Source organism: Leptopilina heterotoma, unplaced genomic scaffold (assembly GCF_015476425.1).
Source record: "Leptopilina heterotoma isolate Lh14 unplaced genomic scaffold, ASM1547642v1 Lhet_135, whole genome shotgun sequence".
NCBI classification, from domain to species: Eukaryota; Metazoa; Arthropoda; class Insecta; order Hymenoptera; family Figitidae; genus Leptopilina; species Leptopilina heterotoma.
In genome coordinates, this window is record NW_025110854.1 from 579,429 (window position 1) to 688,023 (window position 108,595).

General features: G+C 26.6%; 7 protein-coding genes and 2 long non-coding RNA genes across 12 annotated transcripts; 6 read left to right on the top strand and 3 right to left on the bottom strand.

Moving 5' to 3' along the window:
* Positions 1–10,990: 10,990 nt before the first annotated feature.
* Positions 10,991–12,603, top strand: LOC122497679. Of its 2 annotated transcripts, none has more exons than XR_006301151.1 (3): positions 10,991–11,480; positions 12,121–12,365; positions 12,495–12,603. It is a non-coding gene; the product is annotated as an uncharacterized LOC122497679 (long non-coding RNA). The 2 variants fall into 2 exon arrangements; XR_006301152.1 differs by having other exon boundaries at positions 10,992–11,459.
* An 18,466-nt stretch (positions 12,604–31,069) lies between these two features.
* Positions 31,070–32,856, bottom strand: LOC122497690. 2 transcript variants are annotated; one of them, XR_006301155.1, is made up of 3 exons: positions 32,597–32,856; positions 31,692–31,936; positions 31,070–31,562 (listed from the first exon to the last, which is right to left on the bottom strand). It is a non-coding gene; the product is annotated as an uncharacterized LOC122497690 (long non-coding RNA). The 2 variants fall into 2 exon arrangements; XR_006301154.1 differs by having other exon boundaries at positions 32,576–32,856.
* Positions 32,857–47,588: 14,732 nt separating this feature from the next.
* LOC122497632 (anaphase-promoting complex subunit 13) lies at positions 47,589–48,131 on the top strand. Its single transcript, XM_043604869.1, has 2 exons — positions 47,589–47,749; positions 47,879–48,131. Exon 2 carries the CDS (start codon positions 47,895–47,897, stop codon positions 48,129–48,131), a length of 237 nt encoding a protein of 78 aa, XP_043460804.1. The 5' UTR covers positions 47,589–47,749; positions 47,879–47,894.
* Positions 48,132–48,209: 78 nt separating this feature from the next.
* Positions 48,210–52,475, top strand: LOC122497631 (AN1-type zinc finger protein 1-like). Its single transcript, XM_043604868.1, has 2 exons — positions 48,210–48,635; positions 50,637–52,475. Exons 1-2 carry the CDS (start codon positions 48,210–48,212, stop codon positions 51,021–51,023), a joined length of 813 nt encoding a protein of 270 aa, XP_043460803.1. The 3' UTR covers positions 51,024–52,475.
* A 139-nt stretch (positions 52,476–52,614) lies between these two features.
* Positions 52,615–56,891, bottom strand: LOC122497630 (tetraspanin-33-like). The gene is made up of 5 exons (XM_043604867.1): positions 56,476–56,891; positions 55,919–56,122; positions 55,609–55,782; positions 55,391–55,522; positions 52,615–53,227 (listed from the first exon to the last, which is right to left on the bottom strand). Exons 1-5 carry the CDS (start codon positions 56,560–56,562, stop codon positions 52,988–52,990), a joined length of 837 nt encoding a protein of 278 aa, XP_043460802.1. The 5' UTR covers positions 56,563–56,891; the 3' UTR covers positions 52,615–52,987.
* Positions 56,892–56,940: 49 nt separating this feature from the next.
* Positions 56,941–63,819, top strand: LOC122497628 (bromodomain-containing protein 8-like). The gene is made up of 3 exons (XM_043604866.1): positions 56,941–57,101; positions 57,452–61,182; positions 63,617–63,819. The coding sequence occupies exons 1-3, from the start codon at positions 57,083–57,085 to the stop codon at positions 63,791–63,793; spliced, it is 3,927 nt and encodes a 1,308-aa protein (XP_043460801.1). The 5' UTR covers positions 56,941–57,082; the 3' UTR covers positions 63,794–63,819.
* Positions 63,820–66,788: 2,969 nt separating this feature from the next.
* LOC122497611 (tyrosine-protein phosphatase non-receptor type 23) lies at positions 66,789–91,825 on the top strand. Its single transcript, XM_043604836.1, has 19 exons — positions 66,789–66,985; positions 67,290–67,492; positions 70,453–70,775; positions 70,854–70,966; positions 74,071–74,477; positions 74,753–75,100; positions 75,394–75,614; positions 77,403–77,638; positions 77,782–79,266; positions 81,139–81,168; positions 81,246–81,275; positions 81,601–81,630; positions 81,715–82,582; positions 85,486–85,964; positions 86,089–86,352; positions 86,447–86,631; positions 88,938–89,239; positions 89,582–89,734; positions 91,445–91,825. Exons 1-19 carry the CDS (start codon positions 66,899–66,901, stop codon positions 91,567–91,569), a joined length of 5,889 nt encoding a protein of 1,962 aa, XP_043460771.1. The 5' UTR covers positions 66,789–66,898; the 3' UTR covers positions 91,570–91,825.
* A 174-nt stretch (positions 91,826–91,999) lies between these two features.
* On the bottom strand, positions 92,000–99,642 carry LOC122497612 (alpha-1,2-mannosyltransferase ALG9). Its single transcript, XM_043604837.1, has 12 exons — positions 99,467–99,642; positions 99,161–99,299; positions 98,828–99,033; positions 97,103–97,216; positions 96,895–97,005; positions 96,408–96,690; positions 96,176–96,292; positions 95,828–96,050; positions 93,361–93,502; positions 93,134–93,263; positions 92,872–93,002; positions 92,000–92,789 (listed from the first exon to the last, which is right to left on the bottom strand). Exons 1-12 carry the CDS (start codon positions 99,544–99,546, stop codon positions 92,651–92,653), a joined length of 1,815 nt encoding a protein of 604 aa, XP_043460772.1. The 5' UTR covers positions 99,547–99,642; the 3' UTR covers positions 92,000–92,650.
* Positions 99,643–99,785: 143 nt separating this feature from the next.
* On the top strand, positions 99,786–106,101 carry LOC122497613 (leucine-rich repeat-containing protein 58). 2 transcript variants are annotated; one of them, XM_043604839.1, is made up of 5 exons: positions 99,786–99,948; positions 102,522–103,001; positions 103,208–103,424; positions 105,205–105,394; positions 105,622–106,101. In XM_043604839.1, the coding sequence occupies exons 2-5, from the start codon at positions 102,529–102,531 to the stop codon at positions 105,786–105,788; spliced, it is 1,047 nt and encodes a 348-aa protein (XP_043460774.1). In that variant the 5' UTR covers positions 99,786–99,948; positions 102,522–102,528; the 3' UTR covers positions 105,789–106,101. The 2 variants fall into 2 exon arrangements, with proteins under 2 accessions (XP_043460774.1, XP_043460773.1); XM_043604838.1 differs by lacking the exon at positions 99,786–99,948 and adding an exon at positions 100,726–100,981.
* The last annotated feature ends 2,494 nt before the right edge of the window (positions 106,102–108,595 follow it).

Below are 108,595 nucleotides of genomic sequence, written 5' to 3' on the forward strand. Positions count from 1 at the left end.
ATATTATTACGTTCAATATTATTATATTGAAAAACAATTATTCAATATATGTATTATATAATAATAAAAATATAACAAGTTTCTTTTTTAACGAAATATTGAAATAGTCCTAAATATACATTCAATAAAGTATTAAAAATATAGCGGTATCATTGACGCGTAGTAATTCTACAAGTTTTTTTTCAGCTTGTGACACTTGAGAGTATTTAAGATTTGAGAGTCCCATGCGAGCGTAGCATAGTGGTTAGCGTGCGAGATTTCGGTGCGTAAATATTCGGTTAGGCGTAGGTTCGTACCTCCAAGCGTTAGGATTTTTTAAATGTGTATGTAATAAAAAATTGCGTTTAAGTGTATAAAAAAATAAAAAAAATGTGTAAAGTGAACTGTCAATGAATTGTCATTAGTATTTATCTTTTGCAATTAATTATTATTTTTTTATTGATATTTGTTAAAATTATCATTTGGATCCGATCCGGTTGTCAGTCGGTAGAATGCCAGCGCTCGGCTGGCTATTAAATGAAAAATCCACGGTCGGTAGAGTGCCAGGTCCCAGCCGGTTGAATTATACACGGAACGGCTTCTCCCGGCCGGTCAACGGGCGGTAGAATGCCAGTTCCGAGCCGGTTGCCAGCGCGCTCCTGGCCTAGTCACTATTCGGTAGAATGCCCGTTCACATTCGGTTGGCAGGCGGTTCCGAGCCAGTACAGTTACACCGGCGTCAGTACGGGCTAGGATCCGCGCCGGTTGGAAATTTCCGCCTGGGGGGTCGGTTTCGGACCACCCATTTTGAAAAAGTTAAAAATGTAAATTTTCGCTTTTTCTTTAGATCTTTTATTAATGACAATCAGAAACCTCGGCAACCGTCAGAAAACATTGAAAAATAGTTCCTTTACTCAAAAAAATTTTGACGAAGACAAAGAAACACATTTTTGGCACATTTTTAGCCTTTGCACTTTAGGGGGTCGGTATGGGACCACCCTCCCCTATCCTTAAAAATCTATATAATAATAAAATTGCGATTTATGTTAGTACGTACGAAAATTTTAAAATGACATTCAATTACCTTAAGGTTAATAAAGTTGAATTCCACACCAAAACCCCAAATCAAGAAAAGTTACATTCTTGTCTGTTAAGGGGGTTAGCGGGAGTTTACGACGAGGAAGACATCCGCGCAGAATTATTAAAAATAAAAGTAAAAAACATAAATTTTAAAGAAATAAACTTATAATGAACTTTTTTAAATCAAAAAGAGGCGGGGATGCCTTCCTCGTCAAGATAACAACTGATAGTGACTATAAAGAAATGAAAAAAATAACAAGATTAGCTAACGCCCAGGCGGAAATTTCCAACCGGCGCGGATCCTAGCCCGTACTGACGCCGGTGTAACTGTACTGGCTCGGAACCGCCTGCCAACCGAATGTGAACGGACATTCTACCGAATAGTGACTAGGCCAGGAGCGCGCTGGCAACCGGCTCGGAACTGGCATTCTACCGCCCGTTGACCGGCCGGGAGAAGCCGTTCCGTGTATAATTCAACCGGCTGGGACCTGGCACTCTACCGACCGCGGATTTTTCATTTAATAGCCAGCCGAGCGCTGGCATTCTACCGACTGACAACCGGATCGGATCCAAATGATAATTTTAACAAATATCAATAAAAAAATAATAATTAATTGCAAAAGATAAATACTGAAGACAATTCATTGACAGTTCACTTTACACATTTTTTTTATTTTTTTATACACTTAAACGCAATTTTTTATTACATAGACATTTGAAAAATCCTAACGCTTGGGGGTACGGAACCTACGCCTAACAGAATATTTACGCACCGAAATCTCGCACGCTAACCACTATGCTACGCTCGCATGGGACTCTCAAATCTTAAATACTCTCAAGTGTCACTAGCTCAAATAAAACTTGCAGAATTACTACGCGTCAATGATACCGCTATATTTTCAATACTTTATTGAATGTATATTTAGGACTATTTCAATATTTCGTTAAAAAAGAAACTTGTTATATTTTTATTATTATATAATACATATATTGAATAATTGTTTTTCAATATAATAATATTGAACGTAATAATATTAATAATTTTAATTAATATCTCAATAATAATAAATTTATTATTATTAAGATATTATTAATTAATTTTATATATTATTAATTAACATTAATATTATTGAGAATTAATAATAAATTATCAATATTAATATTAATTAATAATATATCAATAACAATAAATTTATTATTATTAAGATATTAATTAAAATTATTAATATCATTACCTTCAATATTATTATATTGAGAAACAATTATTCAATTATTATTGAGATATTATTAATTAATATTATTATTAATATTAATAATTTATTATTAATTCTCAATAATATTAATGTTAATTAATAATATATAATATTAATTAATAACGAATTTTTTTAATTATTTAATTTTTAAAAAAGTCTCAATAAATAATTACTTAATATATTGATTAGATTTATTTAATAATAATTATTTTCTAAAATAATGCAATTACTTGTAATAATTATTTAATTTATAATGTGACAATAAATGACGAGATCCGCAGTCGGATCCTCCCCAGTACCGAGCCAGTACAGACTCAACATATCCGTCATTCTTCCGACGCCGCAGAAGAATAAGATCCGCCGGCGGAAGAAATCCAGTACCGAGCCAGTACTGACAATAGTGGGAAGACGGTTCCGACAGTCGGAGCATAATCTGTACCGCGCCGGTTGCTTTTTCAGATCCGAATCGGTACAGACCGTCGGTACTTGCGGTCTGTACGGGCGCGGATCCCAGCCGGTTGTAAACTCCGACGTTCGTCCGACTTTTCCGCCTGGGACCAATTAGTATGGTGGGATGAAGTTAAGCATCGTAACTCCATACAATGTTATAATTATCAGCGCATTGGACACACCGCTATAGATTCTGTAATAGGGCCTACCGGTGTGTCAAGTGCGCTGAACAACATGGGCCGGGAGACCCTACTAAAAATAAAATCAGGAATGGTCAGACAAATGGTCAGGCCGCCTGACCACTTTAATCCAGTTTTCTTACGATTCTGGATGGATCTCGTCAGAAATCTATCACAACTGATCAGGAGGAAGTTTAAAGTGGTCACAAGTTTGCTACTATCCCCTCCTCTTTGTTGACCACGCCCATAATTGGTGACTATTTGAGACCATTTGTATCTCATTTTTGACCATATTTTTAAGCCACTTCTGTTTTATTTATTTAAACAATATGCAAAAAGTTGCAACAAATTAATTTTAAAAAATATATTTTATTAATTAATATCAGTTTGTTTACATACGGAACAACTTGAAACTAATTCCCGGAATTAAATTAAAATTTGGAACCTACGGGGATCGAACCCCGACGCATATGACCTAACCTAGTGCCTAAACTAACTGCCCTAACGACTGCGACTACCGAACCGACTTACATATTTCTGGATTCAACTGTCTATATAAAGAGCAACTGTAAAATAGTAAAATTCAATTACCAATATTATCAATAAATCAGAATAAACTGTTAAATAATTTTTATTAATTAATTATGTGAATTAATAAAAATTAACATTATTAATTGAATCAATAATAAATTAAGGCTTTACTTTACAATTTGGAATGTTTCATAAACTATAATACGAATACAGATTAATAATAATTATTATTATATCTGCATTGAAAATGAATTTAGTATTTAATATTAATTTAATTTAACATTATAATTTATAATAATAATGAATTATTAATGCAATATTGAAATTTTTATAAATTTTAAATTTAAATTATTAATAATCATTATAGTAAGAAATTATTCTATTAATGATTAATAATAATTTAAATATAACTGTATTTCAATTATAATGCAAATACTTCTCATAATAAGTACTGACTGGTATAGTAAATTACTAATATTATGAAACAAAATTTATTATTAATTAACTATATTAAATAATTACAAGTAAATATACATATATTAAATTAATATATTATAAATATACATTAAATAAATATATTAAATAATGTTAAAAGAATGGTCCGAATGTTTTGATTTATTTACCTACTTTTGCTGTATAATTAATTCAATAATTATACCAATTTGAAAAATGAGAACTTTTGTTAAGTTAAAAGAACAATTTTTATAATAGAATAATGTATTCTAAAATGTAAAAAATAAATTTGAAAGATTTTATATGTAGGGGAGACCGGGGCGTAATGGCTAACTTTTCACTCTTTGTTGTTTTACTCGGACATTTTTGTTCTAATTGAATGTTTATCTTCCAGAAAAGTTACTCTGGTATCTCAGCTTTCTTTTAAGACTACAAACGTCCCGATATGACTCTTACTTTTTATTCTACAACAGTTTTTCTGGAGCAATGCAGAGCTCCAAAATACGGCCCGAGCCGGGGCGTAATGAATAATGATTGCTAATTATTATATACAGTTTCCAATCTTATTGTATATTGTAAATTAAGGTTCCTGGGTATTCCGTGAATGCTATTTTTATTCAGAAATATTTCAACTATCGCTTTTTTAATAATATTCTGTGATATTGGCACTCTCTCAATTTTTTTTGTAATTTCTCATTAAAATCGTAGCTTGAAATCTACTATTTGTAAATTTTAGACCAAAACTTTTAAATTTTGTTAAAAACACCTAAACATATTTAAACTAAGTGACAAGTAACCGCGAAAACAAACCTACACTTCGCCGATATGGTAGGTTGCTTTTTATACATAGCGTATTGCATTAGCCAACACGCCCCGGGAAAAACTAGCCATTACGCCCCGGGGGTACTCGGCAAATATTTGGCTTTTCTTTAACAATACCGGAAGTGTGAATCAAAAATCTCGAATTGTCCCTTAAAAACAAACGTGTCAAGATCGAAACCTCATTTCAGTTTTTTTTTTAAAGCTATTTTTAAAAAAAATAGAACGAAAAAACGAAAATTTTGAAAAGTTACTTTCGTATGTCAAAAAAAGTTTTTCTACTATATTTCTTACAATAATGAATAAATATTAATGAAACTTCCGACAAACTTGCAGTATACCAAGTACAATAACTTGTCTATTGTGCGAAATTATTACAATTTACGGCTTTTAAACAAATTACAATTATTCATTACGCCCCTTAGCCATTACGCCCCGGTCTCCCCTATATATATATAAATTTTCATGAGACTTTACCAAAATTAGAAAGATGTACCAAAATTTTTATAGGTTATGTGTTCACACAATTCAGAAATAGTCAAGAATTTCAGAAATGGTCAGGAATTTCAGAAATGGTCACAGCTTCGAAAATGGTGGGAGTAAAGTGGGGGGAGCTTGGAAAGTATTTGGTAAGGAATGGTGAGAAACGTTCGAAAACGTCAGAAGTGGTGAGACTGTTCAGGAATGTTCAGAAATTCTGACCATTTATGACGATTCCTGATTTTATTTTTAGTAGGGGAATGTAGAGTAACCATGAGAAATGTTGAAAATGCGGAAGTTTCTGTATAAACTGCAAAAAAAATGGACATCTTGCATCGTACAGGAGATGTCCGGTTTTGTTGGATTGTCAGAATAAATTGGAGACCAAAAAAAAATTCTAATATTACTAAAAGAAAAAAAAACAAAATGGTCGAAAATTTAATTAAGCCGGGCATCTCCTTTGCGTCTTTAATTAGAAAAAATAATTCAAATGTCGAAACCTCTAAAAATAATAATAACAAACTGAACGAAAATAGTAGTAATATACATTAGAATCACAACACACAAAAGTACCACTAATTGACAAAAAAAACCAAAATAAACGTAGCAAGACAAGAAAATAATAATCCAATGAATATTTTAGAAAGAAATGAAATAAATTCTAATATTGTATTTAATTTACCAACGAGCGAAAATGAAAATTGTTACAATGGCCTTGACAATATATTAGCTTAATTTATGTCTCAAATTAAAACATTCATGACCTTGATAGACGATATTCGTGAGATGGTTCAAAAAAACACCCAAAAAATAGATATCAAAGTAGAAATCGTAAACACAGGGGAGGGGAGGTAATGAAATTTAAAGAATTAAAATTATTATCAATCAATGTCAATTCTATTGTGTGCAATGTCAGGAGATATAACTTACTAGACACATTGTTAAAACTCAAAATTGACATAGCACTAATTAATGAAACTAAATTGAAGGACAGACACAAAATTAAATTTCCAAATTATAATATAGTGAGGGATGACAGAGCCTCCGGTAAGGGAGGGGGGACAGCCATAACAATTAACAAGTTTATAACATTCGAGAAAATAAATCTAGCTTGCCACAATAAACTAAAAAATCTTGAAGTAACCATAATAAAACTAAAATTAAAAAATAATAAGAATCTATATATAATAAGTGCGTACTCGCCAGGAGACGCAAAAGAGCAAATTTTTCAAATGATCTTCAAGACATTTTTTTCGAATTAAAATTGAGCGACACAATTAATTATTACATCCTCCTAATAGAACAAATCAGTTGCCATGACCCCGAAAATATGTTCCCTCAAATAAAGGCAGTTTTCAAAAATAATACGAACACGGACATACCAAATCTAATAGTAAAATCTGACAATGTCGAGTTAATAAACAAAGAAACAATAGATGTAGATAAATGTATTTCCCAAGCTGAAAACACAATTATTACGGAAGCCACAGATAAGGCAAATGTGCTGGCAAAATATCTAGCGGATATAAATAATAAAAATCGAGTCTCGAGTAGTCCAAGATTGGAACAAATAGTAAACAAAACAATTGATAATTTTAAAATAAGAAATAAAATGATTAAGAATCAAACAAACACTCAAATAAATTTTTCAACACATAACACCGCAATTAATCCAATTTTCGAGAATAACCCTAATTATTTTTACAATCATTTATCATTTACAAAAATCATTAGAAAATTAAATAATAAAAAATCAATAGGCGTAGATAATATTCCCACAGTTGCGCTAAAAAATGTCCCACATAATTATATTACATTGCTCTAAATTATTTTTAACAATTTGTTAAACAACGGATATTTTCCGATCAACTGGAAGTTGGCAAAAGTAGTACCAATTTTGAAAAAGAATAAAGACCCCAGAAAAGTTAGCAGCTATAGACCCATAAGTCTTCTACCAAATATGGGTAAACTTTTTGAAATTCTAGTAACAAAATCTTTAAATAAATATATTGAAGATAACAAATTATTACGATACGAACAATTCGGATTTCGTTTCAAAACATCCACCATACATGCCATAACAAAATTCACATCCGATATATCAAGAGAGCTAAATGAAACGAACATTGAACACTTGAAAATTTCTTTCATTTATTTCAATAAGAGAATTTTTTAATTTATCGTAAGCACTGTGCGTTTTTAACCATATTTTTATAGTTTTAATATTTCATTTTAATAATTTAGCACTGAAATCACAATGAAATTCATACGACGCGAAAAATAGATGTCACTGCGTTTTATTTTAAGACAGTAATTAGAGGAGCTCCTACAAATAATTGAAAAGATTAGGCTTTTTTAAATTGTTTGTCAAAAGTTCTATTCCTTTTAATGCGTTTCTAAAATTTGAAGCAGTCAATTGAAAAGAATAAACAATTTCTATTTGTTTGAATTGACTACGTAGAATAGCTTGAAGTCGATTGAAAAGAATCGCTTTTTTTTTTAATTCGCTTTTACAAGATTTACTTTGTCGATTCAAAAGGATAGGATTCTGTATTTTTTTTGGAACGTTGAGAAGCAGAAAAATTTTGCGCATTCAAAAAAATAGAAACTCTCAATAGACCTTTTCATTTAAGACCGGAAGTTGAAGCTACGCCATGACAGACGGCGCGATTTCAAAATTTTCAAGCAACTTTGTGTCAGAATGTATCGAGGAATGTATATTGTGCTAATAACAATTCAAATAAAAAACTCGATGAAAATGACATTTTAAAAGCAAAATTAATGTTTGAACAGGTAGAGAAAAATACTGTCTGTTAATTAAACATATGGTTATAAAGACGAAGACAGTGTTTAAAGGGTAAAAAAGTCTACATTGTTTACATGTAAATAAGATTATGTTATGAACATAACCTTACCAACAGGTCTCATTTTTGACATACTTGACAAGTTTTGCAATTACTTCGAATATTTTCATTCCTAATATTTCATTTTCTAACTGTTAAACGGTTTTGGGAAAGAAATAAAGTAATAATTTTCAGTCAAATAAGACTTGCAACGAGTATCACTTTTGCAATTCCCAAAACATTTTTTTTGTGCATCAATTTTTTTCCTTTGTGGATTATTTTTCTCAGGGATACTGCTCATTTTTAATACACGCTAATTTTTTTTTCTACATTCATTAGTAATATTTTTTAATTACTTTTCACATTGGCACTGTGCATTTTGTACAAAAAGTGCTCGAAACTTTGTCGGAAGTTCTATATATATATTCCGCGCTTGCGCAGTACAGATTTCTTAAATGGAAAGGTCTATTCTTTTTTATCATCTCATTGACACGAGCAATAGAGAAGAATTAATTTTTCTGATAATTTGCTGTTCACAGAGGAATTGTTTTTTTTTGGAAATTCGCCTATTCAGAAAGATTAAAAAATCCTCATTTAACAGAATATTTCTGGAAATTTAATCTTTTTCCATTCCTCGTTTCTTACCGGGTATTCAGACCCTTGATTGACGAAATGACAAAAAAAATTAATGAACACGTAAACATTACACTAGAAAAAGCAAGAAAAGCATTCTTTCATTACAAAAACATTTTTTTATCATCGAAACTTACGGCTAGGGTAAAAATAATTTGTTATCAATTGTTAATTCGTCCAATCATTACGTATGGGTGCCAGATTTGGTATGGGATTTCACCCTCATATATGGAGAAAATTAGAATTTTCGAAAGGAGCTGCCTCCGCACCTGCTTGGGAATTGTCCGGGACGCGGAGTCAGACTTTGAGAAGCATATATCGAACCAAAAGCTATACAATCTGGCAAATATTTCAAGAATTGATGTCTTCATTATTGGTCTTATAAGAGACCACATTTTGAGGGCATCAAAAAACAATATCAACCCTATCTTATACCAACACCCTTTTTGCAAAATGAGAATGAATTAATAAAATTAGTAACAAGCGGCAATCTAGCACCAGAAACATTTTTATATTTAGATAGAAGGGGTTTTATTATGAATGAGGGAGGAATACCCATACTGTATCATTAACTAAGGCAGGCTAGAGATAGAAAGATTAAATACAATGAGAACGATTTTAATAATAAATTGATAGAATCTAGATATTCTATAAGATTATCAGCTAGAGATGTAAGATCTATGAACAAAACTAAATTAGCATTTAAATATTGGTGGTTGAACACGGACTAAGTGAGAGAGGAGAGTATGAGTAGTCTCCTGAATACACACCTTTTTTTCTTATTTTTTTCTCTATTTTGCTTCCTCGTGGAGGAAGCTTTGTAGTCATTTAATTTACAAAATTTTTAAAAATCCTTTTAACAAATTTTCTTTTATATAGGACTATGTTATATAAGACCCTGAACAATTGTCCGGATGTATGTATGGATGTGTGTATGTGGATCCCGATTTTTGTGAACACGATAACTCGAAGAGGTTTTAACGAATTTGGCTAAAATTTACCAGGTATATTTATCATAAAAATATCTCGAAATGGATTGATAAACTTTAAAAAATTCTCAGAAAAAAATTTTTTTTTGACTCTTTTCTAAAAAAAATTTTTTTTTAAGTTGGTTATTGAAGTTAATATATAATAAAATCTTATTCTTTGCATCAAGACGAATCGATTGGTATATAAAAAGTATAAATTGTATGAGAATTTACAGAGTTAATCACCATTAAAGCTGAAAAATTCGCGTTTTTATCAAAAAATGAGTTCTTTCCGCAAAATTATGTTGCCATATAAGAAAATCTTACTCATTTGTTTCTAAAATCTTATTCTTTGCTCCAAGACGGATCGATTGGTATATATAAAGTATATATTGTATTTAAATTTATAGAATTAAAACCAATTATAGACAAAAAATTTGCACTTTTAATAAAAATTCATTTTTCTTAAAAATCATGTTGCTTTACAATAAAATGTTATTATTTATTGAAAAATAAATTAAAAATCTTATTCTTTGCATCAAGACGAATCGATTGATGTATGTAAAGTATATATTCTATTGAAAATTGTAGAAATAATTACAATCAAATTTGAAAAATTCACTTTTTTACTAAAAATTTTTTGTTTATTTAGATTCATATTACAGTATAAGAAAGTTTTATTCTTTCTATTAAGACGAATGAACTTTATTTTATAAATGTTAAATTGTATTAAAAATGATTTAAAAATGAAATATATTTATCGTTAATTTTTTTGCTGATCGTAAAGAGGAAGCAAAATGTTTATGTAATGAACATCTGGATTTTTTGTTGTGTCACCTGTTATTTTTTCTTATTTTTCTTTATTTTTGAATTCTGTGCTGTCCCTTAATTTAACATATATTGTCCCTCAATTGGGGGGCTTTGTCATCCCTGACCTTTTCATTGCCTCTCGGGGTTTTTTGGGAAGAGGAGGGGATGGGGGGAACGGGAGGCAGAATTGCAAGTGTCAAGAATGGAGCGAATAGGTAGAGTAAATGAATGAATACCAATAAAGGTAGATCTATTTGACATAGTTAGAGAACCATAATTAAATTGACATGGCCATAATGCGGTGAAATATCACTTTCTTGAATGATAACCCTTTCTCATACTGGAAATGATTATTGAGCCACATTTATGACTAATGCTAAATTTGAACAATATATTTTAATATATTTTATTGACTGAATAAAGAGTAAATATATGAAAGAGGAAGAAATTAAAAATGTATAAATAAATAAGCAAATAAAAAAGTATTGTAAATTAAGCGTATCGCTTTAAAAAAAACATCGACAATATTGTATATTATCTATAAAAACACGGAAGAATGTACTAGAGATTACCGGAAAGAGTTAGTAGTATGAATGACCATTATGAATGATTTTGACTTATCTACGAAATCTTATTCTATAATGACAATTTCGTCAAATGTATACTCAAAATATGTGTAATCGTCGTAGAGAGAAGAGAAAAAGGAAGGTTTGCTTAAACCCCCCCCCCTATTTCTCAATATACAGTAGAACGTACGAATGCCTTCCCCCTGAAGTTGCTGCAGAAAAATGATAATTTATTGTCAAACTTGAGTTTCTATATCCCATGCCTAAAAAATTGACGTGTGTTTTGATGTCATCGTTGGTCATCGTTGTAAACATTAAACAGTTTAATGTTTACCATTACATTAAAGTTAAAAATACATTAAAATTTTTAAAAAATGGTAATGAATGGTGAAAAAAAGTTAGTGATTAAAGTGAGGTGACAAATATTTTTATATTGGTAAGTAAAAAAAATGTTTTGTAATAAGAAAACAAATCTAAAAAGTGGTTATGTTAAAAAAAAAAAGAATTTTACATAAAGCTTCTTTTAATTCATTGATTCAATAAATAATTTAAATATGGAAACAAATTAAATAATTAGTTATTAAAAAAATATAAATATAAACTAGGAAATTTTTTTTTCAATTCATAACCTTTAAAAATAATAGAATGAAAATTTTTATTAAATAAATTTTTATAACTTTTTCTGCATTGAATATTTTTATCTTTTTTTAAAAATAAGAATCAATTTCTCGTGTTTTACACTAATCAAAAATGTTTCTCTTTTTCATTGAGAAATTTTTTTGATATACGGAAAATTAAATTAAATCTGTTTTGATAAAAAAATAAAAATTACTATTAGAATGAAATTAAATTAATAATTAAATTGATCTATTAGAAATTGCTATTTTTAAATTAGCTTTCACTATTTTTGAAAAAAATTTCTTTAATAAAAATTCGAAAATTTTTCCTCAAAAGTAGTAAAATTTAATCTGTAAATAATAATTTTTTAATAATAAATTGTAGAACGCTGGAATTTGTTTTTATTCTATTAAAATATTCTTTTCTTATTTTTATTTAAATAACAAAAAAAATTTCAGCATCAGTATAAAAGTTTCATGAAGCGGCCGAATTAATTGATCATAGGAAAATTGTATAAAGAAAACAATGTAGGGACAATTTTCATCATTGCATCAACAATTTTCCAAAAATGAAGCACTACCTATTCGTGGCACGCGAGGTTGTCAAATGCGAAAAATGCGTTGTCCTTGGTTTTCAATCCTGGGCGAAGCACGTACCCTAGAACAATTGGAACGAAATGATGGCGAATTGTCTCTTCTGCAAAGTAAGCTTTTCATAATTTTTTCTTAAGTGTTTAAATTTTTAATTTCTCTCATCGGATCTTACCTTCATCCTGTCAGATTTTCAAATTTCATAAGCATTTCTTCTTATTGATTGCATTTTTTTAAAACAGAGGAGAATGCCATCATTGATGGGAGAAACATTTCCCCGCACCAAAACGGAACCGAATGTGTTATATAACTGGTGAGTTCTTTGGCTTGCTGATTATTTGCCTGCTCGATTTTATCTCTCAAGACGAATCACTTTTGATATTTGCAAGAGTTTTTAATGAAAAATAAATTTGTGGGACCAAAAAAATGATTTTTATTTGTCTTTTTTTTCAATTTTTCACTTAAAATGTAAGTTTCCCAGGAGACGTAATTTAAAATAAGTTCTTTGGCTTGCTGATTATTTGCCTGCTCGATTTCATCTTTCAAGACGAATCACTTTTGACATTTGCAAGATTTTTTAATAAAAAATAAATTTTTGGGACCAAAAAAATTATTTTTATTTGTTTTTTTTTTTCAATTTTTCGCTATAAATGTAAGTGTTCCAGGAGACGTTAGTTGAAGTGAGTTCTTTAGCTTGCTAATTATTTGCTTGCTCGATATCATCTTTCAAGTCGAGTCACTTTTGAGATTTGCAAGAGTTTTTAATAAATAATAAATTTTTGAGACCAAAAAAATGATTTTTATTTGTCTTTTTTTCAATTTTTCACTTAAAATGTAAGTTTCCCAGGAGACGTAATTTAAAATGAGTTCTTTGGCTGCTCGATTTAATCTCTCAAGACGAATCACTTTTGACATTTTTAAGATTTTTTAATAAAAAATAAATTTTTGGGACCAAGAAAATGATTTTTAAATGTTGTTTTTATCAATTTTTCGCTATAAATCTAAGTTTCCCAGGAGACGTAATTTAAAATAAGTTCTTTGGCTTCCTGATTATTTGCCTGCTCGATTTCATCTCTCAAGACGAATCACTTTTGACATTTTTAAGATTTTTTAATAAAAAATAAATTTTTGGGACCAAGAAAATGATTTTTAAATGTTATTTTTATCAATTTTTCACTATAAATCTAAGTGTACCTGGAGACGACAGTTAAAATGAGTTCTTTGGCTTGCTGATAATTTGCCTGCTCGATTTCATCTCTCAAGACGAATCACTTTTGATATTTGCAAGAGTTTTTAATGAAAAATAAATTTGTGGAACCAAAAAAATGATTTTTATTTGTCTTTTTTTTCAATTTTTCACTTGAAATGTAAGTTTCCCAGGAGACGTAATTTAAAATAAGTTCTTTGGCTTCCTGATTATTTGCCTGCTCGATTTCATCTCTCAAGACGAATCACTTTTGACATTTTTAAGATTTTTTAATAAAAAATAAATTTTTGGGACCAAGAAAATGATTTTTAAATGTTATTTTTACCAATTTTTCGCTATAAATCTAAGTGTCCCTGGAGACGAAAGTTCAAATGAGTTCTTTGGCTTGCTGATTATTTGCCTGCTCGATTTTATCTTTCAAGACGAATCACTTTGATATTTGCAAGAGTTTTTAATGAAAAATAAATTTGTGGGACCAAAAAAATGATTTTTATTTGTCTTTTTTTTCAATTTTTCACTTAAAATGTAAGTTTCCCAGGAGACGTAATTTAAAATAAGTTCTTCGGCTTGCTGATTATTTGCCTGCTCGATTTCATCTTTCAAGACGAATCACTTTTGACATTTGCAAGATTTTTTAATAAAAAATAAATTTTTGGGACCAAAACAATTATTTTTATTTGTTTTTTTTCTATTTTTCGCTATAAATGTAAGTGTTCCAGGAGACGTAAGTTGAAGTGAGTTCTTCGGCTTGCTAATTATTTGCTTGCTCGATATCATCTTTCAAGTCGAGTCACTTTTGAGATTTGCAAGATTTTTTAATAAAAAATAAATTTTTGGGAGCAAGAAAATGATTTTTAAATGTTATTTTTATCAATTTTTCACTATAAATCTAAGTGTCCCTCGAGACGAAAGTTCAAATGAGTTCTTTGGCTTACTGATTATTTGCCTGCTCAATTACATCTCTCAAGACAAATCACTTTTGATATTTGCAAGAGTTTTTAATAAAAAATAAATTTTTGGGACCAAGAAAATGATTTTTAAATGTTATTTTTATCAATTTTTCACTATAAATCTAAGTGTACCTGGAGACGACAGTTGAAATGAGTTCTTTATGTTGCTGATTATTTGCCTGCTCAATTACATCTCTCAAGACGAATCACTTTTGATATTTGCAAGAGTTTTTAATGAAAAATAAATTTGTGGGACCAAAAAAATGATTTTTATTTGTCTTTTTTTTCAATTTTTCACTTAAAATGTAAGTTACCCAGGAGACGTAATTTAAAATAAGTTCTTTGGCTTGCTGATTATTTGCCTGCTCGATTTCATCTTTCAAGACGAATCACTTTTGACATTTGCAAGATTTTTTAATAAAAAATAAATTTTTGGGACCAAAAAAATTATTTTTATTTGTTTTTTTTTTTTCAATTTTTCGCTATAAATGTAAGTGTTCCAGGAGATGTTAGTTGAAGTGAGTTCTTTAGCTTGCTAATTATTTGCTTGCTCGATATCATCTTTCAAGTCGAGTCACTTTTGAGATTTGCAAGAGTTTTTAATAAATAATAAATTTTTGAGACCAAAAAAATGATTTTTATTTGTCTTTTTTTCAATTTTTCACTTAAAATGTAAGTTTCCCAGGAGACGTAATTTAAAATGAGTTCTTTGGCTTGCTGATTATTTGCCTGCTCGATTTCATCTCTCAAGACGAATCACTTTTGACATTTTTAAGATTTTTTAATAAAAAATAAATTTTTGGGACCAAGAAAATGATTTTTAAATGTTATTTTTATCAATTTTTCACTATAAATCTAAGTGTACCTGGAGACGACAGTTGAAATGAGTTCTTTGGCTTGCTGATAATTTGCCTGCTCGATTTCATCTCTCAAGACGAATTACTTTTGATATTTGCAAGAGTTTTTAATGAAAAATAAATTTGTGGAACCAAAAAAATGATTTTTATTTGTCTTTTTTTTCAATTTTTCACTTGAAATGTAAGTTTCCCAGGAGACGTAATTTAAAATAAGTTCTTTGGCTTCCTGATTATTTGCCTGCTCGATTTCATCTCTCAAGACGAATCACTTTTGACATTTTTAAGATTTTTTAATAAAAAAAAAATTTTTGGGACCAAGAAAATGATTTTTAAATGTTATTTTTACCAATTTTTCGCTATAAATCTAAGTGTCCCTGGAGACGAAAGTTCAAATGAGTTCTTTGGCTTGCTGATTATTTGCCTGCTCGATTTTATCTCTCAAGACGAATCACTTTGATATTTGCAAGAGTTTTTAATGAAAAATAAATTTGTGGGACCAAAAAAATGATTTTTATTTGTCTTTTTTTTCAATTTTTCGCTATAAATCTAAGTGTCCCTGGAGACGAAAGTTCAAATGAGTTCTTTGGCTTGCTGATTATTTGCCTGCTCGATTTTATCTCTCAAGACGAATCACTTTGATATTTGCAAGAGTTTTTAATGAAAAATAAATTTGTGGGACCAAAAAAATGATTTTTATTTGTCTTTTTTTTCAATTTTTCACTTAAAATGTAAGTTTCCCAGGAGACGTAATTTAAAATAAGTTCTTCGGCTTGCTGATTATTTGCCTGCTCGATTTCATCTTTCAAGACGAATCACTTTTGACATTTGCAAGATTTTTTAATAAAAAATAAATTTTTGGGACCAAAACAATTATTTTTATTTGTTTTTTTTCTATTTTTCGCTATAAATGTAAGTGTTCCAGGAGACGTAAGTTGAAGTGAGTTCTTCGGCTTGCTAATTATTTGCTTGCTCGATATCATCTTTCAAGTCGAGTCACTTTTGAGATTTGCAAGATTTTTTAATAAAAAATAAATTTTTGGGAGCAAGAAAATGATTTTTAAATGTTATTTTTATCAATTTTTCACTATAAATCTAAGTGTCCCTCGAGACGAAAGTTCAAATGAGTTCTTTGGCTTACTGATTATTTGCCTGCTCAATTACATCTCTCAAGACAAATCACTTTTGATATTTGCAAGAGTTTTTAATAAAAAATAAATTTTTGGGACCAAGAAAATGATTTTTAAATGTTATTTTTATCAATTTTTCACTATAAATCTAAGTGTACCTGGAGACGACAGTTGAAATGAGTTCTTTGGCTTGCTGATTATTTGCCTGCTCAATTACATCTCTCAAGACGAATCACTTTTGATATTTGCAAGAGTTTTTAATGAAAAATAAATTTGTGGGACCAAAAAAATGATTTTTATTTGTCTTTTTTTTCAATTTTTCACTTAAAATGTAAGTTACCCAGGAGACGTAATTTAAAATAAGTTCTTTGGCTTGCTGATTATTTGCCTGCTCGATTTCATCTTTCAAGACGAATCACTTTTGACATTTGCAAGATTTTTTAATAAAAAATAAATTTTTGGGACCAAAAAAATTATTTTTATTTGTTTTTTTTTTTCAATTTTTCGCTATAAATGTAAGTGTTCCAGGAGATGTTAGTTGAAGTGAGTTCTTTAGCTTGCTAATTATTTGCTTGCTCGATATCATCTTTCAAGTCGAGTCACTTTTGAGATTTGCAAGAGTTTTTAATAAATAATAAATTTTTGAGACCAAAAAAATGATTTTTATTTGTCTTTTTTTCAATTTTTCACTTAAAATGTAAGTTTCCCAGGAGACGTAATTTAAAATGAGTTCTTTGGCTTGCTGATTATTTGCCTGCTCGATTTCATCTCTCAAGACGAATCACTTTTGACATTTTTAAGATTTTTTAATAAAAAATAAATTTTTGGGACCAAGAAAATGATTTTTAAATGTTATTTTTATCAATTTTTCACTATAAATCTAAGTGTACCTGGAGACGACAGTTGAAATGAGTTCTTTGGCTTGCTGATAATTTGCCTGCTCGATTTCATCTCTCAAGACGAATCACTTTTGATATTTGCAAGAGTTTTTAATGAAAAATAAATTTGTGGAACCAAAAAAATTATTTTTATTTGTCTTTTTTTTCAATTTTTCACTTGAAATGTAAGTTTCCCAGGAGACGTAATTTAAAATAAGTTCTTTGGCTTCCTGATTATTTGCCTGCTCGATTTCATCTCTCAAGACGAATCACTTTTGACATTTTTAAGATTTTTTAATAAAAAAAAAATTTTTGGGACCAAGAAAATGATTTTTAAATGTTATTTTTACCAATTTTTCGCTATAAATCTAAGTGTCCCTGGAGACGAAAGTTCAAATGAGTTCTTTGGCTTGCTGATTATTTGCCTGCTCGATTTTATCTCTCAAGACGAATCACTTTTGACAATTTTAAGATTTTTTAATAAAAAATAAATTTTTGGGACCAAGAAAATGATTTTTAAATGTTATTTTTATCAATTTTTCACTATAAATCTAAGTGTACCTGGAGACGACAGTTGAAATGAGTTCTTTGGCTTGCTGATTATTTGCCTGCTCGATTTTATCTCTCAAGACGAATCACTTTTGATATTTGCAAGAGTTTTTAATAAATAATATATTTTTGTGACCAAGAAAATGATTTTTAAATGTTATTTTTATCAATTTTTCACTATAAATCTAAGTGTCCCTGGAGACGAAAGTTCAAATGAGTTCTTTGGCTTACTGATTATTTGCCTGCTCAATTACATCTCTCAAGACAAATCACTTTTGATATTTGCAAGAGTTTTTAATGAAAAATAAATTTGTGGGACCAAAAAAATGATTTTTATTTGTCTTTTTTTTTCAATTTTTCACTTAAAATGTAAGTTTCCCAGGAGACGTAATTTAAAATAAGTTCTTTGGCTTGCTGATTATTTGCCTGCTCGATTTTATCTTTCAAGACGAATCACTTTTGACATTTGCAAGATTTTTTAATAAAAAATAAATTTTTGGGACCAAAAAAATTATTTTTATTTGTTTTTTTTCAATTTTTCGCTATAAATGTAAGTGTTCCAGGAGACGTAAGTTGAAGTGAGTTCTTTGGCTTGGTAATTATTTGCTTGCTCGATATCATCTTTCAAGTCGAGTCACTTTTGAGATTTGCAAGAGTTTTTAATAAATAATAAATTTTTGAGACCAAAAAAATGATTTTTATTTGTCTTTTTTTCAATTTTTCACTTAAAATGTAAGTTTCTTAGGAGACGTAATTTAAAATGAGTTCTTTTGCTTGCTGATTTTTTGCCTGCTCGATTTCATCGCTCAAGACGAATCACTTTTGACATTTGCAAGATTTTTTAATAAAAAATAAATTTTTGGGACCAAGAAAATGATTTTTAAATGTCATTTTTATCAATTTTTCGCTATAAATCTAAGTGTCCCAGGAGTCGTAAGTTGAAATGAGTTCTTTTACTTTTTGATGAATGTTCTGCTCGATTTCATCTCTTAAGACGAATCACTTTTGAGATTTGCAAGAATTGTTAATGTAAACTAAATTTTTTGGACCAATAAAATGATATTTAAAAGCCTTTTTTCAATTATCCGCTATAAATTTGTCCATGGAGACGAAAGTTGAAATGAATTCTTTGGTTTTGTGATTAATTCCCAGCTTTTTATGAAACTCGACTCGGCCTGAGCTCGGCATGAATAGTGAAATGCTCGAAAATACTCGATCGAGCTTCGAGCTTTTTGCACACCTCTAATTTTTTTATAAAATTTCCGCTCACTTTTCGGTACGAATTCCGCTAGTAATTCGTGTTTATTACTAGAGGATTTTTATACAAAATTATTTAAAAATTTCTTTTGGAATTGCGAATGGAAATACGGATGTAACATCTACTGAAAATTTTTTTAGAACAATTTCCCCTCTCTTTTCCGTATGAATTCCGTTAGTACTTCGTATGTATTATTACAAATTTTTAATTTTGAATTAAATTCATTGGTAATGCACACAAATTTCTAGCAGAATTCGTACGGAAAAGAGAGCGGAAATTGTTCAAAAAAATTTTTCAGCAGATATTACGTACGGATTTCCATTTGCAAATCCAAGCGGAATTTTTGCAAAAATTTGAATAAAAATCCACTAGTAATACGCACGAAGTACTTGAGGAATTGGAACCGAAAAGTGGACGACAATTTATCCAAAAATATTTTTAGCTGATATTACTTACGGAATTCCATTCGCAATTCCTAACGGAATTTTTCAAATGTTAAATAAAAATTCTTTATCATTTCACATAAAATTCGTACGAAAAAGTGACCAGAAAATCTTTTAAAAAAATATTGGATCCGCCATTTTGAATTTTGAAAAACTAACATCAGATTTGTTATCAGCGAACGCGAAAACTCCCGAGTAACTAGCTTTAAGCGAAATAGATTAATTATTAACTTTATCGTCGGCCATATTAGATCCGTCATTTTGAATTTTAAAAAACTAACATGGGATTCGTTAATCAGCGAACACGGAAACCCCCGAGTAACGAGTTTATTTATTAACTTTTATTGAAAGTTTATTTTTTTCAATATTTGCGGTGCGTCCAATAATTGTGTGAGAAAAGCAAACAAAGCAGTTTCACCGATTTGAGCAATTTTTGAAAAGAACCCGTTCTTTCATATCGCCTTTTTCTCTGAGATCAAGTCACCTAAACTCTTTCCCGAGAACCTTCTGCGCAGTCCAAAGATCATGAAAAATGATGGTTCGGAGCTAAACGAATAACGCTTTTTTAGTATGATTTCTGAGCGAATTCAGTATGTTTTCATACTAAAAACTCACGACAGAGGGCATTCGAAGCGCATTAAATATTTCAATACCATTTAATGCAAAAATTTCTCTTAGTGCAGGTTTAAGTGGTTTAACATCCGACTTTTTAAAAAGTAGGATATATTTATCTTATAATAAAACTATTTTTTCTAAATGCAAATATTATTTAATACGTAATTGACTTTTAACTATTTCAATTATTGTATTATTTCCTTTTTTATTAGTAAGGTTAACTAACTAGAAGATGTCTGTTACAATATTTATTAGTTATTGGCATAACAGAAATAAGTTTCCCTCACTAATAAAATGCTAACTGCGACAACCTAACTTTCTACAAAAATAAATTGTATCTCTAACCATCGAATTAGCCGCAGTATAGTTTACTAACCAAAATGGTATTTCTATCCATTTTATTAGTTGCCTTGACTACTTCGTTGTCTCAGTGTAAGAGAGAAAATCAATTAGAGTGAAAGAGACAGTAAATTCAAATTTCTACCCGCGTGGTAATGAAAAAATTAGCAAATTCAACTTTGGTTAAAATATGGGCAAAGTATAGCAGGAAAAAAATCGATTTTTTTTCTACCATACTTTGCCCATGTTTTTGCTAAATTTGAAAATAGTAATTTTTTCATTATCAAAAATAGGAATAAATCGATTTTTTTCTCCCATACTTTGCCCATGTTTTTGCCAAAGTTGAAAATAGTAATTTTTTCATTACCAAAAATAGGAATAAATCGATTTTGCTTTCTCCCATACTTTGCCCATGTTTTTGCCAACGTTGAAAATAGTAATTTTTTCATTACCAAAAATAGGATAAAATCGATTTTTTTTCTCCCATACTTTGCCCATGTTTTTGCCAAAGTTGAAAAAAGTATTTTTTTCATTACCAAAAATAGTAATAAATCGATTATCAATTTCATAGTTTTAGGTTATTCTTGACTTTTCTACCTTTTTCTTTTTTTTCTGAGATAGTGACAATTTAAACTAATCGAAAATATAAAAATTTCTGACAGTTCAAATGATCTTTAAAATTTTAAAAATTGTCAAAATTATCAATTTCATAGTTTTAGGTTATTCTTGACTTTTCTACCTTTCCCTCTTTTTTCTAAGCTAGTGACAATTTAAACTAATCGAAAATATCAAAATTCTTTCTAGATCAAGTGACCTTTGATATTAAAAAAATAATAAAAATTATGAATTTCATAGTTTTAGGTTATTCTTGACTTTTCTACCTTTTTCTTTTTTTTCTGAGATAGTGACAATTTAAACTAATCGAAAATATAAAAATTTCTGACAGTTCAAATGATCTTTAAAATTTTAAAAATTATCAAAATTATCAATTTCATAGTTTTAGGTTATTCTTGACTTTTCTACCTTCCCCTCTTTTTTCTAAGCTAGTGACAATTTAAACTAATCTAAAATATCAAATTCCTGACAGTTCGGGTGATCTTTCATAGTTAAAAAATAATAAAAATTATGAATTTCATAGTTTTAGGTTATTCTTGACTTTTCTACCTTTCCCTCTTTTTTCTAAGCTAGTGACAATTTAAACTAATCGAAAATATCAAAATTCTTTCTAGTTCAAGTGACCTTTGATATTTAAAAAATTATCAAAATTACCAATTTCATAGTTTTAGGTTATTCTTGAGTTTTCTACCTTTCCTTCTTTTTACTGAGCTAGTGATAATTTAAACTAATCTAAAATATCAAAATTCCTTACAGTTCGAGTGACCTTTGATATTTAAAAAATTATCAAAATTATCAATTTCATAGTTTTAGTAGTTTTAGTTATTTTTTTAGTATTAGTTTAAATTGTCACTAGCTTAGAAAAAAGAGAGGGAGGTAGAAAAGTCAAGAATAACCTAAAACTATGAAATTGATAATTTTGATAATTTTTTAAATATCAAAGGTCACTCGAACTGTAAGGAATTTTGATATTTTCGATTAGTTTAAATTGTTACTACCTTAGTAAAAAGAGGAAAAGGTAGAAAAGTCAAGAATAACCTAAAACTATGAAATTGATAATTTTGATAATTTTTTAAATATCAAAGGTCACTCGAACTGTAAGGGATTTTGATATTTTCGATTAGTTTAAATTGTCACTAGCTTAGAAAAAAGAGGGGAAGGTAGAAAAGTCAAGAATAACCTAAAACTATGAAATTGATAATTTTGATAATTTTTTAAATATCAAAGGTCACTCGAACTGTAAGGAATTTTGATATTTTCGATTAGTTTAAATTGTCACTTGCTCAGAAAAAAGAGGGGAAGGTAGAAAAGTCAAGAATAACCTAAAACTATGAAATTGATAATTTTTATTATTTTTTTAATATCAAAGGCCACTTGAACTAGAAGGAATTTTGATATTTTCGATTAGTTTAAATTGCTACTACCTCAGTAAAAAGAGGAAAAGGTAGAAAACTCAAGAATAACCTAAAACTATGAAATTCCCTGCTAAAAATAAAATCAGGAATAATGAAAAAACGTCAGAAATTTTGATGTTTTGTGACTACTTTGACGTTTCCTGAAGAATTTTGATGTTTTGTGACTACTTTGACGTTTTCTGATGCTTTTGGTTAATTCTGACTACAAGGTTTTTTATGCTCCTACTGTTGAATACTGATGTTTATGGATTGTTATTATTTCTCATTGAATTCATTTTTTTAATTTACAGTCCCCCACCGAAAGATAGTTGGTAAATGTAAAGTACCATAAAAACTTGAAATTTGTGCGTAGCCCTTTTTTCACAATAGAATTTTGGGTCTATTGTTACGCGCTTCGGGTCTTCAACCTGATTTTTATTGCTCAAAAGTTTTGCAATTTTAATATTTCAGGTGAAATGAATATAAATTCAGAATCTAGAAATCTTCACGATTGCAAATATCTAAAATTTATTTTAAAAAACATTTTTTTAAGAAAACTGTAACGTATCTCGAAAACCGTAATTGATAAATAAAAACTGATATCATTTTTGAATTTAAGTTCTAAAGGATATATTATTGTTTATATAACAAGAACATATTGTGAGAAGAATTCTAAGTCGATGAAAAACAAGTATAATGTTTAAATAAATATAAACATAAACAAATAAAAAGATTTCCCTTCAATTTTATGACGGTCAGTTGACCTTTTTCCAGGTAAAAGAGGGTGTCGACTTTGTATAAAAAATCTGACTACTTTTGAAGTTTTCTGATGAAAAATGACACAAGCCTGACGTTATGTGGCTGCAATCGTAACAAATGCAGTCTCAGAACGTCAGAAATTCTGATGATTTTTTTGTCGTTTTGTGACTTTATTTTTAGTAGGGTTGGTAATTTTTATTATTTTTTTAATATCAAAGGTCACTCGAACTGTAAGGAATTTTGATATTTTCGATTAGTTTAAATTGCAACTTGCTCAGAAAAAGAGGGAAAGGTAGAAAAGTCAAGAATAACCTAAAACTATGAAATTGATAATTTTGATAATTTTTTAAAAATCAAAGGTCACTTGAACTAGAAGGAATTTTGATATTTTCGATTAGTTTAAATTGTCACTAGCTTAGAAAAAAGTGGGAAAGGTAGAAAACGTCAAGAATAACCTAAAACTATGAAATTGGTAATTTTGATAATTTTTTAAATATCAAAGGTCACTTCGAACTGTACGGAATTTTGATATTTTCGATTAGTTTTAATTGTCAACTAGCTCAGTAAAAAGAGGGAAGGTAGAAAAGTCAAGAATAACCTAAAACTATGAAATTGATAATTTTGATATTTTTTTAATATCAAAGGTCACTTGAACTAGAAGGAATTTTGATATTTTCGATTAGTTTAAATTGTCACTAGCTTAGAAAAAAGAGGGGAAGGTAGAAAAGTCAAGAATAACCTAAAACTATGAAATTGATAATTTTGATAATTTTTTAAATATCAAAGGTCACTCGAACTGTAAGGAATTTTGATATTTTCGATTAGTTTAAATTGCAACTTGCTCAGAAAAAAGAGGGAAAGGTAGAAAAGTCAAGAATAACCTAAAACTATGAAATTGATAATTTTGATAATTTTTTAAAAATCAAAGGTCACTTGAACTAGAAGGAATTTTGATATTTTCGATTAGTTTAAATTGTCACTAGCTTAGAAAAAAGAGGAAAAGGTAGAAAACTCAAGAATAACCTAAAACTATGAAATTGGTAATTTTGATAATTTTTTAAATATCAAAGGTCACTTGAACTGTAAGGAATTTTGATATTTTCGATTAGTTTAAATTGCAACTTGCTCAGAAAAAAGAGGGAAAGGTAGAAAAGTCAAGAATAACCTAAAACTATGAAATTGGTAATTTTGATAATTTTTTAAAAATCAAAGGTCACTTGAACTAGAAGGAATTTTGATATTTTCGATTAGTTTAAATTGTCACTAGCTTAGAAAAAAGAGGGAAAGGTAGAAAAGTCAAGAATAACCTAAAACTATGAAATTGGATAATTTTGATAATTTTTTAAATATCAAAGGTCACTTCGAACTGTAAGGAATTTTGATATTTTCGATTAGTTTAAATTGCAACTTGCTCAGAAAAAAGAGGGAAAGGTAGAAAAGTCAAGAATAACCTAAAACTATGAAATTGATAATTTTGATAATTTTTTAAAAATCAAAGGTCACTTGAACTAGAAGGAATTTTGATATTTTCGATTAGTTTAAATTGTCACTAGCTTAGAAAAAAGAGGAAAGGTAGAAAACTCAAGAATAACCTAAAACTATGAAATTGGTAATTTTGATAATTTTTTAAATATCAAAGGTCACTTGAACTGTAAGGAATTTTGATATTTTCGATTAGTTTAAATTGCAACTTGCTCAGAAAAAAGAGGGAAAGGTAGAAAAGTCAAGAATAACCTAAAACTATGAAATTGATAATTTTGATAATTTTTTAAAAATCAAAGGTCACTTGAACTAGAAGGAATTTTGATATTTTCGATTAGTTTAAATTGTCACTAGCTTAGAAAAAAGAGGGGAAGGTAGAAAAGTCAAGAATAACCTAAAACTATGAAATTGATAATTTTTTTTATTTTTTAACTATGAAAGATCACCCGAACTGTCAGGAATTTGATATTTTAGATTAGTTTAAATTGTCACTTGCTCAGAAAAAAGAGGGAAAGGTAGAAAAGTCAAGAATAACCTAAAACTATGACATTGATAATTTTGATAATTTTTTAAAAATCAAAGGTCACTTGAACTAGAAGGAATTTTGATATTTTCGATTAGTTTAAATTGTCACTAGCTTAGAAAAAAGAGGGGAAGGTAGAAAAGTCAAGAATAACCTAAAACTATGAAATTGATAATTTTGATAATTTTTTAAATATCAAAGGTCACTTGAACTGTAAGGAATTTTGATATTTTCGATTAGTTTAAATTGTCACTAGCTTAGAAAAAAGAGGGGGAGGTAGAAAAGTCAAGAATAACCTAAAACTATGAAATTGATAATTTTGATAATTTTTTAAATATCAAAGGTCACTTGAACTGTAAGGAATTTTGATATTTTCGATTAGTTAAAATTGTCACTTGCTCAGAAAAAAGAGGGGAAGGTAGAAAAGTCAAGAATAACCTAAAACTATAAAATTGATAATTTTCATAATTTTTTAAATATCAAAGGTCACTCGAACTGTAAGGAATTTTGATATTTTCGATTAGTTTAAATTGTCACTAGCTTAGAAAAAAGAGGGGAAGGTAGAAAAGTCAAGAATAAACTAAAACTATGAAATTGATAATTTTGATAATTTTTTTAATATCAAAGGTCACTTGAACTAGAAAGAATTTTGATATTTTCGATTAGTTTAAATTGTCACAAGCTTAGAAAAAAGAGGGGAAGGTAGAAAAGTCAAGAATAACCTAAAACTATGAAATTGATAATTTTTATTATTTTTTAACTATGAAAGATCACCCGAACTGTCAGGAATTTGATATTTTAGATTAGTTTAAATTGTCACTTGCTCAGAAAAAAGAGGGGAAGGTAGAAAAGTCAAGAATAACCTAAAACTATGAAATTGGTAATTTTGATAATTTTTTAAATATCAAAGGTCACTTGAACTAGAAAGAATTTTGATATTTTCGATTAGTTTAAATTGTCACTATCTCAGAAAAAAAAGGAAAAGGTAGAAAAGTCAAGAATAACCTAAAACTATGAAATTGATAATCGATTTATTACTATTTTTGGTAATGAAAAAAATACTTTTTTCAACTTTGGCAAAAACATGGGCAAAGTATGGGAGAAGGAAAAAACGATAGTTTCCTATTTTTGGAAAAAAAAAGTTAGGAATTTCAACTTTGGCAAAAACATGGGCAAAGTATGGGAGAAAGAAAAATCGATTTATTCCTATTTTTGGTAATAAAAAAATTACTATTTTCAACTTTGGCAAATACATGGGCAAAGTATGGGAGAAAAAAATCGATTTATTCCTATTTTTGGTAATGAAAAAAATACTATTTTCAACTTTAGCAAAACCATATGGGCAAAGTATGGGAGAAAAAAAATCGATTTTATCCTATTTTTGGTAATGAAAAAATTACTATTTTCAACGTTGGCAAAAACATGGGCAAAGTATGGGAGAAAGCAAAATCGATTTATTCCTATTTTTGGTAATGAAAAAATTACTATTTTCAACTTTGGCAAAAACATGGGCAAAGTATGGGAGAAAAAAATCGATTTATTCCTATTTTTGATAATGAAAAAATTACTATTTTCAAATTTAGCAAAAACATGGGCAAAGTATGGTAGAAAAAAAATCGATTTTTTTCCTGCTATACTTTGCCCATATTTTAACCAAAGTTGAATTTGCTAATTTTTTCATTACCACGCGGGTAGAAATTTGAATTTACTGTCTCTTTCACTCTAATTGATTTTCTCTCTTACACTGAGACAACGAAGTAGTCAAGGCAACTAATAAAATGGATAGAAATACCATTTTGGTTAGTAAACTATACTGCGGCTAATTCGATGGTTAGAGATACAATTTATTTTTGTAGAAAGTTAGGTTGTCGCAGTTAGCATTTTATTAGTGAGGGAAACTTATTTCTGTTATGCCAATAACTAATAAATATTGTAACAGACATCTTCTAGTTAGTTAACCTTACTAATAAAAAAGGAAATAATACAATAATTGAAATAGTTAAAAGTCAATTACGTATTAAATAATATTTGCATTTAGAAAAAATAGTTTTATTATAAGATAAATATATCCTACTTTTTAAAAAGTCGGATGTTAAACCACTTAAACCTGCACTAAGAGAAATTTTTGCATTAAATGGTATTGAAATATTTAATGCGCTTCGAATGCCCTCTGTCGTGAGTTTTTAGTATGAAAACATACTGAATTCGCTCAGAAATCATACTAAAAAAGCGTTATTCGTTTAGCTCCGAACCATCATTTTTCATGATCTTTGGACTGCGCAGAAGGTTCTCGGGAAAGAGTTTAGGTGACTTGATCTCAGAGAAAAAGGCGATATGAAAGAACGGGTTCTTTTCAAAAATTGCTCAAATCGGTGAAACTGCTTTGTTTGCTTTTCTCACACAATTATTGGACGCACCGCAAATATTGAAAAAAATAAACTTTCAATAAAAGTTAATAAATAAACTCGTTACTCGGGGGTTTCCGTGTTCGCTGATTAACGAATCCCATGTTAGTTTTTTAAAATTCAAAATGACGGATCTAATATGGCCGACGATAAAGTTAATAATTAATCTATTTCGCTTAAAGCTAGTTACTCGGGAGTTTTCGCGTTCGCTGATAACAAATCTGATGTTAGTTTTTCAAAATTCAAAATGGCGGATCCAATATTTTTTTAAAAGATTTTCTGGTCACTTTTTCGTACGAATTTCATGTGAAATGATAAAGAATTTTTATTTAACATTTGAAAAATTCCGTTAGGAATTGCGAATGGAATTCCGTAAGTAATATCAGCTAAAAATATTTTTGGATAAATTGTCGTCCACTTTTCGGTTCCAATTCCTCAAGTACTTCGTGCGTATTACTAGTGGATTTTTATTCAAATTTTTGCAAAAATTCCGCTTGGATTTGCAAATGGAAATCCGTACGTAATATCTGCTGAAAAATTTTTTTGAACAATTTCCGCTCTCTTTTCCGTACGAATTCTGCTAGAAATTTGTGTGCATTACCAATGAATTTAATTCAAAATTAAAAATTTGTAATAATACATACGAAGTACTAACGGAATTCATACGGAAAAGAGAGGGGAAATTGTTCTAAAAAAATTTTCAGTAGATGTTACATCCGTATTTCCATTCGCAATTCCAAAAGAAATTTTTAAATAATTTTGTATAAAAATCCGCTAGTAATAAACACGAATTACTAGCGGAATTCGTACCGAAAAGTGAGCGGAAATTTTATAAAAAAATTAGAGGTGTGCAAAAAGCTCGAAGCTCGATCGAGTATTTTCGAGCATTTCACTATTCATGCCGAGCTCAGGCCGAGTCGAGTTTCATAAAAAGCTGGGAATTAATCACAAAACCAAAGAATTCATTTCAACTTTCGTCTCCATGGACAAATTTATAGCGGATAATTGAAAAAAGGCTTTTAAATATCATTTTATTGGTCCAAAAAATTTAGTTTACATTAACAATTCTTGCAAATCTCAAAAGTGATTCGTCTTAAGAGATGAAATCGAGCAGAACATTCATCAAAAAGTAAAAGAACTCATTTCAACTTACGACTCCTGGGACACTTAGATTTATAGCGAAAAATTGATAAAAATGACATTTAAAAATCATTTTCTTGGTCCCAAAAATTTATTTTTTATTAAAAAATCTTGCAAATGTCAAAAGTGATTCGTCTTGAGCGATGAAATCGAGCAGGCAAAAAATCAGCAAGCAAAAGAACTCATTTTAAATTACGTCTCCTGGGAAACTTACATTTTAAGTGAAAAATTGAAAAAAAAAGACAAATAAAAATCATTTTTTTGGTCCCACAAATTTATTTTTCATTAAAAACTCTTGCAAATATCAAAAGTGATTCGTCTTGAGAGATAAAATCGAGCAGGCAAATAATCAGCAAGCCAAAGAACTCATTTCAACTGTCGTCTCCAGGTACACTTAGATTTATAGTGAAAAATTGATAAAAATAACATTTAAAAATCATTTTCTTGCTCCCAAAAATGTATTTTTTATTAAAAAATCTTGCAAATGTCAAAAGTGATTCGTCTTGAGCGATGAAATCGAGCAGGCAAAATATCAGCAAGCCAAAGAACTCATTTCAACTGTCGTCTCCAGGTACACTTAGATTTATAGTGAAAAATTGATAAAAATAACATTTAAAAATCATTTTCTTGGTCCCAAAAATATATTATTTATTAAAAACTCTTGCAAATATCAAAAGTGATTCGTCTTGAGAGATGTAATTGAGCAGGCAAATAATCAGCAAGCCAAAGAACTCATTTCAACTGTCGTCTCCAGGTACACTTAGATTTATAGTGAAAAATTGATAAAAATAACATTTAAAAATCATTTTCTTGGTCCCAAAAATTTATTTTTTATTAAAAAATCTTGCAAATGTCAAAAGTGATTCGTCTTGAGCGATGAAATCGAGCAGGCAAAATATCAGCAAGCCAAAGAACTCATTTCAACTGTCGTCTCCAGGTACACTTAGATTTATAGTGAAAAATTGATAAAAATAACATTTAAAAATCATTTTCTTGGTCCCAAAAATATATTATTTATTAAAAACTCTTGCAAATATCAAAAGTGATTCGTCTTGAGCGATGAAATCGAGCAGGCAAAATATCAGCAAGCCAAAGAACTCATTTGAACTTTCGTCTCCAGGGACACTTACATTTATAGTGAAAAATTGATAAAAATAACATTTAAAAATCATTTTCTTGGTCCCAAAAATTTATTTTTTATTAAAAAATCTTAAAAATGTCAAAAGTGATTCGTCTTGAGAGATGAAATCGAGCAGGCAAATAATCAGGAAGCCAAAGAACTTATTTTAAATTACGTCTCCTGGGAAACTTACATTTCAAGTGAAAAATTGAAAAAAAAGACAAATAAAAACATTTTTTTGGTCTCAAAAATTTATTATTTATTAAAAACTCTTGCAAATCTCAAAAGTGATTCGTCTTGAAAGATGAAATCGAGCAGGCAAATAATCAGCAAGCCAAAGAACTTATTTTAAATTACGTCTTGTGGGAAACTTACATTTTAAGTGAAAAATTGAAAAAAAAGACAAATAAAAATCATTTTTTTGGTCCCACAAATTTATTTTTCATTAAAAACTCTTGCAAATATCAAAAGTGATTCGTCTTGAGAGATGTAATTGAGCAGGCAAATAATCAGTAAGCCAAAGAACTCATTTGAACTTTCGTCTCCAGGGACACTTAGATTTATAGCGAAAAATTGATAAAAACAACATTTAAAAATCATTTTCTTGGTCCCAAAAATTTATTTTTTATTAAAAAATCTTAAAAATGTCAAAAGTGATTCGTCTTGAGAGATTAAATCGAGCAGCCAAATAATCAGCAAGCCAAAGAACTCATTTTAAATTACGTCTCCTGGGAAACTTACATTTTAAGTGAAAAATTGAAAAAAAGACAAATAAAAATCATTTTTTTGGTCTCAAAAATTTATTATTTATTAAAAACTCTTGCAAATCTCAAAAGTGACTCGACTTGAAAGATGATATCGAGCAAGCAAATAATTAGCAAGCTAAAGAACTTACTTCAACTAACGTCTCCTGGAACACTTACATTTATAGCGAAAAATTGAAAAAAAAAAACAAATAAAAATAATTTTTTTGGTCCCAAAAATTTATTTTTTATTAAAAAATCTTGCAAATGTCAAAAGTGATTCGTCTTGAAAGATGAAATCGAGCAGGCAAATAATCAGCAAGCCAAAGAACTTATTTTAAATTACGTCTCCTGGGAAACTTACATTTTAAGTGAAAAATTGAAAAAAAAGACAAATAAAAATCATTTTTTTGGTCCCACAAATTTATTTTTCATTAAAAACTCTTGCAAATATCAAAAGTGATTCGTCTTGAGAGATAAAATCGAGCAGGCAAATAATCAGCAAGCCAAAGAACTCATTTGAACTTTCGTCTCCAGGGGCACTTAGATTTATATGCGAAAAATTGATAAAAATGACATTTAAAAATCATTTTCTTGGTCCCAAAAATTTATTTTTTATTAAAAAATCTTGCAAATTTCAAAAGTGACTCGTCTTGAGAGTCCTACGTCAGAGTCACTAATGGCGAATTTATTGTTCTTTTCACTTTTGCGGCATGTTAATTTAAATTCCAATTCCATTTCGATTCTTCTCTGAAATTCCGTTCTTCAATGAAGTGCTCGAACCACCGCCAGATCAACTCAATTTCAGCTACACTCTGAGTCTGGTGCAAATCACCAGTTATATAACACATTCGGTTCCGTTTTGGTGCGGGGAAATGTTTCTCCCATCAATGATGGCATTCTCCTCTGTTTTAAAAAAATGCAATCAATAAGAAGAAATGCTTATGAAATTTGAAAATCTGACAGGATGAAGGTAAGATCCGATGAGAGAAATTAAAAATTTAAACACTTAAGAAAAAATTATGAAAAGCTTACTTTGCAGAAGAGACAATTCGCCATCATTTCGTTCCAATTGTTCTAGGGTACGTGCTTCGCCCAGGATTGAAAACCAAGGACAACGCATTTTTCGCATTTGACAACCTCGCGTGCCACGAATAGGTAGTGCTTCATTTTTGGAAAATTGTTGATGCAATGATGAAAATTGTCCCTACATTGTTTTCTTTATACAATTTTCCTATGATCAATTAATTCGGCCGCTTCATGAAACTTTTATACTGATGCTGAAATTTTTTTTGTTATTTAAATAAAAATAAGAAAAGAATATTTTAATAGAATAAAAACAAATTCCAGCGTTCTACAATTTATTATTAAAAAATTATTATTTACAGATTAAATTTTACTACTTTTGAGGAAAAATTTTCGAATTTTTATTAAAGAAATTTTTTTCAAAAATAGTGAAAGCTAATTTAAAAATAGCAATTTCTAATAGAGCAATTTAATTATTAATTTAATTTCATTCTAATAGTAATTTTTATTTTTTTATCAAAACAGATTTAATTTAATTTTCCGTATATCAAAAAAATTTCTCAATGAAAAAGAGAAACATTATTGATTAGTGTAAAACACGAGAAATTGATTCTTATTTTTAAAAAAAGATAAAAATATTCAATGCAGAAAAAGTTATAAAAATTTATTTAATAAAAATTTTCATTCTATTATTTTTAAAGGTTATGAATTGAAAAAAAAATTTCCTAGTTTATATTTATATTTTTTTAATAACTAATTATTTAATTTGTTTCCATATTTAAATTATTTATTGAATCAATGAATTAAAAGAAGCTTTATGTAAAATTCTTTTTTTTTTAACATAACCACTTTTTAGATTTGTTTTCTTATTACAAAACATTTTTTTTACTTACCAATATAAAAATATTTGTCACCTCACTTTAATCACTAACTTTTTTTCACCATTCATTACCATTTTTTAAAAATTTTAATGTATTTTTAACTTTAATGTAATGGTAAACATTAAACTGTTTAATGTTTACAACGATGACCAACGATGACATCAAAACACACGTCAATTTTTTAGGCATGGGATATAGAAACTCAAGTTTGACAATAAATTATCATTTTTCTGCAGCAACTTCAGGGGGAAGGCATTCGTACGTTCTACTGTACACTGCGCAACTTAAAATATATATATTTTGGTTTTTACAAGATGGCCGTATATGCGTCATGTGCTGATAAAAAGCATTTTTTAATGTAACATGTGCGACACGTTAATTTCGTATCGTGTCGGTATCGTATCGTGTCGCGACACGATACTTTTCTCGACACGATGCATCGTGTCGGGCGTCGACACGATACCGACACGATACTCATTTTCGTGTCACATCGTGTCGGTGGCGGTCCCTGATAAAAGATACTTGAAATTTTGAGGAGAATTTAAAAAAAATTTTTAACAGAATTGAATTTCTGCGAACAATTTTATTACTTTTGAAAATAATTGAATTGTTTTTTAGAATTTTATAAAAATAATTAAAGGGGGAGTAAGGTCTATAAACGATGAAAAAAGCATGTTTTTAAGAATTTTTTTTGGCGATACGCAGAAAGTTAATTTATTTTATCGCTTTGCATATAATATTTGAACAATATTTCTCCAAATTTTAATTTAAAAATATTAAGAATTGAGCGAGATGAGATTTTTCTCAGGCGCCTCAAAAAAAATTGATTTGCGGTGTACACTCTAACTCACAATAGAATCATATAAAACAAAAAAATCAAAGTGCATTTGTTAAAGGAGATGTTTTTGAGGTAACGCTGGAAGGAATTTTTTTGATATTTTTTGCAGCACTTGAAAGCCAAAAAATCGATTTTTGCTATAATAAAATCGATTAATTTGTTATTGTAAAATTGGTAATTTAAAAAAAAGCTCCCAGCGTTACCTCAAAAAACCTCTCCTTTAACAAATGCACTATGATTTTTTTTATTTGGATGATTCTGTTGCGAGTTAGAGCGTACACCGCAAATCAATTTTTTTTTTTGGAGTAGGAAAATCTGATTGGGGTACAAAAGTTCCAAAACGGAAGTTCCAATCGAAAAATTCTAGGAAAAAAGTTCCAAAATGAAAAGATCCAAAATTTATTTTTCCACAGTACAAAAGTTCCAAAGCCCAAAATGTTCAAAATATAAATTTACTAAAGTGTGAACTTTCAAAAAAAAAAAATTTCCAAAATAAAAAGTGTTGTATTGTTAAATAAGTGAAAAGTATTGGAGTTGTTCGAAAAAATAAGGCATCTCTAATATTTCACATTATTTTTTCATCTGAATGCTTGTAATACAAAAATCCTTTGTGCAACACCTGTAAGGAAAGTCATACTTTGCATGCCTGTAAAGTAGGCGCAAAACAGTACTTTGCTGCACTAGTGCGGCAAAGTGCTTATTTTGCTGCACTCGTGCAGCAATAAATGTTATACGTTAAATATGTGAGCGCCTCTGGGCTTCTCACTGCTACCTGACTGATATTATCCCTTTCGACCGCGCGCACTTGCTGTTATTGTACGCGCGGGCTCAATTATTTTCAGTTGAATATCACAAAATTTCTAATTATTCGAAATTTTTTTTTAAATTTATTTTCTTACCTACTAAATTTCAATCAGTCACTGATTTTTTACTATAAAATGAATTATTTTTAACTAATTCAAATTTAGAGAACAGTATTAAATATCTATAGAAATTGAAATAAAAAGCGATTCTTTAAAAACAAAGTAAAATAATAAAACTGTTTTTAATTTGGTGATAAAATTCCCGGTTTTGGCATAAAATTTCTGGCTTATTCCCGGATTTCCCGGTTAGTAGACACCCTGAATTTTAATTATTTTTAGTTAAATTTTACAGAATTTCAACTATTCAAAAAGATTTTTATTTAAAAAATTTAATTATGTTGAAAAATGATTCAAAAACAATTTTTGAAAGATTTGCAATGTTTAGAAGAAAAGTTGAAAAAGTCGCAATTTTTGAAAATAATTCGAAAAGTCTCATTTTTCTTAATTTCTCTGACAAAAATTTTTGTTCCTGACATTTCCCTAACTTTACTGACATGTGGCCACCCTGAAATTAAACTCATCCTTAAAACCTTTGTAAAGTATATAGTACAATTTCTAAATTCCTATTACATCATAAAGAAAACAACAATAATAATAAAATATAAATGGGAACTAAATTTGAAGACAATTGAAGGATAATTTGATCAAGAAACCGAAAAAGCGTCGTTTTTTTGGAGGGAAGATCGAAATTACATATTATACAAAAGGGATCGAGAAAGAGACAGAGAGAAAGAAAGAGAGAAACTGGATGATATCTTATAACGTAAGGAAGCTCTCGACAGAAAATTTTACCGGCTAATTTACGGCTTTCTCACTTATAGTTCCATTTTATACGGTTGAAATTCTCCGGTAGATGGGCGAGGATACCGAGGGAGGAAATTCGTAATATAGAGGGCCGCTCTACGACCCCACTGGGAGGAATTCCGGGGTACGTTTTAAATTGCTGCATCCCCAACCTCCTTGTTTATGTATGCTTCGTGTTTCTTATTCTTGTGCGGCAACCAGCGGCAACCGAGGAGAGAGGCGGGCACCCCCTAACTTTATGTGCACAACGTTGGCATAAGTATGCATTCTGTGTGTGTGGGTGCCGCACGAGAGTTAAACTTCCCTGGTATAAGTTGTACGAGGTAGGCGTGTTCCGTGTTTCGGAAGGGAAAACCATATATGTACATGTGTATTGTATGGACTATGGAGAAACGTGGTCCTACGTTTTCTTCTCGTGCTACCATTTTACCCTCTCCCATCAAGGAACAACCTTCCCGAGATCTACACACGTTTTCCTTCTCTTCACTCGCTACCTATACAATATATACATATACATATAGTTACTACAACTTCCAACCTGGAAAAAAAACTCATCTCTCGACTCCTTGAATTCGATTTTCCTATCGAGAAAATCTAACGTCCAACTTCGAATACTCGTGTTCATGTATACAAGTTTATCTCTGTATGGGTGAAATTCACCATTGAAAATTAGGGCACTGACCTGCTGTATAGGGTTTTGTAATCCGATTAACGTTTCGATTCCTTGGCAGTGATTCGACCAATTCAATTTCGACCTTCTTGATAATTTTTCTCCAAGACGAAGGAACGAAAATTGCACCCTGAAAAAGGGAAAAATTATCAGAAAAATGTATTAATGCCAAATACTAAAATAATGAGAAATTTAATGTGCAATTCGAAAAGAATTTCAATTACAAACGAATTCAAATATTTTCTAAAATTTTAATAAATCCTTCTAAACAATTCAATTATTTTCAATAAAATTTCGCGAAAGAATTTAATTTTTTTCTTAATTCGTTATAAAATATTTCAAAAGAATTCAAATATATTCAAATATTTCCATAAAATTCAATTATTTCCTAAAATTTTAATAACTTCTTCAAAACAAATCAACTAATTTTATAAATACTAAAATTCTTTGCAGGAATTAAATTATTTTTAGTCCTATGTCATTAAAATTACACTAAAGAATTTAATTAAAATTTCCAAAAATTTCAACAAAATTCAAATTTAACAAGAATTTAAAATTCTCTAAAAATAATTCAATTATTCTCAAAATATTACAACAAATTCTGAATGAAAATTAAATTACTTTCAAGGCAATTTTGAAATATATTCGTCAAAAAAATTGAAAGAATTCAATTATTTTTAAAAAATAAAAAAAATTCTTCCAAATGAATTCAATTATTGTGAATACACATAAATTCAATTATTTTCGAAGAAACTGTTATTGAATTTCTCGAAAGAATTTAATTATTTTCAAATATTTCTATAAAATTCTTCAAAACAATTCAATTATATCCTAAAACTTTAATAAATTCTTCGAATCATTTCAATTATTGTTATAAATAGTAAAATTCTTCGCAATAATTCAATTATTTTCATAAATAATAAAATTTTTTGCAGAAATTTAATATTTTTCAAGACAATTTTAATAGAATTCCTCGAAAGAATTTAATTATTTTCAAATTTACATAAAATTCATTCATTTCCTAAAATTTTAATAAATTTTTCGGAACAATTCAATTATTTTTATAAATAGAAAAATTCTTCGCAAGATTTAAATTATTTTTTTTCAATAATAAAATTCTTCTCAGGAATTCAATTATTTCAATATAATTTTAATAAAATTCTTCTTCATAAAATTCAATTGCTTTTGAAATTTCCAATTAAAATTATTAAACTTTGCAAGAATTTAATGATTTTCAATACATTCATCAAACTACGACCAGATTAATGGAAACGTGCACATAAAACGAAAAAGATGCATTTTCCAAAAAAAATGGTTAAAACAAAAATTGACCAGGAAAAAATATCTAAATTGTAAAAATGGTGTATATTGTAGACCTTTTTGTTCTCAGCGTTGCCACAAAAATTTTTATTTTTCCCCTGATTTCTAAACAATATTCTAATTTTTTCCCTGACTATAAAGAATGTTCTAATTCACTCTAAAAATGATTAGATAATGAAAAAAATGTTCTATAACATTTATTTACTAATTTCTTTAATTGTATAATTATTCAAATACATCAATTACTTCATTTTTAAATAAATTTTTAATAATTATTATTTTTCCATAGGAATTATTAATTATTTCTAAGAATCTTTAATTCCTCAAAAAATCCTTAATGTTTTATTCTGAGTCTTCAACTCGAAGTGGTGGATTTCTTCATATATTTTATAATATTTAATAAAGATGACCGAGTGATAAACTCATTACATTATATTATAAGAATATTGTTACTGTAATTTTTTCAAAGTTATTTTCATTATTTCAATTCAATTATTATTTTCTAGAATTTTTATAACTAAAATTTTTTTTTAAATCAATTATTTTTAATAATTTGTAAAAAAGTTCTTCTTCGAGAATATTTAAATCAATTTATTTACAATTCAATTTTACAGAAATTTCGATTATTTAAAATTAACTTTAAATCAATTTTTATTAAAAAATTCTATGAGAATTCAATTATTTAAATACCAAAATAAATACTTATTGAATAATTGAATTCTTTCAAAGAATTAATTCGATTAAAATTGTATTAAATGGGAATTGAAATTCTACGATTAGTCTTCTTATTTATGAAAATAATATAATGTGGGGAATCCATACACATTATTTTCATTAAGAGGGAAATTTCTAATTGATGAGAGAGGTGGTTTCACCAATTGGGCCCGAGGCTGGGAGGAGACTTAATGACAAAGAGGGGAATTTCTGGAGACACTGAGAAAATTTGGCACTATCATTTTACCTTTTGACAAAAACACAATTTAAATTCGTATGTACGAAATTGAAAAAGAACATTTACTTTTACTTGCAAGTTTTTCTTTCTATAAAACAATTTTCGCCAAGTTTCGGCATTTGTTTAATTTATATTGTTAAGTGAATTCACGTGACTGATCTTTGGATTGTTGTTCCAACAATATTTGTGATTGTGGACAGTTTATGTGCATTTTTTGGATAAGTCTCTTTGTCTCTCACCACGATTGATTCCCATCCTGTTGGTTGTGATATTCTCGAGGGACGCCTCGCATCATAATTTTACCTTTGAAGGAAGAACGCTTCGATTATCCTATTGGAAGGAAGTTTAATCATCACCGATCCGAGTCGCATCATCCACACCAAGGCCTCATCAAAATTGAGTATCATTTGAATATTGTTTTTTGTGAATGTGTGTTTGGATGTATGTGAGTCGAGAGTGTTGATCGAGAAATTTGTATGTTCGTAGTCTGGTTTGATGACGCGTAATATCTTTGTGGGTTATCAATTAATATTGTTAAAAAATCCTAATCCCCTCTTTTTTGGCAATATTTTGATATCAGAGCATTGTCTCGCGTCATTTAAATTCGATTGCATAAACGCGAGCTCTTTTTCTTTTCTTTTGGGGAAGATTTTATAGGGAAGCGTTATCGGTAAATAGGTATTATTATGAAAAATGTCGGGAAATAACAATTTGTAAGACTTTTGTATAGAATCAGAAAACGGAGAGCTTTATTATTAAACGACTTACATTAATGTATAAAAATTATTGCGTTTTATTTTAGTAATTTCTTTAAATTCCCTAATTTGTTATTTTAATTCTATTTAAAATTTATAAACTAATAAACTTACTGAATTTTTGTATTTGCTTGTAATTCTTAATTAGTATTTTGTTACATATTTGGCGCCCGAACAGGGACAGTAATTCGGTTATAACGCAAAAATTAAAGAAAAATTTTATATTCTGAATTGCTTGAATTCCCAAAGAATTTATTTTATTAATCATGTCTTTTCATAAGCCTCGCTTCGTACCAAAACAAATGTCAACACCTCATTCACTTTGGGGGCATAATCAAAATAACAATGGCATTGACTTTTGTGATGAACATTGTGTTGATTTACGAAATCGTGTGTCGAGTTTAGAAAATATAATTCAATCATTACGGACTGAAATTGAAAAATTAAAATCTCAAAATAATTCTTATCGTAAATCTGATGACTGGCAAAGACCTTCATTTATTAAGGAGGTAAATTTGCCTATTTTTAAGGGTGTTTTAGACGAGGATCCGTCGGAATTTTTAAATGAACTTGACCAGTATTTAAAGATAAAATGCGTACCTTTAGATTATCAGCCTAAAATTGTAAGAAATGCTCTTCAGGCTGACGCACGCATTTGGTTCGATGCGATTAAATTAGAATTAACGAGTTTTGAGCATTTTGTCTTATTATTCGAACAAGAATTTTGCTCGGTTGAAGTGCAGGAAAAGCGTCGCGATTCATGGAGAGGTCGACGGTTTTCGCAGGTTAATGATAATTTAGTCAATTTCTATTATAAACAAATGTCGGAAGCTGCACGATTGAGACCACCTATGTCCGTCTATGAGAAAAATAGGATCATTTTGTCTCAGATGCCAGCGGATGTTCAGGTGGCAATGGCAGGTGCGAGTTTAACAGATTCGCGACATTTTGTGCAAGTACTAATGAGAATAGATGACGCAAAAAATATTAGAGACTCCACTTTCATAAAGAAATCTGATAACGAACGTAACCGCTACTCCAGTACAAATTCTGACTCATCGAGTACTCTTTATAAACCGGTATATAATAGTCGGGAGATTGAGAAGCGTGAGTATGTAAATAATTCGGAACATGATAGACGACGTGATAGTCAGGCCTCTTGGAGGGGGTATAATAATCCAAATAATAATCGAAATTATGGCGGTTCAGATTCGAGACCCACAAACCGTGCGCAAAATGCAGGTAACCAAGGGGCGAGAAATTACCCCCCTCCGAGCCATGTAAACGCGAATGCGAAAGGGGGAAATAATCGTGTTACTGTAGCTGCTGTTCAATCTCAAACGAGTGGGAGTAACACAGAAGAAGAAATATCCCCAAGTTGTTATATAGCCGCGATTGACACGGAAGGGGCACCCATGGAAATACTCAAAGGTGGGGATACGTCAGAAGGTACTCGGGGTCTCTACGCGAATGAGGAGCGGGGGCATGCGCAATCTGAAAATTCTCATTACTCGGGAAACGAATAGACGACTCGATTCTAAACGGTCCGGCGTCGAGTCTACACAAAATAATTTCGTATAAGGACCTTGCTTACGATGTATGCAAACCAATGCCTTCAACTGAAAATAAATTGATAAAATCTCTAAGCCCACGAATTGTTGCCGATATTTTGGGTCATTGTGTAATATGCCTCGTAGATAGCGGAAGTAGGGTAACGTGTATTTCATCTAAATTTTTCGATTTAATTAAAGAAGATCGAAAATGTCTCATTCTCCCTGTTACCAACATTAAGGTGGGGGGGCCATTCGGTAAGTCGACGTGTCGAGTTAAGAACCAAGTACAATTGCCTTTGAAAATTGACGGTTTATTATTTGAACCGGTATGTTTAGTTATTCCAGATTTGGCATATTCTGTTTTACTCGGAAATGATTGGCTGCTTGGTGAAAGGGCAAAAATTGATTATGACCGACAAACTTTATGGATAAATAATTATGAAATCGGAAAGCCATTAATTTCTTACACCGAGGAAATTCCTCATGTTAAAAAAATAGTTACGACTTGTGATAGGAAAAATGAGGGTGAAATGGAAACGCGTATGATAGGTTATTTGTTGGATGATGTGATTCCCACAGCGGTTGGTGAGGAGTCCGAAATCCAAATTTGTCAATTGGAGATCGAAGATGAACCTATTATTCAACCCATAAACTTGAATAATGTTTCTGATTTTTTTCCAACCGATTCAATGCTATCCTCTGAGCAGAAGGGTAAGCTGAGTATTCTGGTGGAGGAGTATCGGGATATTTTTAGTGATAATCCGGGTTGTTTGCAGGGATATGAACATGTTTTTAAATTGACTTCTGATCATCCTTCCATTCGAATGTCTTACACGATACCGATTAAACTTCGCTCACAAGTTTTAAAAGAATTAGATAGATTGGAGTCACTAAAGGTAATCGAGCGTTCCAATAGTCGACATTGTAATCCGATTAGGGTTGTATTGAAAAAAGATGGCAGCGTTAGAATTTGTCTGGACGCAAGAAAATTTAATCAATATATTGAAATTGATCTTGAGGGCCCACCATCAGTGGAACAATTGTTGCAAAAATATGCAGGAACAAATTTTTTTACTAGTTCTGATTTGACCTTGGGTTATTATCAGATATTATTGGCCAAGGAATCACGTCCGTATGTTGCATTTGTAGTAGAGGGTCGATGTTATCAATTCTGTCGGTTACCTTTTGGCGTGAAGACTGCAGGGGGCATATTTGTTCGAGCGTTGAGTCAGGTTTTTGGATCTGAATTTGAACAATTTTTGACGATCTATATAGATGATCTCGTTGTAGCTTCAAAATGTTTCGATGATCATATATTGCATTTAAGTAAAATTTTTTCTCGTTTGCGGGAATGTGGTTTAACTCTCAGATTAGATAAGACTTTATTTGCTAGAAAGGAAATCCCTTTTCTGGGATTTATATTAGGCACGAGTGGGGTTAGACCAGATCCCTGTAAGATCAAAGCCATTCAAGACATTCCTGAACCAAAATCTAGACGGGAATTGCAGAGTTTCATCGGAGTTTGTGGCTATTATCGTAGATTTCAGTCAAAATATGCAAATTTATTAGATGGTTTTCGACAGATTCTTAGTTCCAAATCTGATTTTAAGTGGACAAAAGAACATAGCGAGCAGTTTAAAAAAATAAAAGATAAATTTGCGGAATGCATAATGCTGAGACATTATTGGAATGATAGACCTTTTATTTTGCGTACGGATGCATCAAAAAGTGGCATTAGCGCGGTGCTTTGTCAGATGGATGATTCGGGTGAGGAAATAATTATTGCTCTTATTAGTCGATGTCTTTCAAGTTATGAAGCAAATTATTCGGCAACGGAATTGGAGCTTCTGGCAATTGTTTTTGCAGTAGTGCGGTTAAGAACATATTTGCTGGGGACGACTTTTCAGATTCATACTGACCACAGAGCGCTAACTTTCATGTTGAATACAACGTATCAGAGTTCACGCATTGTTCGCTGGTCTCTGATTTTGCAGGAGTATTCCTTTGTAATTTCTCATTGTAAGGGAACCGATAACGTTTTAGCAAATTATTTTAGTCGAGTGGAAACTAAATTTTCTGAAGAATCCGAATTGATTCGTATTTGTGCGATGTTGGAGCAGCGAGATCGACAGGTTAGTGAGGGTGAATTTTTTGCTGGCATTTGCGCAATAGGGTGTTTAGATTTACATGAATTTCGAAATATTAAAACAATGCAATTTGAAGATCGAAAATTGAAAAATATTTTTAACGAGATAGCTCAGGATAAAATAATAAAAGGATATTGCGTAAAAAATGAAATTTTGTTTTATAAAACGCAAACAGAAAGTTTATGGCGACTGGTCGTTCCGGAAAGTATAATAAATAAATTGACATCGCGCGTTCATGAGGATAATGGTCATATGGGAGCATATAAGACTTTTAAAGATCTGGCGAGAAATTATTATTGGAAGGGGATGCGATTGAGTGTGAAAAGATTCGTTATCAATTGCGATCTGTGTCAAAGAGTAAAATCGATAAATTACTCAATGACAGGGGCTTTTCGAAATGTTATAGCGGACAAACCTAACGATACAGTGGCAATTGATTTTTTTGGGCCTCTCCCGCAATCGACTGGGGGTGTAAAATATATATTTGTATTAATTGACGTGTTTTCAAAACTAGTAACACTTTTCGCAATAAAGCGAGAGACGACCGAAGCAGCGATAAATAAAATGAAAGATTATTTTCGGACTGTCGCGAGACCTAGGCGTGTCCTGTGCGATAATGGGACGCAATTTACCTCACATAAATGGGGTGCATTCTTGGCTGAAAACGAGGTGCAGTCGACGTTTGTTTCCGTAAGGCATCCCCAATCGAATCCAGCCGAACGCGTTATGCGAGAAATAGGACGTTTATTTCGGACTTATTGTAGCGATAGGCACACGCGATGGTCCTTATATGTTAAAAAAATCCAAGAATGGATTAATCTTTCTACGAATGGCGTTACCGAATATACCCCGTATGAATTGCATTATGGACGAAATCCAATTGACAAAATCAGAACACTGTTAGAATTTCCGGATGGGCAAGAAGTATCTCACCTTGAAAAAATCGAAATAGCGAAATCAAAAATTAAAAGGGCTTGTGAAGTACGAAATGAGAATCAAAAAACAATAAGTAAAGTGGAAATTAAAATAGGACAACTCGTATTACTAAAAGTTCCTCATCAATCGAGCAAAGAAGACGGGAAAATTTCGAAATTTTTTCATATATATTATGGCCCATATCGCATTAATCGTATTTTCGGATCAAATGCGTGCGAATTGACTCATATTGACGCGCCTTTTGCTGTTAAAGGTATTTACAATAGAACGGATCTTCGTTTATATCATTCAAATTCAGAAGAAGAAGAATAAAAAAAAAAAAAAAATAGATAAATAAATAAAGTAACGTCTAAATTTTGAGAAATAATGTGCTCAGGGTTAATGAGGTGAGATTGGTATATATTTATATATGTAGGAATATGAGATGGAATGGGAATAAATTATGAGCGTAAAATGTTATTAATTTTATCCATAAACGTGTAAATTTAAAAAAAAAAATATATATATATATATGTGTGAGATGCAGTGTTTGTAAATGTAATTTGACAAAAATTCGGAGAAAACTTATTTCTTCGAATAACATTTTTATTTTATAAAAACAAAAAAAAAAAAGAAAGAAATGGAAAAATAAAGAAAAAATCGCAACTATTTATTCGATCTTTGTGTGCATGTGTGATTTTATATTTACATAATTTAAAAAAAAAAATTGAATTGTTATTCAGAAAAGATCTTATTTGTATGAAAGAAGAATACATGTTATGTATGTAATTAATTGACAAGTATTGTATCGTCGCAACTCAATTAACGAAGACTTGGGTCGGCAGTTTTTCTCCTTCGATTTTCATTTGAAGCAAGTCAAAGAACAGCCAGGAGAAAAGGGGGCAGATGTGGGGAATCCATACACATTATTTTCATTAAGAGGGAAATTTCTAATTGATGAGAGAGGTGGTTTCACCAATTGGGCCCGAGGCTGGGAGGAGACTTAATGACAAAGAGGGGAATTTCTGGAGACACTGAGAAAATTTGGCACTATCATTTTACCTTTTGACAAAAACACAATTTAAATTCGTATGTACGAAATTGAAAAAGAACATTTACTTTTACTTGCAAGTTTTTCTTTCTATAAAACAATTTTCGCCAAGTTTCGGCATTTGTTTAATTTATATTGTTAAGTGAATTCACGTGACTGATCTTTGGATTGTTGTTCCAACAATATTTGTGATTGTGGACAGTTTATGTGCATTTTTTGGATAAGTCTCTTTGTCTCTCACCACGATTGATTCCCATCCTGTTGGTTGTGATATTCTCGAGGGACGCCTCGCATCATAATTTTACCTTTGAAGGAAGAACGCTTCGATTATCCTATTGGAAGGAAGTTTAATCATCACCGATCCGAGTCGCATCATCCACACCAAGGCCTCATCAAAATTGAGTATCATTTGAATATTGTTTTTTGTGAATGTGTGTTTGGATGTATGTGAGTCGAGAGTGTTGATCGAGAAATTTGTATGTTCGTAGTCTGGTTTGATGACGCGTAATATCTTTGTGGGTTATCAATTAATATTGTTAAAAAATCCTAATCCCCTCTTTTTTGGCAATATTTTGATATCAGAGCATTGTCTCGCGTCATTTAAATTCGATTGCATAAACGCGAGCTCTTTTTCTTTTCTTTTGGGGAAGATTTTATAGGGAAGCGTTATCGGTAAATAGGTATTATTATGAAAAATGTCGGGAAATAACAATTTGTAAGACTTTTGTATAGAATCAGAAAACGGAGAGCTTTATTATTAAACGACTTACATTAATGTATAAAAATTATTGCGTTTTATTTTAGTAATTTCTTTAAATTCCCTAATTTGTTATTTTAATTCTATTTAAAATTTATAAACTAATAAACTTACTGAATTTTTGTATTTGCTTGTAATTCTTAATTAGTATTTTGTTACAATAATTTATTCTAAAAAAAATGTATTGTTTATGAAAATAATGGAATTATTGAAAAAATAATTAAATTATTGAGATGTTTTTAAAAAATTGTAAATGATTGAATTCCCGTGAAAATTTTATTATTTATAAAAATGATTAGCGGTTTACGTAGAATTTTATTAACATTTTTTTTAAAATAACTGGATTCTTTTGGACCATTTTATTAGAATACTAGATATTGAAAATCATTAAATTGAGGAATATTTTTGAAAATTATTGAAATTTTGCGAAGAATTTTATTAAAATTTTAAACGATAATTGAATTTAGGAGAAGAATTTATTTTATTATTTATAAAGATACTTCAAAATTTTGACGAGAATTTTTCAAAATTTTTTAACATAATTTTGTATTAAAATTCGTGGTAGGTAATTTCATATTTTCCCCCACAGCACCGAAACTTTCCTAAAAATTTATTAAATATTTACTTGCAATATTCGGAATATTTAATTCCAATAATGTTTATTAAAAGTTCTGTAAAGATTTAAATGTCCCGATTAAATAAATGTTTAGTGTGAAAATTTCCTGAACATTTAAATGATATTTTCGCCTAATTATAATTATAATTAGGCGAAGATTGCAAGTAAATATTTAATAAATTTTTAGGAAAGTTACGGTGCTGTGGGGGTTATGAGGCAAACAAAAAAGACGCCAAAATTTAGAATTGTCTTATGAACTCGAAAAAAATTTTCCAAAAAAATATTGTTTCATAAAATAAATAATATTTTAAATTTATAAGATTTAGAATAATTAGCTAATATTTACTTTCTTTTCATTAGTCACTAAAGAAAGAAACTTTGAACACTAAAGAAAAAGTAATTTTGCGAAACATATTTTCAACAGCAAATAGGAAATAAATTTCGAAAAAATTCATTTTTTGTATTTTCGGTGATGATTGATTTAACTTTATAAAGAAATAAAATTGTTCGTCCATAATTGAAATGATTTTTATTACTAAAAAATTGCCTTATACCCATTATACGCAAATAATAAAAAAACATAACCCTATATAAAATGAGACACAAAAATTATTGTCAATGTCAATATTCACTTTCAATAGTAAAATAAATAAAATTATATAAATCTTTTGAAAAAATATCTTCTTTTTACTGATTAAAATGTATAATAATTAAAAAAGGCAAGAACCAATGAAGTGAAAATAAATGAAATTTTGTTTTTTCCGTTTTTTTTACGTTACCGATACCTATAAGAAAACTGTACATCAAATTGAAATCAGCGACAATGGCGATAATTTATTCACAATTTTATCAAAACTGACTGTCTTGAAGTTCTTCAAAAAAAGAAATTGCAAGTTTCGCCAACAACTTTTGGATTGATTGATTTAAAAAAACCGTGAACAATGAAGAAACTTTTTAAAGAAACTTGAGCCATTAAGCATTAGCTCCTGTTGACGGGAACCCGAATTTCACCTGTCATTGACACGATTATTATACTTGACAATTTATAGGTTAATTATTTACAAAATATTCTAATGGCCGAATATACACAGCGCAACGCCAGTATAAGTGCCAATGTTAAACACTACTACTACTACAAAATATTCTAAATCTTCAAAATTAGGACAACAATATGAAAATCCTCATGAAAACCGATAATTTACCCTTTATTTTCCCTGAAAAGATGAAATTATAAATACTTACAATTTTAAAACTGAGTCACAATGACATACGCCACGCCGGTTCGGAAGAGGCCGCAAACTTTTATCTCGTGCCACTTTAATGTAGGAACGGCAATAACAAGTTTACTTTCCAACTGAAAATGAAAATCTCAACTTTATACCACGAGTTATTAAAGTCAGAATCAATGATAATATGTTGGCTAGGAAATTTGCGAAATAGATAAATTATAAGTTTTACACAGAGTCACGAACAGGATTGTAAGAAATAATTAGGTTACCTATGGACTTGGAAACAAATACATATGAATTTTATTCTTCGGTTGCATTTTTTTGTTGCAGTCAAATGAACAAAGTAGTTTGGAGTTAACTTCTTTACTTTGAAACTATATTGTAATAATAATGATTAATGATGAGGAGAAAAAAAGAACTTTTGTTATGACAATGCCGCCAAAAGCAGAATTGAGCAGAATACAGCAGCGCCAATTGAAATAAACTATCGGCTGCAAAGTGTTGGTAAAGTAGTGTCGACTAAAATTCTACAGTCGATAAAGAAGTATTTTCTTCTTAGTTGAGGAAATTGCCAAAAGGTTTGACAGCTACTAACCTAACCTAAAATTAAAGTAAATTTTAAAAAATCGTAAATCTTGTAAACGTAAACAAACTAATTATTATGTTAATTAATAAACGTCTATTATTATAATTTAAGTATTAAACTATTAAATACGGTAAGATTGTAAAGAAATTTTCCTATAATATCAATATACAACAATTAGAGTGTTACATAAATGTTTTTACAAACAAATGTTTACGTTCAAATTATTTTGTAAATGACTTTACAATATTTCTAATTTTAGTTTCCGATATCTCGTAATGGACAGTCAAGTTTGTGGAGACGGCAGACTATTGGATTTAATTGACGACGCATGGCGAAAGGAGAAACTTCCCCTTGATGATATTCTTGTACCTTTATCGGAATTACCCGATCCTGAAAGTGACAACGGCGATTCTCACATGACACTCAAGGAGTTGGAGCAAAAGTGGACAAATCTCGCTCTTGGAACTCTCAGTGAAAATCATCTCCACTCGCCAACAACATCGCACAGTTAATTTTTTAATCTAAAAATAAATTCTCCCACCTAAACATAAATTTCAAAAAATTTGTTTCTTTTTCGAGGGTGAGAAAAAATGGAGTTCCCCACAACAGGAAATCGTTGCTCTTGGAAGGAATGCAAACAATTAGATTTTCTATCAACACCATGTGATCATTGTAAATTAGAATTTTGTAAGGAACATTTTCACGTAATTTCACATTCGTGCTCTCAATTTGTCGACAATGTTGCAACAAATATGGAGAAATTAACATCCTACTGTTGTTCGGATATTTCTTGCAGTCTAACGTCTGTGATTGAGATGCCATGTATTGTATGTAAAAAACACTTTTGTCTCGCTCATCGTTATCATGGCTGTTTGGAATTGAGTGAAGAGGAAAAATTACAAGAGAAGAAAAAATGGGACAAACCAAAACAAGATTTTGCTGATGCAAAAGCTGCCGTCGATCAAACGATAAAGGAGAAACTTAAAAAATCAAAAAATTCCGCAATGGCCATTAAAGTAGGAATTTTATTCGCTAAAATAATTTACTTTATATTTTAATTTCATTATCAGGATTACCACAGGTCAAGGGAATTTAGGAAAAAGTCAGAGATTTTTATTAAAAGTAGTGGAAGAAATTAAATTTTTAGAATTGATAAGAAAATTGTGTATTTTTGTGACTTTTTTGTTTGTCTCATAAACTATGAAATTACCATAAATTCTAATATAAAACCTTCAATTTTTTCTATTTCCGTCAATAATTTCTTTTTAAATAACTTAATTCTTCAAAAACTATATAATAAAATTATTACTTGTAAATTATTTAATGAATAATTTTACTTCAACATTTCAAAATTAATTGAATTTTAAAAAAGTTACGTTTACAATTTTCATAAATAGATTAACTTTAAAAGGTTTTAATTTGAAATTTTGTAAAATTTCAATTTTTAATGAATTTAAATAGAAATCTTAAAGAAACGTAGATTTTTGAAAAATATGTTATTAATTCAGATTCTTCTGAAATAGCAGTTACAAATGAATGCAGAAATTATAATAATTTTCAAAAGTAACAAAATTCTTTCGTCAAAATTCAATTATTATGTTGAAAATTTTTTTAAATTCTCGTTAAACTTTCAATTATTTTTATAAATAATAAAACTCTTCTCCAAAATTCAATTATTATCAAAAATTTTAATAAAATTCTTGGCAAAATTTCAATTTTCAAAAATTTTTCTCAATTCAATAATTAAAAATAACTATTTTAATAAAATTTTCCAAAAGAATTCAATTATTTAAAGAAACTTTTGATAAAATTCTACTCAAACATTCCATTCTTTTCATAAATAATACAAATTTCACAAATTTTTTATAAATTTCTTTGCAACAATTCAATTCTTTTCATAAATAATAAAACTCATCGCAGACTTTCAATTACTTTTAATAAAATTTTAATTGAATTCTTTGAAAACTGTAATTATTCTTAACAATTTTATTAATTAATAAAATTAATAAATTAATATTAATTTAGTCAAAAGAATTCAATTTTGAGAAACATTCAATTATTCAATAAATTATTTATTTTTGTATTTACATAATTAAATTCTCGTAGAATTTTCTAATAAAACTGAATTTCAGTTAAAAATTTAAATAATAATTGAATAATAAAAGCATTATACCTAGCCTGAATTTTAAGAAATAATTGGATTTTGAAAAGGTTTGAAATTAAATTCTTTGAAAATCTGAATTTTCCACATTTTAAACTAACAATTCTGTGGAATTCAGTTTTTTGAGAAAGTTTAATTGCGGATTTTTTTATAAATTATTTGAAGTTTTTATTTTCTAATATAATATTTAATTGAAGAATTTCCAAATAATCGAAATTTCGTAAAATTGAATTATAAACAAATATAGATATTTAAAAATTTTCAAAGAACTTTTTCAAAAATTATTAAAAATAATTAATTTGAAGAAGAATTTTAGTTAAAAATTGACAGAAAATAATAATTGAATTGAAATTATGTAAATAATTTTGAAGGAGTTGCAGCAACAATATTCTTATAATATCTATAAAATATTGATTTTATCACTCAGTCATCTTTAATTATTATAAAACATGAAGGAATCAATCGACATTTTCATGTTTTATAATTCTTATAAGTTGTTGAATTTGAAATTTTCACACATGTTAATTCCTACGGAAAAATAATAATAATAATTAAATATTTATTTAAAGAAGAATTTATTGATGTTTTCGAATAATTTTACAATTAAAGAAATTCGTAAATAAATATAATATAACATTTTGTTGAGTAGCTAATAATTTTTAGAATGAATCATAATAATCTTTAGAGTCAGGGAAAAAGTCAAAAAATTTTGTCTGGAAATCAGAGAAAAACAAAATTAAATTTTTGTGGTAACCCTGATTATTTTTTAAATTAATTTTTTTATCAGTTTTATTTCATTTTATTTATCTTTATCGTTTATTATAAAATTTTGTTGAAAATTATACTTTCTTTTCAGGTGCAACTTATGAAATTAAAAGGTAGTTCCATCGGTTCCCAAGGAATACCAACGGCTGATCGACGTTACTTTCTCGTTTATTATCCCACGAGTACAAAAAATGCTGGAAGCTCGAAAGGAGCATTTGTCTCGATAAGCTGGTCAATGGGAAAGACAATTGATTCAATTGCTGATTTATTAGGTATTCCAAACTCCAATAATGTATCAACTTCAAAGAAATTACGAATATTTCACCACGAAACTGGTCTCGTTATCTCGGAGAAAATGGATACACTTCTACTGGATCTTTTCAACAGCAAAGATTTAATTGACGGACAAAGTATAATTTTGGAATATTGCAATGATCACAAATTAGAACCCTCTATTTATAAAAGTAAAACATTTTGATGTTTTTTTAATTACTGTTTAATAACTCAATTACTACTAAACAATACAATTTTATATATTTTTTCTTCTAATTTCTATATGTTTATAAGTGAAATAAAAAATCTTGATTACTAAAATATAAAATTTTGTCTCAAAATATTGTAATTTGTAAAATAAATATTGTAAAGAAAACGAAATTTATTTTCAGTACAAATTTTATTTGAGCGAATATTTCCAAAAAGTCTTGTATGTCTATGCTTGACTACTTACAGCTAAAATAATTACAATCGAATATGATCAACATTTGGTCGAGTAAAGTAAAAAATACTAAAATTTGAACAAATTACTCATTTTATAATATTAACTGCAGTAAACTAATTTTTCTTCTAATAAAAAATAGACTCAGTACATTTTTAGAAATTATCGAGTACATTTCATTATTTTTTTTTCACTGGCAATTATCATCATCTTATACAATAATTGTAGTTCTTTTTTTCTCGTTACTATTATACAATTAAAAATAATTCTATTGTTGTCATTGTACAATTATAAATAAATTGTATTGCTACAATTTTACAACTTTAAATACTGGTATGATTACAATGTTTTTTTTTCAATTAATTTTACTGCAGTGCGACTTAGACTTTAGATTTTATAAGTTTTTATGATATTAAAAACTATATAAAGAACCTTCTACAAGATCAATATAATTATGAATTACTTCAATACTGTTCTTACAATTTTACCATTAATAAAAAATACAATACAGCATGTGACATGCATTTTAACAAAGAAATTCATACATTCACGCAAGTTTATTGTCAGATTTATTAATGGACAATTAAAAAAAAAATAATAATCATAATAAATCTGAAAAATATGTGCAAGGAATTTTGGCACAAGGCTCTTACAAATATATTTTTGTAAATTTGTATAAATTTTTCAAATTTCACAATTTATATTTGAATGCCAAAATAAATTTGTGTGCGCAATTTCCTGTGCGTTAAAAAACAAAATAAAATGTATATAAAATAAACATATATGTCAGTCAATAGACAATCGAAATTATCCACAAATGCGTGAAATGTTATTTTACAAACAAAACAAAAAATAAAATGAACCTGCGCTGATGGCAATAATCTCTCAATTCTCAAAATATTAATAAAGCATTAATAATGTTATTCTTTATTCTAAATCTAATAATAAAAAAAAAAGAGGGAAAAGAGCAAACGCTCAATATTATATATAAAAATCACAAAGATTAAGTAATCTTATACGAAATTAAATGGCAATACTCGAATTATTTTTTACTCTTAGATTCGAGAGCGCATAAAATTAAGGAATCGAACTATTCAGAGTTACGAGATTCAGAAAAGATTCCTGGCATTTTATCTATACAAAAATTAGTTTTCTTTTTTATCTTTTTTTATCTTTGTTTCTTTTTTTTCTTCTTCTTTCATCTATCCAAAAATATGAATTCCAAGTTTTCAGTTTCGAATATTATTTCGGCGTGTGAATCGTTTTAAAAAGATTCATTATTGCAATAAAATGAAAAGCATAAAAATATTCAGATCACACAATTATTTGTTCTTTTCTTTCGCGTAAAGGCGACTTTGTTTTAACTATATATGTATATTATTATTATTATTATTATTAACGTCAGAGAACGTGAGAATAGTTTTGTCAAGAATCACAAGGCGATAAAGTCCTCCTAAATTCACTGTCTGTTTTCTTTTGTGAGAGTGTATAATCGCGGATGAAAACTAATTCTTATTGAAAAATAAATGAAAATAGTTTTTAAAATAGAGAACAAGGCGTATCAGTGAGAGTATAAAGAGCACATAAAGAGAAATTGCAAAAAGGACGAGTAACACCATCCGGGCATTTACACTGGCCTCTGCATTTTGTCCTCTGGATCGGCCGCTTGCCACCTGCCTGCTGTTCGAGGAGCTTACATGATAGCGGTAGGTGGCCTGCGGTCAACCTCAGGAATAATGCCAACGTGATTTTTGCAGTTCGATTTGTCCCTCGAGTGTTTTTGCCAAATAGATAACGAACAATTGACTCAATGCAACACCCAATGCAATTCCCGCTATCGTGTAAAGATTTCTCTCAGCCCAACTTCGCACAATATCGATACAACCATTGGTCCACACCTTTTTACTAGCTTCCGATACTGGAAACATTTGCACTTTGTAACCGCACATTATATTCACTAGACCGCTCTGAAAAGAGAAATTTTATTTTATTTTATTCTTTATTGTTAGAAAAATAAGTAAATAAATACAGGCTTTGTACTCGATAATAATTCATTATAAAAAAAGTAACAAAATGTAGCTTTGAGACTGAATATCACATTCAAAAGTAGAACAATTTTTTTTAAGATAAATATTTAAATACATAGGTAACTATAAAATTTTCCACAGGAATTAAAATATTTTAAATGATTTCAATGTATAGCCTTTTTGAAAGTTAAATATTTCTAAAAATTACTAAACTGTAGGTAATTCTTCCAAAATTCAATCATTTATATGTTGAAATTTTTAAATAAAATTATTCAAAAAATTTTAAATATTATTACAGTTTTACAAGAATTAAAATTTCAAAGATTTTGATTAAAAAGCATATGAAATCTACTTATTTCTAAAAATTTACACTATAATGCTTCTAACATTCAATTATTATCTTGAATTTTAACTGAAATTCAGTTTTAAATCAATTTCTATTAGAAAGTTTTACGAAAATTCAATTATTTCAATACAAAAATAAATAATTCATTGGATAATTGAATATTTCTTAAAATTGAATTCATATAAAGAACTTTATCAAAATTTTTTTTAATAATTTGATTTTTTTGGAGAATTTTAATAAAAATTTTAAGAATTTTTTTTTTAATTTTTTGAGAAATTTATTTAAAATTGAATTAAAAATAATTGAAATCCTGCGATGAGTTTTATTATTTACAGGCCTCGGATCGACTTTAACGAACAAAAAAAGTCGCTGTAGTCGATTAAAAATAGAAAAAAAGTCGAAAAAGTCGATTATTTAATTTAGTGTTGTCACAAATATTTTATTTTCTATTTCCCTGATTCTTCACTGATTTCTAAATTCAATTAATCAAAACTTGTATAATTTTGCTAAATAAAATAATTAAATACTTCTTATTTCTTTTTTCACCAGGAAATAAAATTTAAAAAATTTCAAATTCTGAAATTTAATAATTTCTAAAAATTAAAGCTACCTATAACCCTTACAAGATATCAATTATTTTCTACAATTTTTAACTAAACTTCATTTCTAAATCAATTATCTATATTACTTTTTAATATTTTTCCGAAAGTTCTTCAAGAATTCAATTATTTAAATAATACAAAAATTCAATTTTTATAATAATTGAAACCGTTCATTTTTCTTTTTAAAGATATTAAGGTAGAATATATTCAAAAAAATTTAATAAATAAATTCGTAAAATTAACTTTTTAAAAATATTTCTAAATAGTTTTTGAAAGACGCAATAATTGAATTTTGCAAAGAGTTTTATTAAAATTATAGATGAATTAGAATTTTAATAAAATTCCAGAAAAAAATTAAATTTTACAAAAAGTTTGATTAAAATTTATGAAAATAATTGAATTTTTCAATAAATTTTTTAAAAATTCCTGAAAATAATTGAATTTTGCAATAAAGTTTTTAAAAATTCCTAAAAAATGGAATTTAGACATAATTTTTATTAAAATCCATTAAAATAATTGATTTTTGCAACGAATTTTAATAAAATTCCCTAAAATAATTAAATTTTGCAATAACATTTATTAAGCGTATAAATAATTGAGTTTTTGAAAAATATTTAAAAAATAATCAAATTTTTGATGAATTTATTTATTTTCAATTAATTTTACTAAATTTCAATTATTCAAAATGTTTTTAATTGTATATTTCAAAAATTTAATTAGAAAAAATTTTCAAAAATAATTTTTGAAATATTTATCTATAGCTATTTTTTATACTGCGCGTAAAAATCGAAAAAGTTGCAGTATTTTATACTAAAAATATGGTATTTTGTCGCAAAATTTGGAAGAAAAGTCGAAAAAGTCGCATTATTTGAAAATAGTCGAAAAAATCATAATATCCGAGGCCTGTATTTATAAAACTAATTGAATTCTTGCAACGAATTTTATTCCAACTATTAGCGAATTTAAAGTAGTGCAAATTCTTAAACAAAAAAAAGTATCATTTAGTGTCAAAAATCTAAAAAAAACTTATCCGAATAAGTATCAAATCGCAAAAATAGTAGTAAATAGTAGGTTTTAAATATATGAGTACGAAGCCTGTAAATAAATAAAAGTGAATTAATTGTAGATGAAAATGTTTTAAAATGCAATTCTCACCGAAATATCTGTCGCATTTATACAACAAGAAAATGGAACACCACAACGTTCGACGCTAGGACTAGAGCAATTAAAATATTCATTTTTTCCCCAATCTAAATATCCCTCTTGACTTAAACCGCAACACTTGAACTAGAAACAAAGAGAAAGACAATACTTTATAATTAAAAATTCAAAACTTAAAGTACTTTTCAAATACAAAAATAATTGAGTCTTACTTCTTGTTGACCAAAATCAATGAAATTTTGTAAATCAGGATCCTCACGATATGATTGAATTATTTTGTCAGTGAATGATTCCTCGAGTAGAGATTGAAGTGTGTGAGGAAAGACAAATCCAACAATAGCAACACCCATTTCGAGAAGGAAAAATACCAATAAACACAGTGAATACTGAAAATAAACAAAATGGGTAAATGCAGAGTAACATACAATAAATATAGAGTAAAATACAAAAAGAGGGATTTTATCAATTGTACTATAAATATTAATTTAATTAGTTAAAAAATACAAAAGAAATTGTACTAACGAATTTTAGAAGACAGGTATTTTCACGTAAAGCTCCAACGCAACCAGCAAAACTGACAATAAAAACAACTCCTCCAGCTATCACCATCACTAAAGAAATATTTAATACGACATCGTAGACATTTTCCACTCTCACAGATCCTGTAGCTTGCCATTTATCGACAAATGCATAGAGACCAACTCCAATTAGCAATCCGCCGAATAACTAAAAATAGTCACATTAATTATTCAATTGACAGTTTTATAGGTATATATATCCACCTTTCACATTATTTTTCAATTGTAACACTTTAATATTTTCCAAAAGAAATTTTACTTTTATTATTCACACACAATGCCTTCTATTAAAAGAAAAATATATAATTATTATAAAAATAATAATATTTATGAATGTAAACATTTTCTATTTTAATAAATAAAAATAAATTAAAATTGCATGTGACGCGAGAGAAAATTTAAAATCAATGAAAGAAACAAAAATACAAATAAATGTGATAAGAGGCAAGTGTTTTTAACAAAAGAATACATGTAACAAAAAAAAGTATGTATATAACCTACCCAGATGATAAAGTTAAGAAGAAAGATCATGTATTTCACACACGAACTGACATACGTGAAATTATGCATTCGCCTTCGATTATGCATTTTTTAACTGTTCGATTTAATAATATCACAAAATATAAATCTAATTCAAATAATAGATTTCACTTTATTTAAAAAGATGACGTGTCTCCAATTTTCTTTATTTATTTGGATCGAATTCGCACACATCTATGTAAATTTAATTAAACAACTTTTATAAATGTTCAATTTCTTTAAACGCAACATTATGAACACACGTGAAATTATTCAACACTGAAATACAAAATTTTAAAGAAAGATATATTCTAATAATATATAAAAACTGTTAAATAATAGAAAACTAAAATTTAACATTCTTTACAGCTTCTTTATGAACGGCCATTGTTGCGAATGTCAAAGATTTCAATTCCGTTTTGTTTCGCCTTTCCAAACAGCTGATTCCGTTTCCGCTTCATTCCGGAAAGTTTATAATCGGCGGGCTTTGATTCTGTTTGTGTAATGTGGCAAATTATTTTAATTTGACTATTTTCATTGATAAACATCAATTTTTAACTGTAAATTGTGCCTTTAAAAGTAATCTAAAATGGCCTCGGCACAAGAAAGTAAGTAAAAATTGATTGAATTTAATCTATCGACAGATTTTTAATGAGTGAAACTTCTTGATTTGATTTTGAGGTTAGGTTTTCTATGTAAATTTTTCGAAATTGTTATTGTTTTTATTATTTATTAAAGAGAAAAAAGGTAATGTTAAAACATATATTTGATTGATTATTGAATTATTAGTTGCAATTTGGTTTGGAAATGTTATTTTTATGATTTGAATACAATTTTAGATGATATTGGAATATAGAATAAACAGATATATTGTCAAAACATTAATTTTTTGTAATTGATTTTGTTTTCTTTACTGAAATGAAGTAATATTCTTTTAATAATATAAAATAATTTTCAGGATTGAAATTGAAACGCCCTTGTGAAGTATGGAGTGTAAAAGAACAACTTTGTCTAGCGTCGAGTGTTTTAAAGTCGGGCGATCAAAATTGGATGAGTGTTTCACGTTCATTAAAACCCTTTCTCGAAAAGGAATTACAAAGACCCGTCGATTGGTTCTCGCAAAAAGCTTGCGCCCTTCAGTATGCACAATTATTGGAAAATGCCGACACGCCGAAAAGAAAAAAACGAGAAACAAGTGAGACTATCGGCGAATCCATTGTTCGACGATTAACTCAAGAGAGAATTGCGGAATTAAGTCAATTTTTAGCAACGCAAAGAGAGGAATACCAACAATTAAAAAACGAATTAAATCTCCTTAAATCGGGTAATATAGCAGAAGATAAATTACAAAAAATGTGGCTCAACATTGAACTGGAGGAACGTGAACAAGAGCAGAAAAATAAAACACACAGTACTTGGTTGGCAAGACGACAAAAACAAGAGGGACAAACACCACAAATTCTCGGCTTTAATATTCAACGAAAATCCGAGAGTTCCGAAAGTGGACACGATACATTAGATCCAAATACCGACGAGGAAGAGAAGAAGAATAAAGGCGGTCGATCTCCTTTGTTAACGAGTCTTTTAAAATCACCGAGTCCGACAACTCAGATCCAGTCGCAAACATCGTCAGCGCAAGTTACCTCGCCAACGATTGCCAGTCTCTTAGGTTCTAGTCCGAAAATCCCCAATCCACCATTAACGCAAACAGTCTCATCACAACTCCATCAATTGGTATCAACGGCAATTGTCAATGCAACGCCAGAACGACCATCAGCCGGTGCTCCAACACTCTCAATGCTCCTGGAACTACCAGCAAATTTACAGAGAGCAACACTTTCAAATTTACAGACACACACCCCAACAGCAACAACAACAACAATAACAAATTTACCACAACAAAATGTTGATCTTCAATTAATGCAAATTGACAACCAACGAAGCAATATTCAAATAATTGAACCACCAATTACGCCCGCCAATATGTCCACTTCGGAAATGATCGATCACATTGACGAAGTTATTCCAAAGGATATAATGGCTGACGTTATTGACAAGGACGAAATCAACGAAATTATTGGCGACATCGAGGAATTAATTAAAGGCGAAATTCCCGACAATCCCCAAGTTCTCGATTCAGGAGCAACGAATATTATCGGAAATATAAATCAACCAATTATAACTGGAAGGGAGGAAATCAAAAATACCCAAGAAACCGTTTCCATCGCCGATTCATCATCGACAAGTGAAATGCCCCTCGTGGAAATTAATTCAAATACATCGAACATTGCCGAAATCATTGGCACAGTTACTGCTGAAAACAAGGAGAAAAAAGCTGAAAACGAAAATAAATCCAGTCCGAAGGAAGAAGAACCAAAGGACAAAAAGTCACTCGAGTCCAAAGAATTGCCAGAAACTAGGAAAAGTACAGAAACAACGGACAAAACGAAATCAATAAATGAAGAACAAACTATGGAAATTGAGAATAAAAATAACTCCGTCGAAAAAGGAATCGAGAAACAAGAGTCGAAGAAGACGAGCGAAGCTGTCAAGGAAACGAATAAATCCCCAAATGAGGAAACTAAATCTTCCAAAGAAGAAGAAGAAGAAGAAGAAGCAACGGCAAAATCGTCAAAGGAAATTAATAAAAAGACTGTGAAAGAAGAAACAAAAAAGTCCACTAAAGAAGAGGAAGAAGGAAAAAAGAATCCCAAGGAAGAAACCAAGAAAATTACGAAAGAAGAGACAAAAGTTGCTAAAGAAGAAACAAAAAGGATTTCCAAAGAGGAAATAAAAAAGACCCCCAAGGAAGAAGCGAAAAAAATTCTCAAAGACGATCCCAAGAAGAATCCTAAAGAAGAAATTAAAAAACCCTCCAAAGATGAAATTAAAAAGCCCCCTAGGGAGGAAATTAAAAAGAATCCCATCGAAGAAGTGAAAAAGCCTTCTAAAGATGATTCAAAAAAACCAACAAACACCGACGAATCGAAAAAAGTTCCAAAAGATGAAAAAACTCCCAAAGATGAAAAAATTTCTAAAGAGGATGCAAAAAAGACCCAAAAAGAGGAACCGGCAAAAAAGAATTCCAAAGACGAAACGAAAAAGTCTACAAAAGAGGAAACGGTAAAAAAGAATCCTAAAGAGGAAGCAAAAAAGAATGTCAAGGACGAAACAAAGAATCCTAAAGAGGAGCAGAAAAGGACCACAAAAGAAGAGACGGTAAAAAAGATCACGAAAGAAGAGCCGGCGAAAAAGAATCCTAAAGACGAGGTGACAAAGAAGAATCCAAAAGAAGAGCAGAAAAAGAATCCAAAGGAAGAGACGAAAAAGAATCCAAAGGAAGAGGCAACGAAGAAAAATTCTAAAGAAGAGACGAAGAAGAATTTAAAAGAAGAGGCGACCAAAAAATCCAATAAAGTTGAAATCAAAAAACCCATTGCTGACGAAACGAAAAAATCCACCGACGGTAAAAAAAGCGAAGAAACTAAAAATATAGAAGACACAAAGAAATTGACCGAAAATTCAAAACAAGACCCAAAGGAAGTTAAAACAACAAATGAAGTGAAGGAAACCCGTGAGAATAAATCAACCGAAAAGTGTGGAAATCCAGAAGAAATTATCCAAAATTCCGAGAATCATTCCAACAAAAATAACGATCAACAGAAAATCGAAGCAAATACAACAAAACAAGATCAAAATGCAACGACCGAAATATTAAGTGTTTCCTCAAATGACACACTAATTAATGAAGATACAGAAAAATCTCAAGACATAAGTCTAATTCTCGAAGAGGAAGACACGCCCGCTAATCAAGAAAAGAAAAAAGATGACGAGAAAATATTATCAAAGGACATTAAACAAGAAAAATCCGACAACGACGTTGAAGAACATCAAAATATCCCCGACAATGTGAAATTAGAAAATTTTAAAAAAGAAGACACAAAAGATTCATCAGACGGTACATCAAATACAGAACTCTTAGAGGCCGATATGAAAGATTTCGATGATGACGACGACGAGGAAGATGACGAACAAACAAAAATTGACGATAAAGAAAAGATTTCGAAATTTATTCCAATTGAAATAAAAAAAGAGGACGACATTGGAATACGTGAGGAGAATGAAATACCCGACGAAATGAGAAGTGAAACAATCAAGTGTACCAAGGAAGTAAAGGATGAAATTGATGAGAAAAAAATACATCTTGACGACAGTGCGATATCACGTAAGGAGCAATCACAATTTTCGGGCAGTGTTTCCGAATTGGACGAGGAGGAATCGTCATTGAGTAAATTGAGCGGTGGCAGAGCGATGAAGACGTATTCAAAGAGGCAAACAATTGCAATTGATAGCGAACCGGAAATGGAGAGTAGTGAAGGTGCTGATTATAGGGCGTGGAAAAAGGCTGTTATGTTGGTTTACAATAGATTGGCAACGCATAAATATGCATCGGCATTCTTACGACCAATAACCGAGGATCAAGCGCCTGGTTATCATTCAATTATTTTTCGTCCCATGGATCTGTCGACTATTAAGAAAAATATTGATAATGGCACTATAAGATCGACGAGGCATTTTCAACGTGATGTTATGCTTATGTTTCAAAATGCAATAATGTACAATAAACACGATACGTTTGTTTATAAAATGGCCATTACAATGCAGGAAGAGTGTCTTCAGCATATGCAGGTAAAAAAAAGTTATTTCAATTAAAATATTTTATTAAAGTAAAAATTTTTCATTATGTTTTATTATTTAACGTGGGTGAAAAGTTCACAACGTTTATCATCAACAATTAGAAGAAAAAATTGTTTTTTTACTCAGGAAACAATATTTTACGTTTACAAATTTTTCTTTTTTAACTTTTTGATCAAAAGAAACATTTTGTAAAAATTTTATTAAGATCAAAATTTTTAATTTATTTTTCCTTCTAAATCGTTTATTTTAATTGTTGTAAACGTCACCAACGTATTATTCAAGTAAGATTATTAAAAAGATTATTAAAAAAAAATTATTAAAGTAGATTATTGAAAATCGTTTCAATAATCAATTAAAAATTTTCAATATTCATTAAAATTTTTTTTATTCTAATAAAATTGTTCATTATTTAATAAAAATTTTTCTTTAATTTCAGGCCTCGATTGTACGACTTTTTCTTCATTATTAGACGTTTCTTTTTACTTGTTTTAACAACATAAAATATTTTTAGTATGAATAGGGTTTGCCACAGGTCATAGAAATCAGGGAATTCAGAGAAAAATCGAAGAATTTTATCAAAAATACTAGAAAAAATTTAAATATCTAAAATTCAGGCATCACAGACTGTCACTTTTCACATTTTTTTAATTTTGTCATTTACTTATTGAGATTTTGTTTAATTTCAATTTTTTTCCCAATCGAAGATTGAAAAAATCAACATTTATTAGTTTTTCGAATTTGAATTTACAAAGTGAAACCTATTTCGTTAATTTTCACTTTTATATTTTTTTATTTTTAATATTTTTCAAGTATTTTAAATTATAAGTTTAGTTTCTAAAAATGTTTAATTAATTCATATTTTAATAAATCTTAATTTTAATTTGTTAAAACTTTCATCGATTAAAATTTGAGTTGAATCTGAATTTATTTCATTCGGTTGATCTAAATTTATATTTATCAATATTTTAAACAATTAAATTAGATTTTTTTTTTGTGGTTCTTTAGGATCAGTAATTTGGAAAAGAAACTAAATTTTTTTATAAACAAATAAATATGTACATTGCAGAATTAATAAAATTTACTGATGAGGATCCAAACCAGGATCGAAACGTCTAAAGAACAAAAAATTTAGTTTCTTTTCCAAATTACTGATCCTAAAGAACCACAAAAAAAAAAAATCTAATTTAATTACAATACTTGGATCACAAAAGAGTCATACATCTTATTTTAAACAATTTCACATTCTAATCTCAATTTCAAATCTAATTATTTTAAATTTCAAGTTATATATTTTTTAATTTTTTCATATTTCAGGGACAATATTGGTATATATATTTTCAAAAATTATTGACTTTTATAAAAATCAAAAATTTAAATTAAACATTTTCAAAAGTTTTTTTTAAACGTTACGGAATATTATTTATTTATTTATTTTGGTTACACGGGCAAATTTATAATGAAATTTCAATTTGAAAAATGAATAAATAAATTTATTTAATTTAAATTTTCAGAACTTTTTAGGGACATATTTTGCTTCGTATTTCAAAAAATTTACATCTCAATTAATCGAAATTTTATTTATTCGCAATTTTTATTCCTAAACACGGAGAGAGAATATTATAAATATATTTCATTTTGTAAAAGTATTTTACAAATTAGGGAAAAAGTGCGCGAAAGCGAAATTTTGATATAAAAAATTCTAAACTTTAAAAAATCTGATATAAAATTTAGTAAAATTATATTTAAATTCTCTCTCTATGACTAATTGTTAGTCCCAGAAACAAATTTTAAATTTCTAAATAATTGAATTTCATAAGATTTTCAATTTGAATTTAAAAAATTTAAATATTAAATTTTTCTATGGAAAAATAATAAAATTATTCATTTTGAAAAATTGATTATTTCGAATAATTTCACAATTGAAGATAGTTACAAATAAAGCAAATTTTTGTGGCAACCCTGATAAAATTTTTACTTTTACGTTATAAAATATGACTAATTCATTATTTTTTTATTTTGAAATTAAAAAAATTTTAAAAAATAAAATTAAAAAAAAAAAAAAAAAAAAAAAAAAATTTAAAATTTAATTAAATTGATTAAAATTTAAATTTAATTATTTTAGTTAAATTTAAATTAAAGTATCTATTTTGATTTAATTTAAATTTAAGTTTAAATAAAAATCTAAAATCTTAATTTTAGATCCTCAAATGAAAAAATGCAATGTTTCTTTTATTTAAATTCATATTTTTTATTTTTGCTCTTTTCAAATTTTAAACAGTCTTAATTTACATTATTTGAGGCTATTATTATTAAATAAAATTTATAATTGCTTCAATTCAAGATATAAAGAAACATTAAGAATTAAAAATTTAAAAAGCTAGTTAACCAACTTTTTTAAAGAGATTAATAATTTTTTTTCTTTTAGATCCTAGTTCAAGTTACCGGTGAAGTGTCATTTCGTCGAGAAACAAGAACGGCAGCAAGTACAAGCAACGAATCAAGTGAAACAATTTCAAAGCGAAAAAGAAGTCACATTACGCCAAGTCCCCACGATACGGACAATTCACGAGGAAAGAAACGACGAAAGTCTGAAAATGACTAATTAGTTGGTAATCATTTTTTTTTAAACATATACATAAATATATAATTTATAGTCTGCGTTAAATATTATGAACTGTTTTTTTTTTGCGAATTTAAAAAGAAAACAGAAAAGAAACAGTCGTTGAAATATCTTTCATATTGAAAAGTGAGAGAATGAAAATAATGAGAGAATTTGAATAATTTTTTTTTTTTCAAAAATCCATGAATGAAAGAAAATTATAATGTGAATATAGTTTGAAAAGAACGCAGATAAAAAGAAACTATCGTGATAAAGACTTAAAAAATAGAATAGTTTTTATTTTTTAATTTTCTATTGCTTAATTGTTTTAAGATATTAGTTTTTAAATCGAAGCAACAAAAATATTAATGTACTTGAAAATGAAATATAAGACTATTAGTTTTATATTGTAATTTAATGTAATTATTATAATATATATATGATTATATATTCTACACTTTAAAATAAAATATGACTATAATATTTACTAGTAGTCTTACATTTAACATTTTAAAAAAATGTTGCTTTGCAAACGGCGCTTATTCGCTTTCATTGAATTACACAATGTATTTTTATCATTTTTTTATTGAAAATTTTTTTATATTTCCCTTTTTCTTTTTAAATTTACTATTCAGTGTTTGAATGTTGAATTGAAGTATTCGCTGTTTGAACGTTGAATTGAAAATGAGTTGAAGGTTTTTTTTTTTTAATGATGGATATTTAAATAATTTTTATGTTTAATATTCCTAAGCTGTGCAAAATTTGTTACATTTTGATAATTTTTTTTGAAAGTTGAATAAACGTTTACTAATCGCGTAAATTACACTTGTTGCTATTTTTAAATTCTTTAGGAAACAAAGGAAGAGCGAAATTTCCATTTAAAATGATTTGACACTGCAAAGAAAAAACATTATTTATTTATAAAATTCACAAGTACTTTTGACATATTCTTAAAAATAATAAATAATAAGAAAATTAATCAAGATAATAAAAAGAAACAAAAATTAATAATGGAAAATCATGCAAAAGGCGATTCGAAAAGAATTTCTTACAGTTCTGAGGATGATGAAGGTTATTGTTCAAGACTTTTTATTTCCACTATACAACTCTAAAAAAAATTGTTCTTGAATTTTTGTGATCAAAACATAATTTTTTTCAATTTGTAAGTTTGAATAATTTCGAAAAATATTTATTGATGGGAAATGAAAATTTATTTATTTGCATATAACACTTTTTGTTTTGTTTTAAAGCAATTTTTATTTCGAGAATATTCGATAAAAATAGATTCACAATTTTGGGCTGAAGATGAATTGAGCGGTTCGGAATCAAAAATTAAACTAACAGGAAAACGAAAAAGACGTCGAAGTATTGCTTACAGGAATCAAGTGAAAATTCATCGAAGTCGTTCTGCACTTTTTCACTCGTCAAGTTCACATTCGAGTACAAATTGTCTCAAATTTACAACAGCGACAAATAATTTTTCTAATTGTAAGTCTTTATTTCAATATATTTTCAGTAGTATTTCAATTTTAGTAATATTCAAAATTTTTTTTATTAATTAAAATAATTAGTTAAATAACAGTTGATTTGAATGGTAAAGAATTTAGAAAATTCTATCATAAATATTTAATTATGTAATTAAAATTAATTAAATATTTTTACAAAAATTTAAATATTAATAACAAATTAATTTAAGTAAAAATAGAAAATTTATTTCTTTAATTAACTGTAAAAATCGGTTTTAAGCTCAAAAACAGAGAAAAAGTCGTTACTACAAAGAATTGCGAAGAAAGGCAAAATTACAAAGCGAAATTATTTGTCTAGTAAGAAAGAGTTTTGAATATCAAGCAAAGAAACTAAAAAAATAATCCAATACAAATTTAATAAATTATTTCTAAATAATTCTTTAAAGAAGTTGAATATAATTTAAAAAATAAAACCTTATTTCAATCATCCTTTTTAGTCGAAAAGGTAAGTTTCTCCTCTTATAATCTATATAATAATCGCTGTATTCCGTTTGCTTTTTTGTTTCCTAAATTTTTAAATAATTTTTCTTTTTAAATAATTTCCATTTTTAAAATTAATTTATTGAAAATCATCGAATTGTTGCAAAAAAATTTGATAATAATGAAGAATTTTATTATTTACAAATATAATTGATTTTTTTCGAAGAAATTATTAAAATTTTAGAAAATAATTGAATTCTTTTGAAATTTTTTATAACCAACTAAGAAATAAATTGAATTCTTTTGTGAAATTGTTTCGAATATAATTGAATTTTTGCAAAGAATTTTGTTATTTATAAATATAATTAAATTGTTTTGAAAGATTTATTAAAATTTTAGAAAAAAATTGAATTTTTTCGAAAAATATTATTAAAATTTTTTTAAAAATTGAATTCTTTCATTAATTGTTTTTAAAATTGTATTAAAAATAATTGAATTTTTTCAAAGAATTTTATTATTTATAAATAAAATTAAATTGTTTCGAACGATTTATAAAAATTTATTGAATTCATTTAAAATATTTGATATCGAATAAAGAAAAAAATGAAATTCTTTCGTGAGATTTTTTTGGAAATAATTGAATTTTTGCAAAGATTTTATATCGAATAAAGAAAAAATTGAATTCTTAAAAAAATAATTGAATTGTTTCGAAGGATTTATTAAAAATTTTGAAATTATAAAACAAGAATAATTAATTATAGTAAATTAGTTAATAATTGAATTTTTTTAAATAAAATATATTGTAATTTGCATAATAATAATTAATTAAAAATCACGTTTCGCGCATAACATTTGCTAGTAATATAATAAAATAATAAATTAAAAAGTAATTATTTAAACTAATAATAAAAGCAATTTACTTTTTGCAAAATTTTAAATTATAAAATCTGATTGAATAACAGAATAGAACTTTGGCGCGCAAATCGACCAATAGAATACAACTTTTAGAAAGTGAAATGCGCGCAAACTCAATAGACGGTATATACAAAGTTCCAAAAGACGAAACGACAAATTTTGACGTTTATTCATTCTTGTGGTGAACAAAAATACGTAAAATTATAAATTTCCCTATAATTTTTGACTTTAAAAAAAAGAAACGACCATGGAGGCAGTTCCAAGACTGCCGATGGTCTCATTTCAATTAAAAGTAAGTCCGGAACCAACTAGTTTTGCAACAAAACTCAAACAGGTATGTGCAAATTTTCCTAAAAAAATATTTCATCAAATTATCTAGAAAAATTTTTTTATTTAATTTTAAATAAATAATGTTATTTATTTCTCTTTTTGTCAACAAAGAATTTTCGTTAATTAAAAATACTTTTTAAATTTATTATATTTTATAACCTAGAAAGATAAAAAAAAAATCCTGTGATCCATGATTCATATCTTTCTATTGTACACGTACATATATATGTACAGTGATTATTAATGTGAATAATGTCAGAGTAATTACATTGTGATTTAGTGAAATTAAAAAAATCCTTCTTTTTCAGTATATTCAAGATTTTTATAATGAAGATCCGGAATCGTACAATAACGAAATTCATCAACTCGAAAGTTTACGATCATCAGCTGTTCGGCCACCGATTGATGTTAAAGGATGTGAATTATTAAAAAGATATTATTGTCAATTGCATTTTTTGCAAAGTAGATTTCCCATGGGTAAAGATGGTCCCGCTGCTGTTGTTTTCACTTGGTAGGTTTTATCACATTTGTATAAACGTTTTCTATGTTTTGTACAGAAAGTACAACTTCTAATCTTATTAATGCAAGACGAACCTTTTAATCTCGTTAGTTGTATAAGGTATTTGTAAAATAGAGATTTTGTTAAGAAAGTTAAAAGCTCGTTTAGCGATTGTTCAATGAAAAGAGGAGAATAATTTCAAAAAAATTCTCCTCAGAAGCTAATTTAAAATGGTTTCTTAATTAAATTTCCGTTGTTTTCTTTTTATCTTCCATAAATTAAATTAATTTTGATTAATTTTTAATATAATAGTTTTAAATTGATAATTTTGTAATAATTTAAATTTTTTTGTTTGAATATCTTTATAATATCCAGGGCTCGAAGTAGGTCCGCAAATCCTGAAAAAGTCCGTTTTTTTGAAAAAAGGTCCGTAAAGTCCGTAATTTCATTCAAAAAGGATGAAAAGTTCGTAAATTGTACGATATAATTTTGAGAATTTTAGAGAAATTACAAATGATTGCAGAAAGCCAATTATTTTTGAAAGTAATAAAATTCTTCGCAAAAATTCAATTATGTTCAAAAATTTTTTTAAATTCTCGTCAAAATTTCAATTATTTTTAGAAATATTAAAATTCTTCTCCGAAATTCAATTATTTTCAAAAAATCTAAAAAACATTGTCAACATTTCAATTATCTTTATAAATAAATAGCAAAATTCTTCGACAAAATTCAATTATTTTCAAAAATTTTAATTATTTTCATAATTAACTATATTTATCACACGAATTCAATTATTTTTTAAAGTAATAATATTCAATTATTTTGAAAAATTTGAATAAAATCCATTGCAAAATTTCAATTATTTTCAATAGAATTTTAATCGAATTCCTCGAAAAAATTCTTAAAAATTTTATTAAAATTCGTCCAAAGAATTTAATTATTTTAAAATTTTTCGATAAAATTTTTAATAGGAATTGAATTCCAAAAATCATTCAATTATTCGATAAATTATTTATTTTTGTATTTAAATAATTGAATTCCCGCAGAATTTTCTCATAAACATTGATTTAAAAATAGATTTCACTTAAAATCTTAAGATTATAATAATTGAATTCTTTCGAAGAATTTCATTAAAATTTTAAAAATAATTGAATTTTATCGAGACATTTTTTTAAAATTGTCTTAAAAATAATTAAATTTCTACCAAAAAAAGTTTTATCAAAACTTTTTTAAATATTTGAATTTCTGCTAAAATTCTGATATTTTTTAAAATAATTGAATTCTTGCGAAGAATTTTATTAAGACTTTTGAAAATAATTGAATCTAGCTGCAAAGATTTTGATTATTTTATGAAAATATTTAAATTCTTGCGAAAAATTTTATTAAAATTTCTGAAAGTAATTGATGATCTGCTAAGAATTTTGTTATTTTTAATTTATGACAAGAATTTTATTAAAATTTTTAAAAATAATTGAATTCCTGTTAATTTTTTACAAGAATTTAATTATTTTTGAAAATTTTAATAAAATTCTTCGCAATAATTCAATTATTTTCATAAATAATAAAATTCAATGCAGAATTTTAATTATTTTTAATACAATTTTAATCAAATTTCTCGAAAAATGTAATTATTCTTAAAAATTTTATTAAAATTCGTTGATAGAATTCATTTATTTGAAAATTTGTTGATAACGATTTTTTATGGGAATTGAATTTTAAGAAACGTTCAATTATTCAATAAATTATTTATTTGCATTTTATTTGTATTTAAATAATTGAATTCTAGTAGAATTTTCTAATAAAAATTGATTTTCATTTCATAAAAATGAATTTCAGTTAAAATTTTAGATAATAATTGAATATTAAAAGCAATATAGCGTGAATTTTAAAAAATAATTAAATTTTGTAATTAATTTTTTTGAAAAAGTTTAATTGAGTTTTTTTAATATTATTTTTAGTTTCTATTTTCTAATATTTATTCAATTCAAAAATTTGCAAATAATTGAAATTTCGTAAAATTGAATATTGTAAAGAAATGAATTTGGAAATTGTCAAAGAACTTTTTCGAAAATTATTAAAAATTATCGATATAAAGAAGAATTTTAGATAAATATTCTTAAAAATAATTATTGAATTGATAATAATTTTAATTATTATAAATTATTTTTATTAATAATTATTATTAATTATTATAAAACATGAAGAAATCGATGACTTCGAGTCGAAGACTCGGAGTTATCGATTTCTTCATGTTTTATAGTTATGAAAAATTGAATTTCTAGTTTTAAGTAAAATGTTCTCTTATTTGATTAGCACTGATTCTGTTTTTGTCAGTTGGTCCGTAAACTTTTTTTGCTTGTTAAATTTGGGGGCTGTCATGCGCCTCAAATTTACTTACCTGAAATTTTTTTAATTTGAAGCTTCATTATATTATATTACATATTGTAATTAAATAATTAATGCAAATTGTAGTTAGTATTTTTACTACAGATATTTTGTTTTCCAAATAATTATAATTTATATCAATTTAAATGCTATTTTAACTGAGACCATTTAGTAAAATTATTAGAATTTCAAACATCAAATTTATTTGAATTTGATAAAGTTTCAAAATGACTAATTTCTTTGCTAAATTCGTTATTTTGAATTTAGAAAATCTGATGTCAATTTAATTCTTTTTTTCGTAATGCACGGAAAAAAATATTCACCTGAGAAAACTACAAATTTCTCTGTTTGAGTGAAATTTTTCAGTGCTTTAATTAATACTTTCGCTATTCTAGAGAAACTTATCTCTGTTTCAAGTGAAACATTTTTTCCGTGTGTAATAATTATTATTCCTTTAAAAATTATATTTAAATTAAAATGGCTCCAAATTGTTTAGAAGAAGCAATGCAATTTGTTTGGTTAGTTGTGTAATAATTAAAATTTTTTTATTTGAATAAAACAAATAATTTTGAATATTGTTTTTTCAGGAAAGACACGTATGCTAATATGGTGTGTTCTCTGGCGAATATTCGTTTTGAAACGATTTCTGTTTTGTATAATATTAGTGCTATTCATACACAATTGGGTGCAAGATCAGAACGCACATCACCTGAGGGAATGAAAATGGCATGTACTCATTTTCAATGTGCAGCATGGGCTTTTGATCATTTGAAAAATAGTTATCCCCAACCGCCTGGCGTTGATTTAGCACCCGAATTGATGACATTTATGTATCAATTGTGCTTGGCTCAAGGACAAGAGTGTATTTTAGAAAAGAGTATGCTTGATAATCGAAAACCATCAATAGTTGGTATGTCAAATTTTATGAATTCGAATTTTCAAATCCAATTGGAATTACATTGTATTAAATAGGTATTTATTCCAACAGCAAAAGTCGCACGTCAAATTGTTGATTATTATGGTTTGGCGCTTGCAACACTGGAGCAAGGTGGCAGTGAAGATGGCACTGTTTGCGAAACAGTTGGAAATAAAATTTACAAGGTGAGATTAAAATTTGTTTTGAAAATATTCATTCATTATGTAAATTGAAACAATTACTAATTTATATTGGGTGGCAGTTTATATCAAACCGTTCCATCTACAAAAGATCGCAAGGAGAGCTTTTCTTGAGTAAATTTTATTACATAAAAATTTAATCGTTAAATTTTTATACACTAATTCGAAAGAGAATTTATTCAACTTTCTGTATATCTATTTATTTTTCAAAATTTTTCAAAATTTTATAGAGAAATTTCTTTGTGCAATGTAAAACTTTTAATAACTCAAAAGACTAGCACTTCAATTTCCTTGAAACTTTTGTGAAAAGAAAGGTAACTTTTTTACATTTCTAGTTCCGTACAATTTATTAAAGACATTTTCTGGGATTTAAAAAAAGACTTACAAAAATTCTCATTTTTTATGTCAATTAGAAAAATTTTTATGTTTTTGAAACTTAATAATTTTTAATTTTTAAAACTTAGAAATTTTTTATGCATTTGAGAAGCAAGTTTTCAAAAGCTAATAAATCTATTATTCAAAAATCGAGATAAACATAAATTTAATAGGTAGATACTTAATAATATTTAAAAATAAGATCTCACTAAAATTACAAATCCAAACAAAATAACATCGTAATATAAATTTAATACTTTCAAGATTTCACAAATTGACCTGTCATTGTTAAATTTAAGAAAATAATTTATTAACAACGAATTTTCAATTTAAAAACTTTTGACATATCAAGATGACTTATAATTTTTATGTTTTTTATTTGAAAAAATTACCGAAACATAATAATTTACACAAGAATAAATATTTGTTTATTGAAAAAGTTGTTGAGTTGTTTCGACTTGACAATAATTATTAACGCTTGAACTTGAAAATTGACTGAATGTGAAAGCTTTATCTATAAAATCTATTTAATAATAAATATTTTCGGTTAACTGAAATATGAAAATCATATTTTTTTAAAAATTTCAGAATTTATTAAAGAATGATTTTGAAAAACAAAAAAAGAAATAAAAAGATTATTAACTTCTCTTTTAAATTAGTGCATAATATATTATCAGGGTTGCCACAGGGCAGGGAATTCAGGGAAAAGTCAGGAAAAGTAAAATTGATCAGGGAAATCAGGAAAAAGTCAGAGATTTTTAGTAAAAGTACTGTAAAAAATTGAATTTTTAAAATTCATGAGAAAACTCTGAATTTTGATGTTTTTGGGTTTGCCTCAAATTACTACGAATTCTAATACAAAACCTTCAAATTTTTCCATTTCTGACAATAATTTCTTTTGAAATAACTTTTTTTTCAAGAACTTTCATAAAATTATGACTTATAAATTTTTTAATGTATGTATAATTTTTACAATTTTCATAAATACTAAATTTATAGAAGAATTTAGTTATAAATACAAAAAAAAAATTGAATTTTGGAAAAGTTACAAATGATCCCAGAAATTCAATTATTTTCAAAAATTATAAAAATTCTTCCTAGAAATTCGATTATGTTTTAAAATTTTTAAATATTCTCGTCAAAATTTCAATTATCTTTATAAATAATAAAATTCTTCTCTTCGAAATAATTCCATTATTTTCATAAGTAATAAAATTTTAAGAGGAATTCAATTATTTAAAATACAAAATTTCATAAAATCTTTCGAAAAATATTAATTATTTAAAAAGATTTTTATAAAATTCGTCGCAAGAATTCAATTATTTAAAAAAAATTTAACAAAGTTCTTTTCAAGAATTCAATTATTTTTTATAAATAATAAAATTCTTCACCGAAATTCAATTATTCTTATAAACTTGAATAAAATTCGTTGCAAGAATTCAATTATTTATATAAATAATAAAATTCGTTGGAAGAATTCAATTATTTTCAAAAGTAATAAAATTCTTCGCAGGATTTTTATTATTTTTTATACAATTTTAATCAAACTCCTCGAAAAATGAAATTATTCTTAAAAAATTTTATTAAAATTTGTCAAAAGAATTCAATTATTTAAAAATTTGTTGATAAAATTCTTTATGAGAATTCAATTTTAACAGACATTCAATTATTTATTTTTTAATTTAAATAATTAAATTCTTCTAGAATTTTTAAATAAAAATTGATTTAAAAAAGAATTACCGAATAATCGATGTATGAAAATAATTGAATTCTTGCAACGAATTTTATTACATTTTTTTAAAATAATTGAATTATTTTGAGAAATTTTACTACTTGTAAAAATAATTCATTTCTTGCGAAGGATTTTATTAAGAATTTTTGTAAATAATTATTTTTTTTTTTTTGAAAAATGTTATGGTAATTTAAATGATTACAAAACATGAAGAAGGCGATCACTCCGAGTCTTTGACTCGAAGTAATCGCCTTTTTCATGTTTTGTAATAATATTCTTATAAGTTGTTGAATTTCAAAAAGGTTTGAATTTGAATGTTTTGAAGAATTTTAATTCCTACGGAAAAATAATGATTAAATATTTATTTAAAAAAGAAGTTATTGATGTTTTTGAATAATTTTACAATTAAAGAAATTTGTAAATAAATGTAATAGAACATTTTTATGAGTATTTAATCATTTTTAGAGTGAATCAGAATATTTCTTAGAGAAAAAGTGAAAACTTTGTCTGGAAATCAGGGAAAAGTCAGGGAAAAATAAAATTAAATATTTGTGGCAACCCTGATTATAAATCGTCAAATTTTTATGTAATAAAATTTACCTGAAAATCGCCCCCCTTGCAATCGTCTTTTGTAGATTTAACGGTTACGAGAGTAAAGTTCACAATATTTATAATCAACGATTAAATGAAATTTAGGTATATTATTCAAAAGAAAAATAATCTGTTTGTTTAAAAATGTTTCTTTTAGAAATGGTGTTTTAGAAACGGTGGATGAAGAAATTTAGTAAAAATTTCTTTTACACAAAAGTTTATAAAAATTTGCTTAGAAAAATATTTTTTCCTCTAGATCATGAACGTTGTAAACTTCATCAAAGTTAAAGATTTGAAATAAAATGCCCCATTAATAATTAGAAAGAAAAATTTGAATATTAGGTATTGAAAATGGAAATTTTGTATAATAAATTTTGTCTCGTAATTGCAGATTTGGAAGAGATATGTGAAATTTAAAAGAGCTTATCACTTGGCAGTGACACAACTTTATCAAGGTTTGGCAGCTGAAGAACAACGAAAAATGGGCGAAAGAGTGGCGTTCTATAATGCATCTTTGGCAGCTTTAAATGAAGCTCGTTCTCTTTTCGCGAGTGCAAAAGGTGTTAATGGAATAACGGGCACCACTGATGAAAAAGAAGCAATCGAAGAAGCGCTCACCTTCACAAACGATGTTATCGAAGGAAAACGAAAAGCTGCGAAAAACGAGAATGAATACATTTATCATGAGGAAGTGCCAGAGAAAGATGCTTTACCAGTCGTCAAGGGTGCTTCTTTAGTTAAAGGCATTTCCTTCAACGTCAATGATTCTGAAGTTTCTGGTTCGGACATTTTTGCCAGGTGATGAGCCACTTCTTCTATTTTTGTTTCTACTTTTATTTCTACTAAATTAAATAAAGTATTTCATTAATTTCATAGGTAATTTAATTTCTAACTTAATTTTATTTTTAACTTCTATTTTCTTATTTAATAATTTTATTTATTTTATTTACTTTATTTTCTTTATTTTCCTTAGGAATTTTATTTACTTTCAAACGATTTATTAATTAAACCAGATTTTATAAATATTTACCGAATCCTAATTTTTGATACGTTTATTAAAAAAAAAATTGTAGGCTCGTTCCAATGAAAGTACACGAGGCGAATTCATTATATTCAGAGGAGAAAGCAAAAGTACTGCGTTCAGTTGGTGGGAAAATCGAGGAGCGCGATCAAATATTGAATACATATTTAATGTCATTGAAATTGGAAAATTTGAGCCTCTGGGATCCGGATGCAGTGAATTCCGAATCGGAGATTCTCGCTTTGCCGGAAGAATTGGCCGAACGTTGTGCTGCTATAAATGCAAAACCCAATGCAATACAAGAACAAGTTGATACAATGGCGAAATTATCTGATACCTATCACAATGTCGAGGCAATGCTCAAAGAAATTGATGTTATTTTAACAGAGGAACAACTAAGGTAAGTTCTATGTAGAAAAGTATAATTATTTTATTATTTATTTATTATATTATTTATTATTAATTAAATTATTTTTAAAAATATATTTTCCTTTAATACAAATTTGTTCTTTCTTTTTAAATCTTAGTTTTATTCTTTTTCTCCTTCTTCTTAATTGCAATTTAATTATATATTTGTCAATGTTTTTTACAAGTCTTTTATTATCGTAAAAGTAATTTGTTTTATTTATTTTTTACTTATAATAAAAATAGTTTGAAATGTATAAATATTTCAATATTGTCGATTTTTCGCAGGGAAAAACTGTATCAGGAGACAATGGGTAAAAGGCCGCCGTCAATAGTTGCCACAGATTTGACGAGAGAAGCAAAAAAGTACGAAGAAGCTCACGCTAAAGCTTCCGAAAGCAATCAAGCCCTTCATAAAGCGATGAATTTACATGTTAATAATTTGAAAATTCTCTCTCAACCTTTGTCGAGTTTAATGGCGCATATTCCATCTCCTTCGATTAAATCAGGTATTTTTTGGTTATTAAGTAGCAATTCTAATTTATTATCAAATAACTTATTAAAAATAGAATTATTGTTTTGTTTTTCACTGAAACATGCAGGCCTCAGTTATTATGAATTTTCCGATTTTTTCGATTTATTTTCAAAAATTGCGATTTTTTCGCATTTTCTTACAAATATTGCAACAAAATGCCATGTTTTTAAGGGGAAGGTACACCTATATTTTTAACTATATTAAAGAAATAATTTAAACATTCAACAAAATTATTTTTAAAGTAATTTTTTGTGAGGAATTCAATGGTCATGAAATAAAATCGGTCAGAAAATATTTTGACCCTTTTTGAATTTTTCTTTTTCTTAAAAATTGGTGGATTTTGAAATCCATACGTAATTTTGTAGAAAATTTGTTTTTGAATACACAAAAAAATTTCCAAATGAAAAAAATGATTTTCATAATTTTTATAGCATTTTCTTCAACCTAAAAACAGATATTTTTTTTCAAAAAAATGCTATAAAAATTCAGAAAATCAATTTTTTTATTTGGAAATTTTTTTGTGGATTCAAAAACATATTTTCTACAAAATTACGTATGGATTTCAAAATCCAACAATTTTTAAGAAAAATAGAAATTCAAAAAGGGTCAAAATATTTTCTGACCTGATTTTATTTTATGACTATTGAATTCCTTACAAAAAATTACTTTAAAAATAATTTTGTTGAATATTTAAATTATTTCTTTAATATAGTTAAAAATATAGATGTGCCCTCCCCTTAATATAAAATGCAAATTATTTTGATTTTTATAGTAGTTCGAAAAATAACAAAAGACAAATTTTTCAAAAATTATTTTTGAATAATATTTTTACTATATAATTAAATTTTTAAAATATACCTATAATTAAAATATTTTTGAATAATTGAAATTTTGTAAAATTTAATTGAATATAATTGACTTTTTTCAAGTATTTTATTAAAATTTTTGAAGAATTTTAATTACAAATTTTGAAAATAATTGAATTCTCAAAAATTTTAATAAAAAATTTTTAACTGTAAAAGTAAAAATGAAAATAGATGAAAATTAGCTTCTATAAAAATTATATTAAAATATGTTCGAAAAAAATAATACTTAGAATTTTTTCATTGTAAATTCTCAAAATTCAATTATTTTCAATATTTTTAATTATATATTTCCAAAAATTCTTCAAAACTTTGATTATTCTTTGAATATTTTTCAAAAATTTGCTTAGTTTTAAAAGAGTTTACCAAAATTCAATTGGTTGGAAATTTTTCAATATTGTATATAATTGAAAAACTATTATTTTTTAAAAATTATTTTAAATTATTTTAAGAATTTCTTTATTATAATTTTTTGAAAATATTATACCTTAATAAGTTTAAAAAAAAACACGGACAGTCACAGTTACTACAATTATTATAAAAAATTGAATTTTTATATTAAAATAATTGAATTCTGGAAGAACCCTCGGGAAACTATTAAAAATAATTGACTTGGAGATGAAGTTTATTTAAAAATTGTTGAAAATAATTGAATTTTGGAAGGGATATAGTTTTTTTTTAAGAAATTATTAAATTTCAGAAGGTTTTAAATTGAAATCAACTAAAGCAACTTTTTTTTGCACATTAAAGTAGATCCGAGGCCTGAATATATAGATTTTCATTTTAATTTAATTTCAATATTACATTAATAAAGCATTTATTTAATTTAGTAAGTAAACATGGAGACTGCTGGAAAATTTAATAAATTTTGTTGTTAAAATTAAAATATTGGTACGCAGGTGAAGGTAGCAGTGAAAAGAAAGTTGACAGTGAATCGGATAAGCTTCGCACACGCGAATTAAAACGAATTCTAAACAAAGTGGACGAAATGCGTAGACAAAGAAATGAATTACACAGCAAATTGCGGGATGCAATATCTCAAGATGATTTGACAAGAATTTTGGTAACTGCCACATCAGAATCGAAATCGCTAGATGAACTTTTCGCTGAACAAATCAACAAACATCAACCGACTGTTAGTAATTCTTGATTATAAGAAAAATGTTAATTTCAAAATATCAATTTCCAAATCTTAATTTCATAATATTAATTTAGAAATATTTATTTTAAATTGTTTACCTATAAATATTAATGTTTGAATTATGAATTATTTTTCAGGTGAGTCTAATAGAACAAAATCTAGCAGCTCAAGACAATATATTGGCCGCATTGACAGAAGCTTACGCTCACACAGCAGAAATTCGTAAAACAGTTGACGAGGTTCTAAAGCGTCGTGAATACATCATAACATCACTGATCACTTCCTACGATGCTTATGAAGATCTTCTCTCAAAAACTACCAAGGGTTTGGAATTTTACCGAAAAATGGAAATAAATGTCACGAAATTATTGCAAAGAGTGAAAAACACTTGTAAAGTTCAGGAGGAAGAACGTGCTCAGATTCTCGCACAAAATAGTGTGGGCTTACGTGGAATCAGTGACATTTCAATGACAGAAACAAAATCTCCACTCCATATGCTTCCTAAAGATCCAAATGCAACTGGAAGTGGCCTAAAACTTAAGGATTATTTAGCAAACAGAGTAACAAACATTCCCACCTATCACAATCAATACTCCGATCAACGATCATTATCCATTACAAAAATAAACACCGATCATCAGGGAATAAAAGGCACCGATCACAATGGTGCCCATGAAAATATACCCCCAACAACCAATACACAATTCACCGATCCCAAACAATATCAATACTATCAGTATTCTGAATATTATCCCGGTCAACATAATGCCTACAATACACAATACATTTACGGAGAGACATCAACAAATTTAAACTCAAGTCTACCGAAAACAGGAACAACATTTTCAGACAGTGTCTATGGACAAGCGGGAAAAATAAAAGCATCAACAGAATCGACAAATTCTTCTGATCCCTATGCCTATCCCGTTCAAAAAGGTTACTCAACAAATCCAACAAACGATCAGTATTCGTATCCATACAATTCGGCTTATCCCTATGGTTATCAAGTCATTCCCGAGAATACAAATTATCCCGGTGTTCAACAACAAGTGAACAGTTCATCGCCTCATCATCATCAAAATTTAAATCCAATGCAAATCCAACAAAATACAGTTGTTGACGAAGCAGGAAGAAGTGTGGAAATTAATAAATCAGTGCCTTATGTTACGTCCATTCATCAAAGTTACAACACTGATGGTCAAACAAATTCAGGAACAGTCACACAAGTTCAGACGAATAATCAAAATGTCGCTATAAATTCCTATCAAGTTCCTCAGGCAAATTTACAGCAGCCGAATAGTATCACTCAGGGCTACGTGAATCCAATGGGTTCGAATGTCGATTTACAAGCGACGGTGAATATGTCACAGAGTAATCAATCAATTCATCCGCATTCCTCACAAGTTGATCTGCAACAGCAAATGAGTCAACAACAAATTAATCAACTCTCTGCGCAGCAGCAAATTGTTTCTCATCAGAACAGTCAAATAATGATTAATCAACATGCGATCAATCAGCAGCAGCAGCAGCAGCAGGTTAATCAACAACCGATTATTCATCCGATTAATGCAATCGGTCAACAGGCAGTTAATCAACAGATTAGTCAGCAACCGATCAATCAGGTGAGTTTTTATGTCCCTAAATTTCTGAACGTTCTAATGAAGGAAATTTATTTATTTCTTTCTTTCTCAAAGTCAAATTTTATTGCATTACTATTGCATCAACTATTTAAAAAATAATTATAAAGATTCTAAATGTTTAATTTTGTTTTTGCTTTTTGTAACAGAGTAATTTTTGTAAATATTTAGATTGGGAAAAAATTCCGTTCATTCAAGCATTCAAAAATTTAGAATCGTTTTTTTTCGTTTTAAGTATTATATTTATCTAAAATATTAAATTTTTATTGTAATTAAATAATTTCAGGGATCACAGACTGACATCTTTTCACTTTGTTTACCTTTTTCAAACTTTGACATCTATTTTACCTATTTTGTGATAATTTAAACCTGTTTCACCTAGTTTACAGATTTTTCAAATAATTTTAGTCAAAAGTTTAGTTTCTAGAAGTTTTTAATTAGTTTATATTTTAATAAATCTTGATTCTAGTTTATAAAACTTTCATGGATTAAAAAATTTTAAACAATATAAATTTACAATTCTAATCTTAATCAATCTCAAACTTATTTTAATTTTTCTAATGTGAAAGTATGTAATTATATTAGTCAAAATTTTTCCTTTAGAGTGTTTTAATTTTTTGCAACTTTTATGAAGAATTACATTTTTGTATTTAAATTATTGAATTTTCGAAAAAATTTCTGAAAATGATTAAATATAATTGATTTTACAGATTAATTTTAGTTACAGATTCTTGACAATAATTGAAAAGTGAAAGAGTTATATTGGAAATTAGAAATAATCGAATTTCGAATAAATTAAATTTAAAATTCTGAAGAACTCAGTTATTTGAGAAATTTTATGTCAATTTTTTGTGTTTATGAAGCTTATAACGTTTATCTATAATTAACAATTTGGAAGAAAAAATAATTTTCTATTCTAATTTTTGGTCATAATAAAATTTTTACAATGTTACTTGATCAAAAAGTTAAAAAAGAAAAATTTGTAAACCTAAAATATTATTGTTTTCTGAGTAAAAAACAATTGTTTCTTCCAATAATTGAAGATAAAATTAGGTAATATTTAAATATTTATTTTAAAAATTCTTAATCTGTTGAATAATTTTAGTTTAAAATTCTAGATAATAATTAAACTATGAAAAACTTACTCTTTTTATTTTTAGAAATAATTAAATTCAGAAGGTTTGAAATTTTTTTAAAATATTAATTCTTATGAAAAAATAGCATTGAGTATTTAAATGTTTTTTAACCTATTATTGAAATGTAGAATAACTGAATTTAAAATCCTGAAAAATTAGGTTTTTGAAAAGTTTTAAATGAAAGTTTTTGAAAATAAGTAAGTAAATTCCCGAAAAGAATTAATTAAAAAATTTGTAAAGAATTGGAAACTTCTAGAAATTTTTATACAATAAAATTTATATTTAGAAGGATTTAAAAAATTTTTTTTAAATAATCGTATTTTTTCAGAAAGATATGAAAAAATTATTTGAAAATAATTGAATGTTACAAAAACTTAGAACTGAAGTATTGAAATAAAGGAAAAAGTTAAAAATTTTGTCTGGAAATCAAGGAAGAGTCAGAAAAATAGAAAATTAAATCTGTGATAATTCTGAATAAAATAAACGATTTTTGTAATTTTTTAAAAATTTTAAATCCACTAAATCAACTTATATAATTATATTTTATGTAATTTTTGTCCCCTATTTTTAGAAAATAATTCACTTTTTCAACCATTTTTTTTTTAATTACTGTGATCCCTATACATTTTTTAAAATTAATTAGCAACCTATCAATCAAGTTTTTTCTTTTTAATATATTTTTCTAAAATATTTAATCATTCCAATTAATTATTTTGTTTAGATTAATCAACAACCGATTCCTCAACAGCAGGTGAGTTTTTCTTTCGTTTTAATATATGTATTTTTCTAAAATTAATATTTTTTTTCTAATTAAATAATTTTTTTCAGATTAATCAGCAACCTATCAATCAACAACAAGTGAGTTTTTTCGTTGTAATAATGAGCTTAAAGTCCGCAATGTTTTTAAAAACGAAACAATTGAAAAAAAGAATTATTTTTTTCAATTAATTCATCTCCAATTTTAATGTCAACAAATGTTTAAGAAATTAGTTCATTTTTAGAGAACAATATTGCACAAAAATGACTAGATTTTGAAGCAAAAGTAATAAATATCGTCTCATTATTTTTTCATTTAAGTTTTTAAAAGCGTTGCTAACTTTAGCTTCATGCTTTTCTAATTCATTATTAATTAATAAATTAACAACAAAGTAACTAAATTATTATATTTAATTAATTTGTTTAGATTAATCAACAACCGGTCAATCAACAGCAGGTGAGTTTTTTTTGTCGATTCAATATAAAAAAAATGATTCAAAATATAAAAAATATCATAACAAAATAATTTATTTATTTACAGTCGCAATTGATCCAGAATACCCAGAGTTCATCGCCTGGTATTCATTACACCCTGTCGCAACAATACATTCCAAATCAACACATGGGCATGTACACGAATACATCGGCCACTGACAGTTCGACATATTCAACAGCAACAACGAAAAATCCCTCTGTGAATATCAGCAGTAATTCCTATTACGACGAAGCAGCGCAATATTCAACTGCTGCAAATTATAACGCCGATCAGCAAAATTACATTAACAATCAATACGTCTCACAGAATCAAAATGAAATTGTTCATAATTATAATAACTATGGAAATTATCAACAAACTGATGCGAGTGGTTTTAAAAATATTCAAAGTTCGAGTACAATTCAAAATATTCCCGGTTACTCGGAAATTATACAAAGTCATGCAAAGGCAAATTCATTTTCAAATTATTATAATCAACAACAACAGCCACAATCGCAGGATCAACAGAATTTTACTGGAAGTGTTGTTAATCAGTTTGGAAACTATTCGCAAGTCTATGGGAATAATTATGGAAATGTACAGACGAGTGAAATTTCTGGTTCGTCAACTGATTCGTATCAAGGTCATCCGGGTTATGGATATAATTCTCTAACCGGTGGTTATGAATATAGTTCGGGTTATCAAAATACACAGGCACTGCAGGGACAGGAGCAGCAAAATAATGCGATTGGTGGTTTAACGGATTCTGTCAATAGTCCCGTTTATCAACAGCAGGATGGTTATATGTTGTATACAAACGCTGGTAATAATACCGCCACAAATCAAACATCTTCCTCGCAATACTCAGCTCAGAATGATAATTCTACATCTAATCCGGCTTATTCGCAATATACTCAACAAACTCCTACTCAAGGTAAAATTTCCTTTTCTTTCTATTAAAGTTACTTTTTATATTTTTTATTGATATTATCTTTTTATTTTTTATTTATATTCTTATTTTCATGAGACATTATATATTTAAAAACGACCCTTCTGGTAAACAATTGCTAATGTTAGGTACTTTTGAAATAATTATTTCTCTTATTTAATAAAACCAAATAAAACTAGATTTTTGTTATTAGCAGTTTTGATAAGAAAATTTCTTAACTTCATGATGGTAAAAAGAATTTTGCCTTATTTTATTATTCCTATTCTTATTATTCTATATTTATACTACTCATTGTTTTTTTACTTTTTTCATTTTTTTTTTACTTCATATACCAATAATTTATTTTAAACGAAAAAGATCACAGAATATTTATTTTTCTCTATATATTTTATGTATATTTTTTATTTACATTTTTTTCATATTTAAAAATCTTTTTTCATTTTATTTACTTTATAATCTTTTAGTAGGAAAAGATCACTGAATAAATTATTCACATTGCCCTCGGATAATATGACTTTTTCGAATTTTCTTACAAACATTGCCAAAAAGGTACCACTTTTTTTAGTATAAAATGCAACTTATTTCGATTTTTATAGTGTCAAAAAAAAACTGTAATAAAATCTTTCAAATTTATTTTTGACTAATTTTTTTAAGATAGGTAATTAAAATTTCGAAATATATAAATTAAAAAGTTTTCAAATAATTGAAATTTTGTACCTAAAAATTTACTGAAGATAATTGATTTTTTTTAGTATTTCATTAAAATTTTGGAAAATTTAATTTTGAAGATTTTTAATTGTAAATTTTGAAAATAATTGGATTCTTAAAAATTTAATGAAAAATCGTCAAATCAAAATTTGTAAATGAAAATTATATTAAAATATTTTTGCAAAAAATAAATAGAATTTTTTCATTAGGAATAATTTTTTTAAAATCAGTTATTTTCAATATTTTTAATTGCATATTTCGATAAATTAAATACTACAAAATATAATTACCTACGTTAAAATTTTTGAGAATTATTGTTATTAAAATTTTGGAAAAATCGGTTTCTTTTATTGTCCTTTTATAGTTTTTTATTAAAATTTTTCAAACAATTGATTAGTATTTACATTCTCATGAGAAAGTATTTAAATTATCAAAAATTTTTTTTAAGAAATTCAATTATCTTTGAAATATTACTTTAGAAAATTTTTAAAAAACTAATTCTTTGAATTTTTCTATCATAATTTGTTAAAATTTAAATTTTTAAAAGGTATTTTCCAAAAATTCATACATTAAAAATTTGTCAAGTACCTATATATAATTGAAAAATCTATTATCTCTCAAAAATGATTTTAAAATATTTTTTAAAAACAAATATTAAGAAGTTTTTGTATTAAAATTTTTTAAAAATCAATTATTTTTATATTTAAGATTACATAATTCAATTCTTAAAGAACTTTTGGAAAATTATTAAAAATAATTGATTTAGAGAAAAAATTGAAATAAAAATTCTAGAAGGTAATTAAATTTAGGAAAGGTTGCAATTGTCATTTTTAGATGAAATTGAATTTTAAATCTTTTGAAATTAAAATTTTTTTAAACCGAAATTTAATTTTTTTGTAATTTTTAATTCTTGTGAAAAAATAAATAAGACGTATTTGAGGCATTTCACGTCAGAAATATCACGATTTGCAAAGGGTCAGCCGATTTTCGCAAAACTTCGTGGGATTATAGTCCTGTATAAGAGACTTCTTTCCCCCAAATTTTTTCAAAAAAAATTCAAAATTGTTGAAGATACGCCATTTTGAATTTTAATATTAATTTTATAAAATTTTAAATATCTCAAAATATTGTTAATGGATTTTTATGAAATTTACACATTTTTCAGGTAAAAGTATGTACTTTAGAATGCAAATAAAGTTAATAAAAAAAATTAATTTTTAAATAAAAAAATTTAAAAAAATTTTTTTAAACAATTTTTTGTTTATTTACTCCTCTCTGAAAAAAATGTTATTAACATATTTGGATTCCTTGTGAATTCACCTTTAATTTCATAAAAAAAAAATTGATGGAGACTCAACTGGTTCCGGAGATATTGAATTTTTTGTAAAAAATAGTCATAGTTACAGCAGCAATGCACGACTGCGGTAACGTACTACGCGACTTGTGCAGTATGGTGCTATGGCGCGGCGACGCTTTTTTTTACAAAAAATGCAATATCTCCGGAACCAGTTGAGTCTCCATCAATTTTTTTTTATGAAATTAAAGGTGAATTCACAAGGAATCCAAATATGTTAATAACATTTTTCTTTTCAGTTTTTTTCTTTCATTTTTTCTTTTCAGTTTGAAAAAATTTTTTTTAATTTTTTTAATTAAAAATTAATTTTTTTTTATTAACTTTATTTGTATTTTAATGTACATACTTTTACCTGAAAAATGTGTAAATTTCATAAAAATCCATAAACAATATTTTGAAAAATTCAAAATTTTATAAAATTAATATTAAAATTCAAAATGGCGTATCTTCAACAATTTTGAATTTTTTTTGAAAAAATTTGGGGGAAAAAAGTCTTTTATAAAGAACTATAATCCCACGAAGTTTTGCGAAAATCGGCATACCCTTTACAAATCGTGATATTTCTGACGTGAAATGCCTCATTTAAATATTTATGTAACAAAATTATTGAAGTTCTAAATAAGTGAATGTAGAAATCACTGAAAGGTCAGGGAATAACAAAAAAAGAATTTTGTGACAACAGTAAATAAAATAATCGACTTTTTCGACATTTTTTTGAATCTTAAATAGACCAATGCGACTTTTTTTGCTCCTTAAAGTCTATCCGAAGCCTGTTTACCACCTGTTTACAACCATTTGTAAATATATTTTTCTTTGTCATTTGCAGACAATTCAAATACAACATTAAATGAAACACAAGTAAAAACCCAAAGCACTGAGACAAATACCGTGAAGAATAAAGCAGTACTTGAACAAAAATCGAATGTTGATCTTCTCTCTGATTTGGATATTACAATTAATCATGCGCCACTATTACCGGAAGTTTCAATAGTAAAAGATGAGAAAGAAGAGGTGAGAAGTGAATTAAAGTCTTTGGAAGTCAACCAAGAGAAAATTATTCCTACTGCTCGTAATGATACGAAATTATCATCGATTGATGATAAAACGGAGAATTTGCAAATTGTTTGGGACACATGGTATTTGGACGTACAACCGAAGAAAGATCCACTTGGAGAGCCAACAATTTTACAAAAATTTCTCATCGATATTGAAAAATATGAGAAATTTGTCGACAGTCTTTTAATAATAACATTGAGTGGTGCTAAGAATATTGATATCAAATGGAAGGAAGTTAAAGAATTTGAGGTAGGAATAAATAACAAATGAAAAATAAATAAAATTAAAATATTTTAATACTAATAATAAAATGAAAATCTTGTTTTTTTAAAGTAAAATAATTTTAATTTTGATTTTCTTTTGTTTTTTTTAGGATAGAGAAGCAAAGAAACAGAAATGTGCGATCGCTTTGGCTAATTCGTCAATGAATAGAAATATCGATTGCATTCCTTACGATATGAATCGCGTGGAAATGAATTCTTACATAAATGCTTCATTTGTAAAGGATGTAACTCAATGGACACCGGCAGCATTTATCATTTCACAAGCTCCGAGAAGTGATGAATTTCAAACATTTTGGTCTATGGTCTGGGATCAGGAGAGCGAAGTTATTGCTTGTTTGGCTTCTGATTTACAGGTATTCATTTTATATTTAAATTTTGATTTGACTGGAAATTATATTCTATATTTGTATTTTATAATTTTTATTTTTAATAATAAATTTTTTGAAGTTAAGCGGCGATATTTATTGGCCAACAAGTGAAGAGAAAAATATAACTATCGGAGACTTTACACTGAAAATGAAAAATCGAATTAATCACGCAACTTACATTCAGACAATCATTACTCTTACGCGTTCCGGACAAAAAGTGGAAAGAGTAGTTGTACATATGCAATTTCTTGTTTGGCCAACAAAGTAAGTTTCTACATATCATTACAAATTATTATAAATAATTTTATTAATATTCTGTAATATTTTTATTGTTATCAGGGTTGCCACAGGTCAGGGAATTCAGGGAAAAATCAGGGAAAGTAAAATTGGTCTGGGAAGTCAGGGATTTTTACTAAAAGTACTGGAAAAAATTGAATTTTTAAAATTCATGAGAAAACTCTGAATTTTTTTTCCTTTTTGCCTCGTAAACTATGAAATTACCTCGAATTTTAATACAAAACCTTCAATTTTTTCAATTTCTGACAATAATTTCTTTTTAAATAACTTAATTTTTCAAAAACTATCATAGAATTATTACTTGGAAATTATTTTATGAATAATTTTTACAATTTTCATAAATACTAGATTGATAGAAGAATTTTAGTTAAAAATAATACTAAAAAAAATTGGATTTTGGAAAAGTTACAAATGATTACAGAAATTCAATTATTTTCAAAAGTTGCAAAAAATCTTCGCAAAATTTCAATTATGTTCAAAAATTAAAAAAAAATTCTCGTCAAAATTTCAATTATCTTTATAAATAATAAAATTCTTCATTAAAATTCAATTATTTTTAAAAATTTTAATAAAATTCTTGTCAAAATTCGACAGAAATTCAATTATTCAATATTTAATAAACTTCTTTGAAATAATTCAATTATTTTCATAAGTAATAAAATTTTCACATAATTCAATTACATATTTAAAATACAAAATTTCATAAAATATCAATTATTTAAAAAGATTTTTATAAAATTCGTCCCAAGAATTTGATTATTTAAAAAAATTTAACATAGTTCTTTTCAAGAATCCAATTATTTTTATAAATAATAAAATTCTTCACTGAAATACAATTATTTTTATAAACTTGAATAAAATTCGTTGTAAGAATTCAATTATTTATATAAATAATAAAATTCTTCACAGAAATACAGTTATTTTTATAAATTTGAATAAAATTCGTTGGAAGAATTAAATTATTTTCAAAAGTAATAAAATTCTTCGCAGAAATCCAATTATATTCAAAAATTAAAAAAAAAAAATTCTTGTTAAAATTCCAAGTATCTTTATAAATATTAAAATTCTTCTTCGACATTCAATTATTTTATGAAAATTTTAATTATTTTGATAATTAATAAAACTCATCGCAGGATTTTAATTATTTTTTATACAATGTTTTAATCAAATTCCTCGATAAATGTAATTATTCTTAAAAATTTTATTAAAATTTGTCAAATGAATTCAATTATTTAAAAATTTATTGACAAAATTCTTTATGAGAATTCAATTTTATCGATTTATTATTATTTATGAAAATAATTGAATTATTGCAACGAATTTTATTACATTTTTTTTTAATAATTGAATTTTTTTGTGAAATTTTACTGTTTGTAAAAATAATTGAATTTTTGCGAAGGATTTTTTTTAGGATTTTTGTAAATAATTAACTTATTTTAAAAAATTTTATGATAATTTAAATTATTACAAAACATGAAGAAGGCGATCTTCTTCATGTATTGTAATAATATTTTTATAAGTTGTTGAATTTCAATAAGGTTTGAATTTTAATGTTTTGAAGAATTTTAATTCCTACGAAAAAATAATAATGATTAAATATTTATTTAAAAAAGAAATTATTGATGTTTTTGAATAATTTTACAATTAATGAAATTTGTAAATAAATGTAATAGAACATTTTTTTGAGTTTCTAATAGTTTTTAGAGTGAATCAGAATATTCTTTAGGGTCAGGGAAAAAGTGAAAATTTTGTCTGGAAATCAGGGAAAAGTCAGGGCAAAATAAAATTAAATATTTGTGGCAACCCTGGCTATTGATTTGATCAAAGCGGTTTTAGTAGATTGAATTTTATTTATTTAAATTGAGATGACCTGTGAAATTTCAAAACTTTGACATTTAAGTTTCTTAGGTGCCGACATTTTTTTCTCTTGTTACTTAGAATTTAAATTTTTTCCTTATTATTAAAATTAAAAATAAAATAATTTTTGACCATTTTCAAAATTTTATTTGTTTTAAATAATTAAAAATCCATACAACGATTATTCAGAATTATGTTAATAGCCTAAAAAATGGACTATAAAAAAATAATCCAAATTATAAGAGAAGTTCAGGTTTTAATTTTGCTATAATTTCAAGTTTTACTTGAAATAATATTAAATAAGAAATTGGTCCTTTCTCTTGATACAAAGTTATGCGAATATTTTATTCTTTTTTAAATTATCATTAACAAAATTGAATGAAAGATATTTTAGATAAAATAAAAATTATTTACAGTGGTTTTCCGAGTTCTCCTGGTTCGTTGCTTGCCTTTGCAACTGACGTCATGTCAGAACAAGCATTGAGACATTGTTCACCGAAACCAATAATTGTTCACTGTCTCGTCGGTGGAACTCTCAGTGGTTTATTTTTAATTGCAATGGCAGCAATTTGTAATGTTAGAGCTGGCCATGGAATTGTTGATGTACCATTGGTATTTTCAAGCCTTGTTAAATTTCGCAAAGGCTTGGTCGACAAAGATTCGTTATTATTTGGCTATCGAATGGTTCTCTATCACGCTCAAGATACTTTAATGAAAAGTGCGTAATTTAATTTTTATATTATAATAAAATTGTAATGTATTATTTTTTTATTTTTATTATATATTATTTATTACATATTATTATTTGTTTTTCTTATTTTGTTTTGATTTCTTATTTGTTGTAATTTATCATTTTTCTTATTACATTATTTAAATTAATTTTATAAAAATGATAATTTTTTTCGTATATAATTTGGAACTTATAATTTTATACTTTTTTACTTATAATTTTTATTTGACAATAATTAGAGAGAAATTATTTAAAATTACATACAATTTTAGGGAAAATAATATTAATTTCTTTTTATTATTGCTAATAGTTTAATTGCTAAATTTACAGGAGGAATTTTATCATCAACTCGTTCGACTTTTGAATGTTTCGAAGAGATTAAGAAAAATAAGGGGAAAAGTATGACGAAGACACGTCATCATCCTTCTGATGATTTCCTCCATAATTTCGGATCGGGAATTCAACATGGAATTTCTACACCAGGTATGAAAAATAATTAGCAATTTTTTTTTCTTTTTATACTTTGTATAAATTTAAAAAAATTTTAATTTGTAAAAATGTCATTAATTTTTTAAATTAAATTATTTCAGGAATTATCGAATTTCAAAAAGTATGGATTAAGTTTTAAAATAATGAATCAATTTTATTTTATTTAAAAACTAGCAAATTTTACGCGCGTTAGCGCGCGGAACGTAATATTCGATTTATTAAAAATATTATGCAAATTAAAAAATTTTTAATTTTGAAATATAAATTTTTGAATAATTTCACAATCAAAATTTAAAAAATTCACTTATTAAGTACATAATTAATTATTATTGTTTACATATTCAAAAATTTGAATATAGGTAATTTTTCGCAAGAATTCAATTATTTTTATTAATAGTAAAATTTTTTGCAAAAATTCAATTATTTTCAATAAAATTCCACGAAAGAATTCAATTATTTTTAAAAATTTTAATAAATCCTTCGAAACAATTCAATTATTTTTATAAATAGTAAAATTCTTTGCAAAAATTCAAATATTTTTAATACAATTTTTAAAAAATTTCGTTAAAGAATTCAATTTAAAAAAAAATTTTAAATAATATTTTTCCAAAGAATTCAATTACTTTTTAAAATTTTTTAATAAATCTTTCGAAACAATTCAATTATTCTTATAAATAGTAAAATTCTTTGCAAAAAGTCAATCATTTTCTAAAATTTTTTAAAATTATTAATAAAATTTTTCGAAAAAATTCAATTATTTTCTATATTTTAATAAAATTCCTTAAATGAATTAATTTATTTTAGAAAATTGTAATCAAATTCTGAGAAGAATTTAATTATTTTCTAAAAATTTTAATAAAATTCAATAATTCAGTTGTTTAAATGTAATTATTATGAAACAAGATTATTTTAAAAACATGACAGAAACTATTTATAAAATTCAATTACTGTGAAAATTTTCAATTTAAATTATTAATGAAACTCCATTATTTAAAATAAATTGAAAGAAATTTTCAAATTTTTTGATAAAATTCTTTGCAAGAATTCAATTATTTTCAAAACAATTTTAATTGAATTCCTAGAAAGAATTTAATTATTTTCAAATATTTAGGTAAATAAAATTCATTTATTTCCTAAAATTTTAATAAATTCTTTGGAACAATTCAATATTTTTTATAAATAGTAAAATTCTTCACAAGAATTAAATTATTTTTATAAATATTAAAATTCTTCTCACGAATTCAATTATTTTCAATACAATTGTAATACAATTCAATGACTTTCAAAATTTTCAAATCAAATTATTAAAGAAACTCCATTATTTTAAAAAAATTCAAAGAAATTCTTCGCGAGAATTCAATTATTTTCATAAAATAAAAAAATTCTTCGAAGGAGTTCAATTATTATCAATTTTTTTTTTGATAAAATTCTTTGCAAGAATTAAATGATTTTCAATATTAAAATTTTATAATTGAAAATATTTAAAAAGAAATTTTTTTTTTAAATTTAGGAAACGAAAAAGAAAACAAAAATTAACTTCAAATTGCGAACAGATTACCGGAATACAACGATTCTTTTATTTTTATATTTTTATTTGATTTTAATATCTAATTGAATATATTAGTAAAGAAAATGATTAAATTTTGGAAGGATTAAATTTTTTATTCCAATTAATTAAATTTTGAATTAAAATATAATGTTCAGGGGGACAGCCAACATCATCGGCCAGGCCAAATACACCGCAAAGTATTCCTTCCATAACACAGGAAAAATCTGACGTGATAGATCCATTGAGTCAGTTAGATCCGCTCTGGACCATCAGAAGATAGTCATTAATTTAAATAATTGTAAAATAATATCTGCTTTCTAAAGAACGCAAAACAATGAAAAAGAGAAGAGAAAGAACGCAGTGGCGATATAATTGTGAGTATTGGTTAACACACTCGAATTAATTACAAGTGTAAATAGCTTTTAAAAAACAAAAAAATGGGTGACAACCATTTCCCTATATATGAACTAGATGTAATTTTTTTTTAGCATTTTTTTCGAAATTTTCTGCATAATTAAAAGAAAATTACTTATTTACATTTGGAGTAAATTTTTTATTGAACATTAAAATAAATTTACTTTTTCTCTAAAGAAAAAGAATTCAAAATTGTGTATTAGAAATTTAAAAAATTTTTTACCAAGGCTTTTTAAAAAAAGTCCTCTAATTATTTATTAATTTAATGAGTGTTGGAAAATATGTATTTTTTTTTGTTTACCGACTGTGAATGAACATATTGAAAAATATCGTGGAAATGATTTAATTGAATAGACTGATTAGATTATTGAAAGGATTGAAAAGTTGATTTTTTATGAGGAAAACAATAGAGAAACATCAGCATCTTAATTGAACGTGCGTTCAAATTATTATAAATCAGGACCAGAATTTTACGTAATATTTTTAATACTTTACTACTCGATAGAATGTAGAAATTCTAGTGAACGACAGCGAATTTTTAAGAAATGCAAAATAAATTGTACATGCATTTGATTTGCAAATATGGAAATAAATATATTTGATTTTCATTTATCAAAATGATTATTATCTTTTTAAAAAGCCAGTAAACAAATCTATTTTTTTTTTGTCTTTTATTTCAGATCTTTTTTTTTGTAATAATGACATTTTAAGAAGACGTACAAAAAAATCACAGTTGTAAAAAAGATTTTTTTTTTAAATTACAAAAGGAATAAGTTGACTTAATGTAACATTTAATAACACGTTGAATTGTTTTTTCTATCGTAATCACAGCAAAGATGTAACTAAGTGACACGTCTTGAGTTCTGTTTTTCAACGCCTCTTTTTCTTTTCTTCTTTTTTTTAATGTACACATCCAAATGTTTGTAAATATACGATCATTGTGTAGTTTATAGTATTTTTGTTGGTTTTACTTTGGACGATGTGGTCAACTTGAACTTTGTACTTTGTAATAAATTGTACGAAGCATAAGTGCATAATTTTTTTGGTGCAAATGGAATGTAAAATGCTCGAAACAATGGATGGGATCTAAAACGAAATTAATTTATTTGACATTTAATTATATATTTTAATACAATTAAATATAAATTTCATTTTAAAGAATACTTACTTGGCGGCATTTAAAAATTCAGACGATTTAATGACTAGAAAATTATCTGGCTGATGAGAGTAATCTCTCTCCCAATTTGGTTCGGTACCGAGATCCAAATCAAATATAAAATGACATTTTTCTACATCGAACTGAAAAATTTATTATTATTGAAAAATATCGAAATATTTTAATGATATTAACATTTTTTCCCCTATATTGTTCTTTTAATTTAAAAAGTGGAGCATTTCGAAGAATTTTAAGTAATTTTTTAATAACTTACATAACGCGATGACTCTTCTTTATTCATATCATTGAAATTTGGTTGAATAATACTCGTAGCATTTTCATGATCTAAATAAGGTTGAGGCAATTGTCCCTTAAAATCTGATTCTAAATATTGAAGTTTCCAGCTAAAATTAAGTTTTCAATAAAGAGATTTTCAAAGTAAAAGTGTTACAATAGAATTTGATAATATTTTTTAAATTTTGACAATAGAAAAAAACTTACTTATTCGATGGAAAGAAGAAGGAATTTGGAAAACGATACCATTCCTTCCCCACGCAAAAATTGATATTAACATCCTTTGAAACTAAACCTTCGATTCCTAATTTGTTTGTCTCCATCATTATTTCCATCGGTGCGTAATAACCTATTTTTAAATAATTTTTCATTTAGTTTTAAAAAATTTAACAGTTTTTTTAATTGAATTAATAAATTTATAATAATATTTAAAATTATTATCATTACTAGCAAATGTTACGCACGCTAGCGAGCGAAACATGATATTCAATTTATTATTGTTAGGGGAGAGTGGGGCAAACCGGCCATACCTACGGTTTTTTGACTCTTGTGACTAAACGAATCAACCGATTTCATTTTTCGATGGCTTATTTGAAAGATCATTTAATTGCGCAACTTTTTCCCAGAGGTACCTATACTTTATCTTTTATTGTTTAATTGCTGTGTTAGCTTTAAAAAAATTTGCAAACGGGCCGGTTTGCCCCACCCCCTGGGGTAAACCGGCCACCCCATGGGGCAAACCGGTCAGTTGGGTTTTTTATCTACAATATTGCATTTGTATAATCTACAATAACAACAAACATAAAGAATCATGTGAACAATGGTTGTAATAATGTAAATAATAATACAGGATTGAATTTTAATTAAATAAATAATTTTTTTAAATAACAAAAAAAAGTGTTTGAAATTATCAGAGAAACAATATTAAAGGGTCTAATTATCATTGGAAGATAATTATTTTTCATTGAAAGTAAATATTTTAATGAAAAAAACATTCTAATTAATAATAATTTTTTTGAAACTGTGATACAATGAAAATATCCTATGGCCGGTTTGCCCCACAGGCTCATTTTGAGAATAAATATTTGTTTAAAAGAAACGCTTTGCAAATTCATCAAAGTTTTTGGTGGTAAATATTCCTGAGGTGTGTACCTTCAAAACCCAAGACCTAATATTTGGAAATATTACACAATTTCCTTAAAAATTCCTTAAGAAAAAATGCTTTGCAGGAATTTAATTATTTTCAAAACAATTTTAATTAAATTTCTCGTAAGAATTCAATTTTTTAAAAAAATTTTAATACATTTCGAATAAATTCAATTATTTTCCAAAATCTTTAATAAATCCTTCGAAACAATTCAATTATTTTTATAAGTAGTAAAATTCTTCGCAAGAATTCAATTATTTTTATAAATACTAAAAGTTTCTGCAGGAATTAAATTATTTTTAATCCAATTTAAATAAAATTACACTGATTACACGAAAGAATTTAATTATTTTCAAAATTTCCATAAAATTCAATTTCAACAAGAATTTAAAATTCTCTAAAAATAATACAATTATTTTTTTAAAAGTATTTTAAAACAATTCTGTGTGAAAATTAAATTACTTTCATGCAATTTTTAAATATATTCGGCCAAAAAATTGAAAGAATTCAATTATTTTCAAAAACAAATAAATTTCTTCTGATGAATACAATTATTTTGAATATGCTTAATTTTAATAAAATTCTTTACATAAATTCAATTATTTTCAAAAGAACTTCAATTTGAATTTCTCGAAAGAATTTAATTATTTTCAAATATTTCTTATAAAAATTCTTCAAACCAATTCAATCATTTCCTAAAATTTTAATAAATTCTTCGAAACATTTAAATTATTTTTTATAAATAGTAAAATTCTTCGCAATAATTCAATTATCTTTATAAATATAGTAAAATTCTTTGCATAATTCAATTCTTTTCAAAACAATTTTAATAGAATTCCTAGAAAGAATTTAATTATTTCCAAATATTTAGGTACATAAAAATCATTTATTTCCTAAAATTTTAATAAATTCTTTGGAACAATTCAATTATTTTTATAAATAGTAAAATTCTTCGTAAGAATTTAATTATTTTTATAAACATTAAAATTCTTCTCAGGAATTCAATTACTTTCAATACAATTTTAATAAAATTCTTTTTCATAAAATTCAATTGCTTTCAAAATTTTCAATTAAAACTGTTACAGAAACTCCATTATTTTAAAAAAATTCAAAGAAATTCTTCAAAATATTTTAATTAGGATTTTTAAAAATTTTAATAAAATTCTTCGCGAGAATTCAATTATTTTCATAATTGAATATTTCATAAATAAAAAAAATTCTTCGAAGAAATTCAATTATTCTTTTAAAATTTTTTGGTAAAATTCTTTGCAAGAATTCAATGATTTTCAATACATTAATTTTAAAATTGAAAATATTTAAACAGACATTTTTTTAAAAAGTTCGGAAACAGAAAAGCAAACAGCAACTAACTTCAAACTGCGAACAGATTACCGGAATACAACGATTATTCATGTAGAAGATTATTATTATTATTATTATTATTATTATTATTATTATTATTATTATTATTATTATTAACTTAAAGAATATTATTTTTGTTCAATAAAAAATTGATATTTTCTTTACCTCGATGTAAGGCGAAGGTTCTTGACAATCCCATAAGTCCACATACCAATATCGCTGCAATTGTGATATGCGGTGTAAATTGTAAATAATGTGTATTGCGCTTTTGAGCAGGAAGTGGCTTTAATGTTGTTCGAACAAAAAAATACAGTTTTTGTAAAATATCAAGTGAAATTGCTCCCGCCAAGCAAATCATGGGATAAATTGGAAAGAGAAAGCGCTCCTCCTGGAAATACGTAAAAGAAACAAATTTAAGCTTAAAACATAAAGAAATTAATGTATTGAAATATTTTTAAATTAAAAGAAATATTTTGAAAATGTTTATTAAAAAATTTTTTCAAAATTTCTTACTTTGTGCGATTGTAGAAAAAAGACGACGATCCAACTATAAAGTGGTGCCAATGAATAATAATACGGTAAACATAAACTGTGCCGAGGTTTCGCGGGAACAACAGCCCAAGCTAAAATCTAAATATAATATTTTTGTTATTATTCTCCTTTTTAAAATAATATTTTCATTAAATTTTTTATTACTTGTTAAAATAGAAATGACTTTTTTTGAAAATAAAATAAAATGACTCACCAATAAAAAGGGAGCAATCAAAGCTCCAATAAATATAAAGTTGAAATTTAAAAAGCCATTTATGAAATAAAAACTAAATGGCTCAGTGCCATAAATATTTGGTCCATGTTCAGTGAAAATATTGTACAAAACAATATTAAGTGGAGCTATAACAAGTTTTCCAAAGTGCATTGAATCCACCCATATCATTGGCAATAAAATGACAACAGCCGAAAATAAAGACCATTTAATGAATTTGCTCCATTCTTTTCTGTTTATCAGCATATCCAGTGCGATTGGAAGTCTGTATTTCGAAAAAGAATAAATATTAATTTTTCAACTCGCAATCTGATCTATTCTTCTGAATTTTTTTTTTTACAAACAAAAGCATAATTTAATAAAAACAATTGTTTTAAATTCAAATTTTCAACAACGGATCGGAAAATTAAAATTTAGACCTGAAAAAAATAAAATTAGGAATATTAAAAATTTCACTAAAACAATTTACCCAAGTAATGCAGCAAATGGCCAACCGAGTAAAGCTGACACTGCAGTTGCAAATATAGCGAATTCATACTTTCGTGTGTACCACGCTGATATGGCAACTGTACTCAAGTACCTGCAAACAAATATTTATTTAAAAAAACGTACTTTTGGATTAAAAATTAAATTTTTTTAATTAAAAATATTCAAATTTTTCGAGCGCTTAAACATACATTGAAAACGAAGATGGCAAAAAGGCTGCACTCGATATGTACATTCCGGAACTAAATAATAGAAAAACGAGTGTCATACGAGCGACATGAACACCAAATTCTCGACATACATTTCTGAAAAGAAAAACAAATTACAAATACAATAAATTTCACTTTATACAATTTTTACTTTTTGATGATACTTTAACAATATGTTTCGAAGTTGTTATTTTTTTATTCGGAAATTCTTCAAGTCCACTTTATAATGCTTTTAATATTTAATTATAATCTAAAATTTTAACTGAAATTCATTTTTAAAACAATTTTTATTAGTAAATTCTACGAGAATTTAATTATTTAAATACAAAAATAAATAATTTATTAATTTAATGTTTCTTCAAATTAAATTCTTATAAAAAATTTTGTCAACAATTTTTAAATAATTCAATTCTTTAGACAAAGTTTAATAAAGTTTTTAAGAATAATTACATTTTTCGAGGAATTTGATTAAAATTACATTAAAAACAATTGAAATTCTGCGATGAATTTTATTATTACTAAAAATAATTGAATTCCTAAAAGAATTTTATTATTATTATTATTATTATTATTTATTTATTATTATTTATTATTATTTATTTATTTTATTATTATTAATTTTATTATTTACGAAAGTAATTGAATCCCTGTAAAATTTTTATTATTTATGAAAGTAATTGAATTATTGCGAAGAAGTTTTAAAAAAATTTGCAAATAATTGAATTCCTGTAAAAATTTTTATTATTTATGAAAATAATTGAATATTTACGTAGAATTTTATTCAAATTTTTTTTTAATAATGGAATTCTTTCGGAAAATTTTATTAAAATAGTAGATATTGAAAATGAGAAAATTTTTTAAAATAATTGAAATTTTGACAAAAATTTGATTAAAATTTTGGAAAATAATTGAATTTCAGAGAAGAATTTTATTGTTTATAAAGATAATTGAAATTTTGACGAGAATTTAAAAAAATTTTTGAACACTAATTGAATTTCTGCGAAGAATTTTATTACTTTTGAAAATAATTGAATTACGGACTTGAAGCAAATTTAAGGACCTTTACATTTATTTGTGAATATTGTCTTCAATTTTTTAATTTTACGAGACATTCATAATTTAAAAAACAAAAATATTTTATTATTATGCCTTTTTCACTGAAATTAAGATTTGAAAAAATTTCAAATTTCAATAATTTATAAGAATTACTACTTTGCAAAATTATTATCATAATTTCAATTCAATTATTTTCTAGAATTCCTAAGTAAAATTCTTTTCTAAATCAATTATTTTTAATAATTTTTGAGAAAGTTCTATGAGAATTAAATTATTAAAAGAAAAAAAGAAAGTTCACCTAAAATTTAATTTAATACTTTCAAAGATTGTGAAATATGTTTATTATTTTTTTAAAAATTCAATCCACATTTATTCAACCAATTCTTAGTCAATTGTGAAGCTTTTCGTCCATCGACAATGGACCTCTTCAGACAATATATGGAAATTGCAAATTATTTTTTAACATAATTTTAACGGATTTTTAATTTAATTTTCAAAGATTGTTAGACACCAAAGTCCTGAATTTTCTTATGAATTCAAAAAATTTAATATTTTTCCAGTAATTTTGATAAAATTCTCTGACTTTTCCCTTACCTGTGGCAACCCTGAAAATGTACTATAAAGAAATTTTGAAGAAAAATAAAAACTCACTTGTAGAAATAAACTTCCGACAGTGCAGAGCCCACAGCCAAGAGACAGCGCATAAAATAAAAAACAAGAACAGGATTTGGCTCCAATAAATAATGATATAATTTTGCCGGTACCACGTGAATTAATAAATAAATATACGATCTTAATGCATACTGAGGACTGTATTCCCATGTTTGTTGACCATTACCATAAAGTAAATAATGACTCTGTAATGAAAGGAAAATTATTTACAAATTACACGAAACTACACATTTATTACCAATTAAGGTAATTTTTAAGTTTTTATACTTATTTACTCCCCCCGTCATTTAACAATTGAAAATAAATACTCACAGGTTCCCAATAATTGTACGTCTCATCACAGTCTGTTATGTGACTCCACATTGCGGAGCAAAACCTAGCTGATAATAATAATTTAAATGCCGTATCACCACCTGGATATACAAGTCGAATATCCGATGATTCTTCAGATCTAAAAAGAAAATTTTTTTAAATCCCTTTTTCAAAATATAAATATTTCTAAAATTGTAAACATAGGTTAGCCGGTACGAAAAGGTGGTTTTTTTCCTTCATTTCATCAATGAATTTAAAATGATAATGAATGGGAATATTTTATTGGTGTTTATTTATCAAACTTACTTTGACAATTTACGGGCATTGTTTTTCTTTTGATCCTTTTTTATATAAAAGAGTTGTCTTTGACGTACACCAGGCGCCATTTTTTATTGTTTGCACTCCTCGCTCGCCTCGCTCGCCTCGCTCGCCTTCTCGTTCCTTCTGAAGTGAGCTGAATATCGAAGAGAGTCGAAATTATCTATCGAAACGATAGACGTCACTTTCTCATTGATTGATTCAAATTTGCGCGCCATAAATGTAGCCAATGGGCGGGTTCTGTTGTAACACGAGCGAATGTAAACAACTCTACCTAACCTCATTATACTTAAAAAATTGCCATCCTGAATCTTGTAAAAACCAGTTTTCTATAATTATAAAACGTATTTTCTGCATATTTTATAGATGTAAATTATGTGTTTTGAAGAATTTTGTAAAGCTGCTATCGTCGAGTGTTTTCGTTTGATTTTTGTTGAAATTGTGTGATTGACGTGATTAACAAATGACAGGTATAAACGCGCACATTTATTTTCCCCAAAAATGTGCATTTTTTTATTTTCTACCTTTTTATTGTTTTTATTACAATAATATAATGGAATAAAAAAAAATTATATTGTTAAAAAGAAAATCAACACTTAGGTTTTATTTTTGATTTTTTGTAAAAAATGTTAGGATTTTTTCTTTTTTTTTTAACTTTGGAATAAATACTTGAAAATACGAGGAAAGTGTGTTTCTACTTTTATGAAATAGGGTCAATAGAATTTACTTGTTGCAGTTGAAATTATTTCCATGCTGAGTTAAATTTATAAATTTTTGAGATTTGTATCAATTTAATACGAATTCTCTGATTTGTCTTTTTTTTATTTTTTGTTTTTTATAAGAGAAATCACACTCGGCTAGTGAATGCAAAGTTTACCTTGTTTATTCCTCCTCTTGTCTAAAGTAAATATTTACTTATTTGTCAGGTAGTTTTTATAGGAAAACTACGATATTTTACACTTGACATTATATAATGAAATTAAAAATTTAAACAATTATAGAAAATTTTATTTCGATTTACAAAAAATTATTAAAAGAAATGAGTAAATTTGCTATTTATTAAATACAAAGAGAGTAATAATAGAAATGAAAATTCACGATTACAATACAATAATTTATGCTTTCAATAATGAGACTGCGAAATATATGTAAATTAAACATGATATAAACGCATTTAAATGGTTAGGAGGGATCACTTTAAAAATAAAGCCCCACTTAAAAATGATACTGATAACGGAGCATAAAGTTTGCTAGTTTCCTTTAGTTTCCAGACAGACATCACATTAGACAGACAACAAATTTATCATGGGGGGTCTCAACAGCCGATTCATATTTTATTCCCAGTGTCAATAACAAAAAATAAAAGTTATATTATTTGAGAAAAAAAATTTTTTCTCTTGCAATGGTTGACTTATTTTTCAATTTAAAATTAGTGAGTTCTTCCATTGTAGTGTAAATTATCAAGTGTACTTAACTGATCAAATAAAGCAGATGCCAAATTAGGTAAATCTTGATAAAAATACTGTTTTTTATTAAAAAAATAATTCTTCAAAATGGCAAAATTAATTAGTTTTATTTTTTTTAATTAATTTTCTCAATTCACTGAGATTGTTTATCAATTTAATTTAATTAACTAATTAAATTTTGAATACTTAAAATTAATTTCTTTTCTTAAATCCTATTTTACAAAATGAGAAAAGTTTAGTAAAAATTCGAATGATAAGGCAATTGAGTAAATAAATTTTTAATAAAAATATTCTTTTCATAAAATATAACGCTGTATATTCTAGATTTAATGATGATAATTGAGAAAAAAATTAATTCTCAGAAAAATCTTGGAATAAAAAATAAAACTTAAACTGTATACACGATAACTATTGATGACGTTAATAAAAATATGAATTTCAATAAAAAAAGAAAATTAATATTTTTGTTGAAAAGAGAAAAAAATTGAAATCATTCTAAAAGGAAAAAAATTGCTTACGTAAATAACTTTCTAAAAAAGTATGACTGTGAATAAAGTAAAAATTTTACTTTAACTTTAAATATAGGTAGAAATAAATTTTAGTAACAAACTAAAGAAATTGAACAAAAGTTTATAAATGTAAATTATATTTTTTTCAATATAAATCTTTTTTGCTACGATAATAACTTTTTTGTACTTTGAAGTATCAATTATTTAGAAATCATTCTATTTATAAAAAAAACAATAAATAATCATTGCAGAAAAATGTAAAATTCGGAAAAGATAACAAATTTTTGTAAAAAATTCAAAAATTAATTCAAAAATTAATTTTCAATTCCTATAAAGAAAGTTTTACAATTTTTTTCTCGGATAAAATATTTTCTCTTGATAATATAAAATACAGAAAATATTCTAACATTATTATAATTACATTGAATAAAGAAACATTAATAAGAAGCAGGAAAAATTGTATTTATTGTGAAATTGAACTGATAAGATAAATGTGACAATAATTGTTACATATTCTTGTGTGGGCTTAAAACCCAATATCTATATCTCAATTGTTTCTATTTCATTAGCTTTGATAAATTGCTAAAATGTTTTTCAACTTCTTTTTATTTTTGCAAACAGGAAAATGCTCGAAATTGCCATTTTAGAGTTTTGCAGAAAAATAAACAAAAAACCACCCAATTGTATAGTTATACTTTTAGGATAAATTATGAAACTGATATTTCTTGCCTTCTATTCTTTTCTCTTATCTTGCGCTTTTTGTTTAAAAAAAAAGAAATTCCAAAGTGATGAAAATTAATCAGTCGTTTCAAGTGTTAAGTCTTTATAGCAATGTATTTTTAAAGATTTGCAATTTAAATAATAATAATAATTACTCCTGAAACGCATTTTTCATTTTTTTTTGCACAAATCAAGTAATACGAAATTGAAATAAAAAATTTACAAATTAAATTAAATTTTTGAATCTGTTATTCTAATTATATTTATTGGATATTTTTTTATTTGTCGAAAAATTGCACATCTTTGCAAAGTGTAAAATAAAATATTAACAATTATTTTGATTTACAGGTAAAACATGGAATGTTACACATCAAGTGATTCAGATTCAGAATCTGGAAATAAAACATTGGATCTCTCATATTTGATGTTGGATACAAATGTTTTGAATGAACATTTTCTCTGTACAAATTCACCGGAAAATTTGGATACAATGCTATTGTATCAAAATCGTTTGACAACAATACCGCCAAGTATTGTTAGATTCATTAATTTGACAACACTCGACGTATCGAATTGTGGACTCAATGAATTACCACATTTTCTTGGTGCTCTATCAATAAGTTGTTTAATTGCTAAAAATAATAATTTAACGAATAGTTCATTGCCAAAGGGCTTTGAAAATTTACCGGGTTTAAGGGAACTCAATTTAAGTGGTAACAGACTCACTGAATTTCCTGAACAAATTCTTGATCTTGTCGAATTGAAGTTCCTCTATCTCGGTGGCAATTCTATTTCTGAAATTAATAAGGATCTCTGGAAATTGCAACGGTAATGAAATAATTTACTTTAGACGGAAGGAAACGATATTTGTAAAAATAAAATTATTTATTCAATCTGTTATTATTAATATTATTATTATTAAATTATTAAAATTACATTAGTAAGCTTTTTTAAATAATAATTAATAAGTAATTTATTCTACGGAGTATTAGAAGGTGTTTTCTTTGTTTGATTATAACTAAATTTATTTTTAGATTACAAGTATTGTCCATGGGAGGAAATCGATTGACGGAAGTTCCATCAACTTTGGGCAGATGTACCGCACTGCAAGCTTTGGTACTTTGTGATAATATGCTAGAAGGCCTACCTAGTTCAATAGCGAATTTAAAGAATTTAAAATCGTTATTACTCCATAAGAATCATTTGCGAACACTTCCGACTGAAATCATTACACTTAAAAATCTCACAGAGGTATTCGGCTATTTAAACTTACATTTTTATTAAATAACCATTTTTTTTCACTATTCTTGATTAATTCATTTATCAAATTTAATGAAAGCAAAGTTAAATAACGAAATTTAATTAATAACTATTTAAATTTCTTATGTCTCTTTTTACTATTAATTCACTTTTTATTAAATTATAAAATAAAATAAAAATAATAATAATAACACAGATTTTTAATATCTTTGAAGTTTTAAACGTTCAAATGAACGAAAAAAAAAACAAAATAAAATTCAATTTTTCTTTTCGATATTTTCCAATATTTTAATGAAAAGTTAAAAAATAAATTTAACATTTATTAAGAGAATAATTAATTTTTTTATTGTGCAATTGAATATTTTGCACTAAAATTCAAATTTTAAAAAAAAGGAACCAAAAAATTGTTCATTTGAACTTTTAGAACTTAACACCAAGTCGAAATCCTCATCGTTGATCAAGGAAAAAATTTTTTAATAATAATATTACTTAATAATACCGTAAGAATGTGACACGAAAATATATTAAAGAGGAAGATTTTTTTTGTTTTAACAATAATAGTTGTATATTCATTAAAAATAATGTTCAAACACTTTATTTAAATTTTTTTCGTTGATCAACATTGTGGATTTCAACTGCGTCTTCAGCGACATGATTTTCATGATTTTGAATAATTCTATGTTAAATGTTCCAAAAATGTTTGTTTTGGACATTTTTATTAATTTTTTCTTTAATTTTCAAAAACGGTATCTTACAGTACGCATTCTCAGCTTTAATATTCATTTTTAAAACTTAATTTAAGATGATTTTTAAAGAATTTATGAATATTTTGAATTTATGACATTTAACTGTTTGTTAAGATCAAAAAAATCGGAGTGTACACAAGAAAAGGTAATAAATAAAAATAATAACATTTTTTAAACGTATAAACTTTTTTTCTAAATGGCTAAATAATATAAATCCAAAACTTCATAACTTCTTTAAGTTAAGAATTAAATTTTAAGAATTTACGATTTTTGAATTAAGAAATTAGGAAAAATATCGTAAATTAATTTTTAAAAATGTGTTTTAAATCTGATAATGCGCTGGTGGTTATTCCACTTCAAAAAATTGCAGAAAAAATTTACAAAAATAGACAAAACAGCCATTTTTTAGACATTAAACCTAGTTACTCAAAATCTTGACGTGTTGGACGATTTTAGAGACAAAAATTCGTAATCATTGCGAAAAAATCTACAAGAATTATTTACTATTAATTAGCACCAAAAAACAAATAATAATAATATTAAAATTTAAATCTTTATTCCATATTAATAATCGTTATATTCTAGTAAAATGTTCGCAGTTTGAAGTTTGTTTTTGTTTGCAATATTTTTTTCTTGCGAAGTATTTATCAAAAAATTGGAAAATAATTGAATTCTTTCAATAAATTTGTTTAAAATTCTATTGAAAATAATTTAATTCTTGCAAAGAATTTCATTATTTATGAAAATAATCGATTTAGAAAATAATTGAATTCCTGCTAAGAATTTTACTAATAAAGAAGAATAATTAATTATGTAATTAATAAGTGAATTTTTAAAATTTTGAGTATGAAAATATTGAAATAGAATATCACGTTTCGCGTGCATAACATTTGCTAGTTATTTTCTAATTTTTATTCATTTTGTTAATGTTTTTAATTCTTTAAAAATTTTTCTGATTAATTTAGTTACATATTTTTTTTAATTATCGTATTATTAATGTAATTAATTTATTTATAAATTTGAAGCTTTCCTTGCGAGATAATCCATTGGTCGTGAGATTTGTATCGGACATGACCCATGATCCACCTGCGTTATTAGAATTGGCAGCGAGAGTTGTCAAAAGTAACGATATTACCTACGATGACGAGGAGATACCAAGAAATTTAATTGAATACTTGAACAGTGGTCATCGATGCGTAAATATTAATTGTCAGGGTAAGTAAACGTTTAATTATTTTTTCTTCCTTCTTTTTCTATTAATTTAGAAAAATATATTTATCATTTTCTATAATATTTAATAATAATTCAAAATTTTTTTCTTCGTTACTCTCAATATTTTTAATATTGTTGTATAATTTGTAAAATACGAAGATTAATATATAGTTAATATTAAATTTTAATATACACTGTTGAATAGATTTTAATAATTTTTTCCCTTTTAGGAATATTCTTCGATAATCGAGTGGAACATGTGAAATTTGTCGATTTTTGCGGCAAATATCGTTTACCACTGTTACAATATCTTTGTAGCAGTAAATGCATTGATCCACGTGATGGTGAGGAGGAAATGGTCAGCGGTGCAATGATCAGAAAAGTTCTTCTTGGCTAGAAAATTGTTAACAAGAAGAACAAAAATTTGATCTCCCAATGCAAGTAAAGTTTTTAATTATTTTTTTTTAAGTTTTTAAAAAAATACAAAACGAACCTTATTAAGTGGGACAACATACGTAGGAAGATAATTTTATCGTCAAGAATAATAAATAAAAATGTACAAAGCTAAAGTCCGCAAAATTTTTAATTGCGAAAAATTAAAAAGAATTTATTTTTAAAATAAATCAATTTATCTGTCATATCAAGGCACGTGTTATTCCCTGTTCAGAACCTTAAAGGGACAAAATACCCGTCAATATAACCCTTTCAAAGATCTCAACGTTTTGGATGCAAAAAACGGATTTTTTATATGATGATTGTTTTGTAAAATTTTATTAGAATTATATATGTGATGAAAGATATCCACATTGTTTCCATATATTGTCTGAAGAGGTCCATCGTCGATGGACGAAAAGCTTCACATTTGACATAAATAATCGTTTGAATAAATGTGGATTGATTTTTTAAAAAACAAATAACATCTTTTACTATATTAGAACAATGCAAAAAAGTTAAACATCTTTAAAAATTTATTTTTAAGTTAATTTTTAATTAATTTAAGTTAATTCATTCGTTTAATTTTTGTACAAACTTTCAAGAAATTAACTTTTTTTAAAGTTCAATATATAATTTAAATTTGAAGCTAAAACAATAAAAATTTATCTTTTGTAACTAAATTCGATTTATTCTATTCTTTAATAATAATGAAATCTCATTTAAAAAGGTTCGACTGTATATAAAAGAAGAAAAAAATTTTATTTTATATTTTTTAAATATAAAAAATAAATAATTCAACACGCTATAAAATGTGTAATGTGTAAATTTTAGAAAATACAAATTGAGGGGGATTTCTTTAAGGCTGTGTTTAATTAGCGAATAATTTACGTTTATATTTTTATACAAACTATATAGAATTCGAAAAATCCCCCTCCAAAAAAAGAATTCTTTTGAATTAACAAAAAAAAAAACGGTGTTAATTCTATTTTTAAAAAAGATTTTTTAATAAAAAATCTTTTCAATTAAGTAAACAATTCACATCAATTATTATGATTTCCATCAATTCAATATTTACAATAATAAATGTAAAATTAATAATTATATATAATTTATAACATTATAAGAAACATTAGAAAGTAAATTATAAAAAATATATTAATTAAAGAAAAATTTGAACAGAAATTAAAAAAATGTTTTTCAATTTTCTTTTTAAAAAAACGAAAGCAAAATATTGGACGGATAATAGACGCAGTTCAAATAACGTTATTGTTAATATTTTATTGTTAAATAAACCACAAAAATGTACAGTAATAATGGTATTATTATTATTATTATTATTATTATATATAGCAACTCCATAAACGGAGGCAATCGATTCTCGCGTTAACACATTCAAATAGTATGCTACAAATATTGTACGAACTATATGTGTGTGTGAAAGAGTTTCAGTTTGAGAAGAAAAAACAAGAAAAAAAAATGATAAAAAAATAGAATCAAATAAAAGAGAGAAAACATGATAGGTATTTATAATAATTATTTTATATTTGTAGAATGACATAGTAATAATCATAATGATAATAATAGTAATCATAATTAATTTATATATATTTATATAATATTCGCTACAATATTAGCATAATTAGTGTAATTTTTTTTTTAATAATTATATACAAACACATATACATAAAAATTGTCATGTTTCCTTTATTTATATAATTATTTTCATGTTTATATTTATGTATTTGTGAATGTATAATATGCTCTTTTCTTTTAATTACGATATTTTCCATTTATTCAAATTATTTCATTCGATCATTTTACTTTCTCATATATAATTTTTATGGAGTTATTTCTTGTCCAAAATTTAAAAATGGACGAACACCATTTATTTATATATTTATATAATTCTCTCTCTTTCTCTCCACGAATATTCGCTAATTTTCTGTTTCTCTCTTTCTCTCATTCTTTTCATTCACACGTAATTATCTCATATAGGCTTCTTGTTTTTTTTTCTTCGTAGCGAATATTTTTTTTTTTTTTTTCATTGCGTCGCTAATATATATAGGTATTATTTTATCTAATATCATACAATCATGATGAATAAAGATTTATCCAAAATTTTTTTATAATTCGACTTGGATTTCTTTCTCGTACGATTTTTTCTTTTTTGAAAAAATTTTATTTTTTAGTTCGTCGTTTTTCATTGTCACAAATATATATATTTTGTTTAGGGTTTTTTTTTGGGAAAAAAAAACTTTTTCGTTATTTGTTCTTTTTATTGGTTTTTTTTTTCTTTTTTGTTGATATAGTGCGTTCAACAATGGGCGTCAAGGAATCGGTTCCTTGTCCTGTATTTTACAACTAGAAGCGATTGATTTTTTTTTCACTGAAAAATTTTCGCTAGGTTATTATTTCTCATGGCTTAGGCTCTCAAAAAATTTTAATTCTTTTTTAATATTTTCAAAACCTTCTTTTACTCTTGTTCTTTGAGAATCGAATATTTTTTTTTGAATTTCTATAAAAAAAAATTTTCTGAAAATGAAAAAAAGTGGCAAATTGAGATTACAAATTTGCCGCCTCGCACTGCGCGCATGATCCATAGATCCTAACGCTTTATTATTATTATTATTATTATTTTTATTTTTTGAAACGCAAAACTCGAGATTTTCTTCGAGACAAAATTGTGAAATGATTTTCACACTATTGAGAGGAATTGTTTCTTTTTCGCCCCCCCTTTAATATACAATTGATATTTTTAATCGACCAGTG

Excerpts from the sequence above, each read along its gene's own strand:
- LOC122497612 (XM_043604837.1), bottom strand. The coding sequence starts at position 99,546 with ATGGCGCCTGGTGTACGTCAAAGACAACTCTTTTATATAAAAAAGGAT. Across the intron at positions 99,034-99,160 it reads CGTACAATTATTGGGAACCT|AGTCATTATTTACTTTATGG; the intron begins GTGAGTATTTAT and ends CTTTCATTACAG. Across the intron at positions 93,503-95,827 it reads AACCTTCGCCTTACATCGAG|GTTATTACGCACCGATGGAA; the intron begins GTAAAGAAAATA and ends ATTTAAAAATAG.
- LOC122497630 (XM_043604867.1), bottom strand. The coding sequence starts at position 56,562 with ATGCATAATCGAAGGCGAATGCATAATTTCACGTATGTCAGTTCGTGT. Across the intron at positions 55,783-55,918 it reads ATACCTGTCTTCTAAAATTC|TATTCACTGTGTTTATTGGT; the intron begins GTTAGTACAATT and ends GTTTATTTTCAG. Across the intron at positions 53,228-55,390 it reads TAAATGCGACAGATATTTCG|AGCGGTCTAGTGAATATAAT; the intron begins GTGAGAATTGCA and ends TTCTCTTTTCAG.
- LOC122497613 (XM_043604839.1), top strand. The coding sequence starts at position 102,529 with ATGGAATGTTACACATCAAGTGATTCAGATTCAGAATCTGGAAATAAA. Across the intron at positions 103,002-103,207 it reads GATCTCTGGAAATTGCAACG|ATTACAAGTATTGTCCATGG; the intron begins GTAATGAAATAA and ends ATTTATTTTTAG. Across the intron at positions 103,425-105,204 it reads CACTTAAAAATCTCACAGAG|CTTTCCTTGCGAGATAATCC; the intron begins GTATTCGGCTAT and ends ATAAATTTGAAG.
- LOC122497611 (XM_043604836.1), top strand. The coding sequence starts at position 66,899 with ATGGAGGCAGTTCCAAGACTGCCGATGGTCTCATTTCAATTAAAAGTA. Across the intron at positions 67,493-70,452 it reads GCTGCTGTTGTTTTCACTTG|GAAAGACACGTATGCTAATA; the intron begins GTAGGTTTTATC and ends TTGTTTTTTCAG. Across the intron at positions 82,583-85,485 it reads TCAACAAACTCCTACTCAAG|ACAATTCAAATACAACATTA; the intron begins GTAAAATTTCCT and ends TGTCATTTGCAG.
- LOC122497632 (XM_043604869.1), top strand. The coding sequence starts at position 47,895 with ATGGACAGTCAAGTTTGTGGAGACGGCAGACTATTGGATTTAATTGAC.
- LOC122497628 (XM_043604866.1), top strand. Across the intron at positions 61,183-63,616 it reads AGTGTCTTCAGCATATGCAG|ATCCTAGTTCAAGTTACCGG; the intron begins GTAAAAAAAAGT and ends TTTTTCTTTTAG.
- LOC122497631 (XM_043604868.1), top strand. The coding sequence starts at position 48,210 with ATGGAGTTCCCCACAACAGGAAATCGTTGCTCTTGGAAGGAATGCAAA. Across the intron at positions 48,636-50,636 it reads ATTCCGCAATGGCCATTAAA|GTGCAACTTATGAAATTAAA; the intron begins GTAGGAATTTTA and ends CTTTCTTTTCAG.